The 144,179-nt window shown below is 46.9% G+C and overlaps 1 protein-coding gene across 3 annotated transcripts; it reads right to left on the minus strand.

The window, feature by feature from the left end:
- Nucleotides 1–18,020: 18,020 nt before the first annotated feature.
- Nucleotides 18,021–66,888, minus strand: VSTM2B (V-set and transmembrane domain containing 2B). 3 transcript variants are annotated; one of them, XM_053271632.1, is made up of 6 exons: nt 66,459–66,888; nt 64,588–65,409; nt 63,346–63,530; nt 56,991–57,020; nt 46,615–47,098; nt 18,021–18,787 (listed from the first exon to the last, which is right to left on the minus strand). In XM_053271632.1, exons 2-6 carry the CDS (start codon nt 64,658–64,660, stop codon nt 18,699–18,701), a joined length of 861 nt encoding a protein of 286 aa, XP_053127607.1. In that variant the 5' UTR covers nt 64,661–65,409; nt 66,459–66,888; the 3' UTR covers nt 18,021–18,698. The 3 variants fall into 3 exon arrangements, with proteins under 3 accessions (XP_053127607.1, XP_053127609.1, XP_053127608.1); XM_053271634.1 differs by lacking the exon at nt 66,459–66,888 and adding an exon at nt 66,286–66,411; XM_053271633.1 differs by lacking the exon at nt 66,459–66,888 and adding an exon at nt 66,001–66,150.
- Between the last annotated feature and the right edge of the window lie 77,291 nt (nt 66,889–144,179).

Raw genomic sequence — 144,179 nt, forward strand, 5'->3', positions numbered from 1 at the left:
AGAGAATCACTATTTTAAAAAGGTGCCTCTTTGCCCAGTTAGCAGGGGCAAAGTATGACAGCCATTTCCCACTGCAAACCTTCAGTGTGAGAGCCGTTTCCCACTGTGACCTATGCACAATCCTGCACTTTCCTTGGTGCTGGGAGGGTCTTTTAAGAGAGACAGAGCCCTCTCTTAAGAGCTCTGTGACGAAAGCACTGGGAAGGACTACATTTCCCAGCACTCCATGCACACCTTCCAAGATGGTGCAGGCGCTCAAGACATCTCCGTTTTCCCTTAAAAGAAGTAGTTTTCACTTGCAGTTCTTATAACTTTTCCGATCAAAAATACACTTTTGAAAGTACCCCTACCAACTAAGCAAAGAGACATCTTTTAAAGTGGTGACTCTTATATTTAGCACGGGGAGAGCAACTGGCCCTATCCAACCCCAGCACAACATCCCTCCAGTGGCTGTTATTATATCTGTCTTATGATTCTTTTTAGACTGTAAGCCCTTTGGGGACAGGGGACCATCTTATTTATGTATCATCTATTTTTCTATGTAAACTGTAGTTGAAGAGTAGTATATAAATGTCAGTAGTATTAAGTGGTGCAGTGGGGAAATGCTTGACTAACAAGCAGAAGGTTGCTGGTTCGAATCCCCGCTGCTACTATATCAGGCAGCAGTGATATAGGAAGATGATGAAAGGCATCATCTCATACTGTGAGGGAGGAGGCAATGGTAAACCCCTCCTGTATTCTACCAAAGCAAACCACAGGGCTCTGTGGGTGCCAGGAGTTGAAATCGACTTGATGGTACACTTTACCATTATTATTATTATTATTATTATTAGTAGTAGTAGTAAAGGGGGGAAATTGCATTCTGATTAATTCAGGGCACGTCTTTTGTTTACCAAAGTATTTTCAGTTACCCAGCCTAACTGATTGCATGTCGTAGCCTGGCTTTTTCATAATACTTCATAATCCATATTAAAACATCACCCACAGACATAAAAACGGAGTTTGCCTTAGCTGAGTTCTGGCTGCAGCCACCGGCCTGTGGGGCCTCTGGAAAGCAGAGAGCAGCTAGATACAGACAATTGTGCAGTCTGTGATATATGCCTAGTCTCTGGTGCTTTTATCTTTGGTCTGTTGAGCCGAGGAGAAGGCAGGAGTGTAGTGTAGTGGAAGATCGAAGAGGAGTACAGGCCTGTCTCCATGCCGTCATTTGACTGTCAGGTGTGCCCCCACACCCCTCCCCACTGCCTGCGGCATCCACGCCATAGCACTTCTCCCCCAACTGGGATTCCGTAGGGCACTTAAATCTTTCTTTAGATCCTTAAGCGTGGCAGCATTGGAATTACTCACTTCATTGAACCCCAATTAGGTGGGAATAAAGAGTGTAAATGATTTACCAGTGGGAATCCTTCACGGACCAGCCGCATTTTATATGGGGTTGAATGCATCTCAAGAGCATCTAAACAGGGCTAGCACATTTTCCGGATCGAAAAGAGCCCATTGGAGATGAGCACAAAGCCTGGCCCTTTCCAACTCATTGGGCCTTGGGGTGTTTTTGCAGCACAACTGGACGCATTTCGGAAAGGGATTCGATGCTGGTTTTTGTGTCGCTAAAGGCCTGCTTGCAGAAGTAGGGAGAGATGGAGGAGAGAGGGGTGGAGAGAGAGAGATGGAATAAGGGATAAGAGAGCTGGTCTTGTGGTTAATTGCAAGCAGGAATTGTCCCCTTTGCTAAGCAGGGCCCACCCTGCTAGTGGCCCCCTGCCTGTGACAGTCCTGCCTGTGGCTCCCAGCGGCATCTGGTGCGCCACTGTGGAAAACAGGATGCAGGACTAGATGGGCTTCCTTGGGCCTGATCCAGCAGGGCTGTTCTTATGTTCTTACATGTGAGCACTGTAAGATCATTCCCCTTAGGGGATGGGGCCACTCTGGGAAGAGCGCCTGCATGCTTCCATGCAGAAGGTTCCAAGTTCCCTCCCTGGCATCTCCAAGATGAGAGCAGAGAGTGACTCCTGCCTGTGATCTTAGAGAAGCTGCTGCCAGTCTGTGTAGACAGTATTGAGCTAGATGGACCTATGGTCTGACTCAGTATATGGCAGCTTCCTATGTTTCTATATTCCCCTTAGGGGATGGGGCCACTTAGGGAAGAGCATCTGCAGGCTTGTGTGCAGAAGGTTCCAAATTCCCTCCCTGGCAGCATTTCCAAGATAGGGCTGAGAGAGACTCCTGCCTGCAACCTTGAAGAAGCTGCTGCCAGTCAGTGTAGCCAATACTGAGCCAGATGGACCAATGGTCTGACTCAGTAGATGGCAGCTTCCTATGTTCCTACTACAGCTACAACAACAACAACAACAACAACAAATATTTATATACCACATTTCAAAAGTTTTGAAAGCAGTTTAGATAGATAGATAGATAGATAGATAGATAGATAGATAGATAGATAGGACTCTCTGTCCCAAAAGGGCTCACAATCTAAGACAAAATTTCTATATTAGGTTATAAATTCAACAAACAAACAAACAAAGGCACAGCTGCTACTCGAGGGACACTGTGCGGGGGCCGGATAGGGCCAGTTGCTCTCCCTCTGCCGAATACCATATTTACCTGAATCCCAGACAAGTTGTTTGGGATTGGAAATTGGGTGCTTGACTTAAATTCAGAGTCCTCTTTCTGTTGGATCAGTACAGGTGCGGCCTGTGTTTAATCTGTATCTTTTAAGGGGGTTGTCTTAAACTCAGAGTCGTCTTCTATTCAGGCAAATGACGGTAAAAGAGAAGCACCACTTTGAAAGGAGCCTCTTTGCTCAGTTAGCTGGGGAACCCGGATTTGAACACTCTTGCCCTACATGGATTGCCTGAGAAGGGCTGTAGCCACTAGGCCATGCCATCCACCCTGCAGCATGCCGACCATTTACTCTTCCAAGCCAGTTCGTCATCAGGACATGGCTGTGAAGAATGTCATCGCAGCAGACCTCCTTAAGGGAACGCGCTAAATCCAGACCTCCAACTTTATGGTGCTCATCTTCGCCTGCACAGCTGTCGGGCATCGTGCAGAGTGCAGGTAAACAGCTCCTGTGCCTCGAGTTTCCTGATTTAATTGGCTTCCCCGTCGTAAGCAGCAAATCGGAGGGCTGTTTTCCTCAGATGCCACCAGCAGCCACAGCAACAGCAGACGATCGCTGAGCGGATCGAGCTGCGCTGTGTGAAACACACGGCCTCTCCATGCCAGTGAGCAGGAGCTGTGCTCTTCCTGGCATCACACCGCAGCGGCGAGGTTTAAATTATCCCCGGGTAATGATCCCTAAACTTGCTGGAATCGCCCGTGCGCGTTTACGGCCGTGTTGACAAATCCTTTCTGCAAACGTTGCATTCTGGGGAGGTCCGCAGTTCAGGCCATTATACCACGAAATGACACTCAGAAGGGTTGATACTACATTAAAAAAAAGGTATTTTGAGATGAAACAAAATCACGGGGCCGTTTTGCCATCTGCAGTGCCTGTGGTTACAAAAATCATAGGAACATAGGAAGAACTGCCGTATACCAAGTCAGATCTATCGGTCCATCTTGCTCAGTATTGTCTACACCAGGGCTGCTCAGCTTTGGCCCTCCTGCAGATTTTGGCCTGCAACTCCCATAATCCCTGGCTATGGGCCACTGTGTCTGGGGATTATGGTAGTCGTAGTCCAAAAACAGCGGGGGGGGGGCCCTGTTGAGCAGGCCTGGTCTACACCAGTGGTACTCCAGATGTTGATGAACTACAATTCCCATCATCCTCAGCTACAGTTTATTGTGGCTGGAAATGATGGGGTGTTGTAGTTCAGCAACATCTGGATTACCACCGGGTGGGAAGCCCTGGTCTACACTGACCGGCAGTGGCTCTAGTCTCTAGGGTTCCAGGCAGGATTCTGACATCTCTGACCTGGAGATGCCAGGAAGTGAACCTGGGACCTTCTGCATGTAAGGCAGATGCTCTACCAATTTCTTACAGCGCTCACGTGTAGTCTCCCATCCAAATGAAAACCAGGGCAGGCCCTGCTTAGCAAAGGGGACAATTCATGCTCACAACCACAAGACAAGCTCTCTTCCCTGGAGCAGTAAGTGACGGCCCCTTCCCCAAACCATACAGACAGAAGATGCATTCATAGATAGCAATATAGGAAACTGCCTTATACCAAGTCAGACCATTGATCTGTCCAGCTCAGTATAGTCTACTCTGCACTGACTGGCAGCAGCTCTCCAAGGTTTCAAACAGGAGTCTTGCCCAGCCATGCCTGGAGATACTGCCAGGACCTGGACCTGAGACCTTCTGCATGCAAGGCAGATGCGCTGCCAATTTTGTACAGTGCTCACATGTAGTCTCCCAGCCAAATGCAAACCAGGGTGGACCCTGCTTAGCAAAGGGCGCAATTCATGCTCATTTCCCCAAGACCAGCTCTCCTCCCTGGAACTGCTGCTCTAGGGCCCTCATCCAGATCTCCAGTCCATGTTTTGCCAGCTGCCAATGCAGCCACATGAGGGACAAACTCCATCTTATGTTGGAGGTTCATGGCTGGAACCCCCAACAATAGCCTTCCTGTACAGCTGTCATGGGGTCTGCCAGTTTGGTGTGGGGCCATGGTGCATTCCCACCCCGCATACCATGACCCTCATCCAAATGACTCCATCCTCTGAAGCTGCGAGTAGAAGAGGGCATCCATTGTCAAAATAAAACAACCACCGGAAGCAACACTTCTCATAGCTCATGGCTGTACTACTGGCTGACCATGCTGTTGCGAAGCAGATGGTTGATTAATGGCTTGGAATAGTAGGCTGTTCTGGGAAAGCTGGGAATCTCTCCATGTTGGAATGAGATCCCCATCAGAGCTGGAGGAAAGAGACACTCCTTTGCTGAGGGGTGTGTGTGGACAATGTAAAGTGTGTGTCTGTGTAATGTGTAAGAGAAGCAGCAGTTTTGCTGTTTGGAAGAGACAGGTAATGAGAAAGAAATGTGAGTGGGTGCATAGTTAAATGCTGATGAGGTGCAGAGTTGGGGTGACCTGCTGGGGTGCAGAGTTATATGCTGATGGGTGTGGACGGTGAGGAGAGGTGGAGACTCTGCTGTAGAGTATGGTGGTGAGGCAGACTCAGTCTTATGGTCAAGAAATGGTTAAAGAAAGTGTGCATAAACCAAGCTGCTCTAATTACAACTTGCTGGCAGCATGATAAACTCCTGTCCACTTGTTGGTATGTAGACAGGAGGCCCCCTTGCTATCTGTAGATAACAACCTGCTGGCCAGCACTCGCTCAAGGCCACGGTTCTAGGGAGTGAAATAGTTATAGAAATATGCAGAGAGAAGGAGGAGGGAAATGCTGAATTATAGTTTAGTAGGGAAATTGTCTGATTTGTAGTAATTGTTAAGATGACGATTAAGTGATGCTTACCAATGAGAATTGTACCCACTATATGTAAATTGTTATGTGTATAAAAGGCGAGGCCGCAGTGTGATCAGGGTCTCAGCCTTTGGAAATTATTCCGCTGGGGCCATTTGCCGGCAAATAAATAAATCTGCTTTCTCTCACCTTGGTGTCAGTCTCTGTCACAGAACCCGGGGAATTTCTGCTTCAGTGGGTCTTCTGCCTTGTAGAAGTGCCTCCGGCTCCATGTCTACTGCACTTAATATTCGCAGATAAAGAAAACATTTCAAAAATGCCCTCGGTTGTGATCTTCACTGTTTTCCAGGCAGGGGCTCCTTTCACAAGAAATGTTCAGCATGAGAGCCATTTCCCACTGCACTCTTAAGAGCTCTGTGGGGAAAGTGCTGGGAGGGGCGACACTTCCCAGCATGCCGCAGGAGCAAACATAGGAACATAGTCAGCTGCCATATAGCGAGTCAGATGGTATAGCTCAGTATTGTCTGCACAGACTGGCAGCGGCTTCTCCAGAGTTGCAGGCAGGAATCTCTCTCCGCCCTATCTTGGAGATGCTGCCAGGGAGGGAACTTGGAACCTTCTGCTCTTCCCAGAGCGGCTCCATCCCCTGAGGAGAAGATCTTGCAGTGCTCACACATCAAGTTTCCCTTTCAAATGCAACCATGGTGGACCCTGCTTAGCTAAGGAGACAAGTCCTGCTTGCTACCACAAGACCAGCTCTCCTCCCTGTAGTGCAATGACGCGAGTCAGCGCCATCATCACCGCTAGCCTCCTCCTGCGTGCCCGCCCACCTGTCTGCAAGCCTGCCTGCCTGCCTCCCTCTCTCCACACTTGCCCACCTCTCTCCCCATCTCTCCCTCCTCTCTCTTTGGCAGCAAAGAGCCGGTTTATGGGGGCATGACATCACTAGGCATCATTAGCCCATGCTGTGGTGCTTTGCTGTGGGTCTTTTCTGGCTCCCTCTACTGGAGATGGAGGGAGCAGCAGGCAGGTGGCCGCCGAGGCAAGCGCTGTGCAGCTTCCCTGGCTCTGGCCCCGCCCCCTTGGGCGGCCTGTGTTCACTGCACAGAGTCGGCCAATTATCGATCCGCCCTTGGCACTCCGTGTGTGCCTTCCAAGATGATGGAGGGACTCAAGAGGGCTCCATTGCCCTTAAAGTGTGCCGTCAAGTCGATTTTGACTCCTGGTGCCCGCAGAGCCTTGTGTTTTTCTTTTGGTGTGGGAGGGTTGACCATTGCCTCCTCCCGCGCAGTGTGAGATGATGCTCTTCCTATATCGCTGCTGCCTGATATAGTACCAGCAGGGATTCGAACTGGCAAACTTCTGCTTGTGAGTCGAGCATTTCCCCGCTGTACCGCTTAAGGTGTTCTTGTTATTGCTTAGGCCCAGGGCAGCATTTAAGAGAATGTCTTCTTCATCGTGAACCCTGCCACCCCTCAATATCATTAGGAGAGTTTTGTCTGCAGTTGCCAGTGTCACTCGGACTGGCCCACAGGCCATATTCCCAGTGCGCCCCACCCTCAGGGCGTCCCTGTGCCCCATCGCACTCGGCAGCAGTGAATACTCCTACCCTTAATTACCCCTTGTGCTCAAAATACGGTGCCCTCCCCACATATATTCCACCGCCCTCTCAGTGCCCTCAATCTGTCGCTGGCTTGTCTGGTGGCTACTTGGGGACGGGTCTTCTCCATTGCTGCCCTGAGGCTTTGGAACACGCTCCCTGCTGCAATAAGAGCCTCTCCATCTCTTATAACTTTTAACAGGGCGGTGAAGACACATCTGTTCACCCAGGCTTTTAATTAGATGCTGTTTTAATAGTTTTTAACGTTGTTTTGCATTTTAAATTATTGTCATGTTTTGAACCTTTTATTTTGTTTGGTTTGTATTGTTTTATTGTAAACGGGCCAGATTCATATGTTTTGGGCAGTATACAAAAGTGTCAAATAGATAGATAGATAAACTAAGTAACTAACTATTTCTCTTTCAGAATGCCTAGTTATGGGACAAGGCTCACCTCTCAGCAGGTGCTTTGCTTCTTCTGCAAACATTTCTTCTAGCGTCACCCTCAAAATCTCTACAGCTCAAGGAAGCGGGGACTATAGAGCAAGAGTTTTGTCCCGTTAATCAAAGACTAAGTTTCAGGCTTTGATTGGGTTTGTTGGCGTCCTTCCAGAACCCTACATGACTCGCTCCTCTAGAGTGCTTGGGGCCTCCTGTTGCTGCAACGAGGGTGATCAATACCCACAACAGGCTTTGCTTGTTCTGGATCGTTGCCCAGAGTTGTTCGTACTCTGTCTGACTCCAAATTGAGACATGCCGTGGGTAGAATCGACTAAGCACTGTTCTTCCACAGTCCTCTTCAAACCAAATGGAGATGACTGAGAAAGGAAAGAGGACATCACAACCACTTGCACCAAGTCCTAGGGGGTGCTTGGCCAAGGTCCTCTATGGGTGGGCATCCCCTGTGGCAGGGATATACAACTTTAGCCCTCCAACTGCTGCTGGACCACAACTCCCATCACCCCTGACTATTGACCATTGTCATTGAATATGATGGGAGTTGTAGTCTGACCACATCTGGAGGGCTGTAGCTGTGCTTCCCTGGCCTAAGGTTTAAGAACATAAGACCGTAAGAACTAGGCCTGTGTGCATTCAGAAAATTCGGATTTGGATTTGGATTCGACCTGACCCAAATGTGACAATATCGGATTTGGATTCTGTGGGCTCTGGCAATGCTGGGTATTGGATTGTGTCCAGAATTCAAATTTGAATTCTGACTTGAATTCACATCCCCCACCCCTCCACAGGGATCAAAGGGAAATTGAAAAATAAAATCACCAAAAATAACTGCTTGCTCCTAGAGCATTGAAATTTGCCACACAAGTGAGGAAAGAAGTCAAGGCTTCCTGTAGTGAATTTGAAGATAATTGGTCAATCTCATGATTTGTGGTGAATTCTTGAAAATTTTGTTAAAAAATGGATAAAAATGATGAAATTTGGCTTGTTTCAAGCCAGAACTTTATAAAAACTTCTGAAACTAAAGACACTCCTTGGACTGTCATTCTTTCAGCATGTGGAGGAATCTGCCCTTTGCCTTCATGAAAAGAAGTAACAAATACGAATATGAGAATGAGAACTGTCTATATACTGCTTTTCAATAGAAGTTCCAAAAGTGGTTTACATAAATATAAATCAATCAATCAAACGGCTCCCTGTCCCCAAGAGCTCACAATCTAAAAAAGAAACATAAGACAGAAACCATTAACAGCCACAGGAGGGATGCTGTGCTGGGGATGGATAGGGCCATTTGCTCTCCCATGCTAAATAAATACAATAGGGGTGTGCATGAACCATTCAATGTTGAATTGGTTCGCATCGAACTGGGCTGGTTTGGTGGCTCAGTAGCAAATTGAATTGAGGCCAGTTTGGTCTGCGATCAAGCCCTGTTCGATGTGAACTGATTCAACATTGACGGGTAGGGATGGGAGGCGGTGGGGTAGAAGTGAGAAAGGTTGTTTTCACCTTGTTCTCATGGCTCACCACCTTCAACGGCCGTCCCTGCCCCTCAGTACACCCCAATTGCCTCCAGAAAGAGCCATTCAAACTGGTCATCTGTGTGAATTCTCCGCAACAAGTATTGATGCCCAAACCACCGAACCGGTTTGATTGAACAGACCAGACCAGCAGCTTAGTTCAACTGAACCAGTTCAGGGGGACATGGTTTGATTTGGATTTGAACCGAACCATGTTTTTGCATTTATGCACACCCCTAAAAGAGAATCAGCACTTTAAAAAGGTGCCTCTTTGCTTAGTCAGCAGGAATGATGGTCCTAAGGCGGGCTTCCGATCCAGGACATTTTAAAAGGTTCTGGCTTGAAAGAAGCCAGTTTTAGAACTTTTTGGTTTTAGTCCCCCCCACAATCCCCCCCACAAAAAAATCAGGGTATTGACCCATAGCTTTGAGGGAAAACACACACACACACACACACACACACACACACACACACACACACACGAAGTCCTTCCAATGTGGATTTCATGTGTACCAGATTCAATAATTGTATGCCCATCCATTCAGGAGATATAAAAGGGGGAACAAAAGGGGCATGCTATTACCCCTTTGCAGGAAGGCAAAGGGCAGATTCCGCCACAGGGAGGGGTGGAATTATGGTCCAAGGAGGGTCTTCAGTTTCAGAAATTCTGGCTCGAAACATGCCAAATTTCACCATTTTTTACAAAACGTTCAACAATTCACCAAAAATCAGATCTACCAATTCTCTTCAAATTCACCACAGAAGCCCCGACCCCATTATGCACATGTGTGGCAAATCTTCAGGCTCTGTGACCAACCAATGATTTTTAGTGATTTCCCCCCTTTGAATGGAAGGTGAATGGAAAATCTGATTCTGTTTTCTAATTTTAAAATTCTGAAGTAATTCTGAAATTAATTTCAATATTTCAGAATTAATTCCAACTTTACAGATACAGGGTTTTTTTTTTTTTTAAAGGATTCAGATTTTACCAATTTTTATTTTTAGAACAGCCCTCTTAGACCAGGCCAAAGCCCTATCTAATCCAGCACCCTGTTATCACAGTGGCCCACCAGATGCCACTGAGAAGCCCACAGGCAAGAGATGAGGGCATGCCCTCTCTCCTGCTCTTGCTTTGTGGCTGGATGTGGCCTATAGCCATCAAGACCAGTAGCCATTGATAGATCTGTCCTCCATGAATGTGTCTCTAAGCCCCTTTTAAAGCCATCCACCGCCACATCCTGTGGCAGAGAATTCCATTGGTTAATTATGTGCTGTGTAAAAAATTACTTCCTTTTTGTTGGTCCTAAATTTCCTGGCAAAGTTTCATGGCGTAGCTCCTGATCTAGTGTTGTGAGAAAGAGAGAAAAATTTATCTCCGGAAGAAAAAGAACTATGCTTTTTTCTTCAAAACAGTTGTTTCACTCCCATGTAGCTTTAATCAATTAACTGATTAGAACGCATATGATTAATTGACTAATTAAAGAGTTCTTTAATTGGGCGACAGCTCCAATTAGGAATGATGTAATTTAGATATGCTCTCCAAATTGAAGCCCAAACAACGCAGTGCTGATGCTAGCAGAAGAAAAAGTGGGGTGGGGGCAATTCTGCCCCATAGTTTAGACTACTGAAAGAGAAATAATGGTATATTTCACATTAATGCTACCATCCTAAAAATGTAATACAGAAGCACGTCCCTGAGGAATTGCTCTTTATATATACATTGATGGTTTTTATGAGTTGATAATAAAAAAGCACTCAGAGTAGGTAAAATATGCTTTTCCTTAAAATTTCTGCAGGAGACCAGCAATGCGGGCGGTGGGAGGGTGGGTATTTCCCCATCAGCACCACCTATGCATTGTGGCTTCTAATGTGGGCAAGTGCCATGAAGAAGTCTTATTAATGAGATGACCCTGAAAAATGAAGTATGAGGGTGAGTCAGTAAATAAGGTGAATTAGTTTCCCCTCCACAGACATATGTACCCATTATGTACTCGTTATTACACACCCTCACAACTGCATGTCTCAACATGCAGTAGTTCCCATAAAAGTTGGCAAGTTGGTCATGGACAGCATTCAAAATGGCAGCCCCGTCTGATGGCACTGCAGTTGAACAGCCAAGTTTCATTTGATTTTTACTGTCAGAAGGAGTTGAAGCATGTGAAATTTACCAAAGAATGTGGGCACAACATGGGAACAGTTGTTCATCATTTAAAAATTGTGCACAAGTGGTCTGAACTGTTCAGAAATGGCCTCAGAGAGAGGTGTAGCGGATGAACGTTGACCTGGTAGACCCAAAGGGGCGAAAGTTCAGGGATGATACAGATATTCAGAATGTGTGGTGCATAATTGGCTTAGGCTATGCCAGGGGTTCTCAACCTTGGGTCCCCAGATGATGGTGGACTACAACTCCTATCACACCCTGACAAAATGGCTATGGTGGTGGATGATCGGATTTATAGTCCAACACTATCTGGGGACACAAGCTTGAGAGGCCCTGGACTATGCTCTTTACCACAGGGGTTATCAAAGTTGGGTACCCTGCCCAGATGTTGTTGGACTTCAGCTCCCATAATTCCCAACTGCAATGGCCATTGTGACTGGGAATTATAGGAGCTGAAGTCCAACAACTTTTGGGCACCCAAGTTTGAGAGGCCCCACTTTACCAAAACATTTTCCTCCAGATGAAGTAAAAAAGCTTGTCAGTCACTGTAATAAATGTGTGGAGACAGAAGGTGACTACATTGGAAAATGGTGTATATTCACATTGATGGAGTTAACAGGTCTGAAGCTATACTTAAATTCACCTTATTTATTGACTCCCCTTCATACTTTCCAATGCAATCCTAAGAAGGTTTACCTAGATGTAAGTCCCATTGAACTCAATGGGACTTCTACCCTAATAAATGTCCTTAGGATTTCAGCCTTGGAACCCCCTTTATTAAGCATGTATTTAACTCTCCCATTGACATTAACAGGATGCAAAACTGCGTAGGTTTGGCAGGATTGTGCCCATTACTTGTTACCCTGCTGAGGAGAGTCTTCTAACTTCCAACAGATGCATCTACGCTTTCTGAATTAATATTCTCACCGTTATGCTCCACCAATCTGTCTTGGCTAAAAGCATTAATTAAGACATTAACATTTTTGATCCCATCAAATTTTTTCAGTTCCTTGTTTTATTAAATAAAAGTACTGGGGGACTCGGCATAATAAGTGTCTGAATTTCTGGGATAATGAAAAATGAACTTTGGTAACCTCTGACTGAGCCTGAAATGTATTACGTAGTTGAGATGCTGTGGGTTAGGGTACCATCCGTTTTTGACCTGCGGGTTTTCTACATTGCATCCTCCCTTGTTGACCACCTTTGAGTAAAATCAGATCCTGACATTTTTTATGTTAAAGCAGCGAGAGAAAAAGAAAATCCAGGCATATTTCTTCTCATAAAATGATGGCTGAAATTAGCTGCATTGTTCCACATTTGGTGGGTGGGGGGATGAGGATGTTAAAGCAAGACATTAACTCAAACATTTGGTATGCAGCTTGTGTCTAAAGGATGGTATTTATGTTTGTGTTAGCATCATTGGGTGCCAGGACCAGCCTGTGCCTGGAATCGGAACTGGATGCAACCTCCTGGGAGATGATGCTTGGTCCGAGGCCAAAGGTAGTTGCCATTCTCTGATAGGCACCATGGCAATGCCACTCTGGAAAACTGTCTACTTTAAAAAAACAACACCTATTTCAAAGCGGTAAATAAATATCACTGACATGTACTGTATAGATGTCCAGCTTTCATTATTCAAATTCATGCACATTTAAAAAGTGGTTGTGAAACAGCTAAGGCAGTTGGCTCAAAGTGGTGGTGGAGGTGAGTTGGTGATGTCACGGAGACTAGCCAACAGCATAAGCTGAAAACGTGCATCTCTCTCTCTCTCTCTCTCTGTTTTAGACCTTGGTCCAGTCCAAAAATAAAATGTCCAAATGTTTTCATGTCATGTCAGTGAAGGTACTTTCAAACCACCTCTGTTACCTTTAAAAGGATATGTTTGCCCTCAGGATCTAATGTCCTAAGCCCTGGAAGGATGAAGTACTTAATGAAGCCATTGCATTTGCATGGAATGCCATAGAAGCCCGAGATAGATGCTAGAGTATCTTGGGGATGCAATGGCTTTTGCTTGTGGATTATGGGAGCTGTAGACAACAACGTCTGGGAATCCCTGTTAGAGGGAACACTGAAGGGGAGGAGAGCTGGTCTGGTGGTAGGAAGCATGAATGGTCTCCTTTGCTAAGCAGGGCCTTCCCTGGTTTGCATTTGAATGAGAGACTACGTGTGTGGGCACTGGAAGATATTTTACTTAGGAGATGGAGCTGCTCTGGGAAGACCATCAGAAGGTTCCAAGTTGCCTCCCTGGCACCTCCAGATAGGGCTGAGGGAGTCTGTAACTTTGGAGAAGCTGCTGCCAGTCTGTGTAGACAATACTGAGCTGGACGCACCAAAGGTCTGACTCGGTATGTGGCAGCTTCCTATGTTCCTAGGAAAAGGAGGCTGCTGCCCTGGCCACCAGGCCCTTTACTCCAGTGCCGCTTGCTGTGGAGCTGCTCAAGCTTATGACCTCTGTTGATATATGCCGGCCCTGCAAACCACAAGCACTCCCGAGCAGCCAGCTGGCACTTTCATCAGATGTAGCCTGTCAACGACTCCGACTCCACTAACCCCGTGTCAGGTTCCTGGGCATTGAAGCTGATGGGGAGGGGAGGTGAACACCCACCAATAACAGCAAGGCCTTGTACAGCTGCGGACGGAGCCCAGCGTCCACTTCTAATGAACTCTGACAAGCTGCACCATACGGGGCACGGAAGCTCCAGAAAGAGCACAATTTGCAGCAAGCGCCTGTCTATAATTAAATCAAATGAATAAATCAAATAAATATATCAAATAAATAAATAAATCAAATAAATAATAAATAGAACAACAAAGGCAGGAGAACCGTGGAGATCTTTTGCTCTTAAACACAAATGCAGAAGAGAAGTAGCACTTTCCAAGCGTGTACTCACCCTTATCACGAAATCTGAGCCGTTCCCAGTTTTCCCTTTAACATCAAAAATGGCCCAGACAGCAGGTTTTACTGCGGGTTTTCTGCAAGGCTATACTGCAGGTTTGAAGTTGCCCCAAAACACCGGCACAAAAAGTAGATTTTTTAAAACCCCGGATATAAATTGGGCGACACTCTAATGTGTGATATTAAAAAAAAACAAAACCCAAATTGTGTGTGAAGTGCTCCCTGAGAGCTGACAGGGAGTTTGGGGTAAATTTGGCAGATGTGTGAACACACACCTCCATTCCAGAGGAGATGCCAGCTGAAAGCCCAGTGTGAAAAACTTCCAGGTGTTGTAGCCTTGCCTCATAAGGAAGGTGCTCCTGTCCCCTGATCCTCTTGCTTGCCCTCTTCGGCACCTTTCCCAGTGTGTTCTCATGCTTCGATTGTCTTGACCATTGGGCCTGCAGTGGCCAAATCTGCAATGGTGTTTTAATAGCTTTTAAAAGTTTAAAAAACCACAAAAAGTACTGCAAAAGTTTATCAATGTTGCCTGAAGAATGGAAATGAAAATGGGCAGGAACGTCCTCCGAAGATTACTCCATGGAGACAGGACAACAATTTGTTCATTGTTACCCTAACCAGGACCATAAACCTTCTTTCTGTGCAAAGATGACTGCAATGTTACCCTAATAGATCAGGGTTAGGGATAAAGATGGGGTGGCAACCCAGAGAAAGCTTTAAGTGCAACAATGCTATCACTCATTTTCCGTTAGGGATGTGCTCGGAATGCGATTCGGCTTCCGAATCGCTGCAGGATCCCTTTAAACATGAGGGCTTCTACAGCCCCTTTAACATGGAGGAGAGCAGGTCCATCCATGCTCCTGCTCTGCGCACCACCACTTCTGTACTGGTGGTGCTCCCCCCAAATATCCGCCCCCCCCGGGGCACTGGCACAGACATGGCCTCCGCGCATTCGGATTTGTGGGCTTGGCTCATGGACTAAACACACAGGGAGGCGTTGGTCATGCTGTCCATGATGCTGTTGTGATGTACACGCTCTCCCCCTTCCCTAGTCCCTCATAATCTGCATTGCTTCTAAATAAGATCTCAAGGAGTACCCCTGCCATTTTCAGAGCCGATCTTCATCAGACTACCAGATGTTGAGAGTTAACAACAAAGGAACTGAATATTGCGCTTTTGCAACTTGCTCAGGAACTTTCTCGGGGCACCTGCCTGGGTTGTTTGAAGAAAGGATGCTAAGCTGGATGGACGTGTCTCCCAAATTCCTTTATAGTGCTCCTAGGGAGGGTTGGGTTCATAGCATGAATCTATTGGCGACTCTTTTGTAGGAACCAACTCCCACCATCTTCAGAATAGCTTTGTTTGCAGACACGATCCAACGAGACCCCACTGTAAAGCAACAACTCTAGTGACTCCTTAATTAAGCACTTTGTCAGGGACTGTTAGATATGCACTTTTCCGCTGGTGACTCTCACGGCTGTTTCAAATCTGGGCTCTTCAAACAGCACTCGGGGAAAATTATGACTGCAAGTGCTTGAACCTCTTGGGGCTGTCAAAGGACTGTACCAGCAGGGTAAGATTCATTCATTGCATTTCAGCAAAGCAGTCCTCAAATATCGGGCAGATGGATTCACAGGAACACAGGAAGCTGCCCAATTGAGTCAGACCCTTGGTCCATCTAGCTCAGTATTGTCTACATAGACTGGCAGCGGCTTCTCCAAGGTTGCAGGCGGGAGTCTCTCTCAACCCTATCTTGGAGATGCCAGGGAGGGAATTTAGAGCCCCAGATGCTCTTCCCAGAGCGGCCCCATCCCCTAAGGGGAATATCTTCCAGTGCTCACACATGTAATTTCCTATTCAAATGCAAACCAGGGTGGATTTGCTTAGCAAAGGGGGCAATTCATGCTTGCTACCACAAGATCAGCTCTCCTCCCTAGGAGAGGAAGGTCAAATGCCACCGGTTAGATGCCAAGATAATCAGAGATGGACCACAGCAATGGGGAACCTAAGACAGAAATTCCAAAAGGTGCCCCTCAGGGTGGTAAAAATATTTTTAAAACGCCCAAATGGTCATTTGATGCCCTCAATTTGCAACCTAAAATCTGCCATAGGATGCAAGCCATCTTGCCATGCCTCCTGGTGGGGCTGCCCTGATTAATCACAGGGCCTTTCTCGCACTAGTAGTAGGCTTCTAAACAGGAAGCAAGGGATGGGGCCATGGCTCAGTGGAAGAGCCTCTGATTTGCATGCAGAAGGTCTCAGGTTCAGTTCCTGGCAGCATCTCCAGGTAGGGCTGGGGAAGATCTTCATCTGCAATACCGGACAATCACTGTAAACTAGTTTTGTCCCTAACTGGTGACCAGTGTTGCCTCTAACAGGGAATCCCAGATGTGGATGACTACAACTCCCATCAGTCCCAGCCAAAGGCCATCACAGCAGGGGATGCTGGGAGATGGAGGTCAACCACAGCTGGGATTCGCTGTTAAAGGGAATTACTACTGCTACTACAAACTAGCTGGGCCGGGCGCAGAGCATCTACGCCTCTGGATGGCCCGCCCACCGCTGCTGCTTCCCCCTCCCCACCCGCACACCCAGCTTGGAGCTCCTCCCCCCATGCTTTCTGGTAGTTTCCCCGCTTCCTCTCTCCCCCACCCCACGATCTTCTGCCCCCACCCCACAGTTTCTGGCTGACAGGCTGGCCAGAAAGCCGTCCTGCCACCTCCTCCCACCCACTCTTGGTGGTGGCCTCCTCCTCCCGGCGGCCAGTCCAGTCCGCTGCTGCCTCCTGCTCCCGCTGGCCAGGCCCCGCCCACCGCCGCCTCCTGCTTCTGCTGGCTGGCCCGCCTCCTCCTCGTCCAGCCAACCGGCTGCCACCACCATTGTCTCCCCATCTCCATCGCTATCTTCCAGGCAGCTGCTCGCAAACTCTCACGAGAACTGCCACGCATGGAATTAGCGATGGGTACATTTAGGATTATATATATATATGTGTGTGTGTGTGTGATTATATATATATATATATATATATATATATATATATATATATATATATACACACACACACACACACACACACACACACACATATACACACTGTATATATATATGTGTGTGTGTGTGTGTGTGTGTGTATCCTGCTCTTCATCCAAAGTTTTCAAAGCGGTTTGCACAGAAAAATAGATAATACATAAATAAGATGGTACCCTGTCCCTAAAGGGCTCACAATCTAAAAAGAAACACAGGGCAGAAACCAGCAACAGCCACTGGAGGGATGCTGCCAGTCAGTGTAGTAGACAATACTGAGCTAGATGGACCAGTGGTCAGACCCGTTATGGTCTTGTGGCCCCCTAGCTAAGCAGAATTGTCCCCCTAGCTAAGCAGGGTCTGCCCTGATAGCTTTTGAATGGGAGACTAGAAGTGTGAGCACTGGAAGATATTCCCCTTAGGAGGTGGAGCCGCTCTGGGAAGAGCAGAAGGTTCCAAGTTTCCTCCCTGGCAGCATCTCCAAGATAAGGCAGAGAGAGATTCCTGCCTGTAACCTTGGAGAAGCCGCTGCCAGTCTGTGAAGACAGTACTGAGCTAGATGAACCAGTGGTCTGATTTAATATACAGCCGCTTCCTAGGATCCTATGTAAAGCAGCTACATATGTTCCCATGGAGCATATACTTTAAAACTTCAGTGATTTTTATAATTTCTAATATTCCCCTTGGGGATGAGCCTGTTGCTGTATGGTAGAGTTGTTGCTCTATGGGACCATGTAGGAGGTCCCAGTTTCAAACCCTGGCATCTCTTGCCTTATCTTGGAGAGCTGCTGCCAGTTGGTGTAGAGTAGTCAATACTGAACTAGATGGACCAATAGTCGGACTCAGTATAAGCCAGCTTCCTGTGTTCTAATGTAAGTGCATGGCTTTACACAGGGGAAAAAAAATGGAAACCTTTCTGGGCAAGCAAATCCAGTGTTGCAGTGCAAAAAACCAAAGCCAAACCAAATTGAATTTCACACCTAGGTCCAGGAAAAAAAATATTTCAAAATCTCTTTTTTTTTAATTCAACTGTTATTCAGCAATATACAATATGGTTTATAAACAAATGTCCTACATTGTTTCCAATCATTTTATTTAAAAATAAATATTATTGACAGTGAATATTCATTATGGTAAGATGTGCCTTTTTTAAAAATCAAGGGTTTGAAAAGAAATAATTTAATTCAAAAAGAGAAGGGGAGGGGAAGAGAAGAAATTAAAAAAAAAAAAAGGCTAACCACAATCATCTACTAAAAATAGTGCCCTTCTTTAGAAGGACTTTGGCCCCAATCCCACCCCCCCGCAACATCTTTACATTTCATCAGAAAAGCAACTGTTCAACAGTTCGTGCAAAATTAATCGTTGGAGGAACATTGTAGAAAATAAAGACGTTGGAAAAATAAAAAGAGAGAAATCATAGATACCTTGTGTGGAACAGGGCGTTTATACCATAGATTCTGGAAACTAGATGCATCATTTCAAGTGACCAACCTTTCTGTAACGTCCCAAAAAATATGCTTTACCCCTCCCCCGTAGAATGTATCATGCTTCTTTTCCAGTCTCTCTCTGTCCATCTTTAAAGTTCCTAGTTCTTGATGAGGTCTTTTTTTCTTTTTTCCATTTTTTAAATAGGTTCCTTTTTGTTTGGCTGAGGATTATTGAATAAAGTAGTCCATCAGTGGTTTAATAATAAGTGTACAAGCTTATGTAACATTAACAGGAACGTACAGAGGAACGGGTCTGTAGCGTATAGAGGATCTGTACCTGGGGGGAGGGGGAACATTGAGGGGGGGGGAATAAGAGAGAGAGGGTTATTATATTTGGTTTTTGCAACAATTAAGGAATCACAGGCATATTTAGCATATCAGTGCAAAATCAATGGTCTGTCACAACCCCAGATCCAGGCCCCCCGCCCATATGGGGGACGAGGTAGAGAGTTCAGGGGGTGAAATTGTTGGAAGTGAAGGACTTTGCGCTATCTCGTGTCTCAATGACAGAGGGGGACAGACTAGTGAGTCAGAGGGCTAGAGAGGTCAAGACATTGGTCATCCCTTCTCTACTGCTCTGACACTATCCCTTTGGTATGTAGATTGCTACTCTTAGGGACTTCCTTCCTTCCTGTCTGGCCACTTCCTCTTCCTTCCCTTCCCTTCCCTTCCTTATCCCTTGCAACATGCAAGCTCCTCTCTTCCTGCACCATGTGTGCAGAGATGAAGAATCCATCTGCATCCAGCTGGATAGAGAGATTGGAGATCCTATCTCCTCACTTTCCTATCTAGAATGGAGTTCTCTAATAAATACTCCTTATATTGATATGAAACTATGAACTGGCTCCAAGTTACTTTACTCTCAGCATACACACATGCCTAACCAAATTCCGCTGTGTTGTGCCTCTGTGCACTCTGCTATAATGAGAAAGGGATTCTCTCACCAGAGAGAATTCCCAACAGAAATAAGCTAGGAACAATCTGGGATCTAGATCCTGGGTGATCCTTTGCCAATGGGGCCCTTTGCCACCAATTTGGGGGGTGAGGTAGGGAGTTCAGGAACTGAGATAAGCTAGGAACGATCTAGAATCTAGATCGTGGGTGATCCTTTGACAACGGGACACGCCCCCATCATGAGGCGGAGCTCAGCCAGCACCTCCACTTCAAGCTGAGGGCAGAGCTCTGCCTTTGTCCTCCCACTCAGAGGAGTTCCTTAAGGACCCACCAATTCTAGCAAAGCCCCCCCCCCCCCGCATAGCATTGCTGGAGTCAGGGCTTGAGGAATTGGGCAAGGCGCCTTTAAGGAACAGAGCCTTTCCTACGAAAGGGGTGGAGCAAATTCACCGTGCTGAGGCAGCCCCTATAAGAATTGGCAATCTGGTACTAGATCTTGCTGGAGCGCCGTTTTTTCCAGTGTGGCATGGAGCAGCCTTTATTGCTCTCCAAGGTCTGGTGAACTCATGGAGACTCTGAGTCTCGAACAGGACATGATAGCAGAGAATGCTTAATTGCACTTTAAATGCCAAACACGAAGGCCACATATTCTTGCTGGAAACAAAGACCTATAGAAGCATGAGTGAATCAGCCATAAGAACCTAAGAAGAGCATTGCTGGATCAGGGCCAAGGCCTATCTAGTCCAGTATCCTGTTTCCCACAGTAGCCCACCAGACGCCTCTGGGAAGCCCATAAGCATGTTCTGTTCTGATGAAGGCATGCCCCCATTCCCGCTGTTGCTCCCCTAAAATGGTTATTTGGAGGCATCCTGCCTCTGAGCCTGGTGGCGGACTATAGCCATCCAGACTCGTAGCCACTGATCATCCTGTCCTCCGTGGATTTATCGGAGCGCCTTTTAAAGCCATCCAAGCAGGCAGCCAGAGAATCAGGGGCCAGAAGATGGAGAAATTACAAAACACAGGCTTAGGCTCTACTCCCAAAGAATACAGATGGACAGGCCCACCTTTTTAAAAACCAAAAATCCTGCTGACCAATTGTTTAGCAGGAAGGGGGAAAAGAAGGCACTGGATTCAGCTCCAACAATTACCATATTTTTCAGTGTAAACGCTGCAGCGCATATGTTTTTAAAATAAAAATTCTTTTAAGGCACCTGCAGCGTTTATGCCGATGCGGAGCTAACGTGAGAAAAAGGGGCGGAAGGAGGCACGGCGGCAGCACAGCAGGGCAAGAGGCTCCACACGGCTGAGACGAGAGACTCCAGTTTGGCCGAGAGGGCCTCAAAGCAACAGAGGTGGTAGAGGAGGAGCAGCCATATTTATTTGATTTACTGGTACTTGGCTTGGTTTAGCTGTGGTGTTTATGCCAATGTGGCATTTCTAAACTCCCCCCCCCCAGCGTTTCCCCCTCTGTGCTGTGTTTATGCCAATGCGGCGTTTCTGCCAGAAAATACGGCAATTGGTGGGACACTGGCTTCCTTTTTTTAAAAAAGAAAGAAATGCATGCACAGTCTCACATTCTGCCCTGCTTGCGAGCAGGAGCCTAAGGGGCAACCGAAGGTTCTGGGCCCCCCAGATATTGTTGGCCAAGATTCTTTCAGCAGGTGTGGAAGCACCATGGAGAGCACCCCTGGCCCTCCTGACTTGGCTGGCTCCTTCCCTTCAGGTTGCTGTTGATAATCAGTGTCATCACACCTTGTTTATCCGACAGGGCTGAGAAATCACACCTGGGACACCCATTCACATGTAGGATTCGCCATTCAACAAGTCATAGCCAGTTGCCTGAACCGTCTGACATCCCAGTTCAGACAGAGGTCATCTGTGCACTGAATCAGACTCCTGGGCCGCATCCTGACTTAGTGCATAAATGGCTTCTGCTTGGATGGCCAGTCAAGTGGCTACTGCCTCCACTTGCCTTCTGGCATGCTGGTAACTGAGGCGACTATGTATAGCCCCTTTAATCTTGCTTATGGTTTTTTGACCAATGATGGATATCAGCCATCCATTATTCAAATGGAAAATGTAAAGACAAGGTGGCTTGCTTCCAGTGCTCTGTGATCAATAGGATGGGAACCAATTCTGCTTTTGGCTGCAGGATTCACCTTGACATTTTCATTACCAACTCTGACCACAGAAAGATATTACATTATCTATTTGAAATACACACACACACACACAACGCATGTTAAAATGAAAATGAGAGCACAGAGGGAAATTAATTCAGGATGTGCTATTTGATAAACACGAGACAACAAAATGCAGCACCCCAATTTCCCTTTCAACAGATTTTTTTTTGGGGGGGGGAGGACAGATTTGGGTGGCATTTCTCACGCTTGCTTAGCATACTTGCTCGCTTGTAAATGAGCTTGCTTACTAACCTTCCATGTTTAGAGGTAACCAAAGAGAGCCAGCATAGCATAGTGGTTAGAGTGTTGGACTAGGACCGGGAAGACCTGAGTTCGAATCCACATTCAACCATGAAACTCACTGGGTGACTCTGGGCCAGTCATGTATCTCTCAGCCTAACCTACCTCACAGGGTTGTTGTGAGGATTAAAAAAAAGCATGTAATGAGCTCCTTGGAGGAAGAGCAGGATATAAATGTAATAAACAAACAAACAAACAAACCCTTAATTTCACATCTGCCCTCAAATGCAAAGGGATGAGATAACAGAACAGAAAATCAAGGAAAGGGGAAGAACAAGAAAGAAGGAAGGAAGGAGAGGTGTGATTTTAATAGAAGGAAAAAGAGGAGAGAAGGAAGTGGGTGTCATTTATGATTCAGGCAGCAAAATGTGTTGAACCAGCTTTTTCTACCCCTCTTCTCCTAAGTCCTTCTGCCTGCCCAGACCCTTCTGTGACACGAAGGCAATTCAGCCAATCACTGTCAGAGACTTCATTACCCCCTGCAAAATCTCTCACATTGGCTCAACAGTGATCAGCACGGCCCCTGCATATCTGAGAGCCAACAAACCTGTGAAGTCCTGTTTCTCCCATTTAGTTATCGATAGATAGATAGATAGATAGATCGTGGAAGCCCAGGGGAGCTAACATCCACAACACCGACAAGATAATCAAAATGGTAAAAAGAAACAAATCAAACCAGTCAACAGCAAGGAAGCAAATAAGCCAAACAGAAGGGGGAGAGTCATAACAAGTCAAAGCAAAATGTCTCCAGGGGCAGGTGAAAAACAAGAAAGCAAGGGAGCTAGTCAGCTCTCCCAAAGCAGGGAACTCCACATTCCAAGGTATAACTCCCCCACCACCACCAACTGGCCAATCATCGGGGATGATGGGAGTTGTAGTCCAACAGCAGCTGGCCGGCCGAAGTTGTGCAGCCCTGCTCTAGGTGATTCAACAGAAAAAAGCCTTTTTGTGCATCTCTGCCAACCACACTGTCAATCGATACCACTCAGCCCCGAGTCCGCAGTCCTGCCGTTAGATTTCAGCCCAATCCAATTTGCAGATCTCAGAAGCATATTCCAAGAAGCCACCGTGCTAGAATATGGATGGCCTCCTTGGTCTATAGATGCTTTAATTAAAAGCGTTGCATAAATGTTTGTATAGGACTGCAGTGGGATGGATTTGCAGCGCCCGAAAAAGAGAATTCTGTGTGTGTGTGTGTGTGTGTGTGTGTGTGAGAGAGAGAGAGAGAGAGAGAGGGAGAGAGAGAGAAACAGAGAGCTCAAGCAGCATTTCTTACAAATACCATGTCTGTAAATTGTACTGGTCTGTGACTGTAATTAAGTATTGATGGATTGATACAAATACCAGCAACTGTAAAGTTGCACATGTACGGTTGCCTTACAGCAGGTGGGTGCTGATGCTGAGGACAGTGGCAGCTCAAGGCCTCTGTGGCAGGCTGCTAAATGCTGATCCCAGGGGCGTAGCGACCGCTCAGCAAGAAGGGACAATTGTCCCCAGGCCCCAATAGTCTGGGGGCCTTTCAAGGCTCCCCCTCGTCCATGCTTGCCAGCTGGAAGCATGAGGCACTCGTCTCCAGCCAGCATTTCAATGAAATGTTGGCTGGGGAGGGATAGTCTCTCCTCCGGGGCATTGGCCCCGCCCCTAATCTGACATCAGTTGCAAGGGGGCGGGGCCAGTGCTGAGACCAGGGCTGTCAGAGTTTCATTTCCCCTGTCACCCCCACCTGCCTTCACAGCCACATGCCCCCTCCCAGCACCGGAACTACCTGCCACCGCCAGGCTGCCTTTTCTGCCCTGTCCGCCCGCTGGGGCTGAGCACCTTTGCGCTGTGCATCATTCCCCGCTGTCTAGCTCGGGAGTATCCTTGCCTTTCCCACTCCACTGTCTGGGTTCCTCCTCTCTTTCAAGACCGACTTCTTTAGCAAGGCTTTCTTCAACCACTCCTCTGCTCCTTCACCACCACCTGGCTCTCACAGCTTCTGCATCATAGGAACCTAGGAAGCTGCTGTATATTGAGTCAGACCATTGGTCCATCTAGCTCAGGACTGTCTACACAGACTGGCAGCGGCTTCTCCAAGGCTGCAGGCAGGAGTTCTCCTGGGACCTATCTTGGAGATGCTGCCAGGGAGGGAACTTGGAACCTTCTGCCGGCAAGCAGGCACGTGCTCTTCCCAGAGCAGCCCCATCCGCTAAGGGGAATGTCTTAAATAGCTCACACATGTAGTCTCCCATTCAAAGGCAAACCAGGACAGACCCTGCATAGCAAAGGGGACAATCCATGTTTGCTACCGCAAGACCAGCTCTCATCCTTGCTACCCGTCTCAAGTCTCTTTCTGCCTCCCCCCTGCCCTGTCTTGTCTGCTTAAGGAAGCAGTAGAAACCTTCTGGGCAAGGACTGTGTCACTTCAGATGTGCTGCACAATCTACATGTTAAGTCACAATAATAGAAACAGTGGTACAGCTTTGGTTTTTATAAACATATGACCTTATTGAGTCAGGCTACTTAGGAACATAGGAAGCTGCCATTTTCTGAGTCAGACCATAGGTCCATCTAGCACAGTATTGTCTACACAGACTGGCAGCGGTTTCTCCAAGGTTGCAGGCAGGAGTCTCTCTCAGCCCTCTCTTGGAGATGCTGCCAAGGAGGGAACTTGGAACCTTCTGCTCTTCCCAGAGTGGCTCCATCCCCTGAAGGGAATATCTTACAGTGCTCACACTTCTAGTCTCCCATTCATATGCAACCAGGATGGACCTTGCTTAGCTAAGGGGACAAGTCATGCTTGCTACCACCAGACCAGCTCTCCTTTTGTCCCCTTACCCCTGTAATACCCACTTAGACTAGCAGTGGGTCTCAGACAGAGATCTTTCCCAGCATCTATCTATCTATATAACAGCCTTAGGTGGTATGTGGAAAGCTCCGCCCTTGCAGTGCTAAACCACTCAGGGCACTGTGGGACGCTGTCTGGAGAATCCACTCCCAGAGGCCGCCATGTTGGTGTTGAGGTGGCAGTGTCAGCAATGCTCTGAGGGGCTGACGGTGGCAGAGAAGGAGGAGGAGCAGGGTCCACCTTGGTTTGCATTTGAATGGGAGACTACATGTGAGCACTGGAAGATATTCCCTTTAGGGGGTGGGGCCGCTCTGGGAAGAGCATTTGCATGCTTGCATGCAGAAGGTTCCTGCCCTGGCATCCCCAAGATAGGGCTGAGAGAGACTGCACCCTGTAACCATGGAGAAGCTGCTGCCAGTCTGTGTAGACCATACTGAGCTAGAGGGACCAGTGGTCTGACTCGGCAGAAGGCAGCTTCTTATGTCCCGATGAGATCTTGGGTCCAGCTAGTGGAGAAGGGGAGATCAGCAACAACCACCTCTCTCACCCCTGTACAGGGATCAGGAATACAGAAACAGCTGCAGTGTTAGTCAGGATGTCCGCCCAAAGGATCCACCCCATCCCTTCTAGCAAAGCATGAATTAAACACTGGCTCAGACAGCAGGCAACGGTATTTCCCCAGTTTTTGAGAACAAGCTGTTAATTGTCTTTCCAAGCATGAAGGCGAAAAGCGAGATAATTAATCTTGAAAGGGGTCAGGTTGCGACCCTATTAAACACTGATAGTGTTCAAGCTGGTATCACAACTAGCCTTGCGTCAGTTCTGCAGACCGGTGGAGGAGCTGAACTAGACTGGCGTCCAAGAGACGGGCTCCAATGGTAGCTTTGCTCCCAAGAAAAGAGCAACTTCAGCCGTGGGGTATTTTCGCTGAGATTATGGTACTAGGGAAACAGAGGAAATACTCCCCGCCCCAAATGCGGTGGCCCCAATCCTCCCCATCTCTGCTTATTAAGTTCAGAAATGAGGGTCATACTACACCTCTGGTGTAACATGTAGTTTGGCCTTCAGCAAGCACTACACCTCGATCCTCTAGATCAGGGATTCTCAACGTTCAGTCCCCAGATGTTCTTGGACTTCAACTCCCATAATCCCCAGCCCCAGTAGCCTTTGGTTGGGGATTATGGGAGCTGAAGTCCAATAACATCTGAGGACCCAACGTTGAGAATTCCTGCTCTAGATCAGGGGGTCCCCACCTGTCATATTCCAGATGTTGCTAAACCGCAACTCCCATCATTCCCAGCTTCAAATTATTGGGGGTGGGGATGATGGGAGTGGTAGTTCAGCGACATCTGGAGTACCACATCTTGGGAATACACCCCACCCCCATGCTCTACACATGCATAATTATCAGAACAAGAATTGCTTAAGAAACATGAGCCATGGCTTTGAGTATATCAGCATTGCTGGTGGCCTGTGTCTAGATCAGGGCTGCTCAACTAGGCCCTCCCCCACCCCCGATGCTTTTGGACTACAACTCCCATAATCCCCAGCCACAGTGGCCAATAGCCAAGGGTTATGTGAGTTGGAGGCCAACATCTGAAGGAGGAGTTGAGCAGCCCTGGTCTAGAACTTTTGGTGGCCCTCCACCGCCATCACCATCACTTGCCTGCAGTAGCCCACCACTCACCCATTGGACCGTTGGCCATGGGTCAGGGAGAACTGGGTTCAAAGTCTCACTCTGCCCAGGAAGCAGAATGGGTAGGCTGGAGCAAGCTCGCTCTCTCTCTCTCTCTCTCTCTCTCTCTCTCTCTCTCTCTCTCTCTCCCCTTCTCCCTCCCTCTCTGCTTAACCTGTCCCAGCTTGATGATAACATACTCTGCCCTTCTTCAGATGAGACTCTGGAGTACTTCCACTATATAATCACAATAAGCAAATGCAAAGACAAGCAACAACAAATAAAAACAACCACCTTGGAGCCAGATGGACAACACGCAGCGTGACCCTCAGTGCAGTAGTCCACAATAAAGCAAAAAGAAGATTCACATTCATAGGAACAAAGGAAGCTACCAAATACTGAGCTAGCCCTGGGTGGCCGGACTGACCGCCCCAGTAGTCCCAGGATGCGCGGGGCATTCTGGGAGACCCCCAAGGCCGGGAGGCTGGCTGCAGCCTTCTGGTTAGGGGTCTACTCACGAGCCACCGCAGCACGGAGCCACGCGGTAGTGACTCACGATCGCCAAAATGGCGTTAGCGGAGCACTCACTCCGCTAACCTCCTCTGTGTGTGTGTGTGTATGTGTGAGTGGCAATTAAATGGGCTAACTGCCAGGAGCCATGTGACTCCTGGAGGTTCTCATGACCACTTGAAAGCAGGCTGGGCTCCCTTAGCCCGCTTTCGAGCGGTTGTGTGAATAGCCTCAGGGTGTGCAACTTCTGATGCTCCACCGTCAACTTCTCTGCTGCACCTCTGCATATCTGTGACTGACCAGCAATGACAGCAGTAGGAAAAAAATAGGCATCCATCCTTATTTCAGCAACCAACCTGCCCTGCCTCCCCAATCTACAACACTGAGGTCATTCACACAACTGTGTTTTACCCAGGTTTGGGAGCTGCGTGTGCTCCCAGTTTTTGGTTGTGTGGAAGCAAGGTAGGAGGAAAAGCTACCCAGATTTCCCCCCTCAACCAAAAACTGGGAGCACACACAACTCCCAAACCAGGGTAGAACACATTTTTGGATTGTGTGAATGACCTCACTCTTTCCTATGGGGAAAAGGGCTTCCAGGTTCAGACACAGTTTCCAGGAACTAACATGTCGTGTTTGAGGGCTGCCAACATCACTAGCAGTTGCTGCTAGACTTGTCCTCTGCAAATTTGTCCAATCCCTTTCTGAAGCTGTTCGGGTTAGTGGCCATCACCACATCTGTAGGCAGTGCGTTCCATAAATTAGTTATGCGCTCTTCGCAGAGTGCTTTCTTTCATCTTTTCTAACTCTCCTGCCAATCAGTCTAATTGGATGACCCTGGATTTTAGTCTTATGAGAGAGGGAGGAACAACTCTTGCTTTCTTCAGTGTAAATTCTACTGCTGGTTAATACTGGCATGCAATTGCTTTGCTAATTGCCTTGTTTTTGCAAATATGCTATGGTACACAGTTGTGGGCCTGCCATGAAATCCACGACTTAAATTAAAAACCTATAATCAACCCATCTTGTTCCTAATATAATGCTGTCAGATATTTGTAAGGAAAAACACAAGCCGTATCCTTGAAGGGAATGTTGGAATACTCATGTCTAGCAGATGTTGCTGTGAGTTTGTCTTGTTATCTAGGCCAGCTGTTAAAAACCTGTTTCTGCCCTTAATACATTTTATTCTTGATTTTAAAAAAACAACACAAAACACCCTCTTGAACACGCAACTTTTTAAAATTTATAAAAAACCCTCTTGAATATGCCACTAAACCATCTATAACCTGCTTTGCTCAGTGTCTCCACAATCTATTTCTTTTTTTTGGGGGGAGGGGTACCCAGATGTTGGGACTCTGGCCATCGAGGTGGGAGATGATGGGAGTTGTAGTCCAGCAACACCAGGGGGACCCAAGGTTGAGAACCTCCGTTTTGGGCTGTCTCCTGTTTTCTCCAAGGCTCAGGTATGGAAGGGAAGAGGGCTTACTGACTTGCGTTTCTTGAAGCCAAGAACGAGGCATCCAAGAAGAGAGCTGGTCTTGCGGTAGCTAGCATGACTTGACTTGTCCCCTTTGCTAAGCAGGGTTCACCCTGGTTTGCATTTGAATGGGAGACTCAATGTGTGAGCAAGGTCAGATATTCTCCTTAGGGGATGGTGGCCTCTCTGGGAAGTGTATCTGCCTGCTTGCACGCAGAAGGTTCCAAGATCCCTCCCAAATAGGGCTGAGAGTGACTGCAGTCTGCAGGCTTGGAGCAGCCGTTGCCAGTCTGTGCAGACCATGCTGAGCTAGCTGGACCAGTGGTCTGACTCAGTATACGGCCGCTAAGGCTACAGGGCTGTCTTCTCTCTGGCTGCTGTGGCCCAGCAAATATCTGGTGGCCTGAACTTGAGAACCCTTGCGAGAAAATGTACACGGTGAAGCCAAAGATGGTGTCAAGCCCTATTTTCTGTATTTCATGGCCTTTTGTTTTACAAATGTATACTCATGCCTCTGTATCCAGATGGTGGGGTCAAAAGACAATGGGCTCATTTAATCGAAAGCTGGGCAGTGTCCAGCCAGGATCCCAGATCTGTGCATGCTCCTGAGAACCAATTGTGCATTGGGAGACTGACGTAGGAGGGCATACTTCCCCTCCACCATCTTGACTGCCAGCATCAATACCGTCCCAGATTGACAGCCAGCACCCTGCCCAGATCACAGAAGGCACGTGATCGCTTCGCCTCCTCTTCTCTGGATTTTCACCAACACACAGTAGTTTCTTGGGTGCACACACAGGCCTGGGATCCCGGAGGATGGATGCTCCTCCTACCCAGCTTTTGACTGTGTGAATGAGCCTCTTGAAATGCAGGTGGTATAGTCCTCTCTATCCCCATATGTGTGTGTGTATATACAGGTGAAACTCGGAAAATTAGAATATCGTGCAAAAGTCCATTAATTTCAGTAATGCAAATTAAAAGGTGAAACTGACATATGAGACAGATGCATTACATGCAAAGCGAGATAAGTCAAGCCTTAATTTGTTATAATTGTGATGATCATGGCGTACCGCTCATGAAAACCCCAAATCCACAATCTCAGAAAATTAGAATATTACATGGAACCAAGAAGACAAGGATTGAAGAATAGAACAATATCGGACCTCTGAAAAGTATACAGTGTACTGTGCTTGATTGGCCAGCAAACTCGCCTGACCTGACCCCATAGAGAATCTATGGGGCATTGCCAAGAGAAGGATGAGAGACATGAGACCAAACAATGCAGAATTGCTGAAGGCCGCTAATGAAGCATCCTGGTCTTCCATAACACCTCATCTGTGCCACAGGCTGATAGCATCCATGCCACGCCGCATTGAGGCAGTAATTGCTGCAAAAGGGGCCCAAACCAAGTACTGAATACATATGCATGCTTATACTTTTCAGAGGTCCGATATTGTTCTATTCTACAATCCTTGTCTTCTTGAGACGCAGAGAGAAAACTATATTATTATTATTATTATTATTACATTTATATCCCACTCTTCCTCCAAGGAGCCCAGAGCGGTGTACTACATCCTTGAGTTTCTCTTTCACAACAACCCTGTGAGGGAGGTTAGGCTGAGAGATATGTGACTGGCCCAGAGTCACCCATCTAGTATCATGGCTGAATGGGGATTTGAACTCGGGTCTCCCCGGTCCTAGTCCAGCACTCTAACCACTACACCACGCTGGCTCTCATTGCCCCCTTTGCTAAACAAGGTCCACTTTGGAGATGTCATGTGAGTAAGATATTCCCCTTAGGGGAAGGGGCCATAGATCAGTGGAAGAGCACCTGCATGCAGAAGGTCCCAGGTTCACTCCCTGGCAGCATCTCCAGGTAGGGCTGGGCTGGTTTCTACCTGCAACCTTGGAGAAGCTGCTGTCAGTCAGTGCAGACAATACTGAGCTAGATGCACCGATGGTCTGACTCAGTCTGCGGCAGCTTCCTATGACTTAATGCGTCTGATGGCTGTGAGTCTGGTCCACGAAAGCGCCGGCTGCAGTAAGTGAGTCTTTAGGGCTTGCCCAAATGCTTTTTCATGCTTACATCAGGGAGCATACAGGCCAGGCATGCTTGAACCCACGCTCTCTCGTTTGGGGGAATTAAGCACTTCCAAATACAGCTCTCAACCATCACTGACGCTTCCTAATCAAGAAGCCCTCCTAGCTATCTGTTTTCTCCTGTAGATTCTAATCACTTAAAAAAAACAACAAAACTCTCCAGTCTAGAAATTAATCAACATCCCATTACAAAAAATTCTCGTTCCCTCGCTTGACCTTAACGGGATCCAAGGGAGTCCTTAACAGGCCTGGCTTTTAAAACGCTAGTGATGCGTGTTCAATAAGAAGTTCTCTTTGCATGTTTATTACCCAGTGACATTTAAGAGCCCGATTTGATTTCATTTTTGCCGGGTGTCCTTTCTGGTTTTTTATACCTAGTGCAAGTGAAATTGCTGCTGAGGCCTGGGTTTCATTTATTTCATGCAACAAAACTATACCCCTTGGTGTTTAAATGGCCAAAGTCAGTGAAGTCATTAGGAGAAAACAAAGGGGAAGGGGTTGGGGGTGTATTAAGCCAAACAAGCGATACCGTTTGTGCTTTTCTGGACACTGAACGCACAGAATAATTGTTGGGAGAAATGAAATTGGCCCCAGTAGCACAACCGTAAGCTTCGATGAAAATGAAATAGTTATAGATCAGAGAGGTAAACCAATCCAGGATTATCCTTCTTTGGGGGCGCATAAACAGTACCAGAATATTGATTGATTAATTATGTGCTGTCAAGTCGGTGTTGACTCTTAGCGACCACATAGAGAGATTCTCTCCAGGATGATCTGTCTTCAATTTGGCCTTTCAAGGTCTCTCAGTGGTGCATTCATTGCTTTCAGACTTGACAACAATGCCAGAATATAGCTGGAAGCAGAGTATAGTGTCAGAATATAGCACTGCCAATTATTGTTCCTCTCTGTTTTCGGAACATAGGAAGCTGCCTTATACAGAGTCAGTCCATCGGTCCATCTAGCTCAGTGTTGTCTACCCAACTTCTCCAAGGATGCAGGCAGGAGTCTCTCTCAGCCCTATCTTGGAGATGCTGCCAGGGAGGGAACTTGGAACCTTCTGCATGCAAGCCTGCAGATGCTCTTCCCAGAGTGGCCCCATCCCCTAAGGGGAATATAGGAACATAGGCAGCTGCCATATACTGAGTCAGCCCATAGGTCCATCTAGCTCAATACTGTCTACACCAGGGGGTGAGGAACCTTGGCCCTCCAGTTGTTGTTGAACTACAACTTCCATCATCCCCAGCCACAATTACTAGCTGTTGCTAGAGGGCCAAAGTTCCTCACCCCTGGTCTACACAGACCGGCAGCGGCTTCTCTGAGATTACAGGCAGGAGTCGCTCTCTGCTCTCATCTTGGAGATGCCAGAGAGGGAACTTGGAACCTTCTGCATGGAAGCATGCAGGCGCTCTTCCCAGAGTGGCCCCATCCCCTGAGGGGAATATCTTTCAGGGGTTACACGTCTCCCATTCAAATGCAACCAGGGTGGACCCTGCTTAGCTAAGGGGACAAGTCATGCTTGCTACCACAAGGCTAGCTCTCCTCTCCAGCTTGAGTTGCCCCAGAGGAGAAACCCCATGACATCAACTAGGTTGGGGTGTGTAAGGCACTGGAAGGCTACGACAATTCCTAAAAATTCTGAGTGGTCCCATACAAATTGGGAAATGGTCAAACTGGTGAAGTTATTGGCGTACTTAAGGTCTAATAATGAATTCCAGCAGCCATGTAATACGCAGAGAGCAGTAATCAACTGTATAACAGGAGTCTATAATGTTGCTCTGAATTACTCATTGGAATGCTTCAATTGCTTGTAAATGACCCAGCACCGTTGTTAACATGGTCTAAATTTGCTTGAATATCTCATCAAAAAAATTATTTAATTTTAAAAAGGAGCTCTGCCCCCACAAAGCCTGAACAAAGAAGTAGGTTATTAATTGGCTTCTACGTCCAATACAAGGCCACACATTCATGCGAATCGCTCAGTTGCCTCATGGACTGGGACTGGGGAGACCCGAGTTCAAATCCCAATTCAGCCATGAAACTCTCAGGTGCCTCCGGGCCAGTTGCTTCTCTTCTCAGCCTAACCCACCTCACAGGGTTGTTGTGAGGATAAACATAACCAAGGACACCGCTCTGGGCTCCTTTGCGTAAGAGTGGGATATAAAGGCAAAAATGATTAATAAACCAACCAACCAACCAATAAGTAAATAAATATTGGATCAAATGCCATACAATACATTTTATTTATTTATTTAGATGTAAACCGTTTGGGGAACTTTTGTTGGAAAGCAGCATTCAGGAGGGCCTTGATATCCGCGGATTCGCCTATCTGTGGTCGGGTAAAAGACACCTGACCTTGGCATATGTGGGGGCAGGGGAAAGAGGGAAAAACCCACGTCAACCTTGGGTGGGGGCCGGGCAAGAGATGCGGGCTTCCTTCCGCCCCCGATTTTTTGGTCGATATTTGGTAATTATAGATGATTTTCCTGACAGCCGGGAACCTAACCTCCACAATCCCATAGCCCCCAATGACTCAATATTTGTGGTTTCTATATTTACGGTTGCAGCTGGGAACGGAACCCCTGTGAAGATCGAGGTCCTCATGTATAAATATTTGTCATATTCATATTCGTATAAGCCGCCCATAACATAGGACTGGGGTTCCCAAGCTGTGGTACTCCAGATGGTGCTGAACTGCAACTCCCATTATCCCCAGCTACATTAGATTGTAGCTGGGGATGATGGGTCTTGTAGTTCAGCAACATCTAGAGTACCACAGCTTGGGAACCCCTGATGTAGGATAGTTAAAACGCAACCCACTGCATTCGCCCTCTGAAATCCATTTAACTTAATCGTCTTGGCTGGGTATAGTTCAAAATAATGAATGTTATCTCGGGCAATGCATTAAAAACGTTTAATGAATGGAATCAGAGCATATTTCTCGCCCAACTGTCCTTGCAAACATGACTCAGAGTGCCTGCCAAAATGCATGTTTTTGCCCAGGATGAGAAAAAGGCATATGCAGATTGCTAAATCAAACAAATACTGGGATGTGAGCAGTGCTTTTGAACTTAAAATACAAAACGTACAGCAGATTGTGCCAAAGAGCTTGCTTTCAAAGACATCACAATTCTGGACAGCGAGAAGGAAAAAGAGAGAGCTCCCCCTGCCATTTCTCCCAGAGAGAGAGAGAGAGAGAGAGAGAGAGAGACTTGAAATTATGGGGTGGGGGCACAGATTCCTGTAATCCTCCCCCAGGCTTGCAGGAACTCTCTTATCCTTGCTGTTGCTATTTTCCATCATTTCGTGAGCCGTGCCCCCAGTTGCATTATGTAAGCAGGGTTTCCTGTTGGGAGTTCTGCTAGTCTAATCGTGCCCATTTTATTTTCTATATAAGCAGCCTTACAGCCTGCTAAATACTCCCCAAAGGAGCTCAAAGTGGCTAACAATCATATGTAATAAACAAACAACACTGAATAACGAGGGGAAAAAAAACAAAAAACCCAGTATCTGGAGCAGCAGACTAAAGGACTAAAAAGTGGGGTTTAGTCAGCAGAGATGGCGCAGATCTAAAAGGTAAACAGGGCGATTGAAACCAAGGGTTCTCTAACTTGTGTGTCCAGCTGTGGTTGGATTCCAGCTCCCATCACCTCCAGCAACAACATCTGGGGAGACAACATCTGAATACATCTGGGGAGTCAAATTTGAGGGCCCCTGGTTTACAGATCCAGCTGCAAGATTCACTCAGTGTGAGAGAATTTGGCCAGCCATTGTGGCCGGGGGATGATGGGAGTTGTAGTCCAACACCATCTGGGCCCCTAAGTTTGGGGACACCTGAAAAACGCTGCTGAATGGAGATACATGTATTGCCCAAACTAGGAGTGCTGGTCTATGGGAGGAGAGCTGGTCTTGTGGTAGTAAGCAGGGTCTCCCTAGCTAAGCAGGGTCTGCCCTGGTTGCATATGAATGGGAGACTGCAAGTGTGAGCACTGGAAGAGGGTCCCCTCAGGGGATGGGGCCAGTGTTCCTTCTAAGATGGATTCCCAGATGTTGTTGACTACAACTCCCAGAATCTCCAGCTGCAATGGCTTTTGCTTGGGGATTCTGGGAGTTGTAGTCAACAACATCTGGGAATCCGTCTTAGAGGGAACATTGGATGGAGCTACTCTGGGAAAAGCATCTAGGTCTCAAGTTCCCTCCCTGGCAGCATCTCCTAGATAGGGCTGAGAGAGATTCCTGCCTGCAACCTGGGAGAAGCCGCTGCCAGTCGGGGTAGACAATACTGAGCTAGAGATGGACCACTGGTCTGACTCGGTATATGGCAGCTTCCTATGTATGTTCCCATGAAATCTCCCTCAGTCCAAATAAGTATGAGTAATCATTCACCCAAAGAGTCCACTAATTGTGGTCCTTCTAATGAAGCCAAGCCGGGTGCGGGTAGCAGACAACAGGTGTGTTCACACAACCACCAGCAGGGAAGGGGGAGTGTCCAGGTTGGGTAGGAGAGCCAAGGGTACTCCCGATTGGCGGCTGTGTCCTTGCAAACACTAAGGTAGGAGGAAGGGAGAGTGATCATGTGCGAGGCGGCAGCCGGGTCGGACGGCTTTTTTTCTTACCTTGGTAAAAAGCTGGGGACAGAATTTGCGGCCACCATGCACATGATCACTCCCCCCTCCTCCCTGCTTAATGCTTGAAAGGACTGGGGAGGAGAGCTGGTCTTGTGGTGGCAAGCAAGGATTGTCCCCTTTGCTAAGCAGGCTCTGCCCTGGTTTGCATTTGGATGGGAGACAACATGTGTAACCCTGGAAGAGGCTTCCCTTAGGGCAGTGGGTTCCCAACCAGGGTTCCTCTAGATGTCACTGAACTACAACTCCCATCACCCCTAGTCACAATAAATGTGTAGCTGGGAAAAGATATGTGTAAGAAGCTTGAGGCTTTTGAAACATGGATGTATAGAAGAACGTTGAAAATATCCTGGGTAGATAGAGTCACCAGTTTAGAAGTTCTGCCAAGAATGAATACAAAAATGGAAATTTTAAGAATGACACAATTATCCCTCGCCGATCGTGAGGGTTCCATTCCTGGAAACCCTCGCAGTTGGCAAATTCGCGGATGCTGAGGCATAGGGTTACATTTTAAACAGGGGGTTAGGGGAATCGTGAGTGCTGAAGTGCCTAAAATCGACAAAAAAGGTTACCCCCCAAAAGGTCCCCTGACCCCCGGAAATGACCCCATGACCCCGGAAATGACCCCCATGCCCCCTAAATCGGCCCTGAATCCCCCAAAATCACCCCAACCCCCTGGAAATGACCCCTGACCCCAGAAAGCAGCTGAAAAAAATTGACATTTTTTTAAATGGCGGCAACCGCCAATACTCAAGTCGCAGTTAGCAAAGGGGGTGACAGTTTGCCAGTCGCAGATACTCAAATCTGCAATTGGCAAACCCGCGGTTGGTGGGGGACAACTGTAAAAGAAAGGAAAGTGGAATATTTGGGGCACGTGATGAGACATCAGAAACATCTTCTGCAATTAATATTGCAAGGAAAGATCTAAAGCAGGAGGAGGGCAGGAAGAAGGAAAACATCATGGTTGAAAAACCTTACAGACTGGTATGGTTGAAGCACTGCATCACTGTTTAGAGAGGCAGTGTCAAAAGATCAAGTAGCCCTAATGATAGCTAACCTCCGATAGGAGAAGCAGCTAAAGAGGAAGAAGCATGCAGAAGGTTCCATGTTCCCTCCTTGGCATCTGCTACTAGAGATGGTAGTATTCCTCATTTTGATATTAAAAAATTAGACCCTCCTCTCCCATTTGATACATGAATCGGCAGAGGTGCAATAAAGGCAACTGCAGCTAGGGAGGCTGGGAGTTGTAGTCAACAACATCTGGGAATCCCTGTCCGGACCATACCTGGTGTGCATGGCACCTCACTGGATCTTCAGCAACTACTCTTTGCACCTTCCTGCCTTGAGGTTGGTGCTCTCATGGTCTAAAATGCCTCACCCTCAGTGTTCCCTGTAACAGGGATTTCCAGATGTTGTGGGCTGCAACTCCCAGCATCCCTAGCTGAAATGGCCTTTAGCTGAGGATTAGGGGAGGTGTAGTCCACATCTGGAAATCCCTGTTAAAGGGAATACGGCTCTCCAACATGGGCTGCAATATATCCTTCCAGCAATGAGTCCAGAACTCAAATGGTTTGTTCAGGTGTCCCCTATTCCCAGAATATAAGAATTGACAAGAACACAGAAGGGTGAGAGATTAGATCAGACTAGATAATCTGGGGAGGGGCTCTTGCCCTAACAGACATATCTGACCTGCTCTTTTAGCTGCAAACGTTTATGCCCATCTGTCCATGTGGCACTGTGCCCACCAGACGTTGATCTGGCTGTTTCATTAGGACATATGCACTTTTTAAACTCACAGGCAGGCGACATAAGGCTAAAGCAATCGGCTATGCAAGAAGGAGGATTTATTTTTTACCTACCAGGTGCCAAGGAAAGCTAGAATGCGTTATGATGCCTGTACCAAAGTATAAGATGGCGTCACTGTAAGATATACTACCGGACTTATTTATGCATGAATTGCCCCCTTTGCTAAGCAGGGTCCACGCTGGTTTGAATTTGAATGGAGAGACTACAGGTTGAGTATCCCTTATCCGAACTGCTTGGGACCAGAAGTGTTCCGGATTGCGGACTTTTCCGGATATTGGAATATTTGCATACTGTAATGAGATATCTTGGGCATGGGATCCAAGTCTAAACACGAAAGGTTACTGTACAGTGTATTTTTAATTTTTTTTTAGGTTTTATTTAAAGTATAAAAACAAATAAGCTTTGAATTTACGATAACTACAGGTAGCTGTAAATGTTATGAAAACGAATTGTGAGAAAATTTTCAACGCAATGATGTTGCGGGCTCGTGATGTGGTGGTTTCCGGATTTTGGAGCATTCTGGATTTCGGATGTCTGGATTAGAGATACTCAACCTGTATATGTGTGAGCACTGTAAGATATTCCCCTTAGGGGATGGGGCTGCTCTGGGACAAGCATCTGCCTGCTTGAATGACAAAAGTTCCAAGTTCCCTCCGTGGCAGCATCTCCAAGATAGGGGCTGGGAGAGACTCCTGCCTGCAACCTTGGAGAAGCCGCTGCCAGACTGTGAAGACAATACTGAGCTAGATGGACCAATGGTCTGACTCAGTATATGGCAGCTTCCTATGTTCCTATGACCCTCTGTTGCAGTTTCCTGCACTGAATACAACGAATGCGACAAATATCTGTATACCGCTTTTCAACCAAAATTCCCAAAGCGGTCTACATATAAATAAATATATATATATAAATAAATAAAATGGCTCCCTGTCCCCCAAGGGCTCACAATCTAAAAAAGAAACACAAGATAGAACCAGCCACAGCCACTGGAGGGATGCTGTGCTGGGGACGGATAGGGCCAGTTGCTCTCCCCCTGTTCCATAAAGAGAACCACCACTTTCAAAAGGTGCCTCTTTGCTCAGTTAGCAGGGGGAGCTGGGGTGGGACTAGAAGACCGCGAAGGACCCTTCCCATTTAAAACCCTACTATTCTAAGTCCACAGCAGGGCACGAAGGCAAGAGTCTTGCTGTCTGTTTGTTTTCCCCTGCCAAGATTTGCTTTCCCTCTTGCTTCCTCCCCGGGGAAGCGCACGTGATGGAAAATTCCTCCTCCTTCCTTAGGGAAACATGCACACTTCGGCTGCTTTGTCAGTCTATGCTGTAGCAACTGCCATGTCGAGGACTGGCCCCAGAGGACAAAAAGAAAGCTGTGTGCCTGCATGCCCCCACCCCCAAGGAGGAAGAGACACATCGCATGGGGCTTCAATGCTCTCTCTCAAGCCTGTTCATCTGTCACACTCAGTCGCTTCGATAGGGACAGAGGCGGCCTCTTGCCCTATATTTGCTGAAGGAAGTGGTGACCAAGTCACAAATTAAGCCCGGCTCAAATATGTTGTGACAGTTTATGACAATGTACAGCTGCAGCCCTCTCGGTATTGCAGGCCAGATCCTGCGCCACTGGATGTCCCCGGTTGTCCCCACGAGTGAACTCTGTCTCTGTTGGTTTAGGAAGTATTTTTCTCTGGTTTCTTTCTGCTTGTGGAAGCCGGTTAGGATAAATCTGACAGAACCCCCAAATACTGCAGCAGTGAGAATTGGGATCCAAAGGGGCCCGCCCATGGACCGACATCTCCTCCCCTTCACAGAGGTCTGTTTCTAACTTAGTGGAAGAGCTTTGCGCGATAAAAGCAACCCCAGATCTTCCATTTTGTGCCAATTTTTGCATAAGCTCTTTTCAAAACCGTTCTATGGGTCAGTGATGTATATCTAGAGCAGGGCTGCTCAACTTCGGCCCTCCTGAAGATGTTGGCCTACAATTCCCATAATCCCAGGCTATTGGCTACTGTGCCTGGGGATTATGGGAGTTGTAGTTCAAAAACAGCTGGGGGGCCGAAGTTGAGCAGGCCTGATCTAGAGCCTATAGCATCCTTATTCACCATGTTTCACATACTGTAGTTGCAAGCAGTGTTCCCTCTAAGAGGGATCCCCAGACATTGATGACTACAACTCTCAGAATCCCCGGCTGCAATGGCTTTTGCTTGGGAATTATGGGAGTTGTAGTCAACAACAGCTGGAGAGCCAAGGTTGCTTGCCCCACGTCAGGCCTGCTCAACTTAGCCCCCCCCCAGCTGTTTTTGAACTACAACTCCCATAATCCCCAGCCACAGTGGCCAATAGCCAGGGATTATGGGAACTGTAGGCCAACATCTGCAGGAGGGCTGAAGCTGAGCAGAACTCGAGATAATCTAGCGCTATCCCCAGGTATACTATGGTTGGGGTACTCAAACTTAGGCCCCCAACTGTTGTAGGGCTATCACAACCATGATCCCCAGCCAAAGGCCAGTGTGTCTAGGGATCATGGGAGTTGTAGTCCAATAACATCTGGGGAACCACCTTTGCGAACCCTGGTATGGTGAGATGTTTTCTGCTAGCACGCATGGACGAGTTCTCCAGAAGACCACCCAGTTCCCCCCGCCTTCTGCTCATCATCATTTGTTGATGTCTACCTTTTTATCTAAGTGATCCTTGGAACAAACCTGTAATGAAGGTTGGCATCATTATCCCTGTGTTGCAGGTAGAAAGGGGTTAAGGGAAGAGAACGTAGCTAGTCCCGAGGACAACTCGTGAATTTTGCTCGCTAGCACGAGATTTGAACCCGGCAACTTCCTAGTTCACGTTTAAGCCACTGCATTACACCAGGGCTGCAGAGCTTTGCTCTTCTATTTGTTGTGAGACTACAACTCCCATCATCCCCCATCACACTGGGCAATAGTCAGGGATGATGAGAGTTGTAATCCAGGATCTTCAGGAGGGCCAGCATTGTGTAGGGGTTCCCAACTCTGGGTGCCAAGATGTTGTGGGACTACAACTCCCATCATCCCCATCACACTGGGCAATAATTAGGGATGATGAGAATTGTAATCCAGGATCTGAAGGGGGGCTAGTGTTGTGTAGGGGTTCCCAATCCTGGGTGCCAAGATGTTGCAGGACTACAACTCCCATCATCCCCCTATGGCTGAAGCCATGTCTGGGGATGATGGGAGCTGTAGTCCAGCAACATCCAGGCACCCAAGTCTGGGAACTCCTGCACTACACCATCGCTCACATGAGAGACTAAATTGTTAAAAAGGCAGTTAAGACACACTTGTTCACCCAGGCTTTTAATTAGATTCACAGTTTTTAATAGGTTTTAAAAAAATTTAACATGTTTTAATTCTGTTTTTATTTGTACTATTTTATTTTATTGTAAACTGCCCAAGACACAGGTTTTGGGCAGTATATAAAGTTTTTAAACAAAAAACACACACCAATAAATAAGGCTCTTGTTCTTAAAATAAGGGCCTTCCTGTAGATCTGGGACTACAACTCCCATCATCTCTGACTACTGGCCACTGTAGCTGGGGATGATGGCAGTTGTAGTCCAATAACAACTGGGTGGATAAAGTTAGGCATCCCTGGTCTAAACAGAACCGGCTAGGAAAATGAAAGTAACTACAGGACACTTAAGTGTGGAGTCTTCAGCTTTATATTTAATCCTATAAATCCCAAAAGAACTACTATATTAGTACTATTATAATACTTCTAATAGTACTATTATAGTATTATAATAGTGCTATTATAGTATGTTATAGTATAATGCTTATAACTATTATATTACAATAGTTATTATAATGAGTACCCAGAATGTTGGGGGCAATATGCTACATCATTGTAAACCGCTTAGAGAGCTTCGGCTATAGAGTGGTATATAAATGTAAGTGCTATTGCTATTGCTATTGCTACTATTGCAGTACTTATCATAATACTATAATAAACTACAATAGTAGTAATAACAGGCAAGAGATGCTTGTCTTCTGATGAGCCTTCTGATGTTCAGGCTTCTCAAGGCACATAAATCAGTGATCGTTTTTCTTCTTCATAGTTCTATCCAGATTTATTGACAAGGGTGGCTGAGAGTACGGGTGTGCACAAAACCAAGTTGCCCAGTTGGGTTTGAGTCCGGATCGGACTCGAACCGGACATGTTTGGTTGTGGCACCCCCGAACCCCTCGGTTCGGTTTGGGAGGGTCGTGATGTTAAAAAATGTTTTTCAAAAGATTGCTCATCCCCTCTGGGGAGTGCTGACCCGGCCAAGGGGTCTCCTGAGGTACCCCCTCCCGCTGCCAGCCTCCGTTTATGCCCATATCACTGGGTTTAGGCAGTTTTCAGCTCATTCCAGGCTTGCCCTCCATTGAGGCAGCCATTTTGGAGGCTGCTGTGCATACCCAATGGGTCTCTGTGTGGCTGGAGGAGCGCCCCCCAGAGGAGGTGAGTAAATTGTTTTTTTAAAAAACCATCAACCTAGAACCCCCTGAACAGGCCGTGTGTGTGTATATGTGTGTTTCGGTCTGAACCATCAAACCGAACCAGAATCGAACCTGTTCGGACACCCCTAGCTAAGAGTACATTGCAAATAGCCAGTTCCCTGTGCCTGATATTCTACCAACTCCCCTTGAGAAGTTTTCATCACATTCTTACGCTCTATTCTTAACCACACCGTTACCTGGAAACAAATTCGCTTTGAAAGCAGGTGGACTTACGACTGATCCCTGTTAGTTTGGGATCGGGGTGCTATAAACAAAATATGCCATATTTAAAAACCCATAAAGGGTTAAAAACCCAGTTGCCCCAGAAAGAATTCTTACCAGCAAGAATGGTGTGAAAATCTGAGTGCCCTGTCCAGGCAATGTTAGGAATGGGACAGAGATCTGCCCACTAGTTTTATTTATTATTATTATTTATTTATTACATTTATATCCCGCTCTTCCTCCAAGGAGCCCAGTGCGGTGAACTACATACTTAAGTTTCTCTTTCACAACAACCCTGTGAAGTAGGCTAGGCTAAGAGAGAAGTGACTGGCCCAGAGTCACCCAGCTAGTTTCATGGCTGAATGGGGATTTGAACTCGGGTCTCCTCGGTCCTAGTCCAGCACTCTAACCACTACACCACTTCAGCATGTATATAAGAACACGTTTTGCTTCCTACAAATGACTGAGGATCTGCATTGTACTAGTGCTGGAAATTCATCACCATCACAACAGCCTTGTAAAGTAGGTCAGCATCATCTTCATATTGCAGATTATGGAGATACAGCCCTAATCAGTGGTGTAGTGCTGTAGGGATGGGCAGGGATGCAGTCCCGATATTCCCCCCGCCCCCAGGGTCTCAGCAGGGACGCAAAGCCCTTGGCTTTCTAACTGGAAATGATAAATGATGCTCTTGTTATTCCATTGATAAATGATGCTCTTGTTGTCTTAGGAAGCTGCCTTATACTGAGTCAGACCCTTGGTCCAGCAAGCTCAGTACTGGCACTGACTGGCAGCAGCTCTCCATGGTTTCAGGCAGGAGTCTTTCCCAGCCCTACCTGGAGATGCTGCCAGGGATTGAACCTGGGCCATCAGAATGCACTTCCTATGGTGGACTACTTTTAATTTAATTTACACATTTTTTTTATATCCCGCTCTTCCCCCAAGGAGCCTAGAGTAAGTACTACATACTTAGGTTTCTCCTCACAACAACCCTGTGAAGTAGGTTAGGCTGAGGGAGAAGTGACTGGCCCAGAGTCACCCAGCAAGTCTCATGGCTGAATGGGGATTTGAACTCAGGTCTCCCCGGTCCTAGTCCAGCACTCTAACCACTACACCACGCTGGCTCTCATAGTGTGTCAGGACATCCTAAAATGAGTGACAGGGAATGCCTACTGAAATGCATTGGTTCCTTCCAAATGGCCATGGAATGCATGAAATTTCTGGATGGCCAACAGCCATTTGGGAATTCCATGCATTCCTATGGCCATTTGGAAGGAACTAGCGCATTTTACTAGGCATTCCCTGTAATTCATTCTAACACCCCGCCCCAGAGCAGGTCTGCTCAATTTAGGCCCCACTCCCTGGCTGTTTTTGAACTACAACTCCCATAATCCCCAGCCACATTGGCCAATAGCAGGGATTATGGGAATTGTAGGCCAACATCTGCAGGAGGGCCGACGCTGAGCAGCCCTGCCCTTTCTTGTAACACAAGCCCCCAAATTATTGCATCTAACTAAGTGAGGGGTGTGGCCATGGGGATGGGTGTGGTTATTAGGGTGGGTGTGGCTATGGGGGCTGTCACAGAGAGCACCTGCACTTCTGAATTCGTGACTACATCACTAGCCCTAATCATGTGTTATATTCAATGTATGCACAATCTGTGTGTAGTTCAGATCTGTATGCACATTACTCAGTGTATATGCAAAAGTACACTTCCTGTCCGTACCCTGCATTTGAGGGCTTGCACCTAGGTTCACTTTCAAAATGATCTGCATGTACTAATGTGTTCCCCAGCACAGCACTACAGTACCTCCAGTTACCGCCAGTTCGTTTGGTGGCAACTCAGAGGTGGGCCTTCTCTGTAGCTGCCCCCGGGACTGTGGATGGCACTCCCAGCAGAAATTCGTAACCAGAATTCATTGCTGGCCTTCAGGGGAGCCCTTAAAACCTCGAAACCTCTCTGTTCAGCTGGCCTTCCAGGGTTTTTAATTTGCTGTAAATTGTTTTTAACTGCTGTAAATGTTCAGCCTGGTTCTCCAGGGTTTTTTAACTGTTTACATGTTGTTAACTGTTAATTAGTTTTATGCTGTTGTTATAGTTTTGTTTCTAATTGTTAATTGATTTTTGGAAGGGGGGGACATAGAAATCAAATAAATAAATACCGTATTTTATGGACTATAAGACTCACTTTTTTCCTCGAAAAATATCCGCCAAAATTCAGGAGCGTCATATGTTTCAACAGTTTAATATGTTAAAACTCTGAAAAACTGGATTAAAATTAAGGTGCGTCTTATTGTCCGTAGCGTCTTATAGTCTGTAAAGTATGGTAAATAAGAAAGATCGCTTCATGTTCACAAGGGAAGCAATGATAAAACGACATCTCTATACAAGTTCAACGTAATCCCTGCTCTTGCAAAGTGAGATTTGGGCTGGAGGCTTCACATGAATCCACTGATGTATTCACACATTCAAAAAGGGCGCTCTACATGACCGCCCCCAGAGCCACACCCACTCTGACAAAAATGCCCCATGGCCATACCCATCTCAATGGCCACACTCCTCACATAAATTCAACAAGTTGGGAGGGGGGGGTTTCATGTCAATTCCAGGGAATGTACTAGAATGAATGACAGGGAATGCCCACCGAAATGCACTGGTTCCTTCCGAATGGCCATGGAATGCATTGAATTTCCAATTGGCCGGGGCATTCCTATGGCCATTTGGAAATAACCAGTGCATTTCAATGGGCATTTCCTGTCATTCATTTTAGTATGTCCTGACACTATTATTATTATTTTTATTATTATAACATTTATATCCTGCTTTTCCTCCAAGGAGCCCAGAGCGGTGTACTACATACTTAAGTTTCTCCTCACAACAACCCTGTGAAGTAGGTTAGGCTGAGAGAGAAGTGGCTGGCCCAGAGTCACCCAGCAAGTCTCATGGCTGAATGGGGATTTGAACTCGGGTCTCCCTGGTCCTAGCCCAGCACTCTAACCACTACACCACACTGATTCCCACTAGTCCACCATAGGACTTGCATGCTGACAGTCCCAGGTTCAATCCCTGGCAGCATCTCCAGGTAGGGCTGGGAAGGACTCCTGAAACCATGGAGAGCCGCTGCCAGTCAGTGTAGACAGTACTGAGCTCAGTGGACCAATGGTCTGACTCAGTATACGGCAGTTTCCTATGTTCCTAAGAAAGGGAAAATGGTAATGAATGGCTGGAATAGCAAGAGCAGCGCATTATTTCCATGTAGAAAGCCAAGGGCTTTACGTCCCTGCTGAGACCCTGGAGGGGGGAAAGTTATCGGGACGGCATCCCTGCCCGTCCCTGCAGCACAACACCATGGCATGAATCACATCTCACACTCAAGCAGTGCGATCTTGTGTATGTTATGCGTAATGAGCTGACTTCCAGGTAAGTGCTCAGAACCCCACTTACAAGGCTGTTTGACGCCGTAAGACTTAACATGCAAAAAGGTCCTGCGTGTCACTTCACCAGCTCTCAAGGAGGAAGCAGAAGGGCCCTTAAACTAAAGCACACACAGCACAATAATGCCATTGTGAGAAACACTCAGAAAAAGGTCAACAGCTTTCAAACATCACATGGTGGAGAAGAATCTATTTCTTAAAAAGACAAATATATCTGTATTTAGGTTCAAGAAAATAAATGTATAGGAGCAGAGACACCAAGTCCTTACGTTCTGTCTTTTGCTAAATTATTTTTTGCCTGCTTACGTAAGGGTGGATTCTCAGAAACTTTACACAAATCCAGCGACTCAGTCTAAGAAGTAAAGCATATCCCTTAGGTCAGGGTTTCTTAACCTTGGGCCCCCAGATGTTGTCAGACTGCAACTCCCATTATCCCCAGACATGGCCTCTGTGGCTGAGGATGATGGGAGTTGTAGTCCAAAACCATCTGGGGGCCCAAGGTTAAGATACCCTTCCTTAGGTCTTTCAAGAAAAGATTCTGCTGGAAGGCAACTACAGCTGGGGATGATGGGAAATGTAGTCCAATGACCGCTGGAAAGACCCTGCCCCGCCCCCCCGCAAGCCACCACAAATGAAATTTGAGGCACCACAAAGGATTGTGAGAAATGACTGGACCTCTCTCCCCACAAAGCCAGCAGTTGTGTCCTGCATGAATCAAGCTGCAGAGGAATACTTTTTTTAAAAAGAGGCCAGTGTGCATCACAAGAGGCTTCCAAACTGGCAGCTACGTGTGTGATGGGGAGGCAAGAAATAATGGAAATTGGGGGGTGGGACTGTAGCTCAGAGGAAGAGCATCCACTCTGCATGCAGAAGGTTCCAGGTTCGTTCCCTGGCAGCATCTCCAGGTGAGGCTGGGAAAGACTCCTGCCTGAAGAGCTGCTGCCTGTCAGCGTACACAATACTGAGCTAGATGGACCAAGGGTCTGACTCTGGCAGCTTCTTATCTTTTGGGGATGGGGTCATAGGTCAGCGGAAGAGACCTTGCTTCGCATGCAGAAGGTCCCAGCTTCAATCCCCGGCAGGTAGCGTTCGGAAAACCTTAGAGAGCCGCTTCCAGTAGAGGATACTGAGTTAGATAGACTCGGGATAAGGCAATACGTGCATAGAGAGGAGGGACCACCTTAGCTCAGTGGCAGAATACGTGCTACGCATGCAGACAGTCCCAGATTCAATCCTGGGCATCTCCAGGCAGGGCTGGGAAAGGTTGAAACCTGAAACCTTGGCGAAGCCGCTGCCAGTCAGTGCCCACAATAGTGAGGCAGCGGGGACCTCCAGTGACCGGACTGGCAGCTCAAAAGCCTGGGGCGGGGGCGAGAAAGAAGACCCAAGGCGCCACCCAGGCTGCTGTGCCCAAGACAGCCTCTAGAGGTCACTACCGGGCCAGAGCCGCACACACACCACCCACGCCCGCTTTGCAGGCAGCCGAGCCGCCCCGCAGCCCGCTCCCTGCGCTGCCGCCGCGCCCCGTCGGGTGTCGCTGCGCCTCCACCTACCTGATCCGTGCTGCTGGCGGAGGATGGTGGCTTTGCCCGGAGGAGGCGAGGCCGAGGAGGCGGCCGCCGCCGCCGCCGCCGCCGCCATAGTCGTGGTGCTGGACGAGGAGGACGAAGAGAACGACGAGGCGGCGCCGGGCGGGGAGGAGGCTGCCGAGGAGGAGGAGGCGGCGGCGGCGGCGGCTGCTTCTGCGCCCTGCGCCGGCAAGAGGCGCTTGTCCCCCAGGCCGGGCTCGGCCGTGGCTCGCCCCGACGGGCTGGCCCTGCGCGGACCGCTGCTCTGGATGTGCGAGACCGCCTCGGCCGCCTGCACGTCGGGCGGGGCGAAGCGGGCCAGGACGCGCAGCAGCGCCTGGGCTTTGTGCTCCTGCGTGTCCTCGTCGCCGTAGTCCGACACGCGGCACTCGTAGACGCCCTCGTCCTGCCGCCGGACCCCCGACAGCCGCAGCCGGTGCGAGATGTCGTTGCCCTGCACGCGCACCGTCTGGAAGAGAAAGCGCCCTTAGCCCGCCGCCCCGCCCGCCCTGCCGTTACGGGGGCGGCATGGGCGGGCAGGCACCCCCCCCCCACACACACGTGGCTTGAGCCTCCCCCCGCTTTCAAGGGGTGGCTCCGGAGGGGGGCCATGGGTGGGCAAGCACCCCCCCCCATTTGCCTCGAGCCCCCCATTTCCCCTCCAGAGGGGGCATGGATGGGCAACTCCCCCCAACGTGGCTTGAAACCCCCCCCATTTTAAGCAGTGGCTCCATACAGGGGGCATGGGTGTGCACATACCCCCCCTTCCCCCAACTAGGGTCTTGACCACCCCTCCCCTCATTTCTGCTTCAGCTGGCCCACCCATAAATCCACTTTGTCCCTTCGCGCCCCCCCCCCCCCATTTTTTCTGGCATCGTCATTGCATTTCAAGCAAATGCAGAGATCTCATTCCTGGACATGCTGGAATGATATGTGTGTGTGGGGGGGGCGGACAACGGACCCCCTTGCCCTCCCTAAACTGTGCCTCTGTCTCTCTCTGCAGGGGTGCATCTCCCCCCACAGCATCTGAGGAGCGCCTTGTCACTGTTCTGAGCTCCCTCCCAAACATGCCTTTCTCTCCCACCCCCCACCCCATCTTCCCTCTCCCTTAACATTTTTGTGAATTGCCCCGCCTTATGTGCCGCCCTGCTTCTCCACCACACAGCCCATGAGTTGGTGCACACAACAAAGCCAGATCTCCCACCCCCACTGAATACCGCCCCCCAGCCTTCTGAGCAAACGCACACACACATGCTAGACTCCCCCCCACCAAACAACTGTGGCACCCAGATGACACCCTTGGGCATTGGAGGCGTTCACATAAACACACCAGTTCTCCAGCCGGGGGCCACGTGTATGCGCATCGTTTCTAATTCATGTGCAAACACTTCCCCCCCAGACGAGTAATGCAACCTGCATTCTCCACTGCAGCGTTACACGTATGTGCATTGTCTGCTGCCAGGATGCGAGGAACTGGACAGTATCCAAGCAAGATGCCCACAAGAGATATCCTTGCAATCACAGCCTTGTTCTCCAAGAGCTGTTTGCACATGCGCACACACAGACACTGGAAGCTGGCCATACACACTCAGAACACACAGAGGTGCGTTTAGGCATGGGATGGGGATCCATGGCTTCCTGCCTCCTGGGCCGGCCTGGGCAAGTATTAAAAAAAAATTATGGGTGGGGGGACTCCGAAGCCCTTCCGCCTCAGATCCAGGCACCAAAAATACCTTGGTGCGCCCCTGCACACAATCAGTGTTCCTTCTAAGGTGTGCGCATGTGCGCACACTTGCATGTTCTTTGATGTCCGCTCCGTTCATTTTAGATCCTGCTCAGGTTGAATCTGGAAGGTCCCATTCTGAATGCACATGCGCACACACTGCCTTGATACTGCTGCCCAGAACAAAACTCATTCCACACAGAGATGAGAAAAATTAGAAGACTGCACACAATTCCAGAAGGGAACTAGTCTGAAACAGACACCAAGGGTGTAGCTATAGTTGAAAGAGGGCTGACAGATACCATAAAGGTAAAGTGTAACGTCGGTGTCCACTCCTGGTGACCACAGAGACCTGTGGTTTTTCTTTGGTAGAATACAGGAGGGGTTGACCATTGCCTCCTCCCGTGCAGTATGAGATGATGCCTTTCAGCATCTTCCTGTATTGCTGCTGCGTGATATACCAGCGGGGATTCGAACCAGCAACCTCTTGCTTGATATCATGGTGCATCATAGAATTCTCTGCCGTGGGATATGGTGATGGCCATTGGCCACTAGCTTGGATGGCTTTAAAAGGGGCTTAGGCCAGGGGTTCCCAATCTGTGGTTCTCCAGAGGTTGTGGAACCATTTGTGGCTGGGGATGATGGGAGTTGTAGTTCAACAACCTCTGGAGGACCACAGGTTGGGAACCCCTGGCTTAGGCATAATTGATGGAGGAAAGGTCTATCAATGGCTTCTAGTCTGGAGGCTATAGGGCCACCTGCAGCCTTGGAGGTGAGTTCCCTCTAAATAGCAATTTAGGGGAGCAACAATACAGCAGGAGAGGGGGCATTTCCCTCCTGCCTGTGGGCTTCTCAGATGCATCTGGTTGGCCACGGTGCCTTGGGCCTGATCCAGCAGGGCTGTTCTTGGGAGGACGTGCGGGCCACTGGTTGAGAAACAGCCCAGTCTTCTTTCCTCCTGCTTCCTTGCCTCAATGGCAGGGTCCTTATCAGTATGGTGAGTGTATGTGATATTCTTTGCACAGCAGCAAGAGAGACATGCTGATAATGTTTGGCTTTTCACCATGCCCATATAGTCCTGCGGCAAAGACATGGTCTGGGCTCTGAAGACCTCTTCAGAGCATTCACAGATTTTAGAGAGCTCTAAGTCCTACTCACATGTTATGTTCAACACTTGTACAGCGAGTGTACAGAGGTACAGATCTGTATGAAAGTACCGTTATTCACATATTACAAGGGGTGTCGCCAAAGACTGCGGCCTGATTATGGAGGAGTAGTGCCAGACTTATGATTTTTTAAATCACAGGATATACCTATGAATGGGAGACTAGAAGTGTGAGTGTTATAAGATATTCCTTTCAGGGGAAGGAGCTGCTCTGGGAAGAGCAGAAGGTTCAAATTCCCTCCCTGGCAGCATCTCCAAGACTGGACTGAGAGAGATTCCTGCCTGCAACCTTGGAGAAGCTGCTGCCAGTCTTTGTAGACAGTACTGAGCTAGATAGACCAATGGTCTGACTCAGTATATGGCAGCTTCCTATGTTCCATATTTTTACACACCCAGTTTCAGCTTCAAACATTAATTATTTTGTCTAGCTATCGGTCCTGAAAGTTGACCATATCCAACGAAAGCCAAACAATGGAAAAGGTGGAAGCCAGAGCTGCCAAAGGGGTTACAGCCAAAGGACATTCACAAGGATATGGTGGAGACACTAAGGGAGGATGCCCCTTCATAGAGCACAGTCAAAAAACTGGGCAGCTGAATTCAATTGGGGTAGAACCAGCATTGAGGATGCCCCTAGGTCAAGCAGACCAAGTGACATTGTACACCAAGAAATAGTCAACAGTCAACCAAGAAATGGTCATGCAGGACAGATGATTGACTGTCAGATTAGTGAAGGTCTGGACATTTCTAAAACAACAGTTGACTGCATTTATTTGTGCATTACATTTCTATATAAATTTCTATTATCACAGAGCATTTTGAGATGAGACAGATCTGCCCAGTGGGTCCCCAAACTTCTCACACCAGATCAGAAACTTGGTAGATGGAACATGTCAATCTAGTGTTGTTTATGGCCAATCCAGATGGATTCTAAGAGTGTGCACACCAAATCATGGTGTGGAGTGGCCTACCAAATCATCATGAGCTCATCCTGTTGTGTTCTGGGTCCTCCCCAGCTCAGTGAGGATGTAACTGGCTGTCCTGTGCCTTCCTCCAACAATCTACAGTAACAGAACCTGCCACCTCCCATCACAAAAGCAACAGAAGGATCAGAACTCTGATCCAAATATCAAGGCACTAGACACAAATGATAAAGCCACCTAATGGCACAGTGGGGAAGTAACTTGCCTAGGGAGCAAGAGGTTGCCGGTTCAAATCCCCGCTGGTATGTTTCCCAGACTATGGGAAATTCCTATATCAGGCAGCAGCGATATAGGAAGGTGCTGAAAAGCATCATCTCATACTGTGTGGGAGATGGCAATGGCAAACCCCTCCTGTATTCTACCAAAGACAACCACAGGGCTCTGTGGTCGCCAGGAGTCGGCACCGACTCAACAGCACAACTTTATCTTAGGCACTAATTATTTATCCCTACAATATACGCATCCCATCGTCTTTTCATCCCAGGATCATGGCAATGGCATATTCATCATTCTCGTTGCTCCCTTCAATCAGAAATCTGTGGTCGATTCTACAGAGCGGTGCAATTAAACACTCTTGCAAAGAATCTCAGTGCTGGTGGCAGAGGCGTATCTAGGGAAAATAGAGCCTAGGGCAAGCATTGAAATTGCGCCCCCTGTCCAAACATCTGACACCCATCTTTCAGATAACTTTACCATAATATCAGCTGAAAAATACAAGTCTGAAAGTCACATATAAGTCACATATCTGAATATGTGTACAGTGACTTATATTATATGTATATTTTAAATTTTTTTACCTGTAGCCCCTTTGGGGGGCTTCCTAAAGGCCATGGCTGGGGGTCTGCAAAGGTCCCCCCTCCCCCCTGCTGGCCTCTAGGGCCTCACAGGGACCATTTGAGCATGTGCAGTGGCCATTTTTAAAATTATTTATTTTTTTAAAAAATGGCAGCTGAAAACAAAATGGCCACCATGCATGCTCAAGTGGCCTCTGTGAGGCCTGGTATAGCCTAGGGCCTCACAGAGGCCATTTGAGCATGCACGGTGGCCATTTTGTTTTTGGCAGACTTTTTTTAAAAAAATTAATTTTAAGAAATGGCGCCCCCTTCAAGTGGCACCCAGGGCATGTGCCCTGCCTGCCCCACCCTAGATACGCCCCTGGCTGGTGGGCCAAAGGTTAAAATCTGCTGCCCGCTCCTCGTTTTGATCACAAGGGCTGGGGAAAGTAGCAGGATCCATGGTGGATTTGCAGAAGAGATTTTGCAGGGCAGTGTCCCTCAATACACCCCCCAAATGAAACATCTTCCCAACTAGCCTCTGCCATCCTGCTGAGCAGTAGGTCATTCATGCAAAACCCAGCATCTTTTTGTTTGCTTTCGCTAACTCATGTGTTTATCATCATCATCACATGATCCAGTTGCAGATCACTCTGAAAATATGATGAACACATCCTTGGCTGCTGAGATGAGCAGAATCTTTGCCTCCAGTGTTTCATCGGCTCAGGATGCTTCCCTATTAGGCCAGACTATAACTTCAGCTGAGCTTCTGCACATGCCTTTCAAAAGAGCTGCACATCTTCTGGACTATTCTGTCACCCAGTGAACCTCTCCGGAAGCCTTCCTCTTCCTTCTGAACAAATAATAATTTGCCCTAAAATTCCATCATTGTTCCAAAATAAATATCTGATCCCCACCTAGAGGCTTTAGGATGCATTATACACAATTAAACCCGAGTTAAAATGCACTAGATCTAATGTCAGATCCAACCTCCAAACAGAAAAATCTCCACTTCTGCCAAGTGAACACTTATTGATATTAATGCCTGTTCAGGAGGAGGAGAAATCATCTCTCAAGAAATCAGATTGCAAACCAAGAAGCGCCTTGTAGATTAAGCCGGAGCTTAATTGGGAGCCAACTCTGGGACCTGTTTGCAGTGCCAGAGATCAACAGTGGAATGTGCATTGTAATAAATGAAATGAGGGTGCCCTCAAGCATGTACAGAGTATCAATTCCTCACCAGATCCACAGAAAGGCCCCATGCACGCAACATTAGGGGGTCAGGACCAGTGTTCCCTCTGTCAGGGATTCCCAAATGTTGTTGACCACAACTCCCATAATCCCCAAGCAAAAGCCATTGAAGCTGGGGATCCTGGGAGTTGTAGTCAACAACATCTGGGAATCCCTGTTAGAGGGAACACTGGTCAGGACTTCAAAAGGAAAAGAGGTGACCAACATGCCCTCTAACAGGGAATCCCAGATGTTGCAGAGTACAACCCTCAGCATTCCTAGCTGTGATGGCCTTTGGCTGGGAATGATGGGAGTTGGAGTCAACATCTGGGGTTCCCTGTTAGAGGGAACACTGGGGGTGGCTTCCAGAAGAGTTTGAGTCCTCCCTTCTCCTTTGAGGAATGTGGCTATAGTTCAGTGACTGAGTAGCTGCTTTGAACGGAAACGGTCCCAGGCTCCATTCCCAGCATCTCCAGGAAGGAGATGAATCGAGGATGGGGCCAATAGCTCAGGGGTGGAACGAGGGTTGCCCTATTCAAGCTTCCCAAATCCGGATGGCCTATTTGGCATATTATGCGCATTTGCATATCAGGCATAATGGCAAATTATGCAAATTATGTGGCAACTAATTTGCATTTATTTAATTTATTCATTTGACAGATTTGTATACTTCCGCCCCCTCCTCTGCCCTCCCATGTGATCGGATCCAGAGTAAAATCTGGGCAATCCGGTGCAGTGCATGTGAAATCCATGTAAATCCAGGAGGAATTTGGCAGCAGGGTGGAGGCGCCAAAATCCGGGGGCTACCCTAAATTCCAGGGGACATGGCAACCCTAGGTAGAACATCTGCTTTGCACAGCAAAGCTACCTGGTCGAACCCCTGGCAGCATCTCCAGGTAGGGCTGGGAGAGACTCCTGCCTGAAACCATAGAGAGCTTCTGCCAGTCAGTGTAGACATCTCCTGAGCTAGAGGGACCCAGGCACTGACATCAGGCAGCTTCCAATGTCCCTGCATAAGTACTGTGTTCCTCTACATAACACCCAGTTACAGGAACAGCTCCTTAAGAATGGAACCACTCTGTAGATCTTTCCCAAAATGACACTCTAGATCAGGTTTTCTTAACCTTGGGCCCCCAGATGTTGTTGGACGACAACTCCCATCATCCCCAGACATGGCCTTTGTGGCTGAGGACGATGGGAGTTGTAGTCCAACAACATCTGGGGGCCCAAGGTTAAGAATCTCAGCTCTAGATCGTTCCTTAACTGAACGCAATATGCCTTTGGGGGGCCATCTTTCCTCTGCCTTGAAGATTCGATCTGTCTTCCTCTTCTCCAGATCAAATATCCCACCACTGCTAGCCATTACCTCTGGCCATTTCTATCCCACCCCCGCCATCGGTGTTCTCTCGACTACAACTCCCATAACCCCCAGCCAAAGGCCATTGCAGCTGGGCATGCTGGGAGTTGTAGTGAACAACATCTGGGAATCCCTATTAGAGGGAACAGTGCCCCCCCGACCTCAATACTCCCGAGCACTGGGTCATTCCACTCATCCAACATCAAGCACCGGCCACTGATTCTGTCTCCATCTCCCCTTCATTAAATGCATCTCTCTGCTGCTGTCAACAACCAGCCGCTAATCTCAGGCTTGCCCCTTCCAGCAATCATGCATGGAAAATGTATAGCCTGTCTAAACTCAACCCCCATGTGCCGGGCCCCTAATCCTGACCTCCTCCTCCTCCTGTGGAAAGAAATGCATCTAGCCACTCAGTCTTTATCTCTCCTTCACCAAAATAAATGCAGTTCTCTATCCTCCTTGGCAAATCAAGAGCACACGCCTGCACTTAATCCTCTGCAAAGCACACAAAATCCCAGGCGGTGAACATCGGGCCTTTTTCAGAGGGGCAAAAAATATATTTTAAAAGAGAGAGAAAGATGCATCCCAAAATTGAGCACCACTGCGTTGCCATGAGCAATCCCTAATCTCCTTCCAAAAATAGATGCATTTTTGCTGGGATATTTCGCTCTTTTTCTCCTGTCTCAAATGCAACTCAAAACACCACCTGCCTCTGCAGCACAGTCTCTGAGATCCATACCATTAACAGTCTTGGAACACGCTTGCTCCATTACCCCCTCTTGAAGGTACAAGAAGCCTGTCCTCTTTTCCATATAGCAGTCCTACCATCATTCCCAGCCACCAAGGCCATTGGCCACTATTATTATTAACAATGTTCCTCCAGTCCAGTGTTGCCTCCAGCAGGGATTCCCAGATGTTGACTACAACTCCCATAATCCCCAAGCAAAAGCCATTGCGGCTGGGGATTCTGGGAGTTGTAGACAACAACATCTGGGAATCCTTCTTAGAGGGAACACTGCCCCAGTCCCCCAGTGTTCTTGAACTACAACTCCTATTATCCCAGTGTTCTTGAACTACAACTCCCATCATTCATTAGCCAGCGTGGTGTAGTGGTTAGAGTGCTGGACTAGGACCGGGGAGACCCAAGTTCAAATCCCCATTCAGCCATGAGACTGGCTGGGTGACTCTGGGCCAGTCACTTCTCTCTCAGCCTAACCTACTTCACAGGGTTGTTGTGAAAGAGAAACTCAAGTATGTAGTACACCGCTCTGGGCTCCTTGGAGGAAGAGCAGGATATAAATATCATCATCATCATCATCATCATCATCCCCACCCATGTGTGTGGGAATGATGTGAGTTGTAGTTCAAGAACACAGGGAGACCCAACCCAAGATGGGGAACCCGTGCACAGGGATTCTCAACGTTGGGTCCCCGGATGTTATTGGACTTCAACTCCCATAATCCCCAGCTATAGTGGCCTTTGGTTGGGGATTATGGGAGTTGAAGTCCAATAACATCTGGGGACCCAGCGTTGAGAATCCCTGCTCTAAAAGGTCTTGACCAGTGTTCCCTCTAACAGGCATTACCAGACATTGTTGACTACAACTCCCAGAATTCCCAACTGCAATAGCTTTTCCTTGGGGAATATGGGAGTTGTAGTCAACAACATCTGGGAATCCCAATTGGAGGGGACACTGGTCTTCATAGCTGCACTCAAGAGTGCTGAGAATTGTGCCCGATGGGCACTACCTTGACAAGGTGGAGGGGCTTGAAAGCTTCGAGGACGCAGAGGGCTATGCTGGAGGGTCACCCAAACCAGTCATCAATCATCATCATCATCATCATCATCATCATCATCATCATCATCATCATCATCCCTGTATCCTGAGAGAAATCAATGTCTCATCCAGTTCAGTACTGAAAGTTCTAATGTGCAGTTGCTCCTCAAGGTCTTGGAACTTCCCCAGAGAAACAGGGTTTATTGTGGGTTTTCTGTGAGGCTTCAAGGTGAGTTCGAAGTTGCCCCCCAAAACCCCCACAAAAAGTGATTTTTTTTAAAAAAAAAACAGATATAAATTGGGCTACACTCCAATGAGCAATAAAACACCCAAATTGTGTGTGAAGTGCTCCCTGATAGCTCGCAGGGACTTCAGGGTCAATCTGGCCGATATGTGAACGCACCCCCTCCATTCTGGAGGAGATGCAAGCTGAAAGCCAGGTGTGGAAAAATGCCTGGACAACCTTACCTCATCATGCTACCCCAAATCCTGTTAACTGGGGAAGCGAGGGATAGAGCCTGAGACCACCTGCGTGCCAATCCTATGCTTCATCCCCTCCCTTCCAAGACTTCTTCATACTCTTAAGCTCTTTGACTGAAAACATCCTCGGCCATGTGGAGGCAGGCCATTGGCCACTCTAGCCGAGTAACATCAACTCTGACTGGCAGTGACTCTCCAAGGAACATGCCTTATACTGAGTCAGGAGGATCAGAGGAGCTAAAGTTACTCCTGGCAGGGGCATAGCAAGGTTGGAGTGGGCCCAGAGACAAGATTTTAAAATGCCCCCTACCCCCGAAGATCAGCTTATGAAGAAAAGAAATCTTAAATGAGGCTGAATAGTGGTAAAAAAAAGCATAGTATCTATCTATCTAGCCAGAATGTGGCAAGCCTATCTGCATGCAAGCATGTAGATGCTCTTCCTCTGAGCTACAGCCCCATCCCCTGAGGGGAATATCTTACAGCAGACAGCACTCACATGTAGTCTCCCATTCAAATGCAAACCAGGGCAGACCCAGCTTAGCAAAGGGGACAATTCATGCGCATGATCACAAGACCAGCTCTCCTCCCCAGAGTTCAGACAGAGGGAGATCTTTCCCAGACCCAGTCCTTGAGGCCCTTTCACTCGGGGGTTCTCAAACTTGGGTTCCAGAATCCCAGATATTGGACAACTCCCATCATCCTGAGGCTGGGGATGATAGGAGTTGTAGTTCAACCACATTTGGGAACCCAACGTTGAGAACCCCTGCTCTAAGTGATGAAACCAGAAGTTAATCTTTGGATATTCTACATGCAAAGTGTGTGCACTGGTCCCTTCCCCAAATAAAGACCACCAATACATACTGAGACGCACTTACACTGATTTTAGTTGCATCCTTGTTCGTTACCTGTAAAGGAAAAGAGGGAAACGTTAAACTGGAACTTCTGAAACACAGAACAGCTTGTCATGAATCAAACAGAAATATAGATAGATCTCTTGCCCCGAACAATTTCCCAGCCATAGATTGAACAGGGTTAATGGTGGACCACCTTGCTTTGACTGGGAATCCACTCAATTGCTTCTTAACTCACTGGGTAGGGTGTTTAGGTGAAATACAGTTGGCCTCTGTGGGTGGCTGGAATATAGTTATTGCATTTGTGACCAGATAGCAGAAGCAGCTGAGAGCTAGAGTGGCTGCAAATTGATTACATAGCAAGCAGTTACAATTCCAAAGGGATGCTTTAAATGTGAAATTGCAATGACAGGAGCTAGGAGAGGAAGCTAGTTGGTGGATGGGTCTGAAAAACTGGATTTTTGAATATTTAAATCATTAAATATCTTAAATAATACTGTTGCTCAGGGGAGTGACAGCAGGAGAGAGGGCATGCCTCTCTCTTGCCTGTGAGTTTCCCAGAGGCATCTGCTGTGAAGTTTAAAAACACACACAAACACACAACTCCCCTCTCTGCACTATAACCCCTGCTAGCTGAGCACAGAGGCACCTTTTAAAAGTGGCGATTCTCTTTAGGAACATAGGCAGCTGCCATATACTGAGTCAGACCATTGGTCTATCTACCGCAGTATTGTCCTCACAGACTGGCAGCGGCTTCTCCAAGGTTGCAGGCAGGAGTCTCTCTCAGCCCTATCTTGGAGAAGCCAGGGAGGGAACTTGGAATCTTCTGCTCTTCCCAGAGCGGCTCCATCCCCTTTTTACAGGTCTTCTTATAGAGTGGGGTTCCCAGGCTCGGCTTCCCAAAGGCGGTTGGACTACAACTCCCATCACCCACAGTGGCCAAAGGGGATGATGGGAGTTGTAGTCCAACATGACCCGAGGAGGACCCAAGGTGGGGAACTCTTGTTATAGATCAAAGTCCGTTCCCAAGATTCTGTCTCACTCTAGCAAAGGGGTCTCAAACTGCGTCAGAGTTTCGAACTGTGACAGGGGTCTACAACCCATCCATTGCTGGACTACAACTCCCATTGTCCACAGTCCCAATGGCCAGGAGACAAGGATTATGGGAGTTGTAGGCCAACATCTACAGGAAGGCCACAGTTTGAGTCCCCTCAAGGAACTGAAGCAAGGAGGCGAATGATGTTGCAAGCCTGCTCAATTTAGGCCCCCCCAGCTGTTTTTGAACTACAACTCCCATAATCCCCAGCCACAGTGACCAATAGCCGGGGATTATGGGAGTTGTAAGCCAACATCTGCAGGAGGGCCGATGTTGAGCAGCCCTATGCAGATAGAAGCAGGCTTGATTCACTGTGACTCTTATTCAATTAATTATCAGTCAATAAATGAATAAATAATATATCACTACATATGTGCTCAGAGAGGAGGAGAAGGAGGCTACTGTTCTCGGGACTCACGGGACACATCTAACAGGAGGCTAAAGCATCTTCTCTGCATGCAGAAGATCCCCGGTTCAATCCCTGGCAGCATCTCCAGGTCGGGCTGGGAAAGACTCTGGCCTGAAACCTTGGAGAGCCACTGTGAGTCAGTGTCGACAGTACTGAGCGAGATGGACCAAGGGTCTGACTCAGCATACGGCAGCTTCCTGTTCCCTAGTCACCGGGAGTCATTTTAGCTCCTCCGATCCAAAGTTATTTGAGCATACCAGTTTCCTTGCCCCTGGAGACGTGAGTTTTGGGTGGTCTAAAAATATGCTAAACAGATAAAAATAAATAAATAAATAAATATATATATATAAATATACAAGGGAGCGGCGGCCATTTATTCCTACCGGGGAAAGGAAAGGCTCATTGGAACTGCAACTGGAGCAAAGCCATCCACCAGATGCTCTTTGCCAAGAGGATCGGCATGAGGCGTGCAACAGTGTGTTCAGGGACTCATTGCACTCCCCTCCTCGGGCCCCTCCGCCCTGCATAGGTCCTTCCACACAGCACACTGCCTGTCATCACAACGGACATTTCGCTCGTTCCTATTCACCAGTGGAAGCTGCAGAGGCTCAGTGGCTGATTTTTTTTTTTTTTAAAAAGCCTTCTTTCCCCGCTGCAAAACCTCATCTGGCTGAGTAAAGAAGCCGTAAGACCTAACCTGCTTCCTTGTAACCTGTTCTCCCTTGCCTACATTTTAATTATCACATGCCAAAGCAGAGATAAATCACCCCACTGCAGGTAATCCTGTAGTGTCTCCAGGGGGGTGGACATATGCCCAGGTCTCATCCTACAAGAGCAGAGTTCTGGTGGGGGGGGGGGGAAGGGAAGCTAACCGCCATAATGAATCATCGGTATGGAAAAGTTCATCATTATATCCAACAACTTTTCCCTTGGTTTGTTTATCTGGCTGTCAGAGGAGCACGAAGGAAATACTAGATTGCGAGCAATGCAGAATCAAGATATATACATATTAACAGATCCCGTCTAACTGGGCAAAGAGGTACCTTTTAACGTGGTGATTCTCTTTATTTAGCAGGGGGAGAGTAACTGGCCCTGTCCACTCCCAGCACAGTACTTCCAGTGACTGTTGCTGGTGTCTATCTTATGGTTTCTTTTTAGACTGTGAGCCCTTTGGGGACAGGGAGCCATCTTATTTATTTATTATTTCTCTGTGTAAACCACTCTAAGCTATTTTTGGAAGGGCGGTATAGAAATCGAATTAATAATAATAATAATAATAATAATAATAATAATAATAATGGCCATTCCAAGTACTGTGTGGCAGTACCTGAGTGATACACGTATGCAGACACCAGTTGGTCGCATTCTCAAGTGACATTTCAGGTGTCCACTTAAATCAGGGGGTCTGAAGTGTTCTGGATAATAACCATCCATTCCTAGTGTTTCAAGTTGAGTCTGCATGCTTATATTTAGTCCTTTTGGTTGTCCTATTTCTCTCACCCTTAGTTATATCAGGATGTCACCTTGTTGTCACCACTTGTGACTTCTATGCAGGTTTGGACACAAAAGAAGCAGGTGGACCAGTAGGAATATGCCTTCTCTTCTTAGCTCCACTCTTACTAGAATGAGTGCTCTGAATCCTTGTGATTATTCATGGCTGCAATGTCTCGTTGATAAATCGACCGAAAACATTTTGATTGATTTAAAAGGTGCCCCTGAACCAACAGGCAAGGGATTCTTGGCTTTTCAAAATTATCTGTAATACCAATCATGTCAAAACTGCAATACAGATAATTTTTAAAGCTGCAGGTTACACAGGTAGCACAGGGGATCTTGGGTCCCACGATGTTGTTGGACTACAATGTCCATCATTCAGAAGGCTACTGTGGCAGGGGATGATGGGATTTGTAGTCCAAACCCCACTGGCTGCCCATATTTAAGAACCCACAGGCATGCATCACCCCCAAACACGTGACTTCTTAAAACTGGGTTTTCTCCATCATAAAAACATGCAATCAATTATTTCTCAGACAATCAATCAGCTAAGATTTCTCTAATCAGATGATAGGCCTATTAATAACATTTTCATGCTGTCCTTAGCTCACAGAACTCAGGGTGGGCCCTCATATTTTATCCGTACAACAACCCTGCAAGGAAGGTTGTATTGAGAATGAGTGATTAGCCCAGAGTTAGCCAATGAGCTTCATGCCTGCACAGAGAACCTGGGTCCTTGCAGCCCAGCACACTAACCATGAGATCTCACTGGCTTTTTGCATCTTATGAACATAGGAAGCTGCCATATACTGAGTCAGACCATTGGTCTATCTACCTCAGTATTGTCTTCACAGACTGGCAGCAGGAATCTCTCTCAGCCCTATCTTGGAGATGCTGCCAGGAAGGGATCCTGAAACCTTATGTTCTTCCCAGAATGGCTCCATCCCCTGAGAGAATATCTCACACTTTTAGTCTCCCATTCATATGCAACCAGGGTGGACCATGCTTAGCTAAGGGGACAAGAGAGCTGGTCTTGTGGTAGCAAGCATGACTTGTCCCTTTAGCTAAGCAGGGTCCACCCTGGTTGCATATGAATGGGAGACTTGATGTGTGAGCACTGTAAGATATTCCCGTTAGGGGATGGAGCCGCTCTGGGAAGAGCGTCTGCATGCAGAAGGTTCCAAGTCCTCTCCCTGGCTTCTCCAAGATAGGGCTGGGAGAGACTCCTGCCTGTAACCTTGAAGAAGCTGCTGCCAGTCTGTGTAGACAATACTGAGCTAGATGGACTAATGGTCTGACTCAGTATATGGCAGCTTCCTATGTTCCTAAGTCATGCTTGCTACCACAAGACCAGCTCTCCTCTCCAAAATGGATAAATTGGGATGGTCCATTGGTACTACTTGAGGATCTGGGGGTTAAGACCTGCTGATCTACACTGACTGGCAGCAGCTCTCCATGTATCCAGCCCTTCCTGGAGATGCCAGGGATTGAACCTGGGACCTTCTGCATGCAAAGCAGGCACTCTTCCACTGAGCTACGGCCCTTCCCTTCTTCTCCATAAGGGAGCATCCGTCTGTGTTTCCTGAGGCTGAGCTACCTCCCACCTCTGACTCTGAGCATCGTGGAGAAAGAAAAGGCCAGAGCAAAGCGTAGAGGGTCAGTGGGTATGCAGAAGAGATATTTTAGGGCACAGAGGCATCCGGGTCATATTATACCATGCACTGAAGCATGTCCTATCCCCATGTTGAAAATGAAAGGGAAATCCACTAATTTTCACACACTAAAACCTTATCGACAGCTTAATTTCTAGGCACCGTGGCTCCTTGGCGCCTGGGATTTGTCAAGGCCCGGTGTAAATCTGCAACATTTCAGAAGATCCATGCGAACGGCCTACAGTGCCACCTCCTAGCAAGGTCAGGTTAACTATGGGGAGTTGGTGCTGGTCTCCACATAACACTAGGAACGACCTTCACAAAAATCACCAATGGAGTTGGCTTGCATTTTACTTAGCGTGTCGAAAAGGCTTGTCTCCTCCCCTTATCCCCTGTATATAATGCAATCTTTCATCATGTTGTTGAGAAGATGAACTGTTTCTCCTGGCCCATTAAACAGAACCTAGCAACCCACTGTATCAACTAGAGCAATCCCGAAGAGGAGGTCTACACAGGTCTCTGGGCTAATGTTGTGAATCCATCTCACCTGCCAGACCTTCCAACAGTGATGGATTTAGACAACCAGGCCAGGTGATGATGCCACCATGGGGTTTGGGTCATGATTTTTCATCACAGACACAGAAGGTTGTGACTCACTTCCTCCTGGAACTCCTTCTGGGATGAGCCTGGAGGTGATGAACTGCAGGCTTGCCATTTCAGGCCAGTTCACACATGCATGTACAGTACACCACTTGAACTGGTCGCAAGGATAAATTGTCCCTTTTGCTAAGCAGGGTCCATCCTGGTTTGCATTTGAATGGGAGACTACATGTGAGCAGGGTAAGATCTTCCCCTTAGAGGATGGGGCTGCTCTGGGAAGAGCACCTGTCTGCTTGCATGCAGAAGGTTCCAAGTTCCCTCCCTGGCAGCATCTCCAAGATAGGGCTGTGAGAGACTCCTGCCCGCAACCTTGGAGAAGCTGCTGCTAGTCTGTGTAGACAATAATCAGGGACCAATGGTCTGACTCAGGGTAAGGCAGCTTCCTATGTTCCTAGCACTCACTGCAGAATGTCTGAGCAGACTCCACTAAAATGCATTGCACATCAAGAGGACATATGCCCATATATCCATCCTGTATCCTTAATCTTGGATGGTTCATTCACACATGCACGTTGGCACTTGATGCTACAGCTATCCCTGAGTCCAAAACATGCCCTTGTGAACCAGCCATAGATCAGGCCTTGACCAATTTTATTTGGATCTAGCAGCCAGCCCCAAAATTCACTTGCCAAAATGACCGGACATATTGATGGGCATTGTGGGAGCAGAGGGTGAAGGGGCTTTTCTTAATCCCCTTTACAAGTAACATAGAACAGGGACCAAATAAAGATTTGATTAAATAACTCTGCCTCTGAATATCCTAGTATAGTTATCACAGTTAAATTTCTAGGCACCATGGCTCCCTGGCGCCTGGGATTTGTCAAGCCCCCCCCCCCGATGTAAATCTGCAACATTTCAGAAGATCCATGTGAACGGCCTACAGTGCCAAAGACTGCGCCCCCTGGTGGACTCACTACCACACTCGTTGGTCTGAATCCATACTGTAGGTGTGGATGAGGAGAAGCAACCCTGGATTGCATTGACCACAAATCGTTTTTTGGTTCCTACCAACCCTGTGGTCTACATCAAATCACAGAAGGACGTGTGTCACTGTGAATCCTTTGTTACCTTGCTTCTGCTGCTGGGACCACTGATGGCTAATTCATGGGCAAGCTCCCGGGCGGGTTCTTTAAGGTACCACCACTGGATTTCCAGGGAGTAAGAGGTGGATCCGCTGGCCCGGAAAGCACAAGGCATCTCAATATCGTCCCCCTCCCTAACAGTCACATCTTTCGGAACTTCTGTAAATGTAGCTGAGGACAAAAAAAGGACAAGGAGAGGAGAGGCAGCATCAACAGGAGGGATTTCGAGGCACCAATGGTCTGTGTGCCGACTCTCTGAAAGGCAAGGCAAACTGCTGAAGGCAGGGAGATTTTTCTCAGCGGGTTGAGCTATCAGATGCAGCCTGCCACCACCGATCCTGCGCACGCCCCCCAGGACTGCCAAAAACGAGAGGGACCGGAAGGAGTCCTAGAGGCCATCTAGTCCAGCCCCTCTTTGCCCAAATCCCAAATCATCAGTAAAATATGAGCATCAGCTCGTCGCAGACAGCAGGAGAGTGTAAGGTGCATCAGCCCCCTCTCCCCTGTGGACCACAGATCAATCCTGCCCCCCCACCCTAATCCACCCCATGCCAGCACCCCCTCCAATCACTGCAGTCTGGGCACCTTTCCATATCAGACAAGTGGCAAAGGGGGAAATGATTTTCGTTTCCTTAAAAAAAAAGTTTGCAGCAAATCTCTTCCGCCTCTGAGAGCCTGCAGGGAGACACAAATCTTGTCCTAGGGATAGCCACATTTTGCATATCTGGACGGCGGTACCTTTGGGGCTAGATTCCCCACTGCCTCTACATCTCTTTGGCTTCTCCCCCTCTGCAGCAGAGTGCAGGCGTCTCTCCACCCTGCAGCCAGGACCTGTCCCTTGGAGGCACCCTACCGCTTGAGCAACCCCTTCCCCACCCTTTCTATTCCACAGACCCCTGCATTGAAAGCCGTGGGAGACACCTTGCCTATTCTGACCTCAGCAACCCCCAGAAGACCCTACAACAGGGGAGCTTTTCGGGCACACATACAAAATGGTGCATAGCCATTTGGCTGGAGACTGAGCCTTCCCAAGCTCAGATCTCTTAATCTATATTGCCCAGATTCTGGGAACGTGGGAGAAGGATCCTTTCCCAAATGCAATAGATCTAGGAAGGTGGGCTCTTTCAGCATCACTTAAGAGATGCTGCTTACTAGGTTTCCTACCCTGTAGGCTTATTTTGCTACAGAAAAGGGGGGGAAAGAAGCAGGCAGGAAGTTTGTTACTTACCTTGAGCCACGAACAAGAAGGGGACATTAAACATCAGGTAACAAAGGGTGCTGAAGAGCCCTCGATTTTCCATTTCATATATGTAGGCTTTTCAAACTGGAGGGGGAGTCACAACCCAGCTAAGACATCTTCAGTCTCATGACACAGAAAAGACATGGATGGACGATCAATATTGGTCCAGGAATCGGATAAAGACAAAACGAAGAAGAACAAATCCCACCAAAAAAAGCGACCAAAAAAAATCAATTTTTGTGTCCCTCCCCCCCGCTCTGTTTGGAAGCACATATAAAATCCACAGCCGGTGGGTCCAGAAAAATTGCTGCCGTGATGTTAAAATAATTGCTCCTGAGAAATGAATCGGAAATCAGCCAGTCTGGGTATTATTTATGATGCTGATGATTATCTTCTTCTCTCGAAAACCGCTCTGCAGCGACCACCATTCAACTTCCAGGAGTTAAAGGGGATTTTTTGGAGTCCAAAAAGAAGGAAGAAATCCAAGGTTTCTTTCCAAGACCCATCTGAACTCGGATCACAGAGGGGTATTCCCCCCCCCCCCCGCTTCTTTCAAGTGATATTTCCCAAGATTGTGGATTTATTTCCCTTTCTTTTTCTCCCCCCACCCTTTCCTCTCTTCACCCTGCCACAGCCAGGTGGAAAAGCCTTCCTCTTCTCTTCTGTGATGTTCAGTCCAAATTGGCTACAGACACCGAAGGGCTGGGATGGTGTGTGTGTGTGTGTGTGTGTGTGTAAAAAAATGTTTTAACCCTTCTCTTTCGACTCAGATCAACACACCGCTCAACCTATAAGAGGAAATTTCACCATCTGACGTTCCAGCATCAAGGCATGGGTGGGGGGGGGACCAGTCCAGAAAAGCACAGAGGGTGAAGGCAAGAAGGAAGGGGAAGGGGGGAAAAAAGAGAGAGAGAAATAATTAAGTTGTCTCTCCCTGAAATCAAACGGCTGGCTTTTAGAGCTTCACGCACGCTCACACCCAAGCAGACAGACAACACAGGGCAACTGTTTGCAGTCTCGCAAGGAAAGCACCCAGAGAGGGAGACGCACCAGTCTCATGCCTGCGGAGGCGTTTGAAATGGACTAATTCAATTAATAATAATAATAATAATAATAATAATAATAATAATAATAATAATAATAATAATAATAATTCCTGCTTGAAATTGACCAGAGCGCGGAAAAAATGCTAGGCAAAGAAGCCAGAAGGCTGAGACGAGGAAATCGCTGCCAGCGCCTCGGCTTGCAGGGTTAAGGAGCGCGATTGCCTTCTTCCCCCCTCCCTGCCTCATCTCCGCCCCCCCCCGCGCCCCCAAGTGGGGGAAGCCACCGCTCTGCGGCTGCCAGCCCGAGCCCGCCCCATTGCAAGCAGCGCGCGCGGGGGAGGGGAAGGGGGCTTACTCGCGTGTAAACCAGCCTCGCGGCTGGCGGCGCAGTCCTGGGGCGCGTTTCCTCGCCCAGGCAGCCCCACACACCGTGCCCAGTGGGGGTCTTTTGGCATGTCAAGGGGCGTACCGATCGCAGCCTCACGCCCTCCCAGCCGGGGCTTGCGGCACGCGGGGCGAGCGGGTTCTGAAGTCCCATCCCACAGAAGCTGCACCCCCCCCACCCCAGCAATCTCCAGCTCTTCCCCCCCCTCCCTCCACACACAGCAGCGCTTCAAGTTTCCAGCCAGCCCAGACTTACCCCCAGCCAGGAACTTAATCCGAACCCGCCCCGTTTACACGACAGCCACCTTGCATGACACCAGACTCACTGGATCCACACATACACACACACACACGCGCCCCCCGCCCCCCTACAGGACTGCGCAGCGGAGTCAGAATCGATCGTCTCCCTTCTACGTTCGCCCCTCTTACCTGATCCTTCAAGCCATCTCTGGCTATGAAATCCCCAGGGAGGGGTGGCGGCGCGCCGTATGAACCGGGGCGGAGATCGTGAAACTGGGAGATCGGAAGGAGCTCGGGTCGAAAAGAGAGAGAGAGAGGGCTGGGCTGGGGGTGTGGGGCAGCCCCAATCAGCACTGGCTCCTAAGGAACGGAGAGATCAATCAATCAATCAATCAATCAGCCACGCCGGCGAGAAGAAGGGTCCTCCGGGGAGAATCGAGCCAGAGAGCCGTGGGAAGCCTGGACCGTGGGAAGGGGGTGGGGGAATTCCCGGAGAAGGACTCCCCGGGCTAGTAGTAGCCCGCGATGGCAAACATCAAGAAGTGATGGCGAGAAGGGAGCAGGTGCTGCCCGGGCGGGATGGATGCACAGCAGACGTGGCGGCGGCGAGCGATGGGCGGCGGGGGGGGGGAGGGAGCTGGAGAGACAGACTAGTTGATTCAGAGCAAGATCGGTTTCCGGTTTGGAATGAGAGGCCGCTGGGAGCGAGGGAGGGTGTGTGTGTGTGTGTGTGTGTGTGTTGCCAACTCAGACTGAAGCGATGCTTGGAGACTTTCCCCCCTCATCATTTTCCCTCCCCAGTAATATTTTTCCACAGTGCATTGCTCCGAGCAGGCTCATGGAGATTTGGTGCCGATGTCTGGGGCGGCTCTCCGGGCCAGTATCTGGGGCAGGGGTGGGGTCTGGCAATCCCAGCGGGCTTCCTATCGTCCATCAACGGGGTGGAGCGGAAGATCCGAAGTTTGAGCCCGATTCTTGCTTTCTGGTTTGGTTTGGGAGGTCCCCCTCTCCGTTTGTTTCCTTTCCGAATAAAGATCCTCCTCCTCCTCCTCCTCGTTGTTGTTGTTGTTTTCTTGTTTGCACAGCCAAACAGGTGTTATTGACTAGTTTGCTTTATCCAGACATCGAGTCCTTCCCAAGGACCTGGGATGCCAGAATTTTATTGTCAATGGTTACAGATATCGTCGCAGGATATAGGCTGTTCCCAGTAAAGCTGCTTTTTGTAATTGGCTGATGGTGCTTTTTGTGGCCCCTATGGTGTTGAGGGGCTCTTCAAGGTCTTTTGGAATTGCAGTATTATTATTATTATTTATTTATTTACACAGCCAGACAGGTGTTATTGACTGGTTTGTTTTATCCAGACATCGAGTCCTTCCCAAGGACCTGGGATGCCAGAATTTTGTTATCAATATTGTTGTTATAGGTATCGCCGCAAAATGTAGGCCGTTCCCAGTAAAGTTGTTTTTTGTATTTGGCTGATGGTGATTTCTGTGGCCCTTTCTGTGGCCCTATGGTGATTTGAGGGGCCCTTCAAGATGTTTTGGAATTGCACCTGGGCACCAGTTACTACTGGGATTGTATTGGTCTTCTTCTGCCCCAGCCAGGGCTGGATTAAGGGCAATTGATGCCCTAAGCACAGCCCAATAATGGTGCCCCCCTCAGCCCCCTCCATTGCTTAACTGACAAGACATTAAGACTCAAGCAAATTATTTACTTATACCTTCATATTTATTTAAATTTAAAAAAGTTTTCTTCTAGATGTTTTTTAAGGTAAAACAAAACAGTTCCACTGCCTATAATTTCTTATAAACAGCCGCAACAGAAGAAATGATTTGAGAAAAATATTTCTTCTTCAAGGTCAGACATCATAACATAACAGCCATCTTTTACGTGAAGTCTTATCAATATTTTGTACTGCTCTTTACAGTAATCTTTCGCAAATCAATGACTTTTTACTTCAGCCAACGTGGTGTAGTGGTTAGAGTGCTGTACTAGGACCGGGGGGGGGGGGGATGGGGGACGACCCGTGTTCAAATCCCCATTCAGCCATGAGACTTGCTGGGTGACTCTGGGCCAGTCACTTCTCTCTCTCTCTCAGCCTAACCTACCTCACAGGGTTGTTGTGAAGAAAAACTTAACTATGTAGTAGACCGCTCTGGGCTCCTTGGAGGAAGGGTGGGATATAAATGTAAAAAGCAAGCAAGCAAGCAAGCAAGAAAGAAAGATAGTTTAGTAGTTTCTCAAAACTTTAGTCGCTCACCGAACCAAAGAAAACTTTTTTTAAACAATGCAGAGTAAAGTCGAACATGGCAGATAAAAACAATTACAAAAAATCGACTAAAGTTGAGTGTGGCAGTGAAATGCAAGGTGACAATAAGGGAGGAAAAGAGAGTTTGAGGAACATTTAGCTAAAAGTATCAAGGGGAATTAAAAAAACTACTTTAAATACATCAGAAGCAGGAAACCTGCCAGGGAGGCTGTTGGACCATCAGACAACGAGGACGTGAAAGGGATTATTAACGGAGGATATGGAGGTTGCAGAGAAGCTTAATGAGTTCTTTGTGTCCATCTTCACAGCAGAGGATACAGAGCATATACCTGCTCCTGAACCAGACTTTTCAGGGATGGAGGCTAAAGAACTGAGCCAGATAGAAGTGACAAGAGATGATGTTCTAAACTGTCTGGAAAAACTGAAAACTAGCAAATCACCAGGGCCAGATGGTATCCATCCAAGAGTCCTCAAAGAACTCAAATGTGAAATTGCTGACCTCCTTGCCAAAATATATAATTTATCCCTGCAATCAGGCTCTATACCGGAGAACTGGAAAGTAGCCATTGTAATAGGGATGTGCCTGAACCAGTTCGGAGGCCATGTTGGAGGCCTCCGAACCAGTTCGGATCTGAGCCGGTCCGGCGGCTCGGCACGGAGGGGGGTTGTAGCTTTAAGGGCGGGGGGTAGTACTTACCCCCCCTGCCGCTCTTCCCCCTCCGGCGCTGTGGTTTTTGGTAAAGTTTCTGGGGCGGCAGCGTTCCTCCCTGCCGCCCCTGCCCCCGTTGTTAGCCTGCCAGAGCCTAAGTAACACACATGCGCCCGTTCCGGCACGCGTGCGCACCCGCTGCCGTGTGCGCGCTCTGCATACGTCACACGTCGAGACCAGCTCTCCTCCCATATATTCTGCCTGGGCAGCAGCCACATCAACTGGCAATCAGCTCCAAACATCTGTTGGAGCAACCACCAGCTTCCCTTGCTGTATCCAGCTCCTTTGCTTGTCGCTGTCTGAGGTCCTGACATGGTTTTCTTGCTGTGCATCATCTGAGGTCGGTGTCCCTCCTGCCTCTGGACCTTGGCCCTGTTCCAGGGCCCCCCCAAATATATCCCCCCAAATATAGGGATGTGTGTTCCCTAAACTTTTCCAGGAATATATAAGGGCAGTTGCAGGTCCTTTGTTGTGGGGAGGGTGGATATCACCACATGGGTTCTTTCCTCACGTACCACATACCCTCCATAGTTAATCTTTTAATTCATTTTCTTGCAAAATTACAAAAAAAGGGAAGAAAAAAAGAGCTAGTACATAGTACTTGCAATCCAGTCAATATCTTATAATTGTGAGGATCTTATACGACGAAAGCTTGCTTATATATGTAAAAAGACAAAGATAATCAACACGGTCTCATAGATCACGACAATCCACATTAAAACACACGCACACACTTTCGTCTCATTTTTACCTTTTAAAAAATGTGGTTGTGTCCCCACAAACGTCAGAGCGTGTATCATGTGGAGAGCATCGTCCATATGCTTCCCACGTGAAGCTGGTCACAATCCATCTCGGCCAGTATTGTTTACTCCGACTGGTAATGGTTCTCCAGGGCCTCAGGTTGAGGTAATGCGGATATCCATCACTTGCTCTCAGATCATGTTAGCTGAAAGAACCAGGAATTAGACTTGGGACTCTCTGAGTCCAAAGCATTTGCTCTGCAGTGGAACTATGCCCCCTCCTTTTTGGGGTGGATTATACCCATAAGGGAGGTGGTATAATCAATAAATAGAGGCAATGATGAAGTGTAACAATATTCCCTACTAACTGAGCAAAGAAGGTAAAGTGTGTCATTGGGTCAGTGTCAACTCCTGGCACCAACAGAACCCTGTGGTTGTCTTTTGGTAGAATACAGGAGGGGTTTCCCATATCCTCCTCTCAAGCAGTATGAGATGATGCCTTTCAGCATCTTCCTATATCTCTGCTGCCCAAAATAGGTGTTTGGGAAACATACCAGTGTGGATTCGAACCGGCAACCTCTGGCCTGCTAGTCAAGTCATTTCCCTACTGCGCCATTAGAAGCACCTTTTAAAAGTGGTCATTATCTTTATTGAGCAGGGGGAGAGCATCTGGCCCTATCCATCCCCAGCACAGCATCCCTCCAGTGGCTGTTAGTTATTCATTTGATTTATTTGTTACATTTTTATACCGCCCCATCCAAAGGCTCTGGGCAGTGCACAGCACGTAAAAAACAAAAACAAACACCACTTAAAACAAATGACTTAAAACAATATAAAAACAAATTGAGAGCAGTTCAGAACCATTTAAAACCAATTAAAAATATTTAAGAACGATTTTAAAACCTTGGAAGGCCAGGCCGAACAGATAAGTTTTTAGGGTTTTCTTGAAGGCCAGCAATGAGCCCAAATCTGTTGCTGGTCTTTTCCTTCCTTCCTTCCTTCCTTCCTTCCTTCCTTCCTTCCTTCCTTCCTTCCTTCTTTCTTTCTTTCTTTCTTTCTTTCTTTCTTTCTTTCCATCTCAATCTCAGTCTCAATCTCAATCTCCCCCCACCCTCCCGCTTTGGTGGGAACTTTTGTTGACAAGTGGTAAATAAATATTTGTCCTCGTAGTAGTAGGAGTTGTAATATATATGTTATACATTTTTGACCTTTGGGGAAATGGATCCTTCTCATAATCCTTTGTATGAATGATTAGCTAGTATAAGGAAGCTACTCATGAAGACCACACGACGAAAAGCATTTTAGCTCATCCTTACCTGTAAGCTTTACTAAAAGAAACAAGACTAATAAGAAAACCCAAGAGTCTGGCTACCTTTTACCCAGGAACTGGGTAAGGCGGCATTTCCTCCGACAACGTTAAAGTGCTGGGTAGGATGGATTACTCCCTGATTCTCCCACCTAGCTGTTGGCTAACAGATCATCAGAAATCAGGAGCGTCCACAGCTCCTAAAGCCATGTCCTACCCTCTTAGTGACCATATGCACTCTCCTTGTGAGTTGCAACCAGACAAAGTCACTCAATAGCACCACTCAGGAGTATTTGGGTCCTCCAGGATGGGGGAGAGGACACTTTCATGGGGTGGCAAAAATATGTTTCGGGGGGGGGGGACACACAGCAAAACGCTTTGTAACATGAGGGAGAGGGAAAACACTTTGGGGAGATGAAAAGGTAACTGTTTTGGGGGAGTTCAGTAAAATGAGGGTGGGAAGTTCTCAAATGCTTAGAGGGTCTCTGTACTCCTGTTAGTGTGGATGCTGCCCAGTATAAGTATGATGGGGTCATAGCTCAGTGGAAGAGCATTTGCTTAACATGCAGAAGGTCCGAGATTCACTCCCTGGCAGCATCTCCAGGTAGGGTTGGGAGAGACTCCTGTCTGTAACCTTAGAGAAGCTGCTGCCAGTCAGTGTCGACAATAATGAACTAGATGGACCAATGGTCTGACTCAGTATATGGCAGCTTCCTATGTTCCTATCGCCCACTTGCTCTTGCTGGAGATATTCAGAAACTGGCACTGCTTTCCTTCAGAGAGCATGAAAAGTCTGAGTTATCAAAATGCAGCAGGCTGTTGTGCCTTGAGCTAGGCCTTGTGGGCCGGCCTGTGCCCCAGATCCTTTAGGTCCCTAAGGAGGAGAACTGGTCTTGTGGTAGCAAGCATGAATTGTCCCCTTTGCTAAGCAGGGTCTGCCATGGTTTGCATTTGAATGGGAGACTGCCTGTGTCATATGTCGTCTCCCATTGAAATACACTGGAAGATATTCATTGGAAGGTCTTCCCCTTAGGGGATGGGGCTGCTCTGGGAAGAGCACCTGCATGCTTGCAAGAAGAAGATCCCAACTCCCCTGCCTGGCAACATCTCCAAGATAAGGCTGAGAGAAACTCCTGCAACCTTGGCAAAACTGCTGCCAATCAGTGTAGACAATACTGAGCTAGATGGACCAAAGGTCTGACTCGGTAGAAGGCAGCTTCCTATGTTCTTATCTTCTACTTGCTCTCTCTGGAGATACTCAAAAACTGGAAGAGGACATTGGTTTCTTTTAGAGAGCACAGAAAGTTAGAATGATCAAAATGCAGCAGATGGTTGTGCCTTGAGACAGCTGGGTTCGCCCCCGCCCCCCGGGCCCCAGATCTTTTACGTCCCTAGCAAGGCATGTGGAACAGCCCTCTCCATGACTGGGCTGTGTTGACCACCACTGGCAGCTAGCCAGCAGCTGCTCATAAGAACTGCCTCTGAATACCTGGGGACTCCGACGAGAAATGGCCACAACGATGCAATAGCCGGCTCTGCGTGGGAGTTTTCATTAAGTCCAGAAATGGATGGCTGCATCACATGGAGGAAACACACACTTGATAGCTTTTCCTCCGGCAGTTCCCCTATGCCCCATCATGTCATGTTCAGTATCTAAAGTCCTTGGTATCCCGAGCACGTCTCTGAACACAGCCTATATTTCATTGGCCTTGGGGCAGGTAAATTAAAGCACAGAAGGTCCCTCCCCCCTCCCCCATTTTGGGTTGTTGTTGTTGATGATGTGACTTCTGGTGCTTTTAATAAAGCTCAGAGGACCACCGGGTTTTTATTGGGAGTTAGTTATGTCTTGGTAGCTATGATTCCACCAGTTGCTGAGATGAAGAAAGAATGAATCGTGGGTGAGAAGCAGACAAAGGTTACTCCAAACGGCAAATATTTACAGCTCAAGACATTTGCCCCCACTTTAAAAAAAATGTTTAAATTAATACATCATATTGCTGCAATTGTACATCAACATGCTGCCTTTTCAGTCTGGAGTTATGAAGTGTTTGGGGAGAAGCAAAAACAACCAACCAACCACACATACATTTTTATCCCAGACTTTTTAGCTAGCAGTGACACAAATTATGAATGAATCAAAGAGAAGAATGCTAGGGATACTGTGCTCAGACCCCCTGCAAATTGGCTTTCTGTATAAATCAGGTCAAAGGGAACGCCTTCTTCATTATGAACCCTGCTGCCTATTAAAATTGTCAAAGGAGAATCAGCTGAGGGTGCTGCCAGTTTGTTTGGTGATGATGCAGAGGGAAATTTTCCTTCTAGTTTTCTTGGGGTTGTGAAACACACTTCCTGTTGGAATAAGAGCCGAACCACCCTGCTTTAGAAAAGTATTGAAGACACACCTGTTCAGCCAGGCTTTCCATTGAATTGTTGTTGATTTGCTGTTTTAAATTGAATTGTATATATGCTTTAAATGTTGTTTTTAAATTGTGGTGGTTTTGATTGTGAACCCCCTTGAGACCTTTGTTAGAGGTGGTATATAAATGCCTTAAATCAATCAATCAGTATATAGATACCATTATGCCTGTTGTCCCATTTTTGTCTCGGCAAAACACATACAGATTTCCTCTTTCCACATGAATTATCTCTCTACAATAAGCTTGCTTGGGATGGGCAACCCCATGCTTTGATGCTGCTTAACTCTTAGGAGTAATCCACCTAATGGTACAGCGGGAAATGACTTGCCCAACAAGTATGAGGTTATCGGTTCGAATCCCCGCTGGTATGCTTCCCACACTAAGGGGAACACCTACAGGTATAATGGCAAAGACTGACTGTTGGACCACTTATGATGATATCCATGTAGATTTGGATCCCAGGATGCAGTGCCAAAGCCCAATCTGCATGGGAAGTCGCCTTATACTGAGTCAGACCATTGGTCCCTCTGGTTCAGCATTGTTTGCACTGGCTGGCAGCATGTTTTCAGGTTCCGGACAGCAATCTTTCCCAGCTCTACCTGGGGATGCCAGAGGTTGGACCTGAGACCTTCTGCGTGGAAAGCAGATGCTCTGCCACTAAGGCACAGCCCCATCTCCCCCCAAACAGGAACATAGGGAGGCTATTCTCATGATGGGAGAAAAACGGGGAGCCCAGCCCCATTTTATCTCATCGTGAGAACCACCGGGCTCGCAGGCGCCAAAGAAGTCCTTCCCTTAAACAGGGTTAGTGGAGTGAGTGCTCCGCTAACCCCGTTTTCCCGATTGTGAGTCGCCACAGGTGACTCCCTCCGGGAGGCTAAAATGTCAGGGGTCTCCCCAGGATCCCCTGTGAATGGGGCATCCTGGGACATCCAAGGGCCAGGCAGCCCTCGATCCCTGAAGCTTCTACTGGCTCCATGATGGAGCCAATAGTCGTGTGGGCGGCCAATCCAGCCACCCGGCAATGAGCACCCTGCTCGTCTGCGGGGAGAGCCGCAGAATCCTCCCAGGCTCTACACACGGATCATGTGCAGAGCCGCCCTCAGGAGGTTCCTTTATACTGAGTCAGACCAACGGTCCATCAATCTCTTGGGGAGGAAAGCTGGCCTTGCGGTAGTGAGCATGAATGGTCCCCTTTGCCAAGCAGGGTCTGCCTCGCTTTGCATTTGCGTGTGGGACTACATGCGAGACCTGTAATAGATTCCCCTTTGGGGACAGGGGTGTAGTCCCGTGGAAGAGCTTCTACATGCTTGCATGCAGATGGTCGGTGTTCATTGCCTGGCATCTCTAGGCAGGGCTGGGAGAGACTCCTGCCTGTAGCCTTGGAGAGCCATTGCCAGTGCAGGTGGACAATCCTGAGGTAGATGGGCCAATGCTCTGACTCGGTGCAAGGCAACTCCCTATCTTCCTAGCTCAAGACTGTCTACCCCTGCTTACTGAGCAAGGAGACACCTTTTAAAGTAGTGATTCTCTTATATTTATCTGGGGTAGAGCAACTGGCCCTGTCCAGCCCAAACACAGTGGCTGGGGCTGGTGTCTCCTTCCTTCCTTCCTTCCTTCCTTCCTTCCTTCCTTCCTTCCTCCCCTCCCTCCCCTCCCTCTTTCTCCCTTCCTTCCTCCCTCCCTTCCTTCCTTCCTTCCTTCCTTCCTTCCCTCCCTCCCTCCCTCCCTCCCTCCTTCTTCCTTCCCTCCTTCCTTCCTTCCTTCCTTCCTTCCTTCCTTCCTTCCTTCCTTCCTTCCTTCTTCCTTCCCTCCCTCCCTCCCTCCCTCCCTCCCTCTTCCTTCCCTCCCTCCCCTCCCTCTTTCTCCTTCCTTCCTTCCTTCCTTCCTTCCCTGCCTCCCTGCCTCCCTCCCTCCCTCCCCTTTCCTCCTTCCCTCCCTTCCCCCCTTCCCCTCCTTCCCTCCCTCCCTCTTTCTTTCTTTCTTTCTTTCTTTCTTTCTTTCTTTCTTTCTTTCTTTCTTTCCCTTTGGGGACAGAGATTTTATTTCTCTATGTAAACTGCTTTTGGAATTTTTTGTTGAAAAGTGGTATATAAATATTTGTTGTCGTCGTCTACATGACTGGCAGCGGCTGTCCAAGGTAGTGCAGGTAGGGGTCTTTCCCAGCGCTACCTGGAGATGCCTGGATCGTACCTCAGTCCTTCTGCATGCTAGGCAGCGGCTCTCCCACTGCGCTATGAACCTTTCCTTAACTGTGTGGGAGGCAAAGGGTTAATGTCCCCCTCCCCACATGCCATCGTCCCAATCCAGATCGGGCCCCAGTTACTAGTTGTGTTTGAAGAATCAGGCACACCCAGCCCCTCCGCATGACTCCACCAAATTGATTCACTAAACTCACTAACCATTGCTGGCCGGTTCAATGAATCGAATCGAAAATTTGTGGTTCGCCCATAGGGAACAATGGGGGATGTGAATCACCCCTTTGTTCCCCATGGGTAGGTCCTAGGGACACCGAAGTGGGTTGGCATATAATTCCACTCTTAGCTGCCCGTCAGTAAGTTCAGATAAATCACACACGCTGTCCATGCACGTGTGAATCAGGTTTATGACACAACTCCCAGGATACAGCATGTCATTACCACGGCTGAGCATCTCATCTGTCGAGGTCACCCATTTCTCTCAGCAGTTTAATTAGAAGCGTGGATCTGATCTGAACACATGGGAAGCCCTTTCTGTTAACAGTAGCAGCTAAGCCATATGCTCCAGGCCAGAGGCATTTTTTAGCCAGAGATATTGTCATTACCCAGGTTATTATCGGAACTTGCCTGCAGTTATTTGCTGCTTAATACTTACTATATCACTGAAGGGAAACATATTGACTAGCAGCTATGCAAAAATAACCCTTCAAGCATGTCGAGACAGGAACACAACTCCTGAAAAGCACCTTCATAAATATCAGAGCCTGACTGTCAGGCAAAAATACGCTGAGCTATGGGCTGGTGGTAAAGGACTGGGCTTCATCGGTTTCAGGAGGCGAGGAGGAGTTGAGCAGGAATCAGCAGCAGGGCAATGGTGCCAGCGGATTAAAGCTCACACTGGGTTCTGGAATTTGGATCACTATGCTTTCTTCAGATCTTGGTGCTAAAGATATTAAGATGTGAGAAACTGGATTAGGAGTTCATCTTTCTCTGGAATTCTCTGCCACAGGAAGTGGTGAGGGCCAGTAGCTTAGACGGCTTTGAAAGGGGCTTAGACAATGTCATCTATCAATGGCTACTAGTCTGGTGGCTACAGACCACCTCCAGCCTCAGAGGCAAGATGCCTCTGAACACCAGTCGCAGGGGAGCAACAGCAAGAGATTGGGCATGCCCTCACTCAGCAGTGTAGGGAGATGGCGGCAGCCCCTGTGCGGCCGGCCGCCACCACAGCCCCCTGGCCCCACCCCCCCAATCTGACATCAGATGCAGGGGGGCCAGCTACCAGACATCAGACGTGGGGGGGTGGTCTCCCTCCCAAATGGGGCCACGTGGCCTCATTTGGAAGGGAGATCAGCCCACGGTGCGCTGGGCAGCACAGGCCAGAGTGAATCTCCCTGTCCCATTCCGGCTGGGCTGCCAATGCTGCGTGGGCTGATCTCTCTCCTAAACAGGACCAGGCGGCTCCGTTTCAGAGGGAGATCAATCGGCTCCGCTGTGTCGGCAGCAAGACCAGGAGTGGCTCTCCTTGCCTTTGAGGCGGGGAGAGTCGCTCCAGCCATGCTGCCATGCAGCGCGGGCCAATTTCGGCTCCAAATGGGGCCATGCGGCCGGGCATGTGGGGCCCTCGAAAACACGGGGCCCATCGCAAATGCCACATTTGCCACTATGCTAAGCCGCCATAGCTCTCCAGGACAGCTATTACCTGTCAGAGTAGACAGCAGCGGGCTGCAGGAGCCAATTGTCCAACTCTGTTGAAGGCAGCTTCTACTTTTCAAATAGGAGCCGGTGGTTTAAGCATTCTGCATAGGTCAGCAGTGGTTACCCAGAGGCCTCAGGGCACCACTAGGAATCGTGCTTTCCAAGGGGTGGTTACTGGTGTGTATTTTTTTTGTTTTTATTGTTGACCAATTTTAACTGTTGTTGTTTTGTTTGTAGACCGCCCTGAGCCAAATTAGGAAGGGCGGTATAAAAAATCAATCAATAAATAAAATAAATAAAAAAATATTGAATTCCCTGCCCAGTCTAATGCGCCATATCAGCTTTGCTGATTCTGTAAAGCTGGGCTGCACAACTCTGGTCCTCCTGTAGATGCTGGACTACAACTCCCATCATCCCTGACTGTTGGCCACTGTGGCTAGGGATGATGGGAATCGTAGGCCAAGAACAGCTGGAGGGCCGAAGCGGCTCAGCCTTGTTTTAGGAGAGCTGCTAAACATGGTTCTCTGTTACCAGCCCTTTAGCCTGTAGGTAAAACTGAAAGTGAAAGCGATTAAAGTACCTGTGTTCAAGCTGGGAATCTGAGAAACTGCATACTGCTGCCCCCTATGGCAGCCCCCTGAACTACAGCAGACTTTGCAGGCATTGAGTTTTCAAGTCCTAGACTGACCCTGCCCAGCCAGGCTGTTCATTGGATCCTTTCAGGATAGGAAGGATATAAAAGCTTCCTCCTTGAGCTCAGGCTTTGCTTCAGTTTCAGTTAGTGTCTCTTTGGTCTGTCAGTTGAGTTTCTTGAGCCTGGTGCCATCTTGGTTTGACCCTCTGGTTTTGGCTCTGACTTTTTGAGTCGTCTTCCATTCCTCGTTTGTTTCCTTGACTTTGACCCTTTGCCTTTGGTATTTACTCACGATTTGCTTCCTGGCTGTCATTCTTGGTCTTTCCCCTTGCCCCTTTGGGCCCTCCTGGTATTGACTTGCGACCTGGCTGCTGCTGAACAACCCAGTGCTGACAGTACAGGTATCCCTCATCTATGGTGGTTTTACCAACTGTGGTTTTGTGTATATGCAAATGGGAAATTGTGTCTGGTCTTGCCAACTGCAACCCTAATATCTGCGGTTGATGAATGTTTTTAAAAGTGATTTTTTTGGAGGTTCAGAGGTTCAATCCGCTCATTCCTCTTGCTGATAGGGATGTGCATGAACTAGTTTGTGCACTCCTGGGAGGGGGGTACCTTTCAGGGGCAGGAGGGTGCCCACCCCTGCCTTGCCAATTTCCCCCTGCTAGCGCTCTCTCCAAAAGTTTTGGTGTGGGGCTGCAGTGTACCTTTCTGCAGCCTTGATTAGCATCATACTGGAAATGGCCGATGTGCATGCCAAATGCGTGTGTGCCATGCGCATTGCCCATTTCCAGTACGATGCTGGACAGACCTGCAGGGAGGTGTGCTGCAGCCCCGTGCAAATACTTTTGGGGAGAGCACCAGTGGGGGCAAAGTGGTGGGTCAGGGATGGGCACCCTCCCTGTCCCTTAAAAGTAACTCCCACTTCTGAACCGGCTTGAACATTCCAAACCAGTTCGTGCACATCCCTACTTGCTGAGCATTGCTGCCCACTCCTCACGATTTAAAGTGCCTTTGAGTGATTTGGGGGGAGGGTTCAAAAAATTTCCAGAGGTTCAATCTTCTCATTCCTCTGGCTTACCCTTGGCAATATGAAGGGATTTGGGGGAACTTTGGCCATTTTTTTAATTTTTCCTTTATTCTTTGGTCTTTTCGTGATCTTGGTTCCCCTAACACCCTGTTCCCCATTCATTTAAATGGCTTGCCAACTGCAAATTTGCCAACCCTGGGGTTTTGCCGGCATGGAACCCTTGCGGTTGGCAAGGGATGACCGTACTGCATCCTGTTCAATCATACTTGCATTTAAATGCTCTATTTTTTTTAATGGTAGGTTTTCAATTTCTAATTCTGTTCTTGCTGTAAACTGCTCTGAGAAATTATATTGAAATGCAGGTGAAATATAAATTAGTTAGATAAATGAGAAAGGTGTGAATATAGAAATGAGCCTTGCTAGTTCAGACCAAAACCCATTGAGTCCAGCATTGTGCTTCCAACGGTGGCCATCCAGATGCCCCTTGGAAGCCCCCAAGTCGGGCAGGAAAGCAGTAGCTCAACCCTGCTGTTGCCCTCCTGGGACTGGTATTTAGAGCTATACTGCCCCTGGAACTGGAGGTTCCATTTAACCACTGTGACCTATAGCCATTGATAGAGACCCTCTTTCCCATGAATTCTCGAATCCCATTTGAAACCCGTCTAAGCTAGTACCCCACATTTTGCCACAGCAAACTGAATAGGTTCTGCACTGTGTGAAGAACTTCCTTGTGTGTGTGAAAATCAAGTCCAAGTCTTACCCTAATCTGTAGGGTAAGACTAACCCTTGTAGTGATCGTCATTGCTAGTCACTGTTCAGAAAACCTTATGAGATTCTTCCAAGTTATGCCAGATTTCCTATGGAAACGAAACACACAACATCTGCCTGTGGAAACACCAGCCCACAGATACTCTGGGGTAGTCTCTCAGAATATAGGATACTCTTTCTGAGAACAGGTAAAGGCCCTCCAACAAGAGTGGTTCAGGTGTTGCTAAATGTGCCTCCATCTCTGCTTCCAGCACTGTGACCTTCACGGAGCTGTTCCTGCTTCCGTGTAGCTCAGAACAATAGATTGGCAACTGCCAAGTTTAGTTCTTTTTAAAATGTCAGTGGTTTAACATGAAATTGGGAGGTTTCATTGCATCGCCCCCATTCCTTGCACTCCTGTGGGACCTCACATCCAATTAAGCCCAAGCCAACGTGATAGATTCGTATCCCCAGAAGTTAGTCAAAAGGTCACCAGCGTGCAGTGGGAAGCTTCAAGGGTCAACCTTGGTTTCGACAGACACCAGATTTTCCTTTCCCGTTTGCAAGCAGTGGGTAGCGCTGCCTCTTGGGGGCGCTGGGGAAGAGAGGCGAAAAGTTTCACAAATTGATCCGTCTCAAGAATAGACCCACAACAAAATGTCGCAGACTGTCTCTCGGGTGCATGGGCTGAGCACGGTGAAAAAACAAAAGCAGGTAACAAAGACCAAAATGTCTGCTCTGGCTTGGGTCTTACTTCACATGCCACCTTTGTTTTCCTGTTTTCTGGGTGTTTTGTGGAGTGTCGTACTAGTGCTCAGTCCCAGCTCCGTTTCAAATGCTTTCCTCCCTTCGGAAACATAAAGCTGTGAAATGGCTGGTGAGAACACACACCTGTCCACCTCAGAAGCAGAAGAACTTGGGAGGGCTGTCTTGAGGGAGTGTTCTTCAAGCTGAGAAATTTCCTGCTCTTTTTGTTCAAGACCTCCTTGCCACAGCATCCCATTATTTCCACCCATATGTTTGTTAACTTGTGTGTACTTCATACACATTCCATTCCATTGACTATCATGGAGGCAGGACACTGACATATTGGTGGGTTGCCTTGAGTCCTCCCACTTGTCCTCAGGCACAGTGATTATCCATCCACAAGGACCCCAGATTTGAGCACTTTCAGAAATAGTATATAGATACCTTGATACAATTTGTTTAAGAAAAAGGTGGAAAACCCTTAGTTATTTATTTATGCAGAGCCTTTTTTGACCCCACTTTTTCTCTCTGTGATATTGAAAGCATCTTATAAAATAGAATCCTAGAGTATAAAGCCAACCTATAAAATCATCATATTAAAGCGGGTATAAAATAAACAGCAGCATAAACATAGTATCCTCTCTTAGGTGCATTCTTAGCATCAGCAGAAATGGAATTTTCTCTGATAGACGAGACAGTTTGGGTGAGTGGCGGGTTGATTTCTTTCAAGGAAATTGTCGAAGGCATAGTGCTTGCTTTTTTGCTGAGATGCGTTGAGACTTGATAAAAACGAAGGGCTTAAACAATGCATCATTAACGGATGGCATTTACTGCCACAAGATGAGGTGAGGACCACTGACTCAAATGGCTTTAAAAGGGGATTAGAGAAATTCAAGGAGGACTGATCAGGGGCCATTAGCTCTGATATCTAAATCTCTCTTCAGCGTCAGTGTGCTTCTATTTCAAGATGGTAGGGATCATGGATGCAGGTACTGTGACCTTCCTGCCTTGTTGATGAACTTCACAGCTGCATCTGGATGACTGTTGAAAAACAGAATGCCAACTAGAGGAACCTTTGGCCCATACAAAAGGGCTCTTGTGTCCTTTTGTTCCCTAGGGAAGTGCCATAGCTCAGTGGTAGAGTGCATGCTTTCCCTGCGGAAGGTCCCAGGTTCAATTCCTGGCAGAATCTCCAGGTAGGGCTGGGCGAGATTCCTCCCTGAAATCTTGGAGAGCCATTGCCAATCAGTGTAGACAATACTGAGCTAGATGGAGCAATGGTCTGACCTGCTCTGAGGCAGCTTCCTGTCCAATCACGACATAGAGCCAGCGTGGTGTAGTGGTTAGAGTACTGGACTAGGACTGGGGAGACCCGAGTTCAAATCCCCATTCAGCCATGAAACTAGCTGGGTGACTCTGAGCCAGTCACTTCTCTCTCAGCCTAACCTACTTCACAGGGTTGTTGTGAGGAGAAACTCAAGTATGTAGTAGACCGCTCTGGTCAGCTTATTTAAGGCAAAGTCGATGGCTCAAATGTTATATGGGGCTCAGCTGGTACCCTATGCTAACTATTCCCTCCTGGAGTGGGTCCAAGCCAGGTTCTTGAGAACATTATATCTGACCCCCGAATGAATCGCTAATACCACTCTGAGATTGGAATTGGGTGTTATCTCCATGGAAGCCAGAGCTTGGCATCTAATACTAATAAACTGGGGAAGAATCAACGTATTGCCCTCTGGTCTCCTTCCCTTGTTACTGTTGGATAGGCACTGCTCAAGCTGGTGGGAGAACTGTGTCAGGAAACTCAGTACCTATGGCCTTTCACCTGAATCAATCCTTTCTGTGGGTTTGGACGGGGCCAAAGAACTTATTAACAACAACAAACCACCACAACAAATATTTATATACAGCTTTTCAACAAAAGTTTCCAAAGCGGTTTACACAGAGAAATAATAAATAAAATGGTCCCCCCCGTCCCCAAAGGGCTCACAGTCTAAAAAGAAATGTAAGATAGACACCAGCAACAGTCACTGGAGGTACAGTACTGGAGGTGGAGAGGGCTAATTACTCTCCCCCTGCTAAAAAGAAAGAAAGAAAGAAAGAAAGAAAGAAAGAAAGAAAGAAAGAAAGAAAGAAAGAAAGAAAGAAAGAAAGAAAGAAGAGCACCACCACATTAAAAAGGTGCCCCTTTGTCCAGTTAACAGGATCTGGGGTATTTATTAAATGAAGGATCTGGGATATTGAGTTTCAGAAAGCTCTGTTGAGGACATCCAGGTCATTCTACCTGCTCAGTGGTAGGATAAGAACTCTGTCTCCTTATTTTCCCCAAACATAGATGAGCCTTTTCGAGGGCCTCATTGAATGCCCTCCCTTCAGAATTTTTAGCTGGTAGATACAGTAGAATTCCAGTTGAGCAGAGATATTGCCTGTGTAACTCTGATGAGATTGTCAGCTGCACATGTGCTCCTGTAGTATGTCTTTTTTATAGACCTTAGGCGAAGGTTACTTGACCCTCTTTTACATAATCTGCCAGGTCGATCGGAAGAATTCTACATCAAATATTTGCTTATAGATGCGAATTTGTCTATCACACACACACTCACAGAATTCTGTTGTTCTGCAATACCAATTTGTCGCACTCTGCTCGCTAGTGGTTAGAGCCAATGTACAGGTATGTTATTAATATGGCTAGGTTTAAAATTTTATATTATTTTAGATGTTGTGTTATTGATCCAAGACCACAATAAAGTCTGAATTTCCTGTGTTCTTATGATTTTTTTACACATACTCTTGATTTTTAATGTATTTTTACAGCCGCTCATATCCATCTTACGTTTGTCATACAGTTACTTATAGCAAGATTTGGAGCTGTAGTACTTATATGTATACAGAAATAATATGGAATTAAAAAAAAAGCAGATGCTTGCTTTTTTGCAGTTGACCATGTACAGTTTTAAAGTATAACCTCCAGCAAATGTATGTTGATCTATCCATTTATCCAGTGTTAATGGACATTATGGACCTTGAGCGAGTCATCCTTATAGATGCAGGAATCCTTGGGTATGCATTTCTTCAAGGGTTTCTCTTTTCACTTCAGCAGAAGAGAATAGCTCTGTGTGTTCAAAGGGATGTTCTCTGTCCTGGTTCAGGGGATGGCATGAACCAATGGAGGAAGCCCAAGGCAGGGGATTCTGGAAGATGTTGACTCGCTCACTGGAGGTAGATGTTGTTGAAGTGTTGAAGCTTGGAGAGACCAAGGAAGAACTTGCCAGCATCTGGGAACAGATGGAGAGGTCTCGGCCTGGAGCAGAGGAGATGTCCAGCAGATTGGTGCTGATGACGATGCTTCTACAGACCTTCTTGGCAAAGATGTTGCACCACCAATGGACAGGTGCAGAATGATCTTGGAAGCTTCTGCATCACAGAGAAACAGGAACTCATTCACGATGCCAGAGTCAAACTGAATGTTATAACAAGTGAGCAAATTGGAGTGTGTGTATTTTTTAATGGATCCCCGTGTTATGGATTGGGAAAGGCTGCAGTTCAGTGCTAGAGTATCTGCTTTCCATGCTAAAGGTCCCAGTTTTGATCCCTGGCATCTCCAGGTAAGACTGGGAAATCTCTGTCTGAAACCCTGGAGAGCACTGCCAGTCAGTGTATACCGGGTTAGACAACCCTTGAATTGAATAGATTCAAATCCAAATCGAATTGACCCTATTTCAAACTGATTCAATTTGAATTTGAATCAAATCAGGCAGATTTGATCTTAATTGGAATCAAACTGCAGAACTTGATTTGTGCACATCCCTAGTTTGTTGGTGTCTCCCTTGCATTCCCCCCCCCTTTGGGACAGGGAACCATCATCTTAAACTTCTGCTCTGTAAACCCTTTTGTGAACTCTTGTTGAAAGGCAACATATGCATAAATATGATTCCTCATGTTTTTTAAAAATGTTTTGCATACTTTTAATAAATGCAGTGTGTGTGTGTATGTGTGTGGTTGGGGGAAGGAAAGCAGGCTGGAGACATAATGTATATGCATGGGAATTATTGCAACTGCTGTCTATTTTGGGAGTTGAGCATACCGCAAAGCCTGTGGCTGAGCATTAGCATTGCGATGTCTTAATTAATGCCATTGCTTGTCTCTAGGGGTAGCCGAGGAGATGTCAGGAAAGGAAAAAGAAACCTTTAAAGAGGAGTTGAGCATCACTGATGTCGTCCAGGTGAGGGATGGTGTTTTTAAATGGAGCAATCAGAGAACTCGTTCTAGTTTCACTTCTCTGCTGTGGCTGTTAATTGCTGATTGACAGGGAAATGAAAGAGGTATTACCATCAATCACACTCAGACTTATCCTTCCTTTGGGAATCTTCGAAGATTCCTTTGGGAATCTTCAAACAGCTCCGATTAGTGTTGACCTGAAATGGCCACTCCCATTTATGCTGTCCCTTTTGCAGGTAGCAAAAGTGGAGCTTTGCATGGAAAAGTCCATGAATTTTTAAGAGCGAGGGGCTTGCCTTTCTCTAATTTCCTTTTGGAAAATGCCATGCATCTGTGAGTGGTGATAGTGGCCGCAGCAACAATGTTTCAAGCACTGCTGCCTTCCTGGCAGCCAGCTCCTGTTGGCCGCCATTTTGTTTCCTCTGACACTGGCAAATGGAACATAGGCAGTTGCCTATTACCAAATGAGTTCTTTGGTCTATTGAGCTCAGTCTTGTCCACATGGACTGGTAGTAGCTCTCCAAGGTACTGGCTCTCCAGTGATATCTAGTTTTAATTGTAATCAGTTTTAATCTGATTATATATATATATATATATATATATATATATAGAGAGAGAGAGAGAGAGAGAGAGAGAGAGAGAGAGTTTTATTATGTGTTTTTAATTTTAATGTAAACAGCCCTGAGCCACTTTAGGAAGGGCGGTATATACAGTGAATACATAAATAAATATGTACCACTGTTTTAAGGTCATTTGCCTCCAGAAATGGGCATAGCTGACCTGTCAGCCAAAGCTGATAAAAAGCGCTCCTGGCCACTGCTTCTAGCCACTGATCCACTTTGGATCAGATGTATCTGTGATATTTAATTTTTCATATACTTCACAAAACCTAATGACTTCCTGTAAATTAGGGCTGGTTCAGAGTGCAGACACATGAGTTCTAAAGGGGTGTGGCTTATACTTTGAATGGCAGCGGTTTTGATTCAAGATGGCAGATCACACTAAAACTACTAGGGCTGCACATAGTGTTGGATCTGACAGATGTGTTGGACCCATCATGACATATCTCAAGAATTGTTGGAGGAAGTTCCACCATGGCAGCAGAGAGTCTTCCAGTATTCAGAACAGGGGACAGGCTGTGTTGCTTTATCTTGCTCTAGAACGCAAAGATGACACACAGGGAGCTGTCATCTTGATTTTGGTTAAAAGAAACTATTCTTCTCCCTTAAGTTTCAATTAAGGTACTGTGACTGGCTCAGGTACTTCTGGGATTGGTAGGTTTTTTTTACGAGGCTGCCACCATCATTTAAAAAGTATGGTGATTTTGTATGTTAGTTTGTTATATTAGTCGTGAATTCCTGCAATGGAGAGGTATGGCATAAATATATACCGACATACACAAGGGAAGCCAACTGATAAGAGTGGGCAGTTGATCACTTAAATGGTAACTGAAATATTTAAAGTAGACAGCTTTTCCCATCCCAAGAATCTCTCTCTTACTGGTTGCATATGAATGGGAGACTTGATGTGTGAGCACTGTAAGATATTCCCCTTAGGGGATGGAACCGCTCTGGGAACAGCAGAAGGTTTCAAGTTCCCTCCCTGGCTTCTCCAAGATAGGGCTGAGAGAGATTCCTGCCTGCGACCTTGGAGAAGCCTCTGCCAGTCTGTGAAGACAATACTGAGCTAGGTAGACCAATGGTCTGACTCAGTATATGGCAGCTTCCAATGTTCCTATGTTCCTAACATCAACAAAACTGAGCATTGATTTTTGTTTTTGGTGGTAAAGTCTCTGTTATCCACTTGTCAAGAGACAGAGATATTTTGTTCGACCAGAAGAATACCTGTTGTTTGGTCTGTTTTAAGAGATAAGCTTGTTAATTCTGTATAACTCGACAGAGGTTAGTTTTTCTCCTTTTGAGCGACTGGTACATATTAGACATTATCCCAGTGATGCTGAGCGGCGGATCCTGCAGAGACTGTGGTTTGGTCGTATGGGGTCAAGACAAGAGGAGGGAAGCAGAAGGAGCTGATGAAATCACTGACAGTTGAGATAACCAACATTAACCCAGTGGTTGCAGTATTATTCAGCAGGTGAACTCGACATGCAGAAATCGAAAGAGACGAGTTATCAAAGGGTTCTGGCTGTGCAAAATGAGCATTTGTGTTACAGCCGTGAAGATCTCTGCTTCTTTGCTGGTAGCATTTTGCTGCTATTTGTTTCTACAGAAGCTCAATACAGGATGCTAGTCCTAAATATTCCTAGTGGGATATTCATTGCTTGGGCAGATCAGTGGAGTTCAAGCTAGGATTCGGGGAGCACTGAGATTCTTTGTGAGTATATCAGGGGTTCTTCAGTGAGAAGGTCAGTAAACAATCCTGAAACAAATGCAAAGCTGCCTTATACCAAGTCAGACCCTTGGTCCATCCAGCTCAGTATTGTCTAAAGAGATTGGCAGTGGATTCTCCAAGGTTTCAGGCAGGAGTCTCTCCCAACCCTACCCAGAGATGCCAAGGAATGAACCTAGCACCTTCTGCACAGCAGAAGATGCTCTTCTACTGAGCTATAGCCCCATCCCCTAAGGGGAATTTCTGACAACACATCACGTGCAGTCCTCCATCCAGATGCAAATCCAGGTGAACCCTTTTTGGCAAAGGGGACAATTCATGCTCACTACCATCACAAGACCAGCTCTCCACTCAATAGTTCGTGAAAGCTAATTGTACTTATTCACGAAATCCCCCAATTGACCAGTGGATTTCAAGTTATGTTCTAGGGAGCTCTGAGGTTGCTGGTGAGCATATCAGGGGTGAGAAGATCAGGCAAACTTCACTGCGAAATGGGCTGCCCATCACCACCACTTTTCCCCTGAATATGCAGCAGCAGAGGAACATGTTAGGAGGTACACTAGCATAGGGGTTCTCAAGCTTGGGGACCGCTGTTCTAGGATCACAGGGGCCTCAGAGCACCTGGTCTTGTTACAAATATGAATACGATGAATATTTATATACCGCTTTTCAACAAAAGTTCCAAAGCAGTTTATAAACAAACAAACAAACATGGCTGTCTGTCCCCAAAGGGCTCACAGTCTAAAAAGAAATGTAAGATAGACACCAGCAACAGCCATTGGAGGGATGGATAGGGCCGGTTGCTCTCCCCCTGCTAAATGTAAGAGAATCGACACTTTAAAAGGTGCCTCTTTGCTCAGTTAGCAGGGGCTGTCGTAATTTTTAGGAATTAAGCTGGTTTTCTGGTAGTGAGCATGGATGGTTCCCTTTGTTAAGCAGGGTCTGCCTTGGTTTGCATTTGGATGGGTGACTACACGTGAGCACTGACTGCTGTAAGATATTCCCCTTAGGGGAAGGGGTCATGGCTCAGTGGGAGAACAACTGCAGAAGGTCCCAGGTTCAATTCCAGATGTCTCCAGGTTGGGCTGGGAAAGACAGCAGCATAACAATCAAAATTGTTACCTGCTTGTAACCTCAGAAATCAGCTGCCAGTCCATGTCGATGATACCAAGCTAGATGGACCGATGGTCAGACTCCGTTTAAGGCAGCTTCCTATGTCCACCCCACATGAAATCAGGGCACACTCTCTAGCACCAGTCAGAATCCGTTGCAGTGTGCAGGGTTCTTCAGCAGACTGGCAAATGTCGAAAAGTTTAAATGGGAAAGTTTGGAAACTGCTGCTCTAGAATAAACATGGGAACCGTCAAAAGGACACTATTTAGAAAGGCTTAGCACCAAGCTGCCCAGATGTGTGCGTGTTTAAAAATAAGCATTCTTATTCTGGTGGGCTTTAGCAGCCATGTCCCTCTGCAAATCTGCTACCCTTGCTTGTTCACTTAGGAGAGGAGAGCTGGTCTTGTGGTCGCAAGCATGACTTGCCCACTTAACTAAGCTGGGTCTGCCCTGGTGGCATATGAATGGGAGACTAAAACTGGAAGAGATTCCCTCAAGGGATGGAGCCACTCTGGGAAGAGCAGAAGGTCCCAAGTTCCCTCCCTGGGAGCATCTCCAAGATAGGGCTGAGATTCCTGCCTGCAACCTTGGAGAAGCTGCTGCCAGTCTGTGAAGACAATACTGACCTAGATAGACCAAGGGTCTGACTCAGTATATGGCAGCTTCCTATGTTCCTACAGTAGATCTCCATATAGAAAACCTGAAGTGGCGACATGGGCATTTCATGTTGTGCCCACAGGACAGATCTCAGAGCCGGAGACACTCCTGAAAGCTAGCTAAGGAAAAGCAACAGAGAATCTTGGGGTTCCTTAAAGACTAACCAATCTATGTCTAAGCCCCTGACCTTCCTCTTAGCACACCAGCTGAATGCAAAGCTGGTAAGTGTGCCGTTGTGGTAATATATGGGACCAGATTCGAAAACTCTGTTGACGGTGCAGTACAGACAGGTCTGTGGTGCTGTCATCCCTATTCGAGTTCACATAATTCAGCTAAGAGAGGCTTCCTTCAAAAACAGGAATGCCTGTAATGCTCCAGAAGAATCCAGAGATGGATGGGTGTGACTAGTTCAACCAGCCTAGCAGCAAGAACGGAACTGCATTCACCTGATATGTTTCCGTGACTCTCTCCCTCAAAGAGAAGGACCACGGTGTTTAATGAGGTCCAGAGGCAGCTGAAGGCATTGTGTCTGAGCTAAAAACAGTATAAATTCAGTGGTGCTGAAAGTTTGCACCTCTAGGCCCCAATAAAGACGAGACACATATAGTTAGATGAACCAGGGCCACTTTTTATTTGTTTAGATCAGGGATTCTCAACGTTGGGTCCCCAGATGTTATTGGACTTCAACTCCCATAATCCCCAGCCAAAGGCCACTGGCCTGGGGATTATGGGAGTTGGAAGTCCAATAACATCTGGAGACCCAACATGGAGAATCCCTGGTTTAGATAACACAAATCCTGCAGTGAGGCATGACAATTCAGAATGTGGCTACCCCAACTAAGGAGCAGTCTCATAAGGAGGACTGCCCAACTCCAGGCAACAGACTAGGTGTTAGTTCTGCCCAGATGGAATCTGAACATCATAACAGCCACGGGGCGAAACCCCGCTGAGGGAAGGTCAGGCAGCCCCACCCACCCAGGCCACAAAACTCTGAGTGTTGGGTGCCAGCCTGCCCCTGAGTAGGGGTGAATCCCAGCCCAAGGGCCACAAAACCTGCAAGGGCTTTTCCTTGGCTTGCCTACTCGCCCTTAAATCATCCTCCTCCAGTCAAACACCAATCAATACACTGAAACAAACCCGCACTCATCGACAAAGTGACCAATCAAAAGGTGGCAACCCTAAATCAGTTTCAGTGAGAAGTAGGCGAAAAAAGGCCACACCAAGGCCAATCGGGTTTGACCCCCAAAATCCTACGTGACCCCGAACAGTGACCGGACTTCCCTCACTGAAATGGGTGGGAGGGCGGGCTGCTCAGTCCAAGCAACTGAGAAAGAGCTCTATGGAGCTGGCGTCTTAAAATGCAGTTCCTAGCATCTGATTGGCTGGCCCACGTCTCGTGATGAACTCCAACATGGTGATATTGTCCACCAGATGTAGTGTTACCACCAGGTTTGGGAGCTGTCTGTTTGCAAGGGCCAAGACGTTCATCTGATTTTACTGGATCTGGAGGACTCCTTACACATAAAAGAGCTGGACTATGGGAAGAAGAGACACTTTCAGAAAACATGAGCCAGTTGCTGGGTTATAATATGCGATGCTGTTGGGACCTACGGAGTGCCAAGCTTGTTGCCAACGGCCCCACAAAGCGGCAGAAAGTCACCGCTGGTGTTAACGGTTCCCCAGTCTGCAAACGTTGATGCATTTGTGGAAATACATAATTAGAAATGATGGCCATGGAAAATGTATTCTTATTTATAAAATTAGACTTGTCAAAATTAAGAACTGGAGCTAATGACTTGTTCTTCGTCTCTCCAATGAAGTCGATTCTTGGTTTCATCCCGCTTGTGAACTTAGTACTGTAATTGAGGGTTTTTAGTATATTACTGATAATATACAAAAGCACATTACGGGAGTGAGTGTTTTTAGATATAATGAGTCCACTGTTAATTATACAAATCCTTCTTGCAAATCTAGGATACCATCTGTCCTCCAGCGATCTTCTCAATAGCATTCTGGCTCCCTGCTCTACACTTGCACTCGAGGAGCTAAGTAAAGAGAGGGCTGCAGAATCCATTAATGAACAAATGAAGAGTTCCTAAGAGCTGTCTGGACAGATAATTCACAAACATATTTTTACAGCAAGTCAGAAAGGAGACCTCCCCCAGCCCCCAGCCCCGGATCAGTGTAGCTGTTTTCTCCGAGCACAGGTTGCCACCATCCCTATAAGCAAGCCCATGTTTCGCAGGGTTGATTGTCGGATCAACACATAGGCACAATTTTAGCTGGTGGTGTAGCACGACCTTATCCAGAGACTCCGGCACTAACATGGAAGACGTTGCTGTCAAAGACCTAGCACAGACATCTGGCTTCAGTTACCATGGTCTGCTGCCACTAGCTTGCCTCAGTGTGTGGCTCAGTCTTTGCTTTCAACTGCTCCAGACAGGAGATTGTAATCTTGAGAAGCAACATGAAGTCAACCGACTATCATTTCCAACCTTTTACACCGATATTGGGCAGCAGCCATATAGGAAGATGCTGAAAGGCATCATCTCATACTGCATGGGAGATGGCAATGGGAAATGCCTGTATTCTACCAAAGACAACCACATGACTCTGTGGTCGCCAGGAGTCGACACCGACTCGACGGCACACTTTACCTTTATGATGGAACTTGCCTTTAATCTCAAGCCTCAGTAGGTGGCGCAGTGGTAAAACTGCCGCCCTGTAACCAGAAGGTTGCAAGTTCGATCCTGACCAGGGGCTCAAGGTTGACTCAGCCTTCCATCCTTCCGAGGTCGGTAAAATGAGTACCCAGAATGTTGGGGGCAATATGCTAAATCATTGTAAACCGCTTAGAGAGCTCCGGCTATAGAGCGGTATATAAATGTAAGTGCTATTGCTATTGCTATTGCTAAAAGGTAAGGGGTCCAATCCCTCTCTCTGCCCTCTATAATTCAAGGACTGCCTTGGTTACAGCAGCTACATTTTACTTTGGCTGCCCTAGTTTCTCTATGAATGAATGACTTGTGTTTCCTCTCTCCTTGCTTCTGGATTTTATTGAAGGAAAGAGATGAAAGTAGTCCCTTGTGGGGAGATGTACGTTCGCCTTATGCAAGCAGAGAACACCTCCCCATCTAGACAAGACCCAGAAACGTGGGAACTGGAAGCATGAGACACTTGTGCTTCCTCTTGCAGTTCAACGGGCATGTTCAATGACCAAAGGATCAGATATCTAGAGGGCGGTGTGGCTCCTCCCACAGCCATTGGCAATTGTTGGTCTCTTGGAGAGCAGGGGCAGTGATGGCAATGGAGTGCAGGCTTCAGATGTCTAGAGTGAGGTTTGGCTCCTGCCACAGCCATTGGCAACTGATGCTCTCTTGGACAGCAAGAGCAGTGACGGCAATGGAGAGCAGCTTTCTGGCCCTTCTGCCGGTGGCTGACAATTACTGTCTCCCGCTCTTCCCCCCCACCACATGTTTGACATGTTACAAGTGTAAATTTAAAGCTTTCTCTCTCAAGTTGCATATTTTGCAACTTTACCACGAGGAAAGAAAATCCCCAGCTTTAGAGCAGCATGAAAAGTAATGAATCTATTGTTTACACAGCTGGTCGTTAACTGTGATTCATCCCTTCAACACCAAATGGTTACTTGGCAATTTTTAGCACATCTGAAAAGGATGTGAAGATGCCACGCTAGAAAACGAATTCATCTTTCATTTTGTTCACCATTTGTTGGATACCGTGTGGGGCCCTGGTAGCAATGGGCCTCTTAACTTGGACTCTCATCTTCTCCTCCTTTCACCCCACACCTTCTCCCTACTTTGCTCTGAAATCTACCTTTGAAGGGATTTTCTATATATAGTCTTTTATGGTTGGGCTAGCTGGGGATCAGTGAGGAGACTGGTGTTAAGTAGGGGTGGGGTGTGTGTCTAAAATTCCCCATTAAACCCATCACCACCACCATAAATTCTGAAAGGTTACATTTTGCTGCATAAGTCGGCTTACTCTGTTTGACTACAGTATGCAGTTCTAGATAAAGATGCTACTGAAACAGAACGTTCTGTTTCTTCCCTAACCCATCTCAGTCTACAGGAGTGAGGAGTGTCCGTAGCTCAGTGGTAGAGTATATGCTTCCCACAGAGAAGGCTGAGTCCTTGACAACTCCAGGTAGGGGTCAGAAAGACCCGTGCCTGAAGCCATGGAGGCAATACTGGAATACATGAGGATGACATCTGTGTAGACAATACTGAGCTTGATGGTCCAACTGCTTGACTTGTTATAAGGTAGCTTTATATCTTCATATGTACATATCAGGAGCTGTCAGGACTTGAATAAGGAACCCACAGATCTAGATACTATGGCCTTATGTAGTGACCATTAGGGGGACTAAGTGTCACAGAGTTCTTTGGCAGTAAAGGTGTCTAGGTTCCAGAGTGACTCCACCCACTAAGGCTACTGATTGACTCTCCTGCCAAAGAAGGTTTTAAGAGGTGGTCTTGTGGTAGCAAGCATGAATTTGCTACCCTTTGCAAAGCAGGGCCCACCCTGATTTGCATTTGAATGGGAGACATGTGTGAGCACTAGAAGACATTCCCCTTAGGGGATGGGGCCACTCCGGGAAGAGCATCTGCCTGCTTGCATGCACAGAGTTCCAAGTTCCTCCCCTGGCAGCATCTCCAAGATAGGGCTGAGAGAGAGAATCCTGCCTGCAACCTTGGAGAAGCCCCTGACAGTCTGTGTGGACAATATTGAGCTAGATGGACCAGTGATCTGACCATGCAGAAGGCGGTTTCTATGTGCCTATGTTCTATGCCTCTGTTGGGAGTCAACCCCCTTTCAAAACTGACCCTTGAAGGACTAGAAAGGTTCTCTGTTCTAGTTGGGTATCCAGTAACTTGTGACTCCTACTGTCTCTCTTGGCGCCTGCTACCTCCTGGTCTCATCCTGTTAGGTCTCTAAGTAGGATAGGTCCGATCCTCTTCCTCCTCTCTCCCAAGAATGGAGAGAATGCTTGGAAAAGAAGCAGGCATTTTTTTTCCGTTTTCTTCAAACGTTGCCTGCCACTCCCACCCCCATTTCTCTCTCTCTCTTTCTCTCTGCTTAGCACTTCTTGTACATGCCATCTGTTTATCTTTCTTACCACCGAGACTATTGTGGTACTCGGCACTGAGTGATCTTAAAAGTGTGGAATTTTTTTCTTTTTGAGGATGTGGAATTGGGAGGCAGATGGTGAAGGTGAGGGAGAGAGAGAGAGCCTCTTGCATGGTACACGTGGAGGATAATCCATGTGAGGACATAGGAAGCTGCCATATACTGAGTCAGACCACTGGTCCATCTAGCTCAGGATTGTCTACACAGACTGGCAGCAACTTCTCCAAGGTTGCAGGCAGGAATCTCTCTCAGCCCTATCTTGGAGATGCCAGGCAGGGAACTTGAAACTTTCTGCACTTTCTGCGGCTCCATCCCCTAAAGGGAATATCTTGCAGTGCCCACACTTCTAGTCTCCCATTCCTATGCAACCAGGGTGGGCCCTGCTTAGCTAAGGGGACAAGCCATGCTTGCTACCACAAGGCCAGCTCTCCTCAACCAACCAGCTGCTCTAGGAAGAGCAACTGCAAGCTTGCTTTCAGAAGGTTCCCAGTTCCCACCCTGGCATCTCCAGAGAGAACAAAGAGAGACTCCTGCCTGTAACCTTAGAGAAGCCGCTGCCAGTTTGTGTGAACAATACTGAGCTAGATGAACCAATGATCTGACTCAGTATATGGCAGCTGCCTATGTACAAGCAAATTCTACATTAAAACACACAGCCTAACCAACAGAATCACCCCATCTCAAGAAAATACAGTGCAGTAGGTAAAGGTAAAGTGTGCCGTTGAGTCGGTTTCGACTCCTGGCGACCTCGGAGCCCTGTGGTTGTCTTTGGTAGAATACAGGAGGGGTTTCCCATTGCCTTCTCCCACACATTATGAGATGATGCCTTTCAGCATCTTCCTATATCACTGCTGTCCCATATAAGTGTTTCCCATAGTCTGGGAAACATACTAGTGGGGATTCGAACCGGCAACCTCTGGCTTGATAATTAAGTCATTTCCCCGCTCTTCCATTAGGTGGCTGTGTCTTTTAGGTAGATGTTTATGTAAAAGCCTATCTATCTATCTATCTATCTATCTATCTATCTATCTATCTATCTATCTATTTATCTATCTATCTATCTATCTATCTATCTATCTATCTATCTATCTATCTATCTATCTATCTATCTATCTCAGTCAATGAAAAATGGACCTAGGAGACATCTCCCTAGTCACAGAATTACATGGTCTGGGTGCCAGTGTTGAAAAGGCACCAGCTGGCATCCTGACTAATGCTGAATTTATGTAAATATGTCCCTCTGTTGCAAGGGTGTGCCTGCTAGTTGCACTAAGCCAGGATCTTGTGTCCTGGACTACCATCATCCACTGTTGCAACAGGTTCCCTAAGTCCATATATATTGCAGGGAATGCTGCAAAGTTATCTGCTGTCCTAACTGTGCAAGCACAACATTTAGAGCATCTGCACTGCATCCGTGACCCACTTGCATGTGCACCATAATTCCCAGCCACAGGCCATTGCAACAGGGAACGATGGGATTTGTAGTCAACCACATCTGGGAAGCCCTGTTCTAGGAAACGTTGGTGTGCCTCTTTATTCATTGCATTAGTGTAGTGTGGGTGTAGATATCCATCCCTGTCTATTGCATATTTATTTATTACTTGTATTTTTATACTGCCCTTCGTCCAAAGTCCCCAGGGTGGTTAACAACAGGATAAAAACAGTAATGAAACGTCAATAAAAAAACAGAGCCCTGAAACAAAAATCACAGCTGTGCCAAAAAGAGGGCTGGGGGGTCACTTGTTGGCCAAACTCCTGCTAAAAATGGCGGACTTCAGATTCCTCCAAAAGGCTGCTAGAAAGGGAGCTATGGGGATCTCAACCGCGAGCGAGTTTCACAGTCTGGGGGCAATCACTGAGAAGGCCCAACCCCATGTCCTCGACACTCAGCCCAGACTGAAGCTGGGAACTTCTGCTTGCCAAAATGTGCTCTACCACTGAAGCATGGCTTGCTCACTGAGCTCACTTATGCTCTTCTCCCTCCAGAGCACCAGCCCTGAACTGCAGTCCTCATACAACATCACAGCTTCTACCACTGCTACTGCTACAAATATTTACATACTGCTTTCCAACCAAAGTCCCCAAAGTGGTTTACATAGAGAAATAAAAAAGATAAATAAAGATGCATCCCTGTCCCCAAAGGGCTTACAATCTAAAAAGAAACGGAAGGCAGACACCAGCAGCGGCCCCTGGAGGGATGTTGTGTTGGGGGTGGATAGGACCAGTTGCTCTCCCCCTGCTCAAAAAAGAGGATCACCCCCTTTTTAAAAAAAGCGCCTCTTTGCTCAGTTAGCCGAGGAATGTCACCCTGGGAACGTGCTCCCATCCACTGCCCTCTTTACACAGTAGACCACAGAATCAGACCTTGAGCATAGAATACCCTGTTCGTGACCTTTTGGTACAGCAATCCTTAGAGCTATAATTAGCTAGAGGGGAATGGGAGTCTGTTGGAATATTAACGTAATATTGTTTGTAAGCACACAGCAAGCACATGCATTATGCATTGTGCCGAAATCACATGCCGGTTATGCTTTGCTCTGTGGCCATCGGCTGAGTGTATTGTTGTTCTCCAGTGAAATGCATAAAAATATGATGTCTAATTTCACCAACCATCAAAGTAATTATCAAGTACTCTCTCTCTCTCTCTCTCTCTCTCTCTCTCTCTCTCTCTCTCTCTCCTTTTGCAATTTCCCATATATAGTGTCTTTTCAAAGTGAACCTATTTCTCTCCCCGCCTCCAACCTCTCCCTCTGCAGGCATATCTGGAGTGCGCTTTATTTGTGGGCTCACAATGAGAAGCCGATTTTGAGGAACGGGCTAAGCAGACTTGGCTGGATCAGAAAGGGCTTTGACGGTGTGCTTTTTGTTAGGGTGTGTGCATCCAGTTGCAGCAAACCATTTGAGCTGTATATGGATCACAAACAACAACACAGGCATTAATACTGTTCCTATTTATTGGCATTGGCTACATAAAAAGAATGCTCTAAGGTGGTCCCAAGGCAGGTTTTATGAATTGTTGTGCATATTGTAGATCACTTCTGCCAATCCTCCCCTCTCTCTAGCACTCTCCTCCCATTACACATCCAACCATCCCCAACACTGGTGTGCCCACTGTTCCTTCCCCCTCTCTAGCCCTATTCCACTTCCGTGCATTCAGATTAACTGGTGCACCCACCATTCTCTATCCCCTGCTCCCTTCCACACATTCAGATTCCCTGTTGAGCAGACCATTTCTCCACTCTCCAGCCTTTCCCCCCTTCTGTGCATTCAGATTACATAGGAACATAGGAAGCTGCCATATACTGAGTCAGACTCTTGGTCTGTCTAGCTCAGTATTGTCTTCACGGACTGGCAAGAGCTTCTCCAAGGTTGCAGGCAGGAATCTCTCTCAGCCCGATCTTGGAGATGCTGCCAGGGAGGGGACTTGGAACCTCAGATGCTCTTCCTAGAGTGACCCCATCCCCTGAGGGGAATATCTTACAGTGCTCACACATCAGGTCTCCCATTCATATGCAACCAGGGTGGACCCTGCTTAGCTAAGGGGACAAGTCATGCTTGCTACCACAAGACCAGCTCACTGGTGTGCCTGCCATTTCCTCCCTCTCTCTAGCCCTATCCTTAACTCCCATTTCATCTTCACAACAACCCTGTGAGGTAGGTTTGGCTGTGATACAGTGGTTGCCATGTAGACTAAGTGCGCAGAATAGCATTTTGTGCACACAGTGTGAGTGGGTGATCTTCAGTAATGCCCCCTTCCCTCTACAACTGCCTATGCTTCCCAAAATTACATCTTTGAAGGTCTGCCAACCCTCAGGGACATATTTTCAGGAGGCACAGAGGGCTGAAGAGGGGAATGGAAATTGTCCCTCCCCATTGCGTACACAAAACAGTATTCCCCGTGTGTGGAGTTAGTCTGGATTAATGTTGGTCTTGTGGCAGCAAGCGTGCATTGTCTACTTTGCTAAGCAGGCTGTACCCTGGTTTGCATTTGAATGGGAGACTAGATGTGAGCACTGTAAGATATACCCCTTAGGGGTTGGGGTCACTCTGGGAAGAGCCTTTGGCCCTCTTGTGATGCCAGCTCCTAATCATCAGCCAGCCCTCTATAAATAGTCCTCCCCAAGCATTGTATCCCATAGAGCTGATCTATGGGGGGAGATCTGGACTTGTGCTAGCAAGCACGAATTGTCCCCTTTGCTAAGCAAGGTCAACCCTGGCTTGCATTTGAGTGGGAGACTGCATGTGAGCACTGAAAGTGAAAGATATTCCCCTTAGGGGATGGGGATGGGGCTGCTCTGGGAAGAGCACCTGCATGCTTGCATGCAGAAGGTTCCAAGTTCCCTCCCTGGCAGCATCTCCAGATAGGGCTGAGAGAGACTCCTGCCTGCAACCTCAGAGAAGCCGCTGCCAGTCTGTGCAGACAATACTGAGCTAGATGGACCAAGGGTATAAGGCAGCTTCTTATGTTCCTATTTAAAGGGAGGAGAGCTGGTCTTGTGATGGCAAACATGACTTGTCCCCTTTGCTAAGCAGGGTCCATCCTGGTTGAATATGCATGGGAGACTACATGTGTGAGCACTGTAAGATCTTCCCTTAGGAGATGGAGCTGCTCTGGGAAGACCATCAGAAGGTCCCAAGTTCCCTCCCTGGCAGCATCTCCAAGATAGGGCTGAGAGAGATTCCTGCCTGAAACCTTGGAGCAGTCACTGCCAATCTGTGTAGACAATACTGAGCTAGATGGACCGAGGGTCTGACTCAGTATATGGCAGCTTCCTATGTCCCTATGAGTTGGAGATCTGAACTCAGATCTAAGACTGACAATAAGCTCACCTTGCAGACCTTTGCCCAGTAGTAAGGGGTTGCCTTACTTCATTCAATCAATGTTGTGGTGGGGGGAGAGGTCTCAGTATAGTCTCTGTTTCTCTCTCAATCCACCGCACCCCTGTCCGGAATTAGATAGTACGTTTCCTGGGGCAATCGCTGTAAAAGGAATAATATGCATTGACGGTGCTGTACAATTAACGACCCAGAAAAGAAACCTCTCTTTTCCTCCCCACATTTTGGCAGATAGAAACAGGCTGTAGTGAACAAGAATATGGTAGCACCCTTTTGAACCATTTCTCCCAGAAAACACCTTGAATCAGCCATGCCGTCTGCACCTCTTCATGTGTCCTGTTCTGTTAGCATCAGCATAGAAATGCTAGTTGAAAGTTTAACTGATTATCGTGTGTGTGTGTGTGAGAGAAAGTTGGCACTTCATTAAAAAGGCACCAGCTTTCTCCACACTAGCATTTGGTTATTTATTTGGGGATTTTAAACTGGCCCTTCCACTCAGCTGAGCTCTTCTCACGATCCGTGAGAAGAGCTCTGGGGCAGTCTTCAGGGAAGGAGGGTTTACAGAGGGTTTATCTTGCCACCCAGCTGGTGCCCTAAGAATCTGCCACCTGAGGTGACCGCCTCACCTTGCCTCATGAAAAGGCCACCCCTGGCTCCAGTACAGTGATCCATATTTGTGCACAGGAACTTTGGAAGCTGCCTACTACTGAGTCAGACCTTTGCTCCATTTAGCTCATTACACAGACTGGCAGCGGCTTCTCCAAGGCTGCAGGCAGGAGTTTCTCCCAGCCCTATCAGATCAAATCCACTCCTTTATTTTGGTCATTGACCAGCATAAGCCAGCCCTATCTGCAGATGCCAGGGAAGGAACTTGGAACCTTCTGATGCTCTTCTAAGAGCGGCTCCATCCCCTAAGGGAATATCTCATAGTGCTCACACACGTAGAGGTCATTCACGCAATCGAAAACTGTGTTCTACCTGGGTTTGGGAACTGTGTGTACTCCCAATTTTTGATTGTGTGGAAGCAAGGTTAGAGGAAAACCTGGGTAGAAGTGCTTGTGTGGAAGCAAGGTTAGAGGAAAACCTGGGTAGCTTTTTCTCCTACCTTGCTTGCACACAATCACTTCTACCCAGGTTTTCCTCTAACCTTGCTTCCACATAATCAAAAATTGGGAGTACACACAGTTCCCAAACCCAGGTAGAACACAGTTTTCAATTGTGTGAATGACCTCAGTGTCTCCCATTCATATGCAAACTTGGGCAGACCCTGCTTAGCAAAGGGGACAATTCAGTACCACAAGACCAGTTCTCCTCCCATGTTTTCTAGGAGCAAAGGACTTTTAGGGCAATTAGCAAGTGCTCCCTTTGTTTTAGCACAGAGCTTAAAACCTTTAGACTTCCAGCAAATCTCCTTAGCCGTGGGCCCATTGTCCAGGTGACAATTAAAAACGAGAAGCAATATTCTGTGTCTGGCAGGACAATACACTACACTAGTTCATATCGTTTCCTTCTCTAGCCTGGGCTGACATTTACTTCTTGTGTTTGGATCTAAAAATATCTTTTCCTTTTTGTATTTTTTTTAAACAAGTACAAGTTTTTTTTTAAAGAACAACCAGTAGCTGTTGTGTTACACCAGCATTTAAAAAGGCTTTCCAAAAGGACTACGCTTTTGGAATAAGAATTTCCTTTTCCGCTCCTGGTTTTGGTTAGGGTTGTGCACAGCCCCTCTGTGACATTTCACATCATAGAAATTTGTTGGGTTTTCCTTGAAAAATTTATGATGAAACCTGCAATTTACTTCAAATTTCATTTTTTAAAAAAATCAGTAACAATCCTGATTTTGTTTTAATTTAGAAGTCATTCATAGTTAGATCTGTGATAGACTTGCATGAGCTAATTGCATGTTGCATACTAATACATCTATCAGCCCCTTTTAATGTAGTTCCATTTTTAAAAGAAAAGCAATCTTGGGGAGGGAGCATTGGAGACAGAGAGGTAGAAGGCAGGACGAGAATTAAGCATCCCTTCTCTTCTGCTGCTTCTCTCCTCCATACTGGAGATGAGTGGATTCCCCATTATTCTGTTGCTTTCTTGTTCACTATGCCCTATGTTCCACTCCTCCTGGATTCCAGTTTAACTACCAGAATTGCTATAATCAATCCTGGAACTGGAGCAAGCAACACTTTCCAATCCTTCCAGTGCTTTTATCTCCTCCCGCCCCCTATTTCTCACCCACTGCATTACTAATACATTACTAATGCACACGGTCCCTTTAGTAAAACACTGCAAAAAAGCCATCAATGTCATAATATGCACAATTGCGGCAAGATTATTTTTGTGCTGTCTCTTACTGATGTGCATAGGCATTGCTTCACACTGGTAAAACATTGCCCAAAAAGAATCATGATACAATTGGGTACATACAATCATATGCAAATTGCTTTTTTGCAGTGTTTTACCAATGTATACATTGACATTGGTAAGGTTATTGGAGAGTACAAATTAACGCAAGCTGTGCAAAATGGAACATGTGCAATGCTCTGTATAAAATTGAAAAGAAAAACAGGGAAAGTGGAGACTTTCTAATGTATAGGTTCCACTTTGGAAATAAGAGCCGTTGTTGGGAAGCAGGGACCGTATCCATTGATAAAGACGTGTTGAGGCAGCCTGTAAGAGGATGAGGCCCATCAAGAGGCAAAGGAAAGCAGCAGAACCAGGTTAAGGAGATAGGAAGCTGCTTGATATGGAGTCAGACCATTGGTCCACTAGCTCAGTATTGTCTGCACTGACTTTCTGTGGTTCTCCAAGGTTTCAGGGAGGAGTTTCAGGAGATAAACAGGGGCCTAGAGCACCTTTTTTATGAGGCAAGGCTACACCTGGGGCTATTTAGTTTAGAAAAAAGACGACTGCAGGGAGACATGATAGAGGTCTATAAAATCATGCATGGTGTGGAGAAAGTGGATAGAGAGAAATTCTTCTCCCTCTCCCATAACACTAGAACCAGGGGTCATCCCATGAAATTGATTGCCGGGAAATCTAGGACCAACAAACGGAAGTACTTTTTCACACAACGCATAATCCACTTGTGGAATTCTCTGCCACAAGATGTGGTAACAACCAACAACCTGGATGGCCTTAAGAAGGGTTTGGATAACTTCATGGAGGTCCATCAATGGCTACTAGTCGGAGGGCTGTGGGCCACCTCCAGCCTCAAAGGTAGGATGCCTCTGAGTACCAGTTGCAGGGGAGTAACAGCAGGAGGGAGGGCATGCCCTCAACTCCTGCCTGTGGCTTCCAGTGGCATCTGGTGGGCCACTGTGTGAAACAGGATGCTGGACTAGATGGGCCTTGGGTCTGATCTAGAAGGGCTGTTCTTATGTTCTAACACTACAAACTGAAAGCACGAATTGGAGTCCTGGGATGGAAACTGTGGGTCCATTCTCCGGTGAAACTCTGGTTTCCTGCATTCTGGCATACAGAAATGGAATCTGGAGGCCCCTTCACTTCCTGTTTTGTGTTGCATGCAAATGCGGCCAACAGCTACTCATTTGAAGCTCCAGCATCTAAGGGAACACGAGGAACATCTGGAGATGAGGAGCATTTCAGAAGCATCCTTGCTCCAAAATCTTCTCCCTCAACACCATTTTCCTTTGAATACTAGACTAACCACATCTATGTTGGATTCAGCACAGTGGAATGCCATTATGTTAATGTATTATTTGCATTCACTTCCTTTAGGTAAAAAAACATTTCTATCCCTTAGGTGAAACCTCATGAAAACTTAGTTCTTGAATGCATGAAAACCTTGGGGCTTCCTGGAAGTCGAACGGAATAAACAAGTTTATATATGAGTTCAGAACTGCAGCTTCCACCCCCCTCTTTTTGACCAGATCTTTAAATAACGCTGCCCTTAAAAAAATTATATTCAGAGAGATCAGGTGAGCTTTTTCCTCCATCATGTTCAAATCTTTGCAAACGTCTAGGACACCTACATGTAAAACAGTTTCAGAGGATGCTCACCAGTCACTCTTTTGCTATGCAAAGTCTATGTAATATTTTTAGTACTTCCTTATAATGCCAGCTTTCGGGGTGAGATAAGGTATCTCGGCTGTTTCATATGGCATTGAGTGGAAATCCAGCATGCAAATTACAGCCTCCGACAGGAATATTTGACATAAAATTATTTAAATTTGCTAAGCTGTTTCCATTGTTACAAGGCGGAATTGAAGGAGAGGATTCTCTCTTGCTCTCAGATATGCAGTTGGTGGGAAAGGGGGGGGGGGAGAAGAGGTTTTCCTTATTTTTCTAAAGCAAAGCCATTTTAGATTGAAGAGCCCTTTCTTTCTTTGTTTCATACTCAGCAAGTGCAAACTAGTTCATGCAGATCCAAGTGCAAAGCAGAAGTGTGTGTGTGGTTAATGATACATGCCTGGCTCATTCTTTTGGTAATGAGGGGAGTTCCTAACTTGGATGGCAGAGAGTGAACCTCTAATTTCAGCTCATGGGTGCTTCAAGAGGAAGCACTGATAGTCATTGCATGGATGACCTGTACACCTGCTTCTGGAACATAGGAACATAGGAAGTTGCCATATACGGAGTCAGACCATTGGTCTATCTAGCTCAGTATTGTCTTCACGGACTGGCAACGACTTCTCCAAGGTTGCAGGCAGGAGTCTCTCTCTCAGCTCTATCTTGGAGATGCTGCCAGGGAGGGAACTTGGAACGTCCTGCTCTTCCCAGCTCCATCCCCTAAGGGGAAATATCTTACGGTGCTCACACTTCTAGTCTTCCATTCATATGCAACCAGAGTGGACCCTGCATAGCTAAGGGGACAAGTCATGCTTGCTACCACAAGACCAGCTCTCTTTCTTGTGTTTCAGGTATAACAATGACCACATGGGTGACCTCCCATGTGGTCATTGTTAGTCTGTCACAGTAAAATGTTAATGCTACTCTGCTGCAGTGAAAGCAACAAAGCGCCTTATAGTAGCTTGAGAACCAACATTTATTATGGTGTAAGTCAGGGGTTCCCAACCATTCCAGTGGTACCGCAGATGCTGGACTACAACTCTCATCATTCCTTGCCACAATTCATTGTAACTAGGGATGATGGGAGTTAGATTTCAGCAACTTCTGCATTACTACTGGTTAGGAACCCCGATGTAAGTATTTGTGGGCTATAGATTCCCATGTTCATAAAGCTTGCCACTAGACAGATCATGGTTCCATCAGCTCATTAGTTACTCTCCTCTGTGGGATCATTGTGTGTTTGTGTGTATGTGTGTGTGTGCGCGCGCTTCAGTTCATATGAACCAACCAGGTCTGTGTTTTTGTTTTTATTTATTTATTTATTTATTATTAAAACTTTTATACCGCCCTTCCAAAGGCTCAGGGTGGTTTACATTAAAACACCATTAAAATCAGTTAATAATTAAAACAAAAATTATAAAGCATAAAACAATGATTAACAATTAAAAACATCATAAAACAACAATTAAATAATCAGAACAATTTAAAAACAAGTTTTAAAAAGCTGAGAAAGCCTGGTTGAAGAGATGTGTTTTCAGGTGTTTTCTGAAAATTGTCAGAGATGGGGAGGATCGTATCTCAGCAGGGAGCAGGGAGTTTTTCTTCTCCCTACCTAACTCTCTACCCTTTACTATGCTGTTTCTCCTCCATTAATTTCAATGTACATTTTCTTAACCTAACTGTAGACTCCAGGATTTCCCTCTGCCAATAAACTCAACCAAAACTTGTATTTTGACCTATAGACTAGTTAAGCATTGCCTCACCTGGGGAAAAACACACACATGTCCTGTCGCGTCCTGTGGACAAGAGCTCACAAGGTTGCAAGGCAAGATTCAGCACCATGGACAGCTCCATAGGACAAGTTGCTCCATTAGTAGTTGGAGGTAGGCTGAGCTCTTAAATACCTCTGAGCTCAGGCTAGCCCACTTGGGCACTGGCTCCCTGTCAAGAGAGTGGGACCCTTAAAGGGGCAGTCTTCTGGGCTGAAGCCTGACACTCCTCCTCCTTGCTGTCTGATCCTATCTAGCCTTTGGCCATCACTGGTCTGCAGATATCAGAGAATGCAATGGTGTGGGAGGAACCAGTTCCTCAGGTGGCTTGTATTCCAAGGGTGCTGCTTTTGGGGATTCAGGACTTGAGGGTGCAATTTTAGGGGAATTTTCCAACTCTCTGGCTTATGTCAAGGCCTAGGCCTGGGTCCAGTGATGGGCCTGCATCCCCAGGGTCAGACTCAGTCATTACTCAGCAAAGTTCCTTCTTTGCTAACTGAGCAAAGAGGCAACTTTTAAAAGTGGTGGTTCTCTTTATTGAGCAGGGGGAGACCAACTGGCCCTATCCATCCCCAGTACAGCATCTGTCCAGTGGCTGTTGCTGGTGTTTACCTTATGTTTCTTTTTTAGATTGTGAGTCTTTTGAGGGACAGGGAGCCATCTTCCTTCCTTCCTTCCTTCCTTCCTTCCTTCCTTCCTTCCTTCCTTCCTTTGTAAACCGCTTCAGGAACTTTGGTTGAAAAGTGGCAAATATTTATATACTGCTTTTGAACAAAAGTTTCCAAAGCGGTTTACATAGAGAGAAATAATAAATAAATAAGATGGCCCCCTGTCCCCAAAGGGCTCACAATCTAAAAAGAAAGATAAGATAGACACCAGCAGGAGTCACTGAAGTTACTGTGCTGGGGCTGGATAGGGCCAGTTACTCTCCCCCTGCTAAATAAAGAGAACCACCACATTAAAAGGTGCCTCTTTGCCAAGTTAGCAGGGGTTAGGATCTGCTTGAAAGAAAGAGGATTGTTTAAAAAAACAAACAAACCAGTCCCTAGCCAGAGAGAGGCATTTTTTTTGCATTGAGGAAGTACAGCTAATGACATTACATATCATGTCTGACTTTTTGGTTGGACTTCACACAAATGGTCAGTCCAGATCTTCCACTCTAGTTAGTCTTGCTTATATATTCTTTATGCATCTGTCACATTGTAGAGAAGGATTGTTTTTTTTAAAAAAAACTATTCAATTATTCAGATTTACTCTTTGAATCCTACATCTAATTATTTTCTCTAGCTAATTAATACTGAAGGTTGTGGAGGTGGTTAAGAGGGACACTAAATCAGTGGATAGGGTCTAAAATTAAAAGTAGCCATTTTGGCACATTTGGCTTTTCTAATTGCCATTAATTGCAGTTTTAAATCCACCATGGCTTAGCATATAAAAATAATATTGGTATGGAAAATGCTTTAAAAATATTTTAAGTGATTTCCTCTCCTTTACATGCTCTTCTTTAGAGAGAGAAAAAGTAAGCTAATTATTTTTCCACATACAAGAGGATTATTTCACTTAATTTAATATGCTAGATTAAGTTCTTAGGGAAAGAAGGCCCCTATTATCCTTAGAACTAGAAAAGAAAGCTTTAATTTCTTTCACAGTGACTCATTCAGAGTTCCAGTGTTATTTTCCCAAATTGCTTTGTCTCACCATAGCAGGACTATATATTATATACCACCGAATGCTTCTTATTCCATTGGAAATCTCTGCATATTTTCCAGCAGACTGTTCTTAGTGCAGATGACTCCTATCTAAAGCAGCTCTGTCTAGACATAAGAACAGCCCTGCTGGATCAGGCCCAAGGCCCATCTAGTCCAGCATCCTGTTTCGCACAGTGGCCCACCAAGAGATCTCCCTTTCTCTAGGCTGCAACATTATATGTGTGAATGGGCCTTATTATTGTTGTTGTTGTTGTTACATCTATATCCCGCTCTTCCTCCAAGGAGCCCAGAGTGGTGTACTACATACTTGAGTTTCTCTTTCACAACAACCCTGTAAAGTAGGTTAGGCTGAGAGAGAAGTGACCGGACCAGGGTCACCCACCTAGTTTTCATGGCTGAATGGGGATTTGAACTTGGGTCTCCCCGGTCCTAGTCCAGCACTCTAACCACTACACCACGCTGGCTCTCATGGGGGTGGGGCTTTGGCTCAACAGTAGTGCATCTGATTTGCATGGAGAAGGTCCCAGGTTAGATCCCTGGCTGCATCTCCATGTAGGGCTGGGGAAAGACTCCTGCCTGGAACTCTGGAGAGCCCCTGCCAGCCAGTGTAGACAATACTGAGCTAGAGGGACTCATGGTTTGACTCAGCATAAAGCAGCGTCGTATGTTTCTACAGGTGTAACACCACCCAAAGGACTTCCACATGACTCATATGCAATGTACTTCTGTGGAGACATTCAGCTGCAACCATTGACTGATCTCTTAACCAATTGAATAGTGGTAGGAACATTGGAAGCTGCCATATACTGAGCCAGACCATTGGTCCTTCTAGCTTAGTATTGTCACAGACTGGCAGTGGCTTCTCCAAGGTTGCAGGCAGGAATCTCTCTCAGCCCTGTCTTGGAGATGCCAGGGAGGGAACTTGGAACCTAGATGCTCTTCCCAGAGTGGCCCTACCCCATGAAGGGAATATCTTACAGTGCACACACTTCTAGTCTCTCTTTCATATGCAACCAGGGCAGACCCTGCTTAGCTAAGAGGACAAGTCATGCTTGCTACCATGAGACCAGCTCTCCAGTGAGGAATCCAGTGAGGGCAGCAAAGGCTTTGGTAGCTGGAGAGGGTGAGGAGGCCTCTGTGCATCCCTCCCCAGTGCCAGCATTTCTGTGCATTGGTGTGAAGATGCAGGGCGAGGGGTGTGGCAGGTGTGGCAGGAGAGTTGGTCTTGTGGTAGCAAGCATGACTTGTCCCCATAGCTAAGCAGGGTCTGGCCTGGTTGCATATGAAAGGGAGACTAGAAGTGTGAGCACTATGAGATCTTCCCCTCAGGGGATGGAGCCGCTCTGGGAAGAGCAGAAGGTTCCAAGTTCCCTCCCTGGCAGCATCTCCAAGATAGGGCTGAGAGAGATCCCTGCCTGCAACCTTGGAGAAGCCGCTGCCAGTCTGTGAAGACAAAACTGAGCTAGATGGACCAACGGTCTGACTCAGTAGATGGCAGCTTCCTATGTACATTAGCACACCCGGTCTCAACTGGAAGGGGGGAATGTGGTGCGGGAAGCATGTCGGGTTGGGAGAAAGAGAAATGGAGTGGGCAGAGGGGCAAGGTGTTGCCATGTGTCCCCCTCACCACCCGCAACCCAGGGACCTTTGGCCTCCCCCTCCCTGCTCCACGATCCCCATGATCATCTTCAGCCTCGGCTCATTTGGGTTCCTGGCTCCAACCTCTCCTGAGCTCCTCCCACCTCTCTGTAATTCAACAGAGACTCCGATCCTCAGCTCCGTCGTGTCACGACACTCTGCGGAACCGTAACTTACGGAGTGTGACGATTTGTCCATAAGGGAATGGCTAGCTGGGGCTATTTTAAGGGCATCAGGCAGTCTCCATCAGGAGGTGATGAACAACTACAACAGCTGAATGAATTATTGGTTGCAATTGTTTTCCAGCCAGCTCTACTTCTGATACCATAATATAACCGCTGTCATTCTCCTCACGACTTTTGAAGATTTATGTTCCTTTAGATTAATTCAAAATATGGAGAGAAGCAAATGCCTCATTCAGGGTGCTATATTTTGCTGTCACTCTGCAGCTGGAGAGAGCAAACAGTTCTTGGTTCCTGGTAGTAGCACAACATTGTACACTTAAATATACCCTCTTGAAGGCCCCAAAGGCACTCTCAAATATATGGTTACTGGATGACATTTTCTTTGGTAGACCAATTGCTGGCTGAAAGCTCAAGACAATTGCTTGAGCTTGCTTTAGCAATAGGAGCTGAAACGATGGTCTCCTGATAGCTGGGAATCTCTCTCCAGCTTTGGAATGAGATGCCCATTATAGTTTAAAGAAGGCAACACCTCTCCAGCTGAGAGGATGGGGGCAGAGAGACAACAGAAAGCAATTTGGGTTTTTTTTGAGTTGACAGAGAGAGAAAGAGGGAGGGGAAAAGGGAGAGAGAGATTGAAAGTTTCTAGATAGAGTTAGCCAGAATTGGGGGAGTAGCTGCAGGAGGGGTTTCCAGGTTGGTCTCTGGGATCTGCTGCCTGCTGGAGGAGTGTCTATTTGCTTCTAATGTTTCATCAATATTCATCAATGTTTCATCAATTGCCTGTATATTTGTACATAATGTAATAAACAGACAACAACTCTCCATGCTCTCTCATCTAAAGGAAACTAAATCCAGTAGAGCTATCCCTGCAAGTTATCAGAAGTAAGAAACATGGAATAATACGTATCTACTAGGTCTGTCCATGGGCCAAAAGGTCAGATACTGACCTTACCATGAGACTGTTAGGATGGGCTATTTTGGTCCAACAGAGTCCCAGCTGTTGTGTTTTTTGTGTTAGGTTGGGGGCAAGTCAGAGACCTGACATGTCAGTCAAAATTGGTGGCTCTGGGATTCGTAGTTTTTTCTGAGGTTGAAGGCAGAAAAACTCCAGCCTCAGAAAAAACTACAAATCCCAGAGCCACTGACGCCACTCTGGGACCTAAAGGGGATCTAGAGTTGGGGCCGAGGGAGCCTTTTACACAGAAGCTGTGATGGCAGGCAAGGTGGCTAGTTGAGTGAGAGGATATTGTGCCATCTACAGAGTGAGAGGATATTGTGCAGCCCATCTCCTGACCTCACCTGGTCCCAGCTGAGGGAGGGGTGAGGAGAAGGCAGGGCAGATCTGGTTTGACAGACATGTTGGAAGTCATGAAGTTCAACTTCCACCATGGCAGCAGAAGGGCTTCCAATGATTAGGAACGTAGGAAGCTGCCATATAATGAGTCAGACCATCAGTCCATCTAGCTCAGAATTGTTTACACAGACTGGCAGCAGCTTCTCCAAGGTTGTAGGCAGAAATCTCTCTCAGCCCTATCTTGGAGATCCTGCTAGGGAGGGAACTTGGAACCTTCTGCTCTTCCCAGAGTGGCTTCATCCCCTGAGGGGAATATCTTCCAGTGCTCACACATCAAGTCTCCCATTCATATGCAACCAGGGCAGACCCTGCTTAGCTAAGGGGACAAGTCATGCTTGTTACCACGAGACCAGCTTCCTGCTGTCATGGCAGAACCAAACCCTGCTGCCACCTGGCAGTATCTGACAGAGGGGTGTTGGTCCAACATATCTGTTGGACCAACTGCACAGCCCCATCTACTAATGTTTTCTGACTTGCTTGCTTTTGGTTGTGACTCAGACGTCTGGCTTTAGGCTGCAAGCCAAAGCAGTTTTATTAGGAAGAACCTTAGACTGTACTCTGTGGGACTTACTACTAAATAAACATGCTTGAGACTGCAAAATATTTTACTACTTTAGAAAGCTAGCAACAATCTAGTTCCTCACAATGTTTTGTCCCATGATCCAATATGGGCTTCTTTGTGCACAGAATGCCTCTATTACTAACCATTCTCCTTCATTTTGCCCTGAGGATTTTAGTTCTCAGGGTATTTTTGAAAAAAAGAAAACCCAACAAAACCCAACCTTGGACATAATTTGATCATTTAAACCATACTGATTTAATCACACCTGTTTTGTCTGTTTTTCTGTTTGTCTAAACCTAGTGTTAGCAGGGGCATGAGTTGCAGCTGGTCCCAGAAAGAGATTTAAATACATATACAGGATTGTTCTTGTTTTCAAAATTTTTATTTGCTTTAGATGTGCTGATCACTGACACTGAAATCAATGGGCTTTAAAGTATCCAGAGTTTGCAACTACAAAAGAGGAAGTTAATGGGCCAATGCTGATAATATTTGCTGCTGCAGACCTTATAGATGATGCAGACAGGGGTCAGAGTGTCCGGCAAAGGACTTTCACCTGAACTGTGCAGCTTTCACAGGGATAATATCAGAGGGCTGTTATTCTAGGTTTCTTTACCTTGTCTGTTTTCCCCCAGAACTGCTTTCCTCCATGTAACCATTTGTGGAGGCTACTACTATGAATATTTATATAACAAGTGCTCAAAGAAGTTTACATAGAAAAATAAATAAGATGGTCCCTTGTCCCAAAAGGGCTGAAAATTTTAAAAGAAACATAAAGTTGACGCTAGTGACCGCCACTGGAGAGATGCTGTGCTAGGGCTGGATAGGGCCAGTTGCTCTCCACCTGCTAAATATTTATTTATTTGTTAAAAAATGCTTGTATACCACCTCCTCCAAAGACTCTAGGTGATGAACAATAACAATATATTTTTTAAAAAAAATAAAGGGCAAAAGCCTGGCGAAACAGGTAGGTCTTAAGAAGGGGCTTAAAAGTCACTAAGGAGGGGGCTGAATGAATCTGGTGGGGGGAGAAGGGTGTTCCAAAGAAGAGGGGCGGCCACAGGGAAGGTCCTCCTATGGGCCCAGGCACCACGCACTACAACAGGGCCCGGGACACTAAGGAGGGCCAGCTAAGAAGACCTTACTGCATGGGATACAACTGGCCGAGAGAGGTGATCCTGGAGATATACAGGTGCTACGCCCATAATGGTTTTGTAGGTGAGAACCAGCACTTTAAATTGGACCTGGAGGTGAACAGGCAACCAGTTCAGTGACCATAAAAGAGGTCTAACACTATCTATGGCCACCCATGAGGAGGCAGGCCGCTGCATTCTGGACTAGTTGAAGCTTCCAAATCATTTTCAAGGGCAACCCTAGGTGGAGCGCAATACATTAATCCAAGCAGAGGTAACAAAGGCACGAGTCACCGTTGCCAAGGCCTGCCGGTTGTGAAAAGGCCATAATTGGTGAACCAGCCAAAGCTGGCCAAAGGCACCCCTGGCCACAGCCTCCACCTGCTGTTCAAGCAGAAGCCGTGAGTCCAGAAGGACCCCCCGATCATGAATCGTTTCTCTCAAGGGAAGTGCAACCCCGTCAAGAGATAAACTCACACACGGCAATTGGCCAGATCAGAAACTGAACAAGAACAACTCGATCTTGGAGGGATTAAGCCTGAGCTTGGTTTGGCCCATCCAGGTCCTGACAGCCTCTAGGCACTTTACCAGCACATGAAGGGGTAGAGATATGGAGCTGAGTATCCTCAGCATATTGATGAAAACTTACCCCCAACCGACGGATGACCAGGCCCAGTGGCTTTATATAGATGTTAAAGAGAATGGGGGCAAAGACTGAACCCTGTGGAACCCTGTGGAACCCCACAAGAAAGGGGCCGGAGCGCAGAACACTCACCCCCAATCAACACCGACTGGAATCGCCCAGGGAGATCGGACTGGAACCACTGAAGAAGAGTGCCCCGAAGGCCCAGCCCACTTAGGCGTTCCAGAAGGATAGCATGGTCGATGGTATCAAAAGCTGCTGAAATATAAAAGAATCACCACCTTCTGTTCATTTATATAATTTTACCTGTATAGCTCACGCTCCCCCTAAAGAGCCCAGGGCAGAGTACATGGTTATGCTTATCCTCACAATCACCATTTTATTTTTGTTCATTTACTTCTACATTTATATCCTGCTCTTCCTCCAAGGAGCCCAGAAGGGTATACATGGTTATGTGGATCCTCACAGCCCCAACCCTTTGAGGTAGGTCAGGCTGAGAGAGAAGTTACTTGTCCACAGTCACCCAGTGGGTTTCGTGGTTGAACAGGGATTTGAACTCAGGTCTCCCCAGTCCTAGTTCAACACTCTAACTGCTACACCGCACTGGCCCCCAGTTAGCAGGGGTTAGGATTGCCAACTCTGACTAAAGCTATTCCTGGAAATTACTTTCAATATTTGACACAACATCAAGCCATAAACATCTCCAAGATTGTTTTCAGTAGTCATCGGGAGATGGATGCTGATTCCCGGAGACATCAGGCCGATTTAGGAGGGTCCGCAACCCTAATTGTGGAACACCTTGATCCCTGCTGGGAGTTGCTATCACCACAAGGTCAATACAATCTTTAAATACATGGTCCCCCCGCCCCGCTTTCTCTGTCAAGAGGGTTATGCCAACTTCTATAATGATCCATTCTTGAAAACCCATGCCATCGCTCTCAAGAAGAAGAAGAAGAAGAAATATCAGACTAGCCAGGCTGCCTTTTGTGGTACCTGTCACTTTCAATTGTCTGACCTTTTAGCTAGCTTCAAACCTCACCTGTCTCAGTCGATTTATTCCCAGCCCTTCATAAGGCCTTTTGCAGTTTCCAGATTCAAGAAAAGTAATTGACCAAAGTTGGAAAAGAAAGTGCCTCATGTCGAAGGCAGTAAACTTGGAGGAGAAATATGTCGGCATGTGTCTCTCTAGCTTGCTGGAAGCATCTTGTTCATTCCATTATCCTTTGCTTACAACAACATTCACGCCTAAAGGAGTTCTTTATCTTCTTTATCTCTCCGCATCTTACTCGTTCTCACAGGCTGAAATCCTGGAAGAGTAATTAAACAGAATCCTTTCCCCCTTCCTAATTGAATTCCATTTCCATGCAATCATTGTCCATTCCTATCAGATTCAGAAAATAGTATGAAGTCTTTCCTATTGGATTTTGACCCGCTGTCTATTCATCTCAGTCAGAAAGACCTGTATTTATGTTGGGTGCAGTTAGTTCCCTAGGGGTGCCCCCCACCCTGCACACTCGCTTGCCATGCAGACACGTTACCTGGTTTTCAGTGGCGATGTTCTGAATGGAGAGAGTATTTCTCAGGAGAGAGCTGAGTCTGAAATGGCTTTCGTGGATTCTCAGTAATGGCTGCCTCTGTGTTCCTTTTCAGCAACTCAACTCTACCCTGTTGAAGTTTAATTTGTAGCAATCGTAGGTCTTCTGTTCACCTGCCTCCTGCATCTTGTAATGGCATTTGGCTGGGGATGATGGGAATTGTAGTCAACAACTCCTGGGAATCCCTGTTACAGGGATCATAGGAACATAGGAACATAGGAAGCTGCCTTATACTGAGTCCATCTAGCTCAGCATGTCTACACAGACTGGCAGCAGCTTCTCCAAGGTTCCAGGTAGGAATCTCTCTCAGCCCTGTCTTGGAGATGCTGCCAGGGAGGGAACTTGAAACCTTCTGCTCTTCCCAGAGCAGCTTCATCCCCTGAGAGGAATATCTTACAGTGCTCACACATCAAGTCTCCCATTGATATGCAACCAGGGTAGACCCTGCTTAGCTAAGTGGACAAGTCATGCTTGCTACTACAAGATCAGCTCTCCTACTGGAAGTTGTCATACACTACGTCAGACCATTGGTCCATCTAACTCACTATTGTCTACACAGACTGGCAGCAGCTTCTCCAAGGTTTCAGGCAGGAATCTCTCTCAGCCCTGTCTTGGCGATGCCAGGGAGGGAACTTGGAACCTTCTGCTCTTCCCAGAGTGGCTGCATCCCCTAAGGGAATATCTTACAGTGCTCACACTTCTAGTCTCCCTTTCATATTCAACCAGGGTGGGCCCTGCTTAGCTAAGGGGACAAGTCATGCTTGCTACCACAAGACCAGCTCTCTTCCCAGCTCTCTTCTCAGGACCTCACACACTGCGGTGGAGGGGAGTTAAACTCCCTACCGTCAGCCACCATTCTGATCTGGACTGGTCTTCTTCGACACTATTTACACAAGAAAAAGCAAGCATGTCAGAGTTAATGACAGGGCTAATTTCATATATAGGGACATAGGATGCTGCTTTATACCAAATCAGGTCCATCTAGCCCAGTATTGTCTATAATGACTGACAGTGGTTCTCCAAGGTTACAGGCAAGAGTTTCTCCCAGTCCTCCCTGGAGATGCAAGCATGCAGATGCTCTTCCACTGAGCTATGGTGCCATATCTTGCAGAGCCCACATGTCATCTCCCACCCAAATGCAAACCAAGGTGGACCTTGCTTAGCATGGGGGACAAATCATACCGGCTACCACAAGACCAACTCTCCTCCTGCTAGTTTGGCCGTTAGTCAAGACAGTTCAAAATCTACACGTAATTTGTGGAGGTGCCCCACCCAGACCGTCCGTCTATAACTCTACTTTACAAGACAGTTTCAGATGTTGAAAGCTGAGCTCACACCATTTGAATAACAATTGCCGCAATTAAAATGCATCCTATCCGAAGGCGCTGAGGACAGCAGAATGTGCGTTTCCCGCTGCATTTCAATACATGGATCCTTGGCCCCAATTTTGAGGAACAGACAAATGTGTCATAAGGGATTTGGCCTGGACAACTTGTCTGATGTTGCTGCTTGTCGTGAACTGGCAATCGAGACAGCTTGCGAGTTGTAACTCATCCCAGGCGTCGAGGAAGGAAGTCCTCTCTCCCAGTTGCTTTGTGGCATGGAAAATGGAATTAATTGGGTCAATGAAATATAAACCATAAACAACAACATGTCAGCAATTTAAAGAGCCATGTAGGAGCTAGTGGAATCGGTAGCAACGGGGAATTTCTGACTCGCATTCGGCTCTAGATATGGGCATAGCTGATGTATCAGCCTAAGCTGATAAAAAGCCTTCCTGGCCACTGCCTCAAGCTGAGATACCAGGGAGAGTTTGGGATCCAGGAGCACTCCCAGATTACGTATGGGTGTATGTATGTGGACGGACCAGGAGTATCGTGCTGTAGTCTTGGGTGTTTTGATTTGTTTCATTCTGCAGAGGTGGAAATCAGCAGGTCTCCTCTTCTGGCTCTGACTCAATCCTATTACCTCAGGTTTTCCTTTCTCTACGACAAGTCAGAGGTGGGAAGTGGTCTAAAGGCCCCATCAGCGCATCCATGATTTAACAATATATTTCAGTGGAGAAAACCAGTAAAGCTCTCAGCTGTTATAAGACTTAATCCCAGCGCATTCTGCAACAAGATAAAAGCTTAAGTATTTCCTCAGCTCACGCTCGCACCTCTCGATATGTGTGTGCTGACCTTTTCTATTGCTTGGACCAAAGCGTGCCAGGAAAATTCCTCTGCAATTTAACGATACAAAAGGCTTAGTCTGACTCATCCTTGAAAGTGCATTTAGTGTGCTGCATTCCACCACCAGCCCGCCCCTTCTACAAGGCCCAAGTGGGTTATGTGTATGTATTATTAATCTCTAAACAAAGTGGTGTTTAATAATAATGCTAAGACCTTAAGCATCAGTTTGGGGAAGGTCGGCCAAACCTCCAGAGCCGGTCTTGTGGTAGCAAGCATGAATTGTTCCCTTTGCTAAGCAGGGTCCACCCTAGTTTTCATTTGAATGGGAGACTACATGTGTGAGCACTGTAAAATCTTCCCCTTAGGGAAGGTCCCCTTAAGGTTTTGGCAAAGCTGCCACACTATTTTTATGTATTTTAGTTGCCTTATCCCAAGTCAGACCATTGGTCCATCCAGCTCAGTATTGTCTACACCAGCGGTTCCCAACTGGTGGTACTCCAGATGTTGCTAAATTACAACTCCCACCATCCCCAGCTTGCTTCTATCTGTCTATCTATCTATCTATCTATCTATCTATCTATCTATCTATCATATTTCTATACCGCCCGATATGCACATCTCTAGGCGGTGTACAAAATTTGAAATATTTAAAAGTCACACATTGAAATACATGTCACAAATTAAAATACATGACAATAAAAACAACAGAATAAAATAGTTATCAAAACAGGTTTTTTAAATTATTAAAAATTAATCCTAACGAATGGCTTGGGATGAGAGGGTGTGGGTGGACTGGAATGCGGGCAGTAGGAGTGTGCCTCCACCATTACTGGGTGCAGAGGTGCTCTTGGCCACGGACATTGGGGATCTGGTCCGTGGCCTCCTGCCTCCGGAGGGCCCTCCAAATATTCTTGGGGGCCTCCCCAGAGCCCTGCCACTGCCCTGCACCTGCCACACCACTGCCCCACCACTGCCCTTTGCGTCGCCTGGGTTGGGGTGTGTGAGAGCTGGGCAATACCAATGTTACTTTTAGCAGCATCTGGGAGTTGGGGGCAAGAATCTCTTCCCACACCACAATAGGAAAGCTGAAGTTCAGGAGAGAAAGGGTGCTAGTGTAAACGTTTCTTGATGCACCAAACAGGTCTCCATCTTTGCTCCAAACTCACGCTGGGCAGGCGCACAGAGAGCTCCCAAAGCTGAGTAGGATGTTACCTAGTTTGCGGTCACAAGAACAGTATGACACCAAGGGAGCATCAATCAGCACAAGGATCCCATCTTTGCACTCAGAACCACATATAAGAAGCGTTTATTTTAGATTAAATTGCTCTGCACAATTAACGAAGGGCGGAGGCCCGCACTCTGGCCTGAGAGCACACAATGCAGATGCTTCGCTGAAGCTAAGCAGGTCTAGCTCCAGTCGGTGCCTAGATGGATCACTGCCTGGGAACTCCCACGTTTGTCGCCTTGAACTCCAGGATGGAAGACAATCAGGATCCCAACTGAATGAAATAAAGAAAGCAGCTGCACAGTGGCTCGAATGCGTGGCTCTGTTTACAGAAGAGATTGAGTCCCTGTATCCAAGCAAGAGGCAGTGAATTCATTACTGCGAGTGGTTTAGGTTCCCTCTGTTTTATTAAGCCCTTAAGAGACAGGGAAATTACTTTGGTTTCCTAACACCAAGCTGTCCATTGAATAAGCCCGTCATGGGGAAACACTGGGGAAATAATAACCAAATGAGTCAGAAAGGAATAAGTGTTGGAATAGCAGGGTAACTAGGCTTTTAGTCGAAACCCACACAAGGAACTCTGGGCTGACAGCACACTAGTCGCTCATATATTAGTGTCTCATTCTTGGCCCTACTTACCCTGTGTGTACTCTTTGTATTTAGGTCCAGCAATTCTCCTCCTTTAGAAAGTGATTGCTGTAGAGAGCTATTTCTTCATTTTGTCCAATCAAGGCATATCTGAAATATGGAAGGCTTGGAGTGGAATAAAATGATGCTTCTTCCTGGCCCAAATTTTCCAGAGAGCATCTGCCCCACCTCCGAAGTCTCATGATATCTATAACATTTGAATATGGCCAAGTATTGATGCTTTTGAACTCTGGTGCTGGGTCCATAATGCTGGGAAAAGTTGAAGGAAAGAGAAGAAGAGGACGACCAGCAGCAAGGTGGATGGACTCAATCACAACAACTATGAATACACCACTGAGAGACCTTAAAGGCCAAGTTGAAGACAGATCATCCTGGAGAGAACCTATCTATGTGGTCACTAAGAGTTGACACTGACATGATGACACTTAATCAATCAATCAATCAATCATGGCCAATGTGTGTAGAATCCAATGCATCAAGATGCAAATCTTTTGGTCAATGGTCAGATTTTATCTGTAAGATATTCCCCTTAGGGGATGGAGCCGCTCTGGGAAGAGCATCTAGGTGCCAAGTTCCTTTCCTGGCAGCATCTCCAAGAGAGGGCTGAGAGAGATTCCTGCCTGCAGCCTTGGAGGAGCCACTGCCAGTCTGAGCAAGATGGACCAATGGTCTGACTCAGTATATGGCAGCTTATTATGTTCCTATGTTCCTAAGAGGCTAAAATTGGCCCATGTGCATTAAATTTTAGGGTAATAGGCCATATTAGAATGTTACAGCCCACAAAGATCAGTGGCAGGACAGGTGTGCTGGTTGGGTGGAGATAGTAGGAGCTGTTCCAATTTGGATGGGCCATCCTCACTTTCAACATATCATCAGTTCTCCATTTCTCTGAATAGAGAATTCATGTCATGCCTGTTGAGCTTCATGTTATGCTTACCAAATGGAATGCAGTCCAACTTTGCCTATTCAGAATGTTGGAATTTCTTTTCCTTAAGGCGAAGGAACTTCAAGGGGCCTGAAGCCAATTTCAAATGTGAGCACTGTTCAGATCTTCCCCTTAGCAGATGGGGCCGCTCTGGGAAGAGCACCTGCATGCTTGCATGCAGAAGGTTCCTAGTTCCCTCCCTGGCAGCATCTACCAGAAGGGCTGAGAGAGAAACTCCTGCCTGCAAGCTTGGAGAAGCCGCTGCCAGTCTGGGTAGACTATACTCAACTAGATGGACCAAGGGTCTGATTCATTATATAGCAGCTTGCTATGTTCCTATGAGGAGCTGCTGATGGGGCTTTGTCTTTCTGCTGTTTATCTCTGGCTATCTCATTGTGGCTAAACTTTCCTAGTAGCTGGGGAGGGGAGGAAGAGGAAAAATTAGCTGTGATAGAACAGTGGCTAGCTAGCCATTCATCTGTATATCACATTACTTCTTTACAGTACTGTATGGCATAGGGTTGCTGCTGACTCAAGCAGAATCTATATAATTAATTCCTGTAGACGGTCCAGGAGGATGTGTGGGGATGTGGCAAGAGCTGCGGCCAATGACGGGCCCAGAGAGGGCAACACGTGCAAGAGTAAAAGGGAGGAGCGCATGCCAGGAGGCGGTTGGGGCGGTGGGCGAGAGGACGATGGACGGTGGGAAAAGCCTCGCCACCCCGAGGAGGAGGACGGCAAGGCGGAGGGAGGCAGCAGCAGGACGGCCTGGCCCTCCCCCCCGGGCAAGACGGCGGCGGCATTGGGGTGGGGGACAGCTGGGCCCAATTGGAGGTACAGATGCTCTGCGCCCAGGACGACTAATTTGTGCTGTATTTCATAATCTTGATAAGGATGGAATTGGATAAAAACTAGACCCAGGACTTAATGGAATCATCAGCAGATCTAAGACGTTTTGGGAAACCCTGGATTACCAGATTCTATCATTTAGTCCAAATATTTAGGTGAAATCTAGGTTTAAAAAATCCTGTCCCATCTACTCTTTTACAGAGTGGAGAACTGAAGTTCTGCCCATTGCCAAAAGGGCAAAGAAAGAGAGCATTCCTGTTCTCCGAGCCATCCAGTTGCTCCCCCTATGCACTTAATTGAACTTTTCAAAACAAAAAAATGGAAGTTTATATTCAGCACAGTTCTGGGAATTAGAAGATGCAACTAACTGTCAGCTTTAATTTTTTTAAGTGACTGGTATTTTCCCATAAACATCTGCTCATAAATTGATTGATTCTTGGAGCAGATTGTTGGATACGTGTCCTCTTTCCTTTCCAAGTTTCTGTTTGAGAGCAACAATTCTCTACCACCATCCAAAACTTCCTGTCTAACAGACAAAAGGAGCATGTTTTGCTCATCTCCATGATGGGGGGGGGGCAACCATATGGTGAGATTTAAGGTTTAAATGGAAGCTGGTGTGCTTGAGTGGTAGGGAGGCAGCAGAGAAAATCTGCTGGAAATTCTAAGAACATTGCTATGCTGGGTCATTTCTATTGATTGACATACTTCCTGCCTTCAGGGAACCCTTTCCACATTTGCTAAGGAACTCCTACACAACTGCAGCAGGGGAAGATCTACCATTGGGCAACCGTGTGCAGAGAACACTGGCCACCCAGTGGGGCCCGGGTGGGAGGAGCTGCACACTGCCTGCCTCTGTAACTGCCTGCCTGCCCGTCCCTCCTTCTGTGGCTACCACTCATGTACAGACTCATCACATTCAATCCAGTGGACCTGGGAAACCTTCCCATTCTCCTTTTGCCCCAGAACCCCAAGAAATATGTCCGACTTGCACATAGTCATCATTCTGATGCTTGTGGTGATATACAACTGCTCTTGCCATAGTTTGTCAAACTGAGTCCATGTGCCTGCCCACATTCTCAGGAAACCAGAGAACCCGAGAGCAAGGTGCTGCAATGTGTCTTGAACCCGGACTTCCGGAAGCCACTCTTTGATACCCTATGCCTCTGGTGCCTCAGCAAGTCAAGGAGATGGAGCTCTGAATTAAGGGCATCTTCTAGGTTGCCTGAGTACTAGTGGTCCATGAGCCCACGAGGACACACCAAGCCCTACTCTCCCCGACTCCAGGCCATCTCTTCAGTCTGAGCAGCTTGTCACACTGAGTAGTTACACCGACTTTGTCGTGTTTCACTACGAATTTGGGGATGCTTGGTAATAGAGCATCTGTTTGCATGAAGAAGGTCCCAGGTTCAATCCCTGGCAGCATCTTCATGTAGGGCTGGAAAAGACTTGTGCCTGCAACCATGGAGAGCTGCTGCCAGTCAGTGTAGACCAGGCCTGCTCAACTTAGCCCCCTCCAGCTGTTTTTGAACAACAACTCCCATAATCCCCAGCCACAGCGGCCAATAACCAGGGATCATGGGAATTGTAGGCCAACATCTGTAGGAGGGCCGAAGCTGAGCAGCCCTGGTGAAGAAAATACAGAACTAGATGGACCAATGGTCCGACTTGGTATAAGGCAGCTTTCAATGTTCCCTGTCCTCCACCACATTTCTTACCTGTGGTCCTCTTCTTCATGTTCTGATCTAGTATTTGAACCTAACCCATCCTTGCCCTGGTCTCCTGCTGGTCTTCATGATCTGTCTAGTCTGGTACCCAGCCCCCTATGACCAAGCCTTCAGCTTCTGGTCTCTGGTCCATGCCTCCTGCACCAGAACCTGTCCCCTTAGGGAGAGGAGAGCTGGTCTTGTGGTAGCAAGCATGACTTGTCCCCTTAGATAAGAAAGGTCTGCCGTGGTTGCATATGAATGGGAGACTAGAATTATGAGCACTGTAAGATGTTCCCCTCAGGGGATGGAGTCACTCTGGGAAGAGCAGAAGGTTTCATGTTCTTTCCCTGGCTTCTCCAAGATAGGGCTGAGAGAGACTCCTGCCTGCAAGCTTGGAGAAGCTTCTGCCAGTCTGTGAAGACAATACTGAGCTAGCTAGACCAATGGTCTGACTCAATATATGGCAGCTTCCTATGTTCCTAACTGAATTCCTGAACTACAGCCTGTCTCAGAGCCTGACCGGACCTGACAACAGGGCTTTCCCCATAGTGATACCTTCTCTCTCAAGCTCCCTACCTAGGAAAGCATGCTTGGACAGCTCCCACCTGCTCTAAAGAAGGGAAGACCATCCTATTTAGGAGGACATTTGGGCTCTTGGAGAGAAATTGAGTTTGTTTCCACTAGATTCGTAATCTCTTTGGGCTTCTCTCTGGTTGTTCCATCATCTTTAGTGGACAAGAGAGTTTTTTGCATTGCAATTTTATGTTCTTTATATATTGTAAGCTGCTTTGAAAGCCCATTTGGACTAACAATATGGCACAAATATTATTAGTATCCAAAGCCAGCCTTGAACCTTCCTGAGATGGAGAAGCAAAAATGTCCGTTTGAAGGTAAAGGTTTTGGACACTTGTCCAATGTGGGAAAGTTTGTTTATTATTATTATTTTTTTAAATATCACCACAGATATACTTTGAAATATGCAATTCTATGGCATAAGAGAATCCCAAATGATTATGTAATTACTTTTGTGAATGTAATCCCGTGGGGTATTATTCTAATTATAGACCCCAATCCTTCTTAACAGCTTTGAGAGAAATAATTTATGTAATGAAGTAAAGGTTTCCAGCTGCAGGTCTGGACATGACAGATACAGCTCCCTGGTCAGTTTCAGAGTTTGGGTCCATATGCAGATCTCTGTGGTCAGCAACAACACACATTCTACCTGGCTTCAGTTGCTGGAGAGAGGAGACAGGGTGGTACCCTCCACTGGCTCTGTTCAAACTGCGGAGGAGGAGAGGTGGTTTTGTGGTAGCAAGCATGACTTGTCCCCTTTGCTAAGCAGGGTCTGCTATGTTTTGCACTTGAATGGGAGACTACATGTGAACACTGCAAGATATTCCCCTTAGGGGGTGGGGGCCGCTTTGGGAAGAGCACCTGCCTGCTTGCATGCAAAAAGTTCCAAGTTCCCACCCTGGCAGCATTTCCAAAACAGGGCCGAGAGAGACTACTGCCTGCAACCTTGGAAAAGCCGCTGCCAGTCTGTGAAGACAATACTGAGCTAGGTTGTCCAATGGTCTGACTCAGTATATGGCAGCTTCCTATGGTCTTATATTTCCATATTCCAAATGGTACGCTGGCCTTGGGCTGAAATAAACAAATACATACTATTCCAAATGGCATAGGGGTCACCTCAGTGCTCCAAAGGGCACCCAAATTGATTGGATACTCGTGGGTGGGTCTGATCTGCTAAGCCAGTGGGTCTGAAATACCGATGCCATTTAGCTCTTCTTCTCTCAGAATTTTCGCATGCTTTCCCCCCTCTTCTCCTTCTGCCCCTTTCCCCCTTTGGACCGTCTCTGTTAAACTGTTAGCCATTATCTGAAACTGTCAACTACCTTGAGTGCACTGGCAAAAAGGCAGTACAAAAACATATTAAACAAAACAAAACAAAGCAAGAATGAAATAATCAGAGCCAGATCTGGTCAGGAGACAGAGTTACCTCCCCCCAAAAGGTAACGTTGGGAGGCCTGGGAAATGCATCTTCTCCTCTTCCTCTTGAAGGATGACAGCCACTAAACCCAAACTCTGAACAATCCCGCATGGATGAAGCTATTGTTTTAATACGTGCATCCAGTTTTGCACACACATTGTGTGCCCGCTGAGACAGGCATTATTTTCTCACTCCGAAGACTGTAGTATGTAATTTTGCTCACTGTGTCACATTATTTGTCAGCAACTGCAAGCTGTCGCCTCTATAGGAAAGCGGCGTCACTATGCTGATTCCTAAACCATGATGCTCATATGGGAGATAATGAGAATCACCAAGGCGTGTGCACACTGCGTATTCAGATGGAGCATGCCAGAAAGCAAACAGTGGGTCTGCTATTATTTGTATGTGGCCAGCTGTGATTGTGTTGGTTAGCAATAATATCCCACTTTCAAATTGTGGATTCACTGAGGGGGTAGCAATCTACTTCCAAGCACCATCAAGAAAACGCAGACCAGGAACTTTTTACAATGCGTCGAACGGCCTTTGAAGACAATGCTTCTTCAAATGTACGCATGGAGGCACTTTGGAACGGTTGGGGGCAAGAGGACTTTTATCTTCCCAAATTCTTCCCAAAACAAAACTGTTCCAAAACAGAGCATGGTCTAGGGGCACGTGATACAGCCATCTTGCTGAAGCTAAGCAGGTCTTGGTGTGGTCAGTGCCTGGATGGGAGAGCCAGGTATACCACCTTTGGGGATGAGACCGTAGCTCAAAGGTAGAGCATCTGCATTGCATGCGGAAAGTTCCATGGTTCAGTCCCTTGCAGCATCTCCAGGTAGGGCTGGGAAAGATCATAGGCCTGAGATCTTAGAGAGCTGCTCCCATAGCTCAAGGGTAGAGTATCTGCCTTGCATGCAGGAGGTCTCAGGTTCAATCCCTGGCATCTCCAGAGAGAGACTCCTGCCTGAAACCTTGGAGAAGCCGCTGCCAGTCTGTGTAGACAATACTGAGCTAGAGGGACCGATGGTCTGACTCAGAAGATGGCAGCTTCCTTTGTTCCTCTGAGAACTCTTTGGAGAACTTTCCTGCCAATTGTCATTTCCTTTCCTCTGGCAACATGGATCAAATTTTATGGTAGTTTTTGTGTCTTTTAACACTTTAAAAAGATTTTTAAAGCACCATTGCACATAAGGATGCTGCCCACTCAGTCAGGACCATCAAAGCACGAGAACACACGGCAAGTGTGAAGTCTTACGATGCTGTCATCTCTTCTCCATCTCTTGCAGGGTAGACCTTGTCAGAAATCACACAGAGCATCCCCCCAATCACTGATGGCACTGACCACCCCCATTGGCTCACGTCCTAATGGGAGAAACTTCTGCAACTGGTCATCGGGAACAGCATTGCGACTGCCTGACATGTTCACAGCAGGCCCAGTGCAGTTTACAGCATCATCAATATGCTGTGTGTCATGTCGGCCCCTTTGTTTTCAGACAGAGCTTCTGAAGACCCAGGGATGCTAGTTCTTTCATACCATCTGCAAACACGCTGTGACTCCAAAGCGGTTTACATACAGAACATAAATAAGATGGATCCCTGTCCCGAAAGGGCTCACAATCTAAAAAGAAATGTAAGATAGACACCAGCAACAGTCACTGGAGGTACCGTGCTGGTGGTGGACAGGGCCAGTTACTCTCCCCCTGCTAAATAAAAGAGAATCACTGCATTTAAAAGGTGCCTCTTTGACAAGACAGTGTGGATGAGGCCTGCTCACACATGCAATCGCTAGCATGGCTGTTCTCATATTCATACTTCCTTGGTGCAATCTTCCTGTTTTGGGAACACAGAAAGCTGTCTTATACTGAGTCAGACCATTGGTCTATCTAGCTCAGTATTGTCTTCACAGACTGGCAGCGGCTTAGGAACATAGGAACATAGGAAACTGCCATATACTGAGTCAGACCATTGGTCTATCTAGCTCAGTATTGTCTTCACAGACTGGCAGCGGCTTCTCCAAGGTTGCAGGCCGGAATCTCTCTCAGCCATATCTTGGAGAAGCCAGGGAGGGAACTTGAAACCTTCTGCTCTTCCCAGAGCGGCTTCATCCCCTGAGGGGAATATCTTATAATACTCACACTTCTAGTCTCCCATTCAGATGCAACCAGGGCAGACCCTGCTTAGCTATGGGGACAAGTCATGCTTGCTACCACAAGACCAGCTCTCCTCTCCAAGGCTTCTCCAAGGTTTCAGGCAGGAGGAGTCTCTCCCTGGAGATGCCAGGGATTGAACCAGAGACCAGGGGCTTTCCCAGACAGCTGGCTTTACCACAGGTTTTCTGCAAGGCTTTACAGAAAGTTTGAAGGCGCCCTCCAAAACTAACACAAAAAGTGGGTTTTTTTTCCACCCTGGATGTAAATTGGACTATAGTCTCATGTGCAATGAAAAACTCAAATTGTGTATGAAGTGCTCCCTGATAGCTCACAGGGACTTTGGGGTAAATTTGGCGGATATGTGAATGTATACTTCCATTCTGGAGGAGATGTGAGCTAAAAGCTGGGTGTAAAAAACTTCCAGGGAGTGAACCTGGGACCTTCTAAATGCAGGCAGATATTCTACCATTGAACTATGGCCCCATTCCCTAGGGGGAATATCTCACAGCAGACAGGGCTCACATATAGTCACCCATCCAAATGCAAACCAAAGGAAATCTTCCTTGGCAAAGGGGACAATCCATGCTCACTACCGCCAGACCAGCTCTCCCCCCTGCTTTATACTGGTCGGCTTCGGCACTCATAGAGCAACGCCGTCGAAACCCCCGAGTCGGTTTGCATTGTGTCCTGTCCATCACATTATATATGCAAATGAATTCCGATTAATCTTTGTAATGTTAAGCTACTGCTAAAAATGTTCATTTAAGAACTGTCTTTGTTCTCCCCTCTCCCTAATTTCAATTCCCTTCTGTCTCCCTCCATGTCTTGAAGTCCTTTATTAATTTGGCCACATTAATCTGATCAAGATTAAAGACGCCAACATTTCTAAAGGCTTGAGCTGTCAAGCCGGGCTCTCATGGCAGAGCAAACAAAGAGGTCTGTATGAGCGATAGGCTAAGCACCCCATCTTGTTTGGGGCTCTGCAATGCCGGAAAGAGACTTATTTGAGCTTAAGATGGAGGCGGAGACGCAGAGGAGCGGGGTATCCATTGTGGTGAAATTAAGTAAGATGATGCCCTCCCGGGCCCGCCTGGGAATACTCCAGATGCACAAAACCCTCATTAAAATAATAAAAGGGGCTGATGAGTCAGGAGAGAGAAGCGGCAGGGAGGGGGACAACCTTTCCCTGCCGTTCAGGGTTTTATTGACTATCAGGCCTACAAGTAAAGAGGATTATCTATGAATGTTGATTATTCAGACATCGTATGTCAGGAGATAGTACCTGGTTCAGTGTGGAAACTGGGATTAATTCTGAAATAGATAGGATTAAAGCAGAGCATGAACCGACAAATGAGGATTTGCGGTTCCCCTGGCGAGGTGGACACATGGTCTCCGGACTTGCGCGGTGAGCAACACTTTGCGGCAAGCGCCACTTGTGGGAGCCAGCATGAATTGCCTCCTTTGCTAAGCAGGGTCCACCCTGGTTTGCATTTGAATGGGAGACTACACGTGAGCACTGTAAGATGCTCTCTAGGAATGGGGCCGCTTTGGGAAGAGCGACTGCATGCTTGCATGCAGAAGATTCCAGGTTTCCTCCTTAGCACCTTCAGACAAGGCTGGGAGAGACTCCTGACTGCAACCTTGGAGAAGCTGCTGCCAGTTTGTGTTGACAATACTGAGCAAGATGGACCAATGGTCTGATTTGGTCCGGCTTCCTGTGTTACTAAGTCAGTACTTCCAAGTAAAGATGCAACTGACTGAAGGTGTAAGCATAGGTTTTCTGAAGCCTCAAACCATAAAGTAATAATTTCAGGGAAGAACATAAGAACAGCCCTGCTGGATCAGGCCCATGGCCTATCTAGTCCAGCATCCTGTTTTACACAGTGGCCCACCAGATGCCACTGGAAGCCACAGGCAGGAATTGAGGGCATGCCCTCTCTCCTGCTGTTACTCCCCTGCAACTGGTACGCAAAAGGCATCCTGCCTTTGAGGCTGGAGGTGGCCTATAGCCCTCCGACTAGTAGCCGTTGATAGACCTCTCCTCCATGAAGTTATCCAAACCCCTCTTAAAGCCTTCCAGGTTGTTGGCTGTCACCACATCTTGTGGCAGAGAATTCCACAAGTGGATTATGAATTGTGTGAAAATCTACTTCCATTTGTTGGTCCTAGATTTCCTGGCAATCACTTTCATGGGATGAACCCTGGTTCTAGTGTTATGTGAGAGGGAGAAGAATTTCTCTCTATCCACCTTCTATCCACCATGCATGATTTTATAGACCTCTATCATGTCTCCCCGCAGTCATCTTTTTTCTAAACTAAATAGCCCCAGATGTTGTAGCCTTGCCTCATAAGAAAGGTGCTCCAGGCCCCTGATCACCCTGACTGCTGTTGTGTGCCAGCTTACAGATATACTATCAAATACAGATATAGAACGCCAAAATATTCATGAGGGAGGGAGGGAGGGAGTATTCATATAATATTTGCCATTAATGTTCACAGAGAATTTTGAGATTTTTGGAGTCAATTTTGTTCCAGATCTACCTTATATATAAAAGGCACAAGTAGGGAATGTACTACTGAGACAGGACTGGATATGTATTAAAAACTTGAATCCGCCTAGAAACGCAATTGGTTGATACATGCTTCACGTCTGTGAAAGTCACTGAATATATTGCTGGGCGGAAGCGATTTGCCTGGCCCTCGTAAGCAAAAGCCAAAAGATCGGATTAAACATAATCACCATACACCGCAAATTAGCAATTTTAGGGTAAATTCTCCTCGTTGACCTATATTGCTGAGCTCTTAATCACAGGATCAACAAAGCCAGTCAGTGCATGTAAATAAGCAACCTCCATTAAAATAATTGCAAAACTGTATTCATATACCAGGCCTGTGCGGGCACAATATATTGCATGTGTTGAAAAGAACAAAGAAAACAAGAACATAACAAAAACAGCCCTGCTGGATCAGACCTAAGGCCCATCTAGTCCAGCATCCTGTATCACACAGTGGCCCACCAGATGCCTCTGGGGAGCCTACAGGTAAGAGATATGTGCATGCCCTCTCTCCTGCTTTTTTGTCCCCTCCAATTGGTATTGAGAAGCATCGTGCATCTGAGGCTGGAGGTGGCCCACAGCCACCAGACTAGTAGCCATTGATAGACCTGTCCTCCATGAATTTGTCTAAGCCCCTTTTAAAGCCAGCCAAGCTGGTGGCCATCAGCACATCCCAGGGCAGAGAATTCCGTCAAATAACTGTGTGCTGTGTGAAAAAGTACTTCCTTTTGTCGGTCCTCAATTTCCCGGCCATCAGCTTCATGAGATGACCCCTGGTTCTAGTGTTGTGAGAGAGGGAGAGAAATTTCTCTCTGTCCACTCTCTCCACTCCAAGCATAATTTTACACACTTCGATCATGTCTCCCCTTAGTCGCCGCTTTTCCGAGGTAAAGAGCCCCAGATGCTGTAGCCTTGCCTCATAAGGAAGGTGCTCCAGGCGAGTAGTTCAGCAGTGCAGGAAAAAAATAGTGGAATTCACTAATTCCTATGGCATTGTCCACATGGGAGAGGGAAAGATGTCAAAACCTGCCACACGGAAAAGCAGTTGTGGGCCTTAATACTGTGCATCAGATCTGGATGCAAGCTTGGGTGTTCTGCTATGTATATAAAAGAAATATCCTAGAAACTGGAGAATGCTCCTCATATGAGAAACACTGGAGGTTTTCTGGCAAAGCCTGGATGGTCAGCTGTCAGAGAAGTAGTAGCAGTTTCCTGTCGGGGAGCCGGACTAGAAAACCTCTAAATTCCCTTCCAACTTGAAAATTCTATGAACCAAAAGGACAACTTCCCCTTTCCTCACTGATGCTGGACTGAAACATTCTGACAGCTTTGTTCTCTGAGCAGTTGGAACGCTTATTTTATGTATGTATGTATGTATGTATTTATTTTTTACATTTATATCCCGCTCTTCCTCCAAGGAGCCCAGAGCGGTGTACTACATACTTGAGTTTCTCCTCACAACAACCCTGTGAAGTAGCTTAGGCTGAGAGAGAAGTGACTGGCCCAGAGTCACCCAGCTAGTTTTATGGCTGAATGGGGATTTGAACTCGGGTCTCCCCGGTCCTAGCCCAGCACTCAAACCACTACACCACGCTGGCTTCATGAACACTCCATCCCAGTCCAGGCAATTAGAAGCTTCACTGCCACACATGCAATACAATATGGATAGGTGCCATGCACATTTCAGAAAGAGAGCTTGAATTTTGTAAACAGATACTTTTACTTTTTTTTTTTTTTTTTGGCAAAGAGACACATGAAGAAGGAATGAGGAAACACAGCAAAAATCATGGCTTATGACTCAACTCTAGCTGCAGGCAACTAGCAGCAGCATAAAAACTGGAGATTCTGGTCAGGGATGTTCAGCCGCATACACCTCAAAAGACACATCTAGGTAATGCCATAAATATAATATGGATTACATAATGGCTACATCATAATGCTGCTAACTGAGCAAAGAGGCACTTTGTACAGTGGCAATTCTCTTCTGTTTAGCAGAGGGAGAGCAACTGGCCCTATCCAGCCCAGCCCAGCATCCCCCCCGTATCTGTTGCTGGTGTCTACCTTTCTTTTTAGATTGTGAGTCCTTTGGGGACAGGGTTCGGTCATGTATTTTTCTTCTTCTCTTTCTGTGTAAACTGCTTTGAGAACTTCTGTCGACAACTGGTATATCAATATTTGTAGCAGTAATAGTAGTTGTAATAAATAGATATAGTTCTCCAGAAGTCTGTTTCCACACATGGGTGTCCCTTAGTACATGAGCCAACTGGGTGATACATGAGCCATCTGCGGGGGACGGGGGGGGAATGCTCATAGGGAGCAAGAGGTTGCCGGTTCGAATCCCCACTGGTATGTTTTCCAAACTATGGGGAACCCCTATATTGGGCAGCAGTGATATAGGGAGATGCTGAAAAGCATCATCTCATACAGCACAGGAGATGTCAATGGTAAATCCCTCCTGTATTCTACCAAAGACAACCACAGGGCTCTGTGGTTGCCAGAAATCGACACTGACTCGACGGCACAACTTTATTTTATACCCAGAGATGGTAAAGATGATGGCTGATAAAAGGTCTACACCCCAGAGGCGGGAACACTGAACACTTTTGGCTTTAAGTGTGTTTTCATGCTTTTATTTATTTTTATTTATTTTTACACTTATATCCCGCTTTTCCTTTCCAGGAGCTCATAGTGGTGTACATGGTTATTTTTATCCTCACAACAACCCTGTGAGGTAGGTTAGGCTGGGAGATACATAACTGGCCCAGAGTCACCCAGTGAGTTTCATGGTTGAATGGGGATTCGAACTCGGGTCTTCCCGGTCCTAGTGGCCAAATTTCAATGGTGGTTTAAAAGCTCTTAAAAGTTTTAAAAACACAAAAACTGGTATAAATTTTTATTGATGTTGTCAGTGGAATGGAAATGAAAATTGGCAGGAACGTCCGTATTTCTCCATGGAGAGGGTACAATAATGTCTTCATAGATACCCTCACCCTGACCCTAACCCATTTCCTCTGTGCAAAAATGGCTGCAATTTTACCCTAATCATTTGAATGTAGGGATAGAGATGGGGGCAGTAGCACAGAGAAGGTTGTAAGTGCAACAATGCTATCATCTATTTTCCATGCCTAGGGGGTTAGATGTTGCCAAAAATCACCACGAACCTTCATCCCCTGAGCTGGTACCTCTGGCCAAAATGTGTGGGTCTGGCTCATTGACTACCTTGCTGGATCAGGATATAAGTTTCTCATCCTCTTCTTTTCTGCTATCCTCGACCTCATCCATGCCCCACCTGATTTTTCTCCTCCTGAGCATCTTCGGAAATCTCGTCCTGACAGTCAGACTATGGAACCTTTGAAGGGATCATAGTCTAAGCACAAAACAAGGAAACCAGCGGCCACCATTAGGCAAGCTGAGATAAGCATTGGCTTTTCATTAGACGGGAATGCTAATAATGATTATTAATTTATCTCCAGTCATATGGAGGGGATGCTGAAATCAAGGCACATTGGCCAGTGAGCGCTGGTCACATCTCCCAAATATAATTGCGCCATATTTACAATCGATACCAATCACCCAGCTAAATTAATCAACATTGAGTCTGTTTCGGAGAAGCATACACCAAAGTTACTTGAGATGCTTTGCAACTTCTCAGACACTCGACTGCTTACTTGGCATCCTCGGAGCCCTTGTTTTAGACTCTCTTTCTTGCATCTTTATCTTTCTTTTGCACATTCTAACTTGTTTACTGATTTGCTCTAAGCATTTTGAAATTAGCTCCCACCCAAAGGACCACCGAAAGTGCCCTGAAGTATTTGCTTTCAATCAGACAGCACTGGCTTTCATTTGTTTTCTTGACATTATCTGCACCTAGCGAAGAAGCAGGAGTACACCCTTAGCACCCCTAGTGAATGCACATTAAAATCACAAAGAAGAAAGGAGGGGGAAAGAAGCCAAAACCTTCGGGATTTTTGGGGAAAATCTAGTGGTGTAATGGGCTACAACTTCTCTAGAAGTGTAAATGATGCTTTTACTGTTTTGGGGAAAAGGATGACCAATTTCCTTAAAAATCAGAGATCTGATTTTAATCTAAAACCTCACCCATATCAAATATCTGCTCTGCTGCTTGTTCCCTTGCCAGGGTTTATTTAGAATAATGTCCAGCTAATCTGGTATTCTCTTTTCAAAGGCAGCCTCCAGGATAAAAAATGGAGGATGTAAAATAATTTTCCTTCTTGTTTGTCTCCATCTTTTGCTGTTCAGTGGTAGACTACCCCTGAATGCTGAAGTTCTATTTAGCTGTCATGGCTGATGGGCATTGATGGATTTTTCCTCCATAACTCCATAGAATATAACATGAGAAGAGCTATGCTGGATAAGGCCCAAGGTCAACCTACTCCAACACTCTATTTCTCACAATGGCTCACCAGATGCCTCTGGGAAGCCCATATGAAGACCTGACCCCTCTCCTGCTGTTGCTCCCTTGCACCTGGTTTTCAGAGTATACGGTTTCTGAACCCAGAGGTAGCATTTAGTCATCATGACTAGTAGCCATCGATAGATTTGTCCTCCATGAATTGGTCTAATCTTCTTTTAAAGCCATCTAGGCTAGTGCCATCACATCATCTTGTGGCAGCCAGTTCCACAGATTAATTATGAGCTGTGTGAAGAAGTACTTCCTTTGCCCCATCCTAAATCTCCTGCCTGCCAGTTTCATCCCATTACCCTGGGGATGACCTCTAGTTCTGGCATTATCAGAGAAAGAAAAATGTCTTTCTGCACACTCTCTCAGCACCTTGCCTATTGTTATCCTCAGTCATGTCCTGTTGCCTTTTTGCTCTGCTAAATAGCTCCAAATGTCGTAGACTTTAAGGAGGGTGCTCAAGCCCCATCATTTTGATTGCCGTCTTCTGCGTTTTTTGCAGCTCTATAATATCCTTATTTATTTACATTCCTATCTTGCTTTTCCTTCAAGGAGCCCAGAATGGTGGGCGTGGTTATGTTTATTCTCACAATAACCCTGTGAGGTAGGCTAGGCTGAGATTGAGGTGACTGGGCCAGAGTCACCCAATGACCAGGACTGTTCAGAACCCTTCCAAATATGGCTGCGTCATGGATTTGTACGATGGCTTCATTGCTGGGGTTCTGTTATAAGCCAACTCAAAATTTATAATCCTGGCAAGTTCCCCTCAATATTCTCTTGTGGCCAGCTGGAACAAGAGAGCCTTGTTTAAAGGAGGAGAATATGGCCGGGTTCACACATAACATGGAACCCGAGGTTCTCCTTGCCCGAGATGTGGTGGGAATCTGAAGCTGGCACTGCAGACAATCACATCCCTCGGTTGGTTGGAAGTAGCCAAGTTCAGCCAGAGGTATGTCCCTTGACTGGACCTCCCAGGGAAGCCCTGGATGCTATCCCAGCCTGCCTTGCCTCACCACGCAGCCATTGGTCCTGATGGCAAAGGAGGAGGGCTTGACAGGAATGAACCAAGATGTTCATAAAGAGCATGGGTTCAGCCATAATGGACACCTCTGAAGGAACAGAACTTAGGCTGGGGAAAAAACTTCAAATTTTGGTCACACATCTCCATTGCAGGCCCCACGTGAACCTCAGATCCCTGCCTTGGCGTGGGTTCAGCCAGTCACAGACAAGTTGGATACCAACTTTGCAAGAAGGTTCTGAGTATTATGTCCTGGTCTTTCAGGAACAGGCAGAATCTATTTGAGAATGAGAATCAAATTTGTATTCAGTCTGCCATTTTGGATTCTAGTGAAAGTGTGTAGCAGGCACTCTGCTGCCCCCTGTGGTAGCCTGAGAGAATGCAATGCAACTTCTGTCTATACATTACACTGCATTATGTGTGATCCTGCCCTATGACCCTGCTCCTGGGTTGCATCAGACCATGATGAGTGCCAATTGAATGGAGATTTGGTCTGTGTCAGAACTGAATGGAGACTTGGTCCCTGGGAATGGTGATTTCATTAGGAGAGTGGACAACAGATGCATGAATTTAGTCCAGGCCTGCTCAACTTTACTCCCCTCCCGCTGTTTTTGTACTACAACTCCCATAACCCCCAGCCACAGTGGCCAGTAGCCAGGGATTATGGGAGTTGTAGGCTAGCATCTGCAGGAGTTGAGCAGGCCTGATTTAGTCCATGGATTTCTTCCATCATTTACCAAAAAAAAAAAAAAAAGGGAAAAAAAGCCATGTATGGCAGTTACTACTACCTTGTTTTGTGGCAATGAAGCCAAGAACTTAATTATCTGCTGTGTGAGGAAGACACCTTGTCTCGGATTCAGTTTTGCAGCCAAAAATTCGGAGCAATTGACCTTTCAGCCTGAAGTTAGGAGCCTCTGCCAGAGACAAGAGTTTGGTGGCTGGGGGATTAGGCGAGGGCGAGGAAGAGTCATTTCTTGCAATCGCACAGTGTTTGTTGTGTGCTGTTTTTAATTAACATGCTGTGCCCCCCACCTGGAGCCTTTGGCATATAGCTGGTTAGAAGTGCAACCGAGTAAATAAATAAATAAGAAAGAAAGAGCATGGCTCTTTATTTATTTCAAATATTTACATGCAGCCTTTTGATTAAAAAAAAAATTAACCTGTAGATAGTCAGCAGTGAGTGAAAAATACACCAGAAAAATCCCATTACATATCACATAGCACAATAAAAGTGCAAGACCCCCAGCTGCTAAGAGCAGCAAACACAGAGAAAATAAAATCTTTTAAAATATTTTCCATGCCAAATGCCTTGTAGGCAACCAAAGGTTGTATAACCTTGCGAATACGAATAGGAATGCGACAAATATTTCTATACCGCCCCACCTTAAGTGGCATAGTGGGGAAATGCTTGACTAACAAGCAGAAGGTTGCTGGTTCAAATCCCCACTGGTACTATATCGAGCAGCAGCGCTGAAGATAGGAAGATACTGAAAGACATCATCTCACACTGTGTGGGAGGAGGCAATGGTAAACCCCTCCTGCATTCTACCAAAGAAAATCACAGGGCTCTGTGGGCACCAGGAGTCAAAATCGACTTGACAGCACACTACTTATTTATGCTTAAATAAGATGGCTCCAAAGAGCTCACAATCTAACAAGAAACATAAGGCAGACACCAGCAACAGCCCCTGGAGGGATGCTGTGCTGGGGATGGATAGGGCCAGTGGCTCTCCTCCTGCTGAATAGAGAGAATCACCACTTTAAAAAGGTGCCTCTTTGCTCAGTTAGCAGGGGACCTCAGGATATAAGGATATTCCTCAGAATATAAGGCAGGGCTGCACATAAGGCCTCCAGCTATTGGACTACAACTCACATCATCCCCAGCCACAGTGGCTAATAGGAATGATGGGAATTGTAGTCCAACACCAGCTATAGTGCTGGAATTGTGCAGCCCTGGTCTAAGGTCATGAGAGCCAGGGTAGTGTAAGGGACAAGAACTAAGGAGGCCTCGGTTCAAATCTCTACTTAGCCATGGATTTTATTGGGCAACCCTGGGTCAGCAGCTTTCTAGGCTTTCACTCAGGGATCTTTCCCAGACCTGCCGGGAGATACTGAGGATTAAAATTAGGAACTTCTGTATGTAGAAGTATGCAGATCATAGGGGAGGAGAGTTGGCCTAGTGGTAGCAAACATGAATGGTCCCCTCTTGCCTTTGAATGGGAGACTATGAGCCCTTTCACACAATCAGTGAGAAAGGGCTAGAGGGTGATCGAAAGGGCTACAGGGTGGGCCTTGAAAAGCTTACCTCCCAGCAGATGATCCGGGCTGCTGGTCTGGCGTGGAGACCGCATGCCCAGACACGCAGCTGCCTGCTTGGGCAGTGCGGAGGTTCGGAAGCCAGAATGTGTCAACCCAAGCCTCCAGAAATGCACCATTTGCGTGTGTGGTGCATTATGGAGATCCCCTAGACACCAGCCGGGAACCCTGGATTCTCCCATCCTTGGCTGCAGCTGGGGCTGGCAGATGGTCATAAAAACAAGGTGAAGGGAGCCCTTGCATCTCCAGATAGGGCTGGGAAAGGCTCCTTCCTGTTCCCTTGGAGAAGCTGCTGCCAGTCTGGGTAGACAATACTGAGCTAGATGGAGCAATGGTCTGACTCGGAAGAAGGCAGCTTCCTATGTTCCTATCTACAGCCCAATGCCTGCTAGAGAGCTAGGCATTGGGCTGTAGATAGGAACATAGGAAGCTAGCTCTTGGGATGGCTTCACTTACCTTCACCTCCACCTCTGCTACTTTGCTCTGTTTCCAGCGTGACGGGAGCTAGGTTTGACAGCTTGTAGATCGCTCCAGGGCTTCCCACACTGAAAAGATCATTCAGGTAAGGACACAGAATCCAACCCCCAAAGCTTAAATCTTTGGCTCGTCTTCCATCTCTAAATCTTCCGTCTCTAAAGGCCCACACGGTTTCCACCTTTCCCGATTCTGGTGGCAAACGCCCGAGTGGAAATTTTTCATCGTGACAGCATATTCAGGAAATGTGGCAACACCAGGCAACCAAGTCACTCTGAAAAATGGCTCCCTGCCTTTCCCCCTTCTGCTAGACATCGGCGAAAATGTGAAGCACAAACAAAGGGCTTTTCCTGTGTGTGCCATCCTGTTCCTTTGATGCATGAGGCCTCCGCTCTTTTTTAAAAAAATGACCCTGATGGGGTTTTTGAATTAGTTCTTAAGGCCCAGGTCATCTTTCAAGCAAGTGTGTAATTTTTCACGACTGGATCTGAACACTGAAAGGAAGATTTTGCTGCAGTTCTGGGGGCTGCCATGATTGGAAACCAAGGGAGACAAGGTTAGAGGCTGGTGAAGCAAGCTGAGGACAATTCCCAAAGGCAGTCGAGGTAGAAGAAAAAGGAAGAATTGGGAATCAGGTGTATTTCTGTCCTGCGGATACAAAACCATGGATATGGAGTCCATAGATAATGAGGGCCACCTGTAAAGTCACTATCATTTTCTGTTTACAAATAGCTTGTTGAACACCTAGGATGAATTTGATATACTGCAATACTGATGCTCATTTGTTCTGTGGTTTAAAAGTAGGGAGTCTTCCTCGAATCCCTAGTTAGTTCCTTCAGTTTCTCCCTTTATGAACGTTTCTCCCCCAGAAAGAAGAGAAATGATAAATTTTAATAGAAATTGCCTACACACAAGGCTGTACAGATGGCTTCCAATTTAAAAAACAAAACAAAAACACACACGATTGGATCCATTTATCCATATTTCACACAGTTAAGCTGGAGAAGTATATTGCAGGATGAGGGAACGGCAGGGGGAAAAAAAAGAAACATATTCAGCAACTGCCCAAACCGAATCCAGGTCAACGTCTCACTTAAAAACCCATGGTGTCATATTCTTGAAAATCAGGATGACAGATGTACAGGCTGATACTATGCAAAGCTGTGGCAGCGGAACATGGGATCAAACACACGGGTCAGAGCACCAGCGCAGAGAGAGAGACTTAGTTCTCATGGTCTATTACAGCAATCCAACTGCTGTCGCTATGCTGGGGTAGCGACACTCATTTATACTGCTGTTATCAGTACTCCAACCGTAATTATTTGTTTATTTCAAATATTTTTAACCCTTGCTAACTGAGCAGAGAGGCACCTTTTAAAAGTGGTGATTCTTTTTATTGAGCAGGAGGAGAGCAACTGGCCCTATCCGTCCCCAGCACAGCATCCCTCCAGTGGCTGTTGCTAGTGTCTATCTTGTGTTTCTTTTTTTAGCCCTTTGGGGACAGGTATCTTTAAAAAAACAACAAAACAATTTATTTATATCTATGTAAACCATTTGGGGCACTTTTGTTGAAAAGCGGAATATAAATATTCGTCATATCTGTATCCGGCCCCTCTAGCACACTGCTGTTTGGGGAGGCTTACAATTAGTCATCTGGAGTGGTCGCTACCATCTGAAGGGACGGACAGAGGCGTATCTAGGGAAAATAGCGCCTAGGGCAAACACTGAAATTGCGCCCCCTGTCCAAGCATCTGACACCCATCTTTGAGATAACTTTACCATAATATCAGCTGAAAAATACAAGTCAGGCTCGTTAATCTTTTAATCTTTCAAAAACTATTTTAGCAGTGGACTTAGCCAGACCAAAAAATGCTGGAAAACTACAAATTTCAGTATGCTGGGGCTCATGAAATACCCAAATACTATGTGGAGGTGTACTTGGAAAACTAAACAGAAGTGCCTGTCTCATTCTCTACTATGAATTGTAGCATCACTATTACATAAGTTTTAAAACTCAATGGAGAATTTGACTTTTCCCTATTTACTCTGTAAATAATTAAAGGATATGCAGAGTAAACTGTGTCACTGCTTGGAATATATTTTAGTCTTTCAGAAAGACAGTTAAAATGAGAGAAAGAGAGCAAGAAACTCCCAGTGGGCCTTAATATTAAGGGTTTCACACTGATTCAAAGACAAATTCACTATTAATAGCCATATTAGCAAGACATCACATTTAACTCACTTATCACAAGAAGCAAAGTAAGAGCAAATGAATACAATCCTAGCTCATAAGCATCAGCTCAGTATTCACAAGCCCAGATTCTCTGTACATAGTGCCAATCTGAATATGTGTACAGTGACTTATATTATATATTATTATTTTTTTACCTGTAGCCCCTTTGGGGGGCTTCCTAAGGCTGGGGGGTTTGCAAAGGTTCCTCCTCCCCCCACTGGCCTCTAGGGCCTCGCAGGGACCATTTGAGCATGTGCAGTGGCCATTTAAAAAAATCTTTTTAAAAAAATGGCCACTGAAAACAAAATGGCCACCGCACATCCTCAAATGGCCTCTGCAAGGCCTGGCATGACCTAGGGCCTCAGAGAAGCCATTTGAGCATGCACGGTAGCCATTTTGTTTTTGGCAGCCATTTTTTTAAAAAAATTAATTTTACAAAATGGCGCCCCCCTTAAAGTGGTGCCCAGGGCACGTGCCCTGCCTGCCCTACCCCTAGATACACCCCTGGGGACGGATGCTCATTGTGATTTTTGATGAGCTCTGTACCCCTTGAGATGGGGAAGAGGCGACAGCACTGCAAGCCTCTCAGCTTTCAGTGGGTTCTCATGCTTTTATTGGCCTCAGCATCGGGCCCACAGACACCCAATTCGCAATGGTGTTTGAAAAGCTTTTACCAGTTTCAAAGCTACAAAAACAATGGTAAAATTTTATGAGTGCTGTCAGAGAAATGAAAATGAAAATGGGCAGCGATTTTCTCCAAAACTTATTCTTGGAGGGAGAACATCAATGTGGTTGTTGTTACCCTAACCTGGCCCTATCCATCCCCACCCCAGCACAGCATCCCTTTAGTGCCGGGCTGCTCAACTTCAGCCCTCCTGCAGATGTTGGCCTACGACTCCCATAATCCCTGGTTATTGGCCACTGTGGCTGGGGATCATGGGAGCCGTAGTTCAAAAACAGCTGGGGGCAGGGGGCTAAGTTGAGCAGGCCTCGTCCACACTGTCTTGGCAAAGAGGCACCTTTTAACATGGTGATTCTCTTTTATTGAGCAGGGGGAGAGTAACTGTCCCTCTCCACCCCCAGCACAGGACCTCTAGTGACTGTTGCTGGTATCTGTCTTATGTTTCTTTTCAGATTGTGAGCCCTTTGGGGACAGGGAGGCATCTTATGTGTTTGTTATTTCTCTGTGTAAACCTCCCTGAGCCATTTTTGGAAGGGCGGTATAGAAATCAAATAAATAAATAAAATAAATATTGGCCACAGTGGACTACAACGGAGTTGTAGTCCAAAAGAGGCGGGGGGGGGGGGGGGTTAAGTGGATCAGGGCTGCCTTAGGGGATGGGGCTGATCTGGAAAGAGCACCTGCATGCTTGCATTTATTTTTTAAAAATTTATTTTACATTTTATATCCCGCTCTTCCTCCAAGGAGCCCAGAGTGGTCTACTACATACTTAGGCTTCTCCTCACAACAACCCTGTGAAGTAGGTTAGGCTGAGAGAGAAGTGACTGCCCCAGAGTCACCCAGCTAGTCTCATGGCTGAATGGGGATTTGAACTTGGGTCTCTCTGGTCCTAGTCCAGCATTCTAACCACTACACCACGCTGGCTCATGGTGAATGCAGAAGGTTCCAAGTTCCCTCCTTGGCTTCTCCAAGATAGGGCTGAGAGAGACTCCTGCCTTCAACCTTGGAGAAGCCGCTGCCAGTCTGTGAAGACAACACTGAGCTAGATGGACCAATGGTCTGACTCAGTATATGCCAGCTTCCTATGTTCCTATGTTAATTCCGTCTCTGTGCATGGAATGGTAAATACACATGACATAAATTAGATAGCAAAGCTCTCCTGGCTCTTTTTTGTTTTTAAGCATGTTCAGATTTGATGTTTAACAAAAGGAAGATTCCATTTCATTAACTATTCATCAAGGGCCTCATGGGTATTTCTCCCCCGCATGTAACGAACTCCTCTTGCCCTCTCTTTGCTTTCAGAACCGCAGAGCAATCCCAACGCATTACGCATCGGAGGTCTCCCCAACCCATTTCCTTTCTATGCGCCGTATTCGAGATTCTTTTCACAGCTAGCTGCGTGTGCTTACAGATTAGGTCATTTTAAAGTGCTGCCTCCTACTGAGACTAAAATACTATTATTATTAGTGGGTTTTTTAAAAAAAAAACCAAAAAATTCTTAGACCTGTCGCTGCTGGAATAAAGCGGTTCTACAGCTTGTAGGCAACAGATAAAGCATGGGAAATATAATTAAGAAAAGGAGAAATAAGATTAATAGCCCAAAATATGGCAAATCACACTGTATGCATTAATTTACTGCTTTCTGAGCAACTTAAATATCTAATTTGTTAAAATTACCTGCAAGTGTCTGATAATTAAACACACATGAGTACTATTTAATTTGCCTCTGGCTTAATTTCGAGATGCATCAAATCAAGGGTGTTTTTTTCTCCTCCTCCTGGTGCTATATAGGAGCTGCTTGATAATCAGCTCATGTTGTTGAGTTGGGTGAAAACGATGCACCCTGGTGACAGAGACCAGTGATGGGAAGATTCTGGAAGCCTGATGAGACATAACTGATGCCTTCAGAGTGTTCTGTCTGAGAGTTTGGACTTCTCCTCGGATCCCAACAGGCGTTCCGGAAGTCCTCGAGTCGGGTCATACCCAGATTAATGTGGGCTGCATCTGCAGCACCCAGGGGTAGCTCAAGGTATTCCAGCACTTTGATGAAATGGCTGCAGCTTTGTTCCGGAGCATCTGCTTGGCATGCAGAAGGTCCCAGATTCTGTCCTTGGCAGCAGCTCCAGGTAAGGCTGGGAGAGACTCCTGCCTGCAACCTTGGAGAAGCTGCTGCCAGTCTGGGTAGACAATACTGAGCTAGATGGCCCAATGGTCTGACTCAGTATATGGCAGCTTCCATTCATTCATTCATTCATTCATTCATTTTATTTCTATACCGCCCTTCCAAAAATGGTTCAGGGTGGTTTATACAGAGAAATAATAAATAAGATGGATCCCTGTCCCCAAAGGGCTCATAATTTAAAAAAGAGACATGAGATAGACACCAGCAAGAGTCACTGGAGGTACTGTGTTGGGGGTGGAGAGGGCCAGTTACTCTCCCCCTGCTATTTTTTTTAAATAAAGAGAATCACCACGTTAAAAGGTGCCTCTTTGCCAAGTTAGCAGGGGTACCAATGTACCCACTTTTGAGAGCCAGTGTGGTGTAGTGGTTATGTATGTATGTTTTATTTATTTCTCAGATTTGTAGACTGCTCCAAACTTCTATCTCTGGGCAGTTTACCACATAAAAAGAAATTAAAAATTAGAACCTTAAAACAATTTAAAGCCTTGGGTGAAAGGTTGAAAAAAAATCCCAGGTCTTTAGAGACTTTTAAAAAGTTGCCAGAGATGGGGATGCTCTTATTTCAGCAGGGAGCGCATTCCAGAGACTTCCGCTGCAACGGAGAAGGCCTGTCCCTGCATAGCCACCAAACGAGCAGGTGGCAGAGGGGGTGGCGGTTTTGAAAACACCATCTGTCTGTCCTGTTCACTGTGAGAAATAAGAGCATGCACATTCCAGCCCCCGGTGCAACAAGTAGTGATTTTGAAATGATGATGGATAACATTGGGGTCATGCAGTTAGGGGCAGTTTGGATGTTCTAACACCCCCACCCGCCCCGTGTGGGCATGCTGTCAGCAGGGCTGGATTATGACATGCTGAGGCCCAAAGCTATGTCAAGCTTAAAAGGCCCCATGGCATTATAAAACAGACCAGAAGTTCCTGCCTGGCGCATCACTCCCCTCCCCTCACTGCGATGCTCATCGTTACAACAGCGTCTGTCTGAAGAAGTGTAAGCTGCCTGTAACCATGATGGCAGGCACTGATTTAAACTGGGCCCTGGTCTATTAAAATTTCTATATAACTTACAGTTATTTCTGCACTGATTTATGAACTCCATATGAAAAATAATTGTGTAGCAAATAGGTCTATTTTTGTCTTATCAGAACAATAATGTCTGCTCTAGAGTCTCCCCCCCCGCTTTTATTTTTCAACTCTCATTATGTAAAACGTGATCTTTAGTAATTTTTAGTATTCAGAGGCCCTTCAAAGCATGAGGCCCTAAGCTTTAGCTTTATTAGCTTGTGCCTCAACCCAGCACTGGCTGTCAGAATGGCGCACGGTATCATTCACTAGCCCAGTCAGGAGGATGGAATTCAAGAGAAAGGAATTCAGAATACTGTAAGATCTTCCCCTTAGGGGATGGGGCTGCTCTGGGAAGAGCACCTGCCTACTTGCATGCAGAAGGTTCCAAGTTCCCTCCCTGGCAGCATCTCCAAGATAGGGCTGAGAGAGATTCCTGCCTGCAGCCTTGGAGAAGCTGCTGCCAGTCTGTGCAGCCAATACTGAGCGAGATGGACCAAGGGTCTGACTCGGTATAAGGTAACTTCCTATGACCCTATGTTGAAAAAGTGTCGGTGATGGAGAAAGCCTGACAAATGCAGAGAAGACTTGACTTGCATGCAAGTAAAGTCAAGGCCAATGTTGCAGGCTGGAGTCAAAGCGGGGTTTTCATGGTTAGAAGGCTGAAAACCCCAAGGGCAAATGGGTGTTGGTTATTGCCGCTGCCAGTCAATATAGACCAGGGATTCTCAAACTTGGGTCCTCAGGTGTTATTGGACTTCAGCTCCCATAATCCCCAGCCTCAGTGGCCTTTGGTTGGGGATTATGGGAGTTGAAGTCCAATAACACCTGAGGATCCAAGTTTGAGAATCACTGATGTAGACAATACTGAGCTAGATGGACCAATGGACTGACTCAGTATAAAGCAGCTTCCTATGTTCCTCCACTGGGAATCAGGCTTTGCCACCTAATATAAGGGATGCCACGTATCGTTGAGGCTGACAGATCATGACTGCTTTGACGTCACTCAGTAGGTTTTGTGGCTATGCAAGATCAGAACCCAGATCTCCAAATTTACTGCTCTAACAATTACATCATACTGATTCTGCAATGATTTTTTTTTTTTAAATAGAAGCAACATAGGGACATAGAAAGCTGCCACCGATTGAGTCTGACCATTGGTCCATCTAGCTCAGTGTTGTATACTGGCTGGCAGCAGATTTCCAGGGCTTCAGTCAGGACTTTATCCTCGACCCTACCTGGAGATGCCCAGAACTGAAACTGGGACCTTCTGTCGGCTAAGCAGATGCTGTTCCACCAAACTATAGTCCCATCAAGTAGACACTGCCATTCACTGATCTCTAGAATAACCTGTATTAAATGAGGTGCACACTTCGGTGAGGGTTCCTGTAGGTCTCCTCATTTATTTTATATTTCATTTTAATTTTATTTATCACATGTATTTCTTTATTTATTACATTTATAGCTTGCCCTCCCTCTTAGGAGCCCAGAGTAGTGTACATGGTTTATGTTTATCCTCACAACAACGCTGTGAGGTAGGTTAAGCTGAGAGATGAGGTGAATGGGGATTTGAACTCAGGTCATATTTCAAGGTAACCACATTCGAGGATATATTAGTCCTCCTAATTTTTCCTCTTGGTATTCATTTTCTCAGTGTGTAGCATGGTACTTTCCACAATGGATTAGGCCACAACCCTTTTGCTGAACATGCTTGCCTCTTCTAAAGACTTTCCTTGCTCATAAAAGGGAAGCTGTTACTAATTACATCTAAGGAAAATGGGATCTAACGGTTCCCCATGAAATGCTCTAGAGCCACTTGGGAACAACTTATTTCCACCTTTTTTAAATGTAAAGCACAGGAGACTCTGCATAAA

The sequence above is a fragment of the Hemicordylus capensis genome, chromosome 9 (genome assembly GCF_027244095.1).
Source record: "Hemicordylus capensis ecotype Gifberg chromosome 9, rHemCap1.1.pri, whole genome shotgun sequence".
NCBI classification, from domain to species: Eukaryota; Metazoa; Chordata; class Lepidosauria; order Squamata; family Cordylidae; genus Hemicordylus; species Hemicordylus capensis.

Bases quoted from the DNA above. Each gene is read 5' to 3' on its own strand.
- VSTM2B (XM_053271632.1), bottom strand. From the start codon at position 64,660: ATGGAAAATCGAGGGCTCTTCAGCACCCTTTGTTACCTGATGTTTAAT. The intron at 57,021-63,345 runs GTAACAAAGGAT...TTTCCTTTACAG, and splicing joins GTCCCAGCAGCAGAAGCAAG to GTAACGAACAAGGATGCAAC. The intron at 18,788-46,614 runs GTAGGTGGAGGC...CCCTCCCCCCAG, and splicing joins CCGCCAGCAGCACGGATCAG to GTACAGATCCTCTATACGCT.